Source organism: Myxine glutinosa, chromosome 5 (genome assembly GCF_964187855.1).
Source record: "Myxine glutinosa chromosome 5, kmMyxGlut1.1, whole genome shotgun sequence".
NCBI classification, from domain to species: domain Eukaryota; kingdom Metazoa; phylum Chordata; class Myxini; order Myxiniformes; family Myxinidae; genus Myxine; species Myxine glutinosa.
The window spans coordinates 73,273,058-73,390,701 of NC_136265.1; the positions used below are offsets into that span (position 1 = coordinate 73,273,058).

The 117,644-nt window shown below is 46.9% G+C and overlaps 4 protein-coding genes across 7 annotated transcripts; 3 read left to right on the forward strand and 1 right to left on the reverse strand.

The window, feature by feature from the left end:
• Positions 1–1,869: 1,869 nt before the first annotated feature.
• On the forward strand, positions 1,870–9,210 carry LOC144892309 (uncharacterized). Its single transcript, XM_078778196.1, has 3 exons — positions 1,870–2,178; positions 2,500–2,600; positions 8,234–9,210. The coding sequence occupies exons 1-3, from the start codon at positions 1,874–1,876 to the stop codon at positions 8,278–8,280; spliced, it is 453 nt and encodes a 150-aa protein (XP_078634322.1). The 5' UTR covers positions 1,870–1,873; the 3' UTR covers positions 8,281–9,210.
• A 213-nt stretch (positions 9,211–9,423) lies between these two features.
• On the reverse strand, positions 9,424–15,973 carry C5H6orf62 (chromosome 5 C6orf62 homolog). Its single transcript, XM_068116942.2, has 6 exons — positions 15,732–15,973; positions 14,374–15,358; positions 13,985–14,158; positions 13,745–13,870; positions 13,047–13,187; positions 9,424–10,257 (listed from the first exon to the last, which is right to left on the reverse strand). The coding sequence occupies exons 2-6, from the start codon at positions 14,500–14,502 to the stop codon at positions 10,138–10,140; spliced, it is 690 nt and encodes a 229-aa protein (XP_067973043.2). The 5' UTR covers positions 14,503–15,358; positions 15,732–15,973; the 3' UTR covers positions 9,424–10,137.
• A 1,206-nt stretch (positions 15,974–17,179) lies between these two features.
• On the forward strand, positions 17,180–67,099 carry LOC137427436 (CDK5 and ABL1 enzyme substrate 2). Of its 3 annotated transcripts, none has more exons than XM_068116938.2 (11): positions 17,180–17,870; positions 35,842–36,180; positions 39,510–39,596; positions 44,947–45,039; positions 46,647–46,724; positions 48,256–48,364; positions 54,079–54,214; positions 58,537–58,649; positions 58,742–58,848; positions 60,655–60,862; positions 66,403–67,099. In XM_068116938.2, exons 1-11 carry the CDS (start codon positions 17,827–17,829, stop codon positions 66,535–66,537), a joined length of 1,449 nt encoding a protein of 482 aa, XP_067973039.1. In that variant the 5' UTR covers positions 17,180–17,826; the 3' UTR covers positions 66,538–67,099. The 3 variants fall into 3 exon arrangements, with proteins under 3 accessions (XP_067973039.1, XP_067973042.1, XP_067973040.1); XM_068116941.2 differs by having other exon boundaries at positions 17,180–17,261; positions 66,403–67,089; XM_068116939.2 differs by having other exon boundaries at positions 17,525–17,870; positions 66,406–66,683.
• Positions 67,100–80,945: 13,846 nt separating this feature from the next.
• LOC137427435 (telomeric repeat-binding factor 2) lies at positions 80,946–116,238 on the forward strand. Of its 2 annotated transcripts, none has more exons than XM_068116937.2 (11): positions 80,946–81,471; positions 84,823–84,915; positions 85,540–85,661; positions 86,989–87,075; positions 88,377–88,526; positions 88,850–88,929; positions 91,624–91,765; positions 93,438–93,625; positions 96,123–96,247; positions 99,767–99,831; positions 115,066–116,238. In XM_068116937.2, the coding sequence occupies exons 1-11, from the start codon at positions 81,168–81,170 to the stop codon at positions 115,276–115,278; spliced, it is 1,569 nt and encodes a 522-aa protein (XP_067973038.2). In that variant the 5' UTR covers positions 80,946–81,167; the 3' UTR covers positions 115,279–116,238. The 2 variants fall into 2 exon arrangements, with proteins under 2 accessions (XP_067973038.2, XP_067973036.2); XM_068116935.2 differs by having other exon boundaries at positions 80,947–81,471; positions 88,374–88,526.
• Positions 116,239–117,644: the final 1,406 nt, after the last annotated feature.

The window sequence follows — 117,644 nt, forward strand, 5'->3', positions numbered from 1 at the left end:
TTGCCCCCGTGCCAACATCCCACCACGGTGACCCCCAGTCCTACGTCCCCCCAGCACTTCGCACAGCGGAGTATGTTTTTGTGCGTCACGACGCACATCGGGGGCCACTCCGGCCGCCGTACGACGGGCCCTTCCGGGTGCTGCGACGGGACGACAAGTCGTTCGTCATCGACATCGGCGGCAGGTCGGACCGGATTGCGGTGGACCGCCTCAAGCCGGCGCACGTGGACGTCGACCACCCACCACGGGTGGCCCTTCCGCCGCGGCGAGGCCGCCCCCCGTCCACGGTGCCCCCCACTCGACCGCCCACCACCACACCGGACCCCCTCCCATGACCCGCCAGGGGTCGCTTCGGCCGGGTCATCAGGACCCCCCTCAAATTGACCCTGCTGGTGCAAGTCGATTCTGGGGGGACGTGTGTAGCGGCTACCGCTGGGTTTTCACAATCGCCTTGCACCTATCAAGGACGCGGAGCGATCACCATGCCGGGCTCGTCCAGGACGCCCGGGCAGGCCCGCGCTCAACTTGCCAGGCCGCAGGGCCACGCCCCCTCTCGCCTTTCCTGGGCAAACGCTCCGGGATAATATGTATATATATTGCTGCCCGATAAACGGGCTTTTCAGAGTGCCTGAGTGTTTGGTTTGATTAAAGCAACTCGGATGAATTCCAGCTTTTTGTCGCGTCCATTCTTCCGATCGACGTGGGAGCCCCAGCTCCTTCACCATCTTGGTTTTCTGGTGGGCCAAACACATTAGGCCTGCAGGCCTCTGCTGATTTATACAAGTACATGCCCATAAACAAAGAAGAAAAAAAAATCTAATCATATGTAGATTAATATTAAGGTTTACTCAAGTGCGTCAGAACGCACAATCAGGTGTTGAGTTAATTTTTTAATAGTGCATTAAATGTGTACTTAAACTCAATCGCACTATTCCTCTTAGTGCTTTAAATGTGTTACAGGATTTTTGTTGGAGGTTGTGACCACAGTGCGGTCATTCTCGTTTCATCATTGCGTCAGCAGGAATCCTTTAAAATGAACCATGGCAGACGCTTTTCCATTCAGTAATAGATTTTGGGACGAGACTATTTCAAAGTTGAAGTATTAAATTTCTTTCTACTGAGCGTACCATACCCTCGTATCAAAACATCGCCACGAATCATGTGAAAATGAAAATTTCCCACACACTCGCAATTGAGAACAGCATTCTTCAAGCGAAGGCAATCTTATGACCAAATTTTATGCAGCCCCAATGAACACAGCCCACAATAATATACAAATTGCAACAGCACTCAGTAGAGTGGATACCTTCACCAGGCTTAACAGTTTACGTTTCTTATCCCTCCGATAGGCCGGATCTGCATCCGGACCTGACCCAAAAATCTAATCGGTCCATAACCGAGATATCCTGCTCACAGACAAAAACAACCTCCACTCACTTTCAGAGCGGAGCTAAAAAAGTTTGGAGGAGAATTAAATACATTTAAAATGACATAAGGTGAAATGATTGAAGGGGGAGTTGTGAAGACGAGTCACTGTCATTATGTAGCATTTGGCTGTGGGTGAGCATCAGCTATTGTAATCAGCATTAGACCGTGGGCCGTCGGTCAGAATTCTTAACTTTCGTGACCCACATCGAGTAACTAATCAATGTTGAAATATTATTGTCCAAAAACATGTTTAAAAGCATACCATATAACTCGGCAATCTCAGAACTCCACCATTATTTTAAAAAGTGGAAAAAAACCTCAATAATTTCGACAAGGACCTCGCTAAAATTATCCAGTCATAGTTGTCCTTTCATAAACGCATCGGACTATCCCATAAGCAACAGCCAATCAGATAACGCGTTTCAAAGAAGCGACTCTAGCAAACATGGCGACGCTCATGTCGTCCTCGGATGCTGATGCCAGTGGTGCATCTGCCGATGATTCAGAAGGGACATCATCTGGATTTTGCTGTATGCACGTCATTGCAACGCACAGCAGGGTTATTCCTCTTGCCGAGAAATCCTTCAAAAAATTCAAAGAATGTGCTAATCTCTGGAAGGAAATCGAAAACACGCCCAAAAGTAAAGTAGCACACAACGCAGACCGCTATGGCTGGGACTGTGCATCAGCGGCAGAGGCACCGGCAAAACAGCCGCGGCATGTCGACGATGATGATGAAAGAAGTGGGAGGTAAGTACCTAGATCTTGACTAACTTTTTGTTAGATCTAACTTTAATTCTAGTAATAGGGTAGTCTAGATATAAGTTCAGACTCTAACTTAAGTCTAGAATTTAGAAAGCTTTCCGTGGCTCGGACTGTTGAAATTTGAAAACCTCCGTGATCAGGTGATTCGGACAGACGGGAAATCAGACAGACGGGAAATTTCACCTCTACACTGTTCTTGAGATGAATAAATTTTATATTTTCTACATACTTCCTCACCTTTAGGACGATGCTCATAGTAATAGATATTTAAAAAAATTAATTTACCTGTATTTTTTCTAACCTCAGGAGAAAACGAGGCACTCCAGGATATCATGCTGAATGCTACCGCCATTTTTGCAATATTACTGAGATCAACCGGGCCATTCGGAGGAATAAAAGGCAAAAAGGTAAAATATACCAACTTTACTTTTGTTTTCTCATCTACAAAAAAAAAAAAAAAATTTTGCAATTGTGTTTTAAGTGGAAAACCAAGAACCAAATCCTATTGAAAATAGTTATACTCACGTAAAAGGGTAATTATGAGTTGATATTGTAATTTCCAAAATCAAGTTTATTGCCTTTCATTGATCGACCTATCTTGGCTTAGTAATTTTGTAACCAAAAATCATTTACCTAAATTTGCTTAATTTTTTGATAGATATTTCTAATTTATAATTCAATAGGTTATATCAATTGTAATTGATTATTTCACAAATTAGTACAGGAAAAAAAATAATTCCAGCATCAAGATGGCCATGGATTTTCTCAGACTGCATGCGACCAAACAATAGAACAAACCTGTAATCGGGACACAAAGACCAAAGGTGGAATGATTGGTTTCACTACACAGAAAGGAGCCGTCTCGCGATGGATTCTCTCTCAACGAGAACGGGCTGCCATATCAAAGAAGTGTGGAGAGATGGCAGGTAAAGACGAAATAACACAGGGTCGGAAAGAATTGCAGCCGTCTCGCATCAAGAGAGATGAAGAAGATATTTGCAGAGTGATGAGTGTGATTGATGCAATAATCAATCCCTTCGATGGGTCTCATGATCACCTACTGCATCTTGCATCTGGGGTGGTTGCATCAAAAGATGTTGCTGAATGCTACATCAAGGCATGGGAGAAAGGTGATGAAGAACTTGTAACATACTGCAAAGAGAGACTGCAAGGCACCCAAGATATATTTGCTCCAATAAAGAAATCAAAGACAAAGACTTTCAAGTCAATGAACAAGGTAGTTCACACCAAAGCGCAAGGTAAACAAGTATCACTGCAGGCAGACAGAAATCTTTTCCAGCGACTTCTTATCATTGCAAATGTCAGGAAACTAGACATTGAAAACATGCTTACCTTCAACTTGGGCCCTCTCCCACTTTCTCTAGCACACCAAGATGGTTCACTGAACAAGACAACGAAATCATCTTTACTACACTATATTGAATCCCAAGTTCAGCCAACTCCAGTCACAGAGATCCCCTCAGGAAGCATCTGGATTATAGATGCTATGGCCATGATGCAAGAACTTCAGCAGACGAGTATACCATCTACATTTGGTCAACTGGCTGATCATGTCTTGAAACAACTTGTTGATCTTGCAAGGAGCGTAAGAAGTGAATCTATACACTTTGTGGTAGACACGTACAGAAACATGAGCATCAAAAATGCTGAGAGGGGACAAAGAGGATCAAGTGGAAGTCTGATGACAAAAATCTATGGGGAAGACCAACGGGTGCCTCAGCAGTGGAAAAAGTTTCTTGCTGGCAGTGAAAACAAGGCAGAACTAATACGATTTTTCTTTAAAACTTGGAGCAGCAGACCAAGTTCTGTCCTCAAGGAGGTCCACATTTTTGTGACTCATGATGAAGAATGTCATGAACTGGAAGATGACCATGGAGTGCTGGTTGTGAATGAAGTGCAAGGCTTGAGATGCAACCATGAAGAAGCGGACACTCGCTTGTTGCTTCATGCCCAGTATGCAGCCACAAATTATCCTGGTACTTCATCAGAAAGTGCCTCTAATCCAGTTGTGATGAAGAGCCCGGATACTGATGTCTTTATCATAGGAGTAGCGAGAGCAAAAGAGATAGGAAGTGAGTTGTTATTCCATACAGGAAGGGGCAACAACAGGAGGACTCTGAGCTTGTCTGCCATAAATACCTACCTCGGGGAAGATGTTTGCAATGCACTTATTTCATTCCATTGTTTCACTGGATGTGACTCTGTTAGCAGTTTCCATGGCAAGCCCAAAGCAAAAGCATACAAGTTAATGGCAGAGAATGCACAGTTCAAGGCCACATTCCAACAGTTAGGGAGATCATTCACAGTGAGCGAGGATGTTTTTTCTGGACTTGAGAGATTTGTTTGCCAGTTGTATGGACAAGAATGCGACAGTGTTAATAAAGCACGGCACAACATGTTCCTCATGGCGATTAAGTCAGAAGCTCGTCTTCCACCAACACAGGACTCACTGAGACAGCACATAAAGAGAGCAAATTACCAGGCTGCAGTACATCATCTCTGTCTGGAGCAGACCCCAGACATTCCAAGCCCACATGGACATGGATGGAAAGTGGAAGATGGAGGTCTAGATGTTGTCTGGGGTGAACAACCCCCTGCTCCAAGCAGTTTGCTTGAACTGACGTACTGCACTTGCAAAAAGACAAACTGCCAGATGCCAACTGGTAAAAACAAGGGAAGATGTTCTTGCCGGCAGCATAATGTACCATGTACTAATCTGTACAAGTGCACTGATTGCCAAAATCCAGTGGCTGGAGAATCTTTAGATGAAGACTCCGACACAGAAGATGAAGATGTGTAGTGTTCACAACTTCACACTGTTAACCTGCTGCTGTAGCTTCATTCCATTTAGCTACTCTGTTGTGACACAGATATACGTGTAAGTTCTGGATGAGAGGGTAGCAGAGAAGCCTGTTATTTGGCCCCCAGATTGGACTCAGACATTGTGAATATTATAATAGAGCTGTATTTCCATGAGTCAACAGTCTGATTATTATCTTTTGGGTTACATTAGGCCAATAGCTATGAATAATTTGAAAACTGTTTATTTAAATAAAAAAGTTGTTTTGCTACAGCCCTAAAGTGTGCCAACATAATCTAATATGACATAATCTAATCATAATATGACAGAGAGATGAGAGAGTGGGGTGGGATGAATTGGGCTCATTTGCAAAGATATATTTAGTTGCAGTGCCAATAATTACTTTGAAAATAAAAGATGTATGTGTATGTAAATGTGCGTGTGCGTGTGTGTAAAATAGGGCACATTAATTTTGCAAGGAAAAGTTTCTTATAAGTGCCAATGATTCCTTTGAAAACATTTCCAAAGAAATATATTGGTGAGTGCATGTGTGTATCTGGTTTTGTGTGTGTGTGTGTGCATGTGTTTGTATGTGTGTGTGTGTGTATGTGTAGCTCATTGATTTTTTTTTACCGTTCTCTGTCATGTAAGTGTTGCTGTGTTTCAATTTGTCTATTTTCCATAGGTTTGTACATAACTTTTAATTTCTTGACAAAAGAGGGTGCTGTGCATCTGGATGATTAATACTAATTAAGAATACTAATTAGTGTGCAACTTTTGGACTTGCCGAGTGGTGAATTCTTCTTCAATGATTTTTTATCTCCCATCAGACAAAAATTCACGTGGTTACCAGATGTGGGTCACGAAAATGATAAACTAGAAGTATTTCCACTGCTTGGCCCCATGGTCTACATCAGCCATCAGGGTGCCACAATGGTGGTGATGCATTGCTCACTGTAGGTAAGATCAGGAATTTGTAATTTGTTCATGGTGCAGGCAATAGCTCGCCCACCTTTGTGGAGGACACCTTTGAATCTTCAATGTTCACCAACTAATGCCGGCAGATAGATGCACAGTTTGACATCTATCCGAAGGACAACACACACATTGATCCCTCCCCGCTGCCTTGGAAACGTCAGGATAATGATTTAGAGCTGGGTCAGAATTCAAACCCAGGTTGGACCTCCGAGGCAAGTATGCAGACCTATAAGCTATACTGCCAGCTCATTGTGAAGAATGAAAGGTGAGCAGGAAAAATAACATGTCTGGGTTCATTTAAGGGCAGTAAAGGATCCAAACTATTATTGTAGTGGGGCAACTTTGCATAACAATTGTGCATTTTGTGAGGAAAGCACCAAATTTGGCACACTAGTAGACTATCATATTATGAAAAGATCTGAATATTGGGCCATCTCAGATTCAGAGATTTGATTTTTGCAAGATTTCGATTCGATTGGGATTGAAGAGAACACCTTCGTCTTCTGTACAGTGAAGTTGCCAGCCCTGAATTCTCTGGCTACATCTGGGTGCTTCATTGGGAGTGCAACCATGTCCCTCAGGTGATGGCAATGACCCCTGGAAGGCCATACTCAAGTGGAGGAACACACCAACTGAGGGCATGGACAGCAGCCCAGCGCAGCGCTTGATGTCAAGAAGGCTGAAAACACCTTTACCTGTGACCGACAAGTTGCTCGAGCCTTGTGTGGTGCCAGGTGTTTTGGAGAAACTGCGTCAAAAAAGCAGATATCCAAGCTCGGCTATGACAGGTCAGCTTTAGACTTACCTGAACTAAAAGTTGGTGAGTGCATCCGTATGAAACCACTGCCTGGAGACCGAACTGGTCGCTGGAAAATAGGAACCTGCATGCAACAGGTTGCCCCACGCTCCTATCTCGTGGATGTGGAGGGTGCCCTGTATCGCCGCAATCGCGTGGACCTGAGAGTAGCTGAATCAGCACCACCTCCCTGTTATGGACAGCCCTCGGATTTGCTAGCGGAGGAAAGGCACAACCAGAGCATCACAAGACCGGATGTGCAAAGTGAAGACAAAACTGCCATTGAGCCTGAGGGCTGCAATGCTAAGAAGAATTTGGTGAGAGTGAGCACACCAGCAGGGAGGACCTGCAGCAAACCCTCAACACCGGCGATGGTCAAAGAGCCTCTCTCACACAGGAGCCCTGTTTTCTCCCGCAGTGGAAGACTGTCAAAACCCCCAAACAGACTTGATCTGTGAACTGTTACAAGTAACAGCAAGGACATTTAGTTATTGATTTGATGTCATTGATTGGTGGAAATGTTCAGCTCCTGGCATAATCCTATGTTATAATTTAGCCAGAATATTGTTATGTTGTGTTACCAGTTTTCATCTCTTTTCGAAATTTTGGTAGAATAGATTGCATCACATGATATTAGTAATGTTAAAAAAGGGAGATGTTACAGGTGTTGGCTTGTGTTGATAACACCGCCCAGTGATCTGTGCACATGTACTTCCGGAGTCACCTCCGGGCCGGGAGTGCCAGACGCGGAACATGGATTGCTCCAACTACTAACGGCTCCGTGTCCTTTTATACGAGCGTCTGAAACAGGGACCCACCTGGCATAGTGTGTGTGGTCTAAGGCATGGAACCATGGGAGCAGTTCCGTCAGGGCATCAAGGTACATCGTGAACGAAGCCTGCCGCAGAGAACGCACGTAGACCAGTACCAACATCTCTAGTTCCAGCACAGTTGCCCAGTACTGAAAGTTGGGAATGTCTTCTCCTCTCTGGTGACACCAGTCTTCAAACTCAGGCAGGTCTTCTGCATCATCAGCATATGTCATACAGTGGCGTTCATACGCACGGTGTTGCAGGATGTGCAGTGCCGCTGCAGTGATTTGATGGGCTCTTCTTGTGCGGGTGACGTGGGCAGCTCGCAGGAAGGAGTCGGCCATCCTTGGCGTTGCAATCTCAGCTTGCAAATCTGAAAAATCTGCAAATTTTGCAAAAATCAAATCTCTGAATCTGAGATGGCCCAATATCCAGATCTTTTCATAATATGATAGTCCACAGCCCAATATCCACAGCTCCTGATGAGCTGTGGGTTGCCTTTGGTGCCGGGTCAAGCTTTCGGTACATAGCTGTTCACGAAATGGTTGCCACAATGAATCCAACACAGTGTCTGACTCTCCCAGTCCTTCACGCTTTCACCGGGTGCGACACTGTATCTGTATTTGTTGGCAGAGGAAAGAAGACTGCCTGGGAAACTTGGAAGTCTTACCCAGAGGTGAATGATGCTTTCAATGAACTCCTATGCATGCCAAGTGAGGTCAGTGAATGATCAATGTTACTGCTAGAGCGATTTGTGGTGCTGATGTACGACCGAACCAGTGAGAGCACGGAAGTGAATGATGCCAGGAAGCAGCTCTTCACACAGAAGTCTAGAGAACATTCCTCCAACCCAGGCAGCACATCAAGCGCACTTGCTACCAGGCCAACTGTTGGAACCAGGCATTGGTCATGGATCCAGAGATGCCAGAGCCATCTGACTGGGGCTGGATAAAGGAAACAACTGGGTGGCAGCCTCTTTGGACCACTCTCCCTGAAGCATCAAAGTCGTGCCATGAATTGATCCACTGTCGCTGCAAGAAAGGATGCACTGGACACTGCAAGTGTGCCAAAGCTGCACTCAAGTGCACTGCACTGTGCTTCTGTTCTGGAGACTGTTAGATTTTGATCATTACCAATTTTCATCATTGCACTTGATTTAATGTAAGCTTTTGTGGACATACTTGGTTAACTACAGTTATTTTTTCAGAGGTTATTGCATCATTCCTTGCAGTGTAAACACTTTTTTCATCATTTCTGGTCTTTGGATGTTCGGTACCTACCCCTGTACCTGAAAAAATAAAGTTTCCAATAGCAGTTCCAACTGCAGTATCATAAAAAGATATTTAACGTAATTTGACTTTGACCTTAACCTAAATGCATGTCCTTGAGTTCTGGCGATCTCAAAAGTATCACCAAATGAATGAGCATTCCCCAATTTAGTTGGAAATGACACCTAAAATGTTTTTCTACACTGTTTGGTTCCAAAATTAAGCGCGTTTGAACATTCGACCCGGTGGACTGGCGGCCATATTGGATTCGACCTCTCACGGTCCTCAGAGGTCAAATCTGACTTCCCTCCACATCTGAAAATAAACCTTATGGTATGCACCAACTCTGTTAAAAATTTCATGCTTTTCTCATAAAATGCACAATTTTTGTATTTATCTGCTGCACTACAACAGGCGTAGCCGATCAACTTAGGTTATTTTTCCCTTTAAAGCCAAAACCGAGTGACCTCACAGCCCCCTTGTTGACACCTTATCTCTGCATCGCACACAATTAGTGCAAAAGTGAATAATTACAAGAAATAAACCAACACTTGCCAGGTTCATCCAGTGATGTTATTTCACAACGTAATCTCAAACATGAGTCACAGCAAAGAAAACAAACAAACAAAAAAAAACAAAAAAAAAACTACCTTGCAGCAAAAAAATGAAAGAAAAAAAAAGAAAAAAATGAAAAGCAAAAAAGAAGAAAAAAAAGGAAAAGAAAAGAAGAAGAAAAAAAGCAGAGGTGGGAAAGTGCTCAAAGAATCAAAAATCCAAATCAAATCAGAAGAATCGTTTCATCATTACCAATCTCCACCGATCCTCAAAAATGCAGCATTCAGGAAGCTACTTTGTACAAAGATGCAAAACAATCTCCCTTCTCGACTCGAGAATACGCACCAAAAATAAAACCAAAAAAAAAAACCATAGCAATAAAATGCGTGAGGGAGTTGTTATAATACGAATAGCAATGATAATCAGAATAATAATGGCAACGATTAACGTGAAAGCGAGCAACAATTGAACAAACTCCCAACTTCCCTTCGCTCCCCCCACCGAGACGGCTCGTAGATTTCAGAATCATTATACGGCGCTAACGCATCTTAACCATCAAGGACATTCATCCTCAGATTTTTACGCTCATTTTATCCTCAAGCACCACCGTAATGCCGTGTCATCATGACTGCGCCGACAAAACGGCACAACTTGTAAAAACCCAACTGCTCAAACGCCGGCTCTACGGCACGGATTAATTAGCGCTACAGCCTCTCAATGCAGGCAAGGCTGGAGCAAATCTTCGAGAGAACATAAACTCCACTGGTTCAGCAGACTTTGGGGGAGGTAAACGCAGAGGCTGCTAAGTTTCCATACCGTAGGAACTCCGGCACGCTGGGAAGAGTGGGGAGAAGGTGAATAAGATAAACTTTCGCACAAAAGGCACAATTTGCACTGAAGACAAAATGAATACAACCATTGACAAATTTCACTCGAACGCATGCATACGGGAGCAAGAAAATCAATACAACCACACAGGCGTGGCACTTGAGGTGTGGGGGTTGGGGAGGGATATGTGTTGCTGTGTCTGCAGCACTTCGTTCAATAACCTCACTTGTTCTTATAAATCACCCCTGAACCAATCACAAGAATTGTCAAATATCTGTTGGCCGGCATTCCCACACAAGCATGCAACTCATAATGCTGGGAACCGAGTTCAAATCCGATATACACTGTTCATTTACACATTGCCGAACGTTATACTTATAATTGATGTAAAACTAATGAAAACTCGCAAAGGCAGACAGTTGCAGGAGAAGTACATGGAGAAGAGGAAGAAGTTGTTTCTTGGGTTTGTTGATCTGGAGAAAGCATTCGATAGGGTTCCACGCGAAGTAGTGACATGGGCATTGAGGAAGTTAGGAGTGGAGGAATGGTTGATCAGAGTAGTGACGGCAATGTACGAGAGCGCGCACAGCTGTAAGGATGAAGGTCGGGAACAGTGGTGAGTTTGAGGTGAAGGTGGGAGTGCATCAGGGGTCGGCACTAAGTCCACTACTATTTGTAGCTGTGATGGAGGTGCTGGCTCTGAATGTGAAGGAGGGTTTACCGTGGGAGTTGTTGTATGCAGATAATCTGGTGTTGATTGCAGAAAGTATGGATGGACTGAAGGAAAAGATGAACAAGTGGAAGGAATGTATGGAGACAAAAGGTCTGAAGGTGAATATCGGAAAAACGAAGGTGATGGCAAGTGGTAAAGCATGTGGTGAGGTGGAAAGAACTGGGAAGTGCACATGTGCTGTGTGCAGCAAGGGTGTCGGAGTGAACTCCATTCAATGTACGCTGAGTGGGTTCATCAAAAATGTAGTGGTTTGAGTCATTAACCAGTGTGGCAGCTACATTCAAGTGTACGGTGTGCAAAGAGGGAGCTGCAGATGGAGGAAATGTTGAGTTGGATCTCGGAGACGGCGTGAAGCTGGAAGGTGTGAAAACATTTTGCTCCCTAGGAGACATGTTGAATGGAGAAGGTGGATCAGACTCGGCAACGGTTGATAGAGAGATGTGCATGGAAGAAGTTTCGGGAACTGAGTGGCGTGCTGACGAGGAGAGGCGTGTCGTTGAAGCTGAAGGGAAAGGTGTATGCTGCATGTGAGAAGCGTTACGATTTATGGGAGCGAGACATGGATAATGAACGTAGAGCAGCAACGAAAGCTGGAAAGGGTGAAAATGTGAATGGTTCGGTGGATGTGCGGAGTATCGTTGAACGAGAGGAAGACAAATGAAGAATTGCGAAAGATGATGGGAATAGAACCTGTGATTGATGCTGTGAAGAGAAACAAGTTGAGATGGTTTGGTCATGTGTTGAGGAAGGATGAAAGTGACTGGTTGAGAAGAGTGATGGAAATGAATGTAGAAGGAAGTAGAGGATGGGGAAGACCGAGAAAGACTTGGCTGAAGGTGGTGGAAGAAGAAATGTGGGCAAGGGGGTTAACAAGGCGAGATGCAGAAAATACGGCAAAATGGAGAAGATCGTCATGGGGACCGGAAGGCTAACCCCCGCTCTAGCAGGGTAAATGGCCTTAAAATGCGTTGTTGTTGTTGTTGTTGTTGTATGACAGGTTTCACATTTATCGGTGAAGCCGTTTCGGAAAAGGGATAAAAAACGGCTTTCAAGCTAATATGGCTGCCACACCACGTGACATATGACATGAAAAATTTACACTCTGCATATGTATGGGTAGGGGATCACATTTGTGATGTTTCGTGCTAATCGGAGAAGGTTAGTTTTTCTATACAAGATGGCCTCCAAACCACATGACGTACGATGTCATAATTTTCAAACTATATGCAGCAATGGTGTTAGATGACATTTGCGTAGTTTCACATCAATTGGGAAAGCGGTTTCTGAGATATTTTATATTTTTCTTTAATCCAATATGGCCGTCACACCACGTGACCGATAACGTTTTCGTAAACAGCTTTTAATCACCATGCCGAGGCGATGACACCTAACGTTTTGAGACGACCACTTTGGATGTTTTGGAGAAAATGTTGTTTTTTAAAAAGTTTTTTTTCTTAGAGGTTTTAAGTTAAATCAAATATGGCTGCCAACCATGTGACTTATTTGTCAAATTTAATATTTCAATACAAATGGGTCATTGATCATGTGCATGCAATTTCAGGTTTTTAGGATAAGGTGTTCGATTAAAACATTTATGGCTGGTATACCACTTAACTGATATCATTATCATTATTTTGTTCCCCATTGGGAGTACTTGACAATGTGCAACGTTTAAAAATGTTCTAATCAGCGATTTCCGAGAAATATGTTTTTCATTATTAGAGTTTAATCAAAGTTGGCTGCCATACCATGTGACCTATGACATCACAATTATCATAAAAACATTATACATGGGTGTCAATCCTACCCTCAAAGTTTTGTCTCAATCGAACATGTGGTTGCTGAGAAAAACGAGGTTTAGCCTGTACGGACGGATGGACAGACAACCCGAAAACCTAACGCCTCTGTGTAAGATTTGAAGCTTTGTAAGAAGCTTCGTTTTGTATTTGCAGATATGGTAAATATAAAAACACTACTAACATGCGAATACGATCACTTGTGTGAAAGAGATTACTATCAATTCAGGTTCCGAAACATCACCGGCGTTTCATATTCACATTACCTGTGGATCATGCTGTCGGAGGAACAGGAACATGGTCTCATCCGGGTTCCCTAGCACCAGGCCTCTCCGGTCCTTGCCTGTACCCTCAGCAGAGGCTGCTAGCTGGCCTGAATAGTCAGAACTTTTAAAGTCAAACTGAGCCTAGAAAGGAGCACATTAAACACCATCATTAATCCAACATTTCCCAGAAAAATAAATAAATAATTAAAACTTCATTAAACTTTTTTAGTAACAAGCCGAGTCAAAAGAAAAAGCAGAACCCTCTGATTGGAAGAAGTCTGGCAGTGTGCAGCTTCACCACTTTAAAATGTACCCATAATTATATTTGATATGGCAGAAATGATATGGTTCTTGCACCTTCGTTCCATTTGATAACTACTTCCTGAGCACGAAAATGCAGGCACAACCGCTTAGGAGACAGCGTGACGGACAGACAGACGGAGACAATTACAATACCCTCCCTCCCCCCTTATTTATTTTCAAAAAAATTGGGCATGAACAAACGAGTCAAAGTGGATTCGAAGCGCGAATCCATTCCTACTCAATCTATTACATTTCATCGAATATTTCCTTTCCATCAATGTGCATGTACCTATTTGATACCATCTAAAGTGCATTTCCCCATGTGCCGTACTCCTCTTTTCACTTGTGCCTGCGGTGCAGGACGGTTGACACAAACTGCCGATTAAAAGCCTTGCCTGGATATGCCTGTACGGTTCATCACTTGCTCCTTTCCAGCGAGAGAACACCAGACACTTGACTTCTTCGATGTCTCTCCTGGGCCAGAGGAGGAAGTCCATGTTCTGGGTGGAATCCCGAAGATCCTAGACAGACACAGATAGACATCTCCATGCAGTAAGCTCATCTCGCATCATTTAGAAAACCCAAATTGATACCATACGGCAGTGTCAACGAGCACGGTCCTCTCCTGCCCCCACCTTGCGCAGAGGCCGATAACAGGGCACGTGCAACTGCACAGGGTCGTGCAGCATCAGCTGGTGCGAGCTCAGTTCAGAATACATGAGTTCTTGAACTCCAGCGGCAACTTGCTGCTCAAACTGCCCCGCCATAAGTGGCCACACTTCCGCGGCCTGAAATAGAGCTGGGGGCTTCTGCAAAGGGGGCATGGTGGGGATCGCGCACATGTTAAAACAAAGATGTAAATACAGGGTGAAGTACAAATCAGAGATTACAGTGCTGCCATTGTGATTACTCCCAATGAACAGGCAGATAAACATTTACACAAAGGGTGAACGTAACAGTCTGCCAAGCGAATGTGTCCTCAAATAAAGCTCTCAAGCCAAACAACTCAATGTGCCAAACTCACCTGTCCTTTGCAAATGAACGCGATGTACACCTGGAACTCAAACTGGTCAGCCAGGGCCTCGTTCTTCTGCTGCAGCTGAGCCCGCAATCTCCCGAGAGCCCTGTCTCGTCGGCTCTTCGAGTCGGCCATGGCTCCCGTTCAGCCGCTCTCCTTTCGTTCCGTCGCTTTTTAAACAACCACCAATCTCGTTCCAATTTCACCCTTCAATTTCTAGAATCGTGCAATCGCCAACCTGATCGCTCTCCCTCGTTTTTGCACAGTCATAGTTTGCTCTGCAGATTAGTCAGCATCCTTGGCCACCCGAACCCTCTCCCCCTCAAGCAACAATATTTGAATCTCACGTCTCAACTGCTATTGCCAGCGTAGTCATTTCTCAAGCATAAAGAACCAAAAGGTAAACTTAATTTCACTCTTCCTAAGTATCTCCAAACAAAGCTTTGGCCCGCCCCCAAGTATTTCCAAACAAAGCTTTGGCCCGCCCCCAAGTATTTCCAAACAAAGCTTTGCCCCGCCCCCAAGTATTTCCAAACAAAGCTTTGCCCCGCCCCCAAGTATCTCCAAACAAAAAGCTTTGCCCCACCCCCTTGTCCCCTTATCCCCAAGGACTGCGTCTAGCAACAAAAATGCCGTTCAGTGGGGGTTGGTTACAGGTGTGCTACTCTTCACAACGATACCAACTTATTACAATCGCAAACTACCATCTGTAGTACAAACTGGCAATGGTTGGACCAGAACGAGAGTGAACACAACAGGCAGCATCGCCCGGACGACTGCGGTGGAGCCTTCTGCCTCCCAAATGGAAAACACAACTCGAACAAAGATGACAAAAGTGAGATGAAGAGGAAAAACGGATTCAATTAAAGTGTACATCTAGCTCGAAATAATACTTGGCCCACAAAGCAACTTGTGGGGACATCACCGAGTAGTAATGGACACGAAGCTTGGCACACTTCCCACGGGTTTCTACACCTGCCCATCGTATCACCTGCGAAATGAAATGCAGTAACAACAACAACAATCGGCCCTTTGCTTCGTACAAACAACCGCAGTTCAAATTAACAGAGGAAATAAAGTACAAACCAACTTCGAACGAAACATGAATGAAACCCCGAGTGAAGGAATTAGGGAATGATGTCCTTCAATATTAAACAAATGGCGCTTGGCTTGAGAGAGTCGGGGCTACAGATGATAAAAGCCGATTAGATTATTAAACTGGAAAAAGAACAAAAATGGTGCAATCCAAACAGCTCGATCATATCTAAAGCAAATCAATAAGGGGGCAACAAACACAGTCCGTCAGAAAACCTGCGTCGTCCACCGAGGCCTAGGCTCGTCATCTCTCGAGAGGCCTTCCTCACCTCCCCTTACACCCTCGGCCTGGGTTTCTCTGTGCTGCTCTCGTTGTGGGTGAGAGGGCGATAGAAATCACGTCAGACTCCGCCGGGACGCTTCTGCTGCTGCTGCTGCTCCTTCTGCCTCGCCTGATGTTGCTGCTGTTTCTGCTCCTGCCAACTCGGACAACCGAAGCCCCAAGCCATGTCTGTTGGAAACGGCACCGCAGCCTCACAAGTGTCAACGGATGCGAACGAGGAACCGGAAACCGGAAGTAACGATCACACACGAATAGCAATCGAACGCATACGTTTCAGCGATCCCTTCGACCATTTTATGGCTGTCAACACAACTGCAAACAGTAATTCGTTAAAAACGCTAGAAATTTCACGATTAAGTACAGTTTATTCCTTTTTTTATTTCATTGGATAGCAATAAAAGCCGAAGACGGATGACGTATCTAACAACGATTGTTGTAAATACACCGCCCATAAATTGAAAGGCGAACGAAACTTGTTATTGTGACGTCACTTCAGCGACGTTTCATTGAAAATTTGATGGGAAACTTCAAATGGTAAATTTCATTTTAGGTCAATTGGATGAACATTGATGAATTTAGGTGATGTTCACCTTTGACCTTTTGACCAAATTATTAATTTGACTTCTCAATATTCTCATAATAAAGCTTCGTTGAAAATTTGATGGCAAAACTCAAATGGTAAATTTAATTTCAGGTCAATTGGATGAACATTGATGATTTTAGGTGATGTTCACCTTTGACCTTTTGACCAAATTATTAATTTGACTTCTCAATATTCTTATAATAAAGCTTCGTTGAAAATTTGATGGCAAAACTCAAATGGTAAATTTAATTTCAGGTCAATTGGATGAACATTGATGATTTTAGCTTTAGGTGATGTTCACCTTTGACCTTTTGACCAAATTATTAATTTGACTTCTCAATATTCTCATAGTAAAATTTGAGTGAAAATTTGATGAGAAAAGCTCAAATGGTAAAAAAGTTACCGCTCGGACACACACACACACACACACACACACACACACACACACACACACACACACACACACACACACACACACACACACACACCTCTGGGTTTTCTCCACCGAACTATTGGCCATAGTATTATGGCTCTCGAATGGATAGTCGAGTTTAACCCTCTGAGTGTGTTCTTCCTTTCCGACTCACTTGCTGCGTTACAGAAAACACTTCCTTTTTATGGGGCGGTGTATAGGCCACGAAGTGCTGCCTCGCGTGCTCCCTGAAGTTCAAGTTTTAGCAATTTAATGCTCGGGCATAGCGATTGTGAATACAGTACAACAGGTTCGACGATGTGTTCGGCTTGAACTGCATAAAAATGAAAATTCCAGTGGTGGAGTCAGCCTTCCGACGATGCCGTCGTTGTGGGTGGAGTTACACAAGCTGGCCAATCGTTGGGCGGTAAGAGAGAAACAGATGGACAGAAAACTTCCGCTCGGAGCGTTAAGGCGCTGACTCCACCACCGGAATTTTCATTTCTACTTTTATAAATCAGGTAGATGGAGATGGGGATTGAAGTGTCGGAAATCATACGTTTGTTGAACCGTAAGCAACCCCAACTCTGTAAATCTGAGCTAAGATTCTTAAAAGAAAGCTGGAAATCCTTGTGAAATTAGAGAGAAACCTAATGGTTCCTCGGGTGTCACTTTCACGGTCATGGGTGGTGCGTGGCGTATATAGAGCCTCGCATTTCTGAAATCTACGGCAAACGCCACGAAAAGAAGAAGAAGAAGAAGGCGACAAGCAGCATGTGTGGATAGGGCGAGACGAGGAAGAAGAAGCTCCAATAGTGCCTAGTGGAAATTTGGAATTGGTTCAGTTGGTTGAGGAAGCGCTGGAGGTGGGACGCGCGCTTCCCCTAACGATGGTGTTTGCACAGAATGAAGAAGAGGACAGAAGTGTGTAAAGGAAGAGGGATAGGCTGACAGAAGTGTGGAGTTCCCCTTGAACTGAAGCACAAAGCCAAATTGGGGAGAAGAAGGGCTGCGTCCTTCGCCCCTGTTTTCTCCAAAATGAAGATCGTTGGTGCGCACACGTGACACTCCGTGGGTTATCTGACGATGTCGATAACAGGAGAAAGGTCGGACAAGGGGACAAGGAACCGGTAAGGGGTTCCTTCTGGAATTATACTCTGTTATTGATGAACCACGGCGGGAATAACCCGAGAAGCATTTGATGTACAAGAGTGGGACGGGGCGCGGTGCGGGCAGAGGGGGGAACGGGGCGCGGTGCGGGAAGAGGGGGGAACGGGGCGCGGTGCGGGCAGAGGGGGGAACGGGGCGCGGTGCGGGAAGAGGGGGGAACGGGGCGCGGTGCGGGAAGAGGGGGGAACGGGGCACGGTGCGGGAAAAGATGGGAACGGGGCGCGGTGCGGGAAGAGATGGGAACGGGGCGCGGTGCGGGCAGAGGGGGGAACGCGGCGCGGTGCGGGCAGAGGGGGGAACGGGGCGCGGGCAGAGGGGGGAACGGGGTGCGGCGTGGACAGAGGGGGGGAACGGGGCGCGGCGCGGGCAGAGGGGTGAACGGGGCGCGGCGCGGGCAGAGGGGGTGAACGGGGCGCGGCGCGGGCAGAGGGGTGAACGGGGCGCGGCGCGGGCAGAGGGGTGAACGGGGCGCGGCGCGGGCAGAGGGGGGAACGGGGCGCGGCGCGGGCAGAGGGGGGAACGGGGCGCGGTGCGGGAAGAGGGGGGGAACGGGGCGCGGTGCGGGCAGAGGGGGGAACGGGGCGCGGTGCGGGAAGAGGGGGGAACGGGGCGCGGTGCGGGCAGAGGGGGGGAACGGGGCGCGGTGCGGGCAGAGGGGGGGGAACGGGGCGCGGTGCGGGCAGAGGGGGGGGAACGGGGCGCGGTGCGGGCAGAGGGGGGAACGGGGCGCGGTGCGGGCAGAGGCCAGAGGGGGGGAACGGGGCGCGGTGCGGGCAGAGGGGGGAACGGGGCGCGGTGCGGGAAGAGGGGGGGGGAACGGGGCGCGGTGCGGGCAGAGGGGGGAACGGGGCGCGGTGCGGGCAGAGGGGGGGAGCGGTGCGGGAAGAGGGGGGAACGGGGCGCGGTGCGGGAAGAGGGGGGAACGGGGCACGGTGCGGGAAGAGATGGGAACGGGGTGCGGTGCGGGAAGAGATGGGAACGGGGCGCGGTGCGGGCAGAGGGGGGAACGCGGCGCGGTGCGGGCAGAGGGGGGAACGGGGCGCGGGCAGAGGGGGGAACGGGGTGCGGCGTGGACAGAGGGGGGAACGGGGCGCGGCGCGGGCAGAGGGGTGAACGGGGCGCGGCGCGGGCAGAGGGGTGAACGGGGCGCGGCGCGGGCAGAGGGGTGAACGGGGCGCGGCGCGGGCAGAGGGGGGAACGGGGCGCGGCGCGGGCAGAGGGGGGGAACGGGGCGCGGCGCGGGCAGAGGGGGGAACGGGGCGCGGCGCGGGCAGAGGGGGGAACGGGGCGCGGCGCGGGCAGAGGGGGGAACGGGGCGCGGCGCGGGCAGAGGGGGGAACGGGGCGCGGCGCGGGCAGAGGGGGGAACGGGGCGCGGCGCGGGCAGAGGGGGGAACGGGGCGCGGCGCGGGCAGAGGGGGGGAACGGGGCGCGGCGCGGGCAGAGGGGGGAACGGGGCGCGGCGCGGGCAGAGGGGGGGAGCGGTGCGGGAAGGAGGGGGGAACGGGGCGCGGTGCGGGCAGAGGGGGGGAACGGGGGCGCGGTGCGGGCAGAGGGGGGGAACGGGGCGCGGTGCGGGCAGAGGGGGGAGCGGTGCGGGAAGAGGGGGGAACGGGGCGCGGTGCGGGAAGAGGGGGGAACGGGGCACGGTGCGGGAAGAGATGGGAACGGGGCGCGGTGCGGGAAGAGATGGGAACGGGGCGCGGTGCGGGCAGAGGGGGGAACGCGGCGCGGTGCGGGCAGAGGGGGGAACGGGGCGCGGGCAGAGGGGGGAACGGGGTGCGGCGTGGACAGAGGGGGGAACGGGGCGCGGCGCGGGCAGAGGGGTGAACGGGGCGCGGCGCGGGCAGAGGGGTGAACGGGGCGCGGCGCGGGCAGAGGGGTGAACGGGGCGCGGCGCGGGCAGAGGGGTGAACGGGGCGCAGCGCGGGCAGAGGGGTGAACGGGGCGCGGCGCGGGCAGAGGGGGGAACGGGGCGCGGCGCGGGCAGAGGGGGGAACGGGGCGCGGCGCGGGCAGAGGGGGGGAACGGGGCGCGGCGCGGGCAGAGGGGGGAACGGGGCGCGGCGCGGGCAGAGGGGGGAACGGGGCGCGGCGCGGGCAGAGGGGGGAACGGGGCGCGGCGCGGGCAGAGGGGGGGAACGGGGCGCGGCGTGGGCAGAGGGGGGGAACGGGGCGCGGCGCGGACAGAGGGAGGAACGGGGCGCGGCGCGGGCAGAGGGGTGAACGGGGCGCGGCGCGGGCAGAGGGGGGAACGCGGCGCGGGCAGAGGGGGGAACGGGGCGCGGGCAGAGGGGGGAACGGGGCGTGGCGCGGGCAGAGGGGGGAACGGGGCGCGGCGCGGGCAGAGGGGGGGGACGGGGCGCGGCGCGGGCAGAGGGGGGAACGGGGCGCGGCGCGGGCAGAGGGGGGAACGGGGCGCGGCGCGGGCAGAGGGGGGAACGGGGCGCGGCGCGGGCAGAGGGGGGAACGGGGCGCGGCGCGGGCAGAGGGGGGAACGGGGCGCGGCGCGGGCAGAGGGGGGAACGGGGCGCGGGCAGAGGGGGGAGCGGGGCACGGCGCGGGCAGAGGGGGGAGCGTGGCGCGGGCAGAGGGGGGAACGGGGCGCGGCGTGGGCAGAGGGGGGAACGGGGCGCGGCGCGGGCAGAGGGGGGGAACGGGGCGCGGCGCGGGCAGAGGGGGGAGCAGGGCGCGGCGCGGGCAGAGGGGGGAGCGCGGCGCGGGCAGAGGGGGGAGCGGGGCACGGCGCGGGCAGAGGGGGGAGCGCGGCGCGGGCATAGGGGGGAGCGGGGCGCGGCGCGGGCAGAGGGGGGAGCGGGGCGCGGCGCGGGCAGAGGGGGGAGCGGGGCGCGGCGCGGGCAGAGGGGGGAGCGGGGCGCGGCGCGGGCAGAGGGGGGAGCGGGGCGCGGCGCGGGCAGAGGGGGGAGCGGGGCGCGGCGCGGGCAGAGGGGGGAGCGGGGCGCGGCACGGGCAGAGGGGGGGAGCGCGGCGCGGGCAGAGGGGGGAGCGGGGCGCGGCGCGGGCAGAGGGGGGAGCGGGGCGCGGCGCGGGCAGAGGGGGGAGCGGGGCGCGGCGCGGGCAGAGGGGGGAGCGGGGCGCGGCGCGGGCAGAGGGGGGAGCGGGGCGCGGCGCGGGCAGAGGGGGGAGCGGGGCGCGGCACGGGCAGAGGGGGGAGCGGGGCGCGGCGCGGGCAGACGGGGGAGCGGGGCGCGGCGCGGGCAGAGGGGGGACGGGACGCGATGAAGGGAGGTGCATCAAGGGTGGTGTAAACTGTGAAAGGAAGGCATCAACGGTGGGGTAAGCTGTAAATGGAAGGCATCAACGGTGGGGTAAACTGTAAATGGAAGGAATCAATAGCGGTGTGAACTAAATGGAAGACATCAACGGCGGGGTAAACTCTAAAAGGAAGGCATCAACGGCGGTGTAAACTGTAAAAGGAAGGCATCAACGGCGGGGTAAACTGTAAATGGAAGGCATCAACGGCGGTGTAAACTGTAAAAGGAAGGCATCAACGGCGGTGTAAACTGTAAAAGGAAGGCATCAACGGCGGTGTAAACTGTAAAAGGAAGGCATCAACGGCGGGGTAAACTGTAAAAGGAAGGCATCAACGGCGGTGTAAACTGTAAAAGGAAGGCATCAACGGCGGTGTAAACTGTAAAAGGAAGGCATCAACGGCGGGGTAAACTGTAAAAGGAAGGCATCAACGGCGGTGTAAACTGTGAAAGGAAGGCATCAACGGCAGGGTAAACTGTAAAAGGAAGGCATCAACGGCGGTGTAAACTGTAAAAGGAAGGCATCAACGGCGGTGTAAACTGTAAAAGGAAGGCATCAACGGCGGTGTAAACTGTAAAAGGAAGGCATCAACGGCGGTGTAAACTGTAAAAGGAAGGCATCAACGGTGGTGTAAACTGTAAAATGAAGGAATCAATAGCGGTGTGAACTATAAAAGGCATCAAGGTCGGTGTATTTTATTTTTTCGGAGGATTTTGGCTCTGTTTTTTTTTTTTAAATCAACAGAGTCCACATTTCTTGAAACAGAATAAGGGGGTACAATTTTTTTTTGCCAGCTCCTTTCACGCGTTTTCTCGAAGAAGCCATTACAGTCTATAGAGTCTGGCCAACTAAACAAATAGTCAGGGAACATGTGCAATTCCATGGGATTTTGTGGTGGAAGCAAACCACTGGCCTAGATAGCCAAAGGAGACCCCAGTGAACAACTGGAACGGCACTCCCCAGCTCCCGATGGTGAAGAATCATTTTAAAAATTCTAGTAGACGGATCCAAATCCTGATCTTCACCAAAATCGAATCATTTTGTCGTGTGTCACATATGCTACATCTCTGCCAAATTTCGTCCGAATCTGTCCACAATTTTTTGAGATATTTTGTTCACAGACAGACAGACAGACAGACAGTGGTGAAAACATAACCCCCATCCACCTTTGGTGGCGGAGGTAATAACATGTCGTTTGTCATCAATTTCACACTCTCGTTTCACAAATGATTACAGAACATTAGAATTTGAAAAAAATATCACTGACTGGTAATGAGTTACATCGATATCGTCCTATGATGCAAAACCATCCTGTCTCTCCCTCCGGGAACCCCAACTGAATCCCTTTAATACTTTACCTCCCCACCCCTCTCTATCTCCCTCCCCCACCCCTCTCTATCTCCCTCTCCCACCCCTCTCTATCTCCCTCCCCCACCCCTCTGTCTCTCTTCCCCACCGCTGTCTAGCCCCTCCCCCACTACTCTCTCTTTATCCCTCCTCTTTATCCCTCCTCCAGCGGCGAGTTACCGTACAAGCAAGATGGTGGGGGCACTTCAGGCTGTGGTACCCGCCAGTGCCGGATGAAGCCTCGGCTTGCCCTAAGGCACATTTTGAAATTTTAGAGAATGGCCTGAACAATTTAAATTAGATCTCGGGCTCATGGAAATGGACCCCAGACAAAAGATGAACCGATTCATGAACAAAATATTTAATACAAAAAAAATAAATATTTAATGTGAAAAGAAACTACTTTCAAACTAGTTTAGTCTATACAATTTGCAGTGTATGAATATATGCATGATAGACAGGAGCAAAAGTCAGCATTTGTAACTCCTTGAGGCATTTCTTGTTAAAAGTTGGTAACAAGTGTTTTTAACATAATTTGGGTATGCTGAATCCGAATCCGGTTGTCACCAAGCTGGCAAATGCTTTATAGTGGCTCAAAATCGCAATTCAAAATGGCCGCCAAAATCGCACATATTTGATGTGTCAAATTTTGTTATTTCATGCTTTAGGTTAAAACTATGTTAGCAGAGTAGGTATTTGGTCTTTTGAAAACACTTTCAGCATGGATAATTCAAACTAAGTTGATACCAAGCAAATACAAGCTGCTGGCACCCCGCCAGAGGACAAAATCCAATCAAAATCCAATGATTGCGGTAAGATCATCAATCGAATCTGACGCATTGTCCAGTTCATTTTTCCGCTGCTCGTCATGCTCCTCAAGGTAGCTTGTAAGTTGTGGTAGAAGCACTTGCCAAAGTGCCTGCAATGTTAGTTTGTGAGCTCGCATTCCTCTAGAATATGACTTGCCCTGCCATACAGTGTTCTGTGGTGGACGGTCCCATAATTCCACTCTCGGACCAGATATCTGCTAACCCCGACGACTGCATGTGCTGGCCAATGGCTTTGAGAAAGTTCAAGGAGATATGAAGACCACCAAGGCGAGGGATGAGAACTTCCTTGAACTCCGGTATCGCAGATTTCAACTCCAGTAATTTGCAATACAATGCTTGGTCTACCGTGAGTACTACATACTTTTGACCTAGCTTTGAGCTAATGTGCATGCAGCGTTTTATGACCGTAGTAAGAGTGTCAAGCTCATGCGCCGGGGCTTGAATAATTGGTAAGTAGCCAATCGTTGTCATTTCTGGATCCGTCGTGCTGTAAAACTGATTGTGTTGCGTCCATCCCAATTGTGGATTTTCATTTTGCCGTTTCATGAAGAAAGACATACGTATCTGTAGCTCGCGCCAGTTGCGCTGATGCGTTTTCATGTTCAACTTTGGTGTACCATTCTGGCTTGATTTCTGCAGTAAACGCTGGTGTACGTTGTGTTTCCCTGCATTGGCTTCTATTATGTTATTCATGGCATCTGGCACTGAAAGTGATTTATGCTTCGATGGTACAAGATCATGGAAGTTGAAGTCTGGAGCAGGACCTCGTTGCCACACAGCCATCTGAGTGGCATGGAACGTGTTCTTTCCATCCATCGATGAATCATTGATGTCAATGTTATCTGCGGAAAAATGTACAAATTTTCCCGGTGTCAAATTAGGGGGAATGACTGCACCATTTTCAGTATCCATGTTCTGGATGGTATGCTCTGCCAGAGCATTATCCACTTGTAGGATGGAATCGTAGCTGAGGACATGACCTGCACTATTAAACAGTTGCACCAGATGTTTGGACCTCGTTGCCTGGTGCAATGTACTTCCAAGTCCAATGTGCTTTGGGGTCCACTTTTTCCCATGGCTGACTGCAAATACAATATCTTGTGCAATGTTTAGGACGTTTGACCGAACTTTTGCCTCAAGTACTTCGTCGTCATTTTCATCAGTGTCACCATCAAGAGCTGACTGGCCTTCAAACAGAAGACGAAGGAACATATATAGGGAATCTGGTATACATGCGGCTGCATCATCTTCACTGACGTTGAATCCTTTGTGGCCTGGCTGTGACACGAGGTCTCATCTAATCTTAAGGGCTACGTGGACTAATGAAAGGAAAATGTCATCTCCAGGTTGATGGACTGGCGTGAATAGTTCGTCGTTGTCTTGATCTTCCATCTGTGAAATGGGAATATGGCGATATTTTGTGGGAACGAGAAGCGTTTTGTTTCCCGAGGGTGCCCTATCTAGCATAGGGATGAACTCGTAGATCTCCGTCAAATGATGTTTTAGCTTTTCTGTGAAAGAAGCCTTGCGGCTGAGAAACGATGGTGGAATCTCAATGTTTGCATCCTTGGTCAGGCAGCAGTACCGATTGAAAACATCATGTAGTTCCAATACATGTCCTTTCTGAGCTGAGACTTGCAGCTCTGAACATAGCCACACCATGGCTAGATCAGTTCTGTGACTAATGCTTTGAATAGCTTGTGTGGACCTCGTAATGTTCACATAGCATTGAAGGTGGTATTTGCCTTCTGACGCAATCAGATCGTTGACACATGCAACTCGAATACGTAACACTTTATCAAACTGTGCCGCCTCGATTATCTGCGCACTCATTTTCTGTGTTGTTACAGATACAAGTCTATGCTTTATATGCACAGTTTGACAGAATAAGCATTTGTCCCAGTCAGTACCCAGGACAGATCCTCGCAGTATATGTGTTGATCTGGAAGAGATGCATGTTTCTTTGCTGCTCGATGCTTGTTCTCCATCTGTGTCCATACTACATCCTGATGTTTTCTGATGCTGGTGCAACCGCTGAATTTTTCCCTTGTCAGTAAATTGTGCGTAGCAATGTCAATGCCACACAACTGACTCTGCATCTGTTGACTGAAGCACAACTTCGAGTCTATCAATAACATCTCTGTTGCTATCATCTCTGAGTTTACTTCGTGCGGTTACAGCATCTCGGAGTGTCAGCAAACTCTGCTTCCCAGCTTGGTGCACATCCTTGTCGTCCTTCTGACGAATGATACAGAGACTCAGGGATGGTGATGAAGATCGCCTCTTGAGACTAAGCACTGGGTCCATTTTTCTGAAAAGAGATAAGCCGTGGTTAACACTCGTACCCAATAAGCATGTTCTCAAATATACAGGTTATAATACTATACTTATAATTAAGTCTTAAATAAGGCGCTCCGAGTGTACACATTTAAACTGTAGCTTAGACAACAATATGTTAGCATGTATAATGTATATCTTACCAAATGCCATTGCGCTGATTAAGTATGTTAAACACCTTAACTAAGTCCACGGATTGTCGTCCAGCATAAAATGATTCCAATAATCTGAAAGAGAACTTATGAAAAGCAATAACATGAATGAGGCAGTATAACTACCACTACTCCAGGTATCATCCAATATGTTTGCTGTTGTAGAAATAGTCAGTATTGTGATTAATGAGTTGTTTTAACTCTAAACCTTAAGTACTACATTCAGACACCAATAACATATCTGTGGCTGGTGGGAAACCAAATATATGCATTTTTCAAATTTTACTGTGGCCATCTTGGATTTTGTCCTCTGGCGGGGTGCCAGCAGCTTGTATTTGCTTGGTATCAACTTAGTTTGAATTATCCATGCTGAAAGTGTTTTCAAAAGACCAAATACCTACTCTGCTAACATAGTTTTAACCTAAAGCATGAAATAACAAAATTTGACACCAAATATGTGCGATTTTGGCGGCCATTTTGAATTGCGGTTTTGAGCCACTATAAAGCATTTGCCAGCTTGGTAACAACCGGATTCGGATTCAGCATACCCAAATTATGTTAAAAACACTTGTTACCAACTTTTAACAAGAAATTCCTCAAGCATTTTGTATAAAGGCCTTTTGAGGTTTTACGTCCTGTCTATGACAAAACACGCACAGATTTGGCACTTTGCTTTACAGTTTACTAGACCTTAGATTGTAACCTTGCGCGCGTTTACAACTGCAAACTCTTCAATTACGAAACTGAAGTCCAGTTCTCGGAGCAAATCACTTTCAATGCACAAAAGGGCCAACGCACCAAGACGCTGTTGATGCATGGTAGAACGCTTCCCATCTTTGATTCTCTTTAGCTGCGAAAATGAGCGTTCTCCTGAGCAATTGGTGGCCATCAGTGCTAAGTATATTCGGAGAGCCACTGCAGTGTTTGGAAAGGCTGCATGAACTCCAGTGGTGTGCAGCAGCTCAAACATATGCTGTGCCTTTTTTTGTGGCCCGAATTTTTGGCTGGCCCAAAGGCACATGCCTTGTCTGCCTAATGGTTAATCCGGCAATGGTACCCGCAGTTCAAAAACAAGTCGCCCGACTTGCGACCCCCACTCCCCTCCCCTCCCTCCACCCTTTAACTCTTGGCCCTATGACAGCCAAACAGCTCCTTAAGCTGTCATACCGCCAGGGAGGTCTCCACACCAGGCTTCGTCGCCTCAGGCTTTCACACAGCCTCACGGGTCGCCGAGGGTCTCCATACCGCCGGACGCCGAAACAGACCCCACCGCCAACGGGCTCCCAATTTCCAGACACCACTGGCTGCCAGGGGCAATTACCGCAGAGGGGGCCGCTTCATGGGATGCCAATCCGTACCTGCAGACACACACACACCTTCCCACAAAATCCACAAAAACATTTCCTCCCCCGCTGCCGTTCAATTCTCAATCACATATTTCAATAAAACATGTCAGAAAATGATGCTGCCATGGCCTGCTTACTTGTGAAATCCCCATTCACATTTCAAATTTCCAAACGCAATTCCTTTTCCATTCTCCTGACCAAACAAATACACAAAACCTTTTACACATAAACAAACGCCACTCACAGGACACTTTGTGGCACACATTCCAATCCCCTCACCGGCCATGCCATTACTCTCACCCGCCCCCAATTCCAAATTACTCGTGTCCCAATTTAAATAAGCAAGTACTAAACATCTAGGACAGTAAGCATCAAGGTCCCTCACCTTTCCTTGATGTGCAGGCAGTTGCAGGTTGGTCGGGTCCAAGAGTGCCATTCACCCGACAGAATCCCAAAATTTATCCCATGGGGCCTATCAAATGTCCAAATTTCCTTTTATCCGACAGTACTGGCAAGCATGTGGATCCGCCTCCTCCGGTGCTCTTCACTACACTACTATATTTGGCTACGACAGCTCCGCCCCTCTACCGTGCAAGAGCTATTGGGAAAAGTGGATCAGCCGAAACGCCAACATGCCAAACAAAACGCCCATGAGTGTCCATAAGGGTGCAACCCACCATCCATTTTTCGGCCCCCTGCGAGTAACATGGCTCCACTAGGTCCAAGCTGGCCAATGTGGTGAGCACCTGCTGCCAACTCCACCATTCCCAAGGCCTCGGACCTGGGGCGCATGGCCGCAGTGCGTGGCATCCACATCACATCCCCTGCACCTCTCTATCCATTTTTCATCCCAGCCTCCAACACTTTGGTCTAAAATACCTGGATCAATAATGGTGTCACTGCTGTCAGTGTCCATTTTGGCCTCACAAAATTCACCCTTAAATTTACATCTAACCCTCAGATTACCCATGTCAATTATTTTTCACAATCCACTATCTTCACTAAAGAAGTGTGCTTCTCCATACACTTGCCAGCCGAGCATGGCCCCATATGCTCGGCACATTCCAATTTCCCAATCAATCAATCCCATGGCTCTTCCCAAGCCGAGAGTCCACAAATCACAACGGAACATCTGTGGAAGATCATTCTCACACTATCATGTTCCACAGATGCCCCAATGGTTGTCCTGTGGGCTATATCCATCCCTGTCCATGCGGATCGACCTGCATCCATAGACCAGCACAGCATGGCAGGTCATCACATGCTCGCTGTCCGAGAGTCTCAGTGAGTGGCTGCCAGGACGCATGCCCGGATGGTCACCACATCAGTCCCGTGTTGGCCGTCCGTGGTGCCGCCACCAAAGCGCGGCCCACAACACCTCCCCCAAGTCATCCTCATAATACACCGTACCAGGTACCTGTGAGAAACTACCTCGGACCCCCAGAGGTCTTAACCCCCACCACGGTCCGGTGATCCTGCCGGCCCGAGACACTCGCTCGGGCGGCTCCCCGATGGACAAGGGACGCCACACTCCACCAGACCCCCTGTGGGGCGCAGGCCGTACCATGACACCCATGGTCAGACCCCCTACGTCCCAATCTCGCCAGCACAGCCCCCCAGCTGGCTGGCATAAATGGATTTCCAAAGGGGCAACTTTTCCCCAAGGCCGACCCCAATGACCTCACCTGGTCCGAGTTCCGCAGCCTGGGGACCAACTCCCTCCAAGGCTGCTCCAAATTGAATTCCCATTTAAATTTCCATTTAATTTTAAATTTACTTTTATAAAATTTGGCCTCGTGTGCCCAACCACCGCAGCTGCAAGTAACGACCCCTTCCTCGTGTTCTTCTGCCCCTCCCTGCAGTTGTTCCGAATTCTCTATGGGGACAAGCTTCTCTGAGGCTCTATCTCCCGACTCTTTCATGTCCGAATCCAGCTCGGATCCAAAAAGAAACCCAACTGGGTATTCAATTTTGGAGCCTCTGGTGCCCAAATGTGGCTCGTGGTGAGGGTCCCCTGGCTCACTTTAATCTTGTCCTGGGGATATGGGACGGACCAACTCGCCTCATCTCCCAGACCCTCTTGGACTCGATCAATCTCTTCCTCGATGGTATTGTCACAGGTGTCCAGCCGCTGTGTTAAATCATTCGCATTATCATCCCCAATCACTTCTGGCCCAAACAGGTCTTCATTTATACACACCCGGTCCGGTTCCGTTACACAGACCTCCAATATCTTTACCCCCTGTTGCTTCGAACCACCGCCCTGGTGCTGCACAAGTCCCAATTCCTCTCCGGTTGGTGCATTCCAGCATCCACAGAAACCCGACAACCTTCCAGATCTTTTTCAGTTAAACATTCCCCATTTAAATTTGAGTTTTCCCCGTTTACTTCTCGACATGCCTTCGCCTGTGCCACGTAGTTATCAGCTTGGGTTTCACACTTCCATTCCCTCTGTTAATTCCCCCCATTTTGAATCGAATTATGTTGCCAATGGCTGCTCCTGTGCCCCGATTTTCGTCTATACTTTGACCTCAAATTCACTCAGCCTGTCCGTAATTTGACTATCCATTTTTCCTCCATTTTATCAATTAGTTCCCCCAGTTGTTATTTCCTCGATTTTTTTTTTCCCCTCCAATTGTTCATTCATCTCCCTTATTTCATTCCCTTGTTCATTCATTTGTTCGTTCATTCCCTCTATCTTCCTCTCCAATCCATCAATTTTATTTTCCATTTCCTTAATTTGTCACTTCAATTCCCCCTTCAATCCATCAATTTTGGCATTCATTTCTCCCATTTTTATTAATATCCCAATTTATTTCTCCCTTCAATTCTTCACTCATTCCCTTAATTTGTTCCTTTTGGGCATTCATATCTCCTCCTATTATTTTCCATTCGTTCCTCCATTCCCCTCATCATTCCCCTCATTTGTTCCATCATCTGTAGCGAGACCTGGTCGGCCATCGCACCCATTCCCATCGTTCCCGGCTCCTTCGTAGGAGAGGGTGGTGGGCTATTGTTCGGGACGGGGAAGTTCCAATTCTATCTTCTAATCCCTCTATCTCCTGCTCTCTTCCATAGTCTTCGGGATCCCCCACTCGCTCAGCGATCTTACTCGCTTCCGCCATCCGCGGTGAGAAAGCAGTTCTCCTTCGCATGTATTTTACTTCAGACAAAGAAATTTTTTATTTTTATTTTATTTTTCGAAAACGCGATGTTGCACTTCGCACACAAATTTACTACAAAATTTTGACACCCTAGTATTATTACATCCCCCTCTACGAGGGAAAGACGATCGCTAAAAATGTTTGAAATCCGAAATCTGAGCACAATTTGCCCTCAGCGGGTGTCGAACTCGTAACCCTCGAACACAAAGTATCCGACGAGTCCGAATCCCAAACTTCTGACACCAGTTGTCGTGCGCCTACCCTCTGGTGAACACCGCAGGGTGACACAGGTGACCAAACGAGCTTACCACTCCGAGGCGTTTAATTCAATGGCGGACCGTCGTTACACGTGAGGGAAAGGGGGAGGACGCACTTACTTGGACGGCTCCACCCGTGTCTTCGCACCTGGATAAATTAACTCAAACGACACGGAATTTTAAATGTACAAAAATACCGGATTTATTATAGAAAATGCCGGTCACAAAATAATGCACGATAAAACTATATTCCTAATTGGAGCGCTCCCACACAGACCCGAATACAGACAAAGGATAAAATAACTGGAAAATAAATGTGTGGTTTGTAGCACTTAGCTCTAAGCTGCTCTGGAATCTCGTCAGGAATCGTCAAAGATTGTCGCGGCCTTGGTGGGAACCGCACGCTTTGCCGTGCAGCTCTTGGGTGGGAAAACCAGGCCTCCCTGCGCAGTTCGCTCTTCCAGCCGCGCTTATCCTCACGATCTTGTTCGGGAAACTGCAGTTCTCGGTTCGCAGTTCTTCCTCCTCACGATCACTATGAAGATGTCGGAACACGACTGCCCATGATGAATCTCCCTTGCGTAAGAAGACAAAATGCGACTTCGCTATGGGATCCAGAACGACAAGAGAAAATGTCCGCCGCTCTAATTGTTTTGTACTTGAGGCTCTGATGTCATCCCACGACGTCTCTGTGTCCGCTCCTATCAGCGAGTCCCATCTTACCAGTCTTTGTGCCAATCAAATCCCAGACCAATCACTGCTCTTCTAGGCGTCGCTCCACGGACCTTTTGTCCTGAGTGCTCAACAAGTCGATGTTATCCACAGTAGGGTTCGATGCCTGGTTTCCGGTTGGTTTTTAATTGGTGTCATTAATTATGGTGCCGATTGCTTGGCTTGGCTATGGGGTGTAGTGCGGTGTCATAAGGAACACAGGAAAAGATTACAAAGGCAATTACATACAGGGGATTAATTTACCCATAATCCCTCACTAATTAACATACCCCACCCCTCTCATGGTGACGAAGATACAAGCTTACCCGACATACGGTCTACACAAATTTCCTAGTTATTGCATGGGGTTTCTTCTTCATGACAGTCGGAGCACACTAATCTATACACTCTACCTGGCTCTAAGGTAATCATTGTCTACCCCCTACAAACGTAACACAGCCCCTGGAACCGTAGTCCAGGCAAGGTTGACTGCAGAGTGCAGGCGCTACCATTCCAGTCTTAACACTTACCGCCTCACACTTAATTAGCCTATGAAATAAATCAGGAGGGCTGTGGGAAGCGAGCCGTAGCTACTTACCTATTCTCCTTATCGTTCTAGCCCCTCAAGCAATCATTCACATTTCAAATATTTACAAAACTTGGAGTCCTTGCTCCTAACTCCTGGGGCAGGAAGAATAATGTTAACAACACGTAAACCTTTCTTAACCACGACAGTCGGAGCACACTAATCTATACACTCTACCTGGCTCTAAGGTAATTATTGTCTTACCCCCTACAAACGTAACAGTATGTATGTATGTCCACTATTCACCCATTGGTTGGACAGCTGACTTAACGCTACCCACAATTGTAACCTGAAATACTTAACCAAAAGACCCCATGAGGACCCAAAAGACCGAGAAGACCCCGAGAACCCAAAATACCCCGAGGACCCAAAATACCCCGAGGACCCAAAGGATCCAGAGGAACCAAAAGACCAAAAACACCAAAAAGACTGAAAAGACCCAAAATACACAAAATATCCTGAAGACCCCAAACTCCCCGAAGACCCCAAAGACCTTTAAAGACCCAGAAATACCCAAAATATTGAAAAGACCCAAAAGATCCTGAATACCGTTTAAGACCCAAAAGGCCCCGAAGACCGAAAAGACCGAGAGGAACCAAAAGACCCCGAAGACACTAAAGACCCAAAATATTGAGAAGACCCCAAAAAACATGAAGACCCATAAAGATACACAGTACTGAAAAGACCGAGAAGACTGAAAATACCCAGAGGAACCAAATGACCCCGATGACCCAAAAGACTTCTTAGTTTTTCTCATAATAATCTATATAATAATACCGTAAGGACTCGACTTTGTTATCCCTTTTACGCCGCACCCAGTGACCCGATGCCCATGGCACTAATGGATTTACGATCTACGAACCGCGCTCTTTGTTTATCACGTACAGACATACTCGAAAAATCTGAATTAGCCGACGTTGGGGCCCAAAAGCATCCGATTAACTGCCGATACGACGCCATCTTACGACGCCATCGTATTGGCGTCTGCTGGGCGAAGGCGAGGCGAGCCGTCGGCTGATTGGACAGTCGAGTGGTGTGAACATGGGTGGTGTGAACCAAATGGTCTTTTTATTCCCTTGAACATTTTAAATTAGGATATCTAAGGAAACGTCTTTATCGTCATTTTAATAAAGTTAAATGGAGTGACATTGCAATACTCGGGGTGCGTTGCATAAATCCTCGTAACTCAGAGAGGTGTAGCAGGTGGCGAGACGTAAGGAAGCTTAAAGATAACGAGCTGAAAACAGACGAACAATATGTCAATCTCTTTCTACACCGAACGGAAATAAAAGTATGAGAGCGGGAAGGCATGGCCTGAGCACCGAGCAGAGAGGACTGATTGGACTTAACTTAAAGAGAAAAAATTGGAGCTTAACGGAAGAAGAAGATCCCATGAGCGCTGCCGTCACTTATCGAGGTGTGTTGAGGTCTGAAGAGATGAGGTGGTTTCTAGGAGCGATTTGCACCTTTTTACTGCTTGAGGTGAGTTCGGTTCGTGTTTTGTGACTCGTAGATTTATTAATCAAAACACGGTCACAGTGGCGTCAGGCACTGTGACCGTGTATGTGACTCATATTCGCGATTACCACAGAAGCACATCGACGGGGAGTATCTATATAATAATAGCGTAAGGACTCGACTTTGTTATCCCTTTTACGCCGCACCCAGTGACCCGATGCCCACGGCACTAATGGATTTACCATCTATCCCCTATGCCATCCATAATGGTACACTCTATCCATACACCACATCCTCCCTTCCGTGGATGTTCCACGGGTTTCGGCTAGTACGTAATAATAGTAATAATAATAAAAAAATTCAGGTAAAAAATACAAACAGTTACAATACAGTTAGAGAAATACAGTTGCCCCACCAAATGCCTTTCACATGAATTAACAGTATAACTTACCAATCTATCTATAATTCCAGTAATCTCTGTGTGTATGTTTGTATGTTTGTATGTTTGTATGTTTGTATGTCTGTATGTCTGTGACCGCTGTTTCTCGACAACCACGGGTCCGATATACTTTAAACTTGCCAGGTATATTGCTGGGGACCCGAGGATGTGCCTTTTCAAGGTTTCATATTAATCGGAGAAGTAGTTACCGAGCTATGTCCAAAAAACGATTCAACCAATCAGAGAGCAGCGAGCTATCACGTGTGCCGAACGTGGCGAACAGACTCTGCCTCGGACGGCACATTTGAGAGCGTATTCATTTATTTCACGTTGGAAAACTATGTTGCCGTTAAACTATGTTTTAAAACTAATTAAAACTAATTTGCGATTCATCGTAACTGCGATTTGCGACCTTCCGGACAGTGAAGACTGCACTTCCGGCAGCCAATCACAGAACGCGTTGTTGCGTAGGCGTGGCCGATGTGAGAGCGAGCCGAGCCGAGCGCGTGCGCCATTACGGTTCGTAATTCGATTTCTTCCGGAGAAAATAATAATTTCTCGATTTCTTATGCGCATTATTTCTCCCAATTCAGTCAGAGCGAAGGGCGGAAGCGAAGAGCGTTGTTTTTTTTGTTTACGGGCGTACGGGCGTACGGGCGGGGTAGAGCGTACGGGTAGCGTTTTTTTTTTTTTTTGGCAAGGAACGGGCACCCACGTACGGGCATGCCCTAGTAATTATAATGGAGAAAGTGTTTGTTTCTATGCTTTTCTGCACACTAAATCTTCTCTGACTGTTTGACCGAGGACCTAGGACATTGAAGGAAACTTTCAGGGAATAAAAGTGGAACCAAAATGGCCTCGATGACGCTTCGTTTTTCAGAATTTTTTTTCATGATATTTTTTCATTGTTCTATTTTAATTTTTATGTCTCCGCTGACAAAGTTGCCGGAGGCATTATGTTTTCGGGTTGTCCGTCCGTACAGGCTAAACCTCGTTTTTCTCAGCAACCATATGTCCGATTGAGATGAAACTTTCAGGGTAGCAGTGACACCCATGCAGAATGTGTTTATGATCATTGTGACGTCATAGGTCACGTGGTATGGCAGCCGTATTGGATTGAAAGCAAATAATTAAAAAATTATTTCTTGGAAACCGCCGAATGGGAAAATTTTAAACTTGCCACATTGTCAAGTTCTCCCAATGGGGAACAAAAGTATGATAATGATGACATCATAGGTGAAGTGGTATACCAGCCAAAAATGTTTTTATTGAATTCCTTATCCTAAAAATCTGAAATTGCATGCACATGATCTGTAACCCATTTGTATTGAAATATTAAAATTTTGACATCATAGGCCACATTGTTTGGCAGCCATATTGGATTGAAGGAAAATATTAAATAATTATATCTGAAACTGCTCACCCTTTCGATGCTAAATTTTACCAATAACATGTAACACCATTGTTGCATATAGTTTGAAAATGATGATGCCTTAGGTCACATGGTTTGGCAGCTATCTTGGATAAAAAAACGAACCTTATCCGATCAACATGAAACTTCACAAACATGATCCCCTACACATACATATGCAGATTGTAGATTTTTAAAGGTCATATCTCATGTGGTATGGCAGCCATATTAGCTTGTAGGCCGATATTAAAAAAAAAAATCCCTTCTCTGAAACTGCCTTACCGATTGATGTGAAACCTGTCATGTCAGGTAAAAATGTGATACTTGAAAACAGCTGTAGGGATTTAAATCAAACTTGTTTATTTTTAGGACAGTGAACGAGGGCATCTACCCATTGTGGGACTATGTGGAGGCATATTGGCGATAGTCGCATTGCTCAAGTTATTTTTATTTTTTTCTAGAAAATTGAGATGCCTCAAAAACCAAGGCCACCTAAGTTGAACAGAGCCAGCAGTGTGTGTGTGCGTGCGTGCGTGATAATTATGGCCTGGTTCTGTTGATCCTATTGCCCTTGTTTCTTTAATGGTGAGGGTGACGAGACATGGTATCTGCTTCCCCACAGTTGTCCAACCAACCAGCAGGGTACTACAATGCCGACTCGTTCGGCCACTCGGCGTCCTGACCGTAGGCGCCGGGCTGCCGTCGCCTTCCTCAGCAACATCTCCCTGGATGGAAGGCCCCTTGCCGGACTTCCCTGTTTATCTCCATCTCCGTTTCCTGCTCCAATTGCCGACAATCGATCGCCGCAGGAATTTGATGTCGCTGATTGCTTCCCCCCCCTCGCTGCTAGCTCTCTCCAGGCAGCAGTCCAAAACAGCTCGACACCGACGGTGCAGTCTGGACCTGCAATCGAAGGAGCCACGCCAATGGGCTTTACTGAAGGGCCAGGGTCAAGCCAGGGGTGAGTTCTGATTATGTAACAGTGACTGCAATCCGATCAATATGACTATGACAACGATGTGTAAAGTGCATCGTTTGTAAAGGACAGTAATGTACCGCAACAGTAATGCTTGCATGAAGTCAGGTACTCCGGGCGGTACGAAAGAATTGCTTCTTGTTTTATTTGCCGTTAAATATCACCTCAAAAAAAACAAACTCTGAAACTTGATTGGGCAAATTCCCGTGCTCTTTCTAAACACCTGGTTATTGTTCAACTTGGCCTCCATCACGATCGATTTAGTTGTTTGCCCCAGGTAAACAAGGCCTGCACAGTAAAACTTGCTTTGCCAATTATGGTCATCCTCCACACCATGGTCACCTTCAGCGCCAGTGAAAGAGACTGAAGAATCCATTACGTGGACGGCACTTTGCAGGTGACTTGTTTTCTGGTGTCGTTGTCTCAGGGTAACCACCACCTAGCTCTTCTTTCAGGTCGGTTTCTTCACTTCGCTTTTCAAGGTGCTTTGTCCGGCATCTAACTTTACTCGCATCAACCGTCGAGTGAGCATTCCCATTATTAAGAGGCACCTGGACGTCAGCAGGACTTCCTGTGCAGTAAAAAGTACATTAATACATTACTATTTACAGTTTTACAGTTACAGTTACAATTATTTACAATTATATTTATATTTACAATTATATTTGTTATATTATATTTACAGTTACAATTATTTACAGTTATTACAATTACAGTTAACAGTTACAATTAACAGTTACAATTAACAGTTACAGTTAACAGTTACAGTTAACAGTTACAATTAACGGCAAATTAACAGTTACAATTAACAGTTAACAGTTATAATTACAATTAACAGTTACAGTTACAATTAGTTACAATTATATTTACAGTTACAATTATTTACATTACTATTTACTATTTACAAAGTAAAAATACATTCAATCACAGCTCTTTTCTTTGAACCCATGTCAAAAGTCGGCAGTAAATTTTATCAGAGTAGCGTTGTCACGGGAATGATGATGGTGCAAGTCGGGATAGTCGAAATTCTCGAGAAACGTTGGGGAGGGATATGCTTTCCCTACAGGACATGCCTGAAAAGGAATGAAATAGAAGCACCTTTAGAGGCCATTTTCCCCCGCAGAGCAGGGGTTGGCCTTTTTCGGGCACCTTGGTCCCCTTTTTGAAGCAATGTTTTATGGCCGGATGCCCTTCCTGCCGCCAACCCCGTTAGCCGCCTCTTGCGACACACAGGGAATTACCAGTGAACTGGTCCTCAATTTGTGGACCTCGGAAGGATGGCAGGCTGAGTCAACCCCTCTGGCGTTAATTCAGCGATCGACCGGGATTCAAACCCAGGATCCTAGGATCCCAAGCCGACACCCTAACCGCTAAGCCAACACCAGGCTATTGAAAAGGAATGAAATGAGAGGCGTCATTTCATTCCTACCGACCCTTGTACAAAAGATGAAGGGCATATCGCCGGGGTATAGGGTCTTAAGGCAAGCTCGTAATGTGGGTAAAGCGATGAAGATTTGTGCTCGGGGAAGATGACTGGTCATTGCTTCGTTGGTCTAAACAAAGCCAAGGAGGGACGTGCGTCGAAGATTTTACCGAAAGCGACCACCTTCTGGTGTTCATTCAATGCAGAGTTAGCACAAGGAACTCGTCTGATACAGAGCAACTGGAAAATAAACAAAACTGATGATCGGCGATCGAGAGGTCGAGATTGGTCACATTTTTAAACCTCGTTCCTTGATTTTGCAAATTAACGAGGAGCGATTACAAGGGCTTTAGAACTATTTGTGTGGACAAGGTAGTTTCTGGAACTCCTCACTGAGATAACGAGCATTTGTACATTTATCGATTTCAAAAGCTGTACACCGATTCCATCAGGGCCATAAGCGCAAAACTACTCTTCGCGAAAGACACCGTGGGATCTTTAACTCCCCTACTACTTCTTCAACGACCCAAATTAATCCTACCATCTTGCGTCGGCCGACAGGGCAGTTTGACCCAAGTCTTTCACCAACCGGCTGGCCAAGACTGACCTTCGCCTCAAGCTGGTTTTGGTAGGAAGTCCTAATTTGTTCAGAGCGCCGAGGAAAATTCGCCTACTCTACGCGGAAGACAACATGGGATCTTTAACGTTCACCAACTAATGCTAGCGGGCGTGGACGCTCGGCTTAACATCCATCTGAGAAACGGCACACTTGGTGATGTAACGGCCTGCCTGCAAAGGACCGTTCCTGCATTTTAAATGTATAGTCTGGTCGGGAATCAAACCCAAATGAACCGGCTAAAATAGAAATGTTCTTCAAACGCACCGACCCGTCAGACTTGCTTGATTTGCAAATCAAAGTTTTTAATTCGGTTTTGTTCTATCCTCAAATTTATCCGTGTTCTATCTTCAAAATCAGCCTGATGTTGGTTTAGCGGTCAGGGTGCCGGCTTGGGATCCGAGGATCCTGGGTTCTGAATCCCGGTCGATCGCTGAATTAACGCCAGGGGGGTTGACTCAGCCTGTCATCTTTCCGAGGTCGGCAAATTGAGTACCAGCTTGCTGGGCTGAATGATCACGGTGTGTACCCCGGTTTAGAATAGGTACACCGTATCCCTGCGCATCGTAAGAGCGTGACCAAGGGTTGGCGTCAGGAAGGGCATCCGGCCATAAAAACATTGCCTCAACCAGGGAACCATGATTGTCATGGGGTCCGCAAGGCTAACCCCCGCTCTAGCGGGGAAAATGGCCTTAAAACGATCATTCATTCATTCATTTTATCTTCGAAATGCTGGGAAATCATGGAGAATCTGTACTCCCACTCATCCGCTCTTCATGGGATGCCAATCTGTGGGATTTATCTGCGTTCTATCCTCAAAATGCTGAATATCGAGGAAAGAAGCTCGACATGTACCATTTTAAAAGTTTTTGTACGACTCGTCCGGGGTCAGAATCAAACCAATGCCCTCTGAAAGTCGGTGAACGCTCAAACCACAATGCCACTGCGATGTTAATATTAACGGTGATGATGTCAATATTAATTAAAACTTCTTTTTTTTCTAATCACGATTACAGCTCTTGGAGATTTACCTAGAATGTACAGGAAAGAGGAAGATATTAAAACATGTTGACAAAGTGATTGTGATTATTGAGCTGGCGTGATTCCTTTCCACAAAGCTCATCATCCTGGCGTCACGTGGATCCTTGAGGTCAATGGAAGCCAGCAACATAACGGCGGTTTCCAATGGGATCGGATTCTCTGGATAAGTGAAGTGCACAACCAGGTGTGTCGTGTTTTCCCCAATGATCTGATTTGTCGCCTTTCTTTGTGCAGAGGGACGTTCCGCAGGCGTCTGTTGTCGCAACGCTCTTCTGCCGAGACGTCGGAAGAGCCGGAAGACACCCCTTTTGCACTCCGCAGGTATGGATGGAAAGTGTGGGAGAGTGCTGCTGTGAAGGTTGATGTTGATAGACAACAGGAGCGGAGGGATATATGCTCTTGATACGTTGGCTGTTTTAGTTTGCGGAAGAAAGGGATGGGGGAGTGGATTGCTATTGATGGACCTGCTGTCGGCAGGAACCTTGATGATTGATGTCCATTTGGAAATCGTTTTTTTTTTTTCTTCCAAATATGGAAGAATGTTCATGCTCACCTAATTGGGAGTGGCATGGTCGCTTTGCATTCACTTATGGATATGTAGAAGGTTCCACAATTTGTCGTTAGAATTGGCAGCGTATTTTGACTTTGCCATCACTCAGCGCGGCTTTCATAATATATTACTCGTATCAAATATTTTTAAGTACAGAATGCAAGACAGGAGAGTACAGCTTGATCCAGATCTATACGCCACCTGATTGGTGTTTCTCAGACAGGGTACTGCATCATGAAGTACGCCGTCCCTTGGATAGACATTAAGCCAGGTGTCCTGTCTGATAGCTGGTGGACGTTATAGATGCCACGGGTGTGTTTCAACGAAGAGTAGGCGAGTTATCGCCAGCTGCCTGCTCAAATGACAAATTCCTACCCTTAACTGCATGTAGCAAGTGGTCTGGCCTACCCAAGTATTTCGTGACACTGGGTTGCACCGCTTCCTATGTCAGTGTGCGGTTGCTGCGATGCTCAGTATCTGCCCATGCTATAAACATGTTCGCATGAATAACTAGAAGGGCACTCGGTAAAGCGCATACCTCTGCCAAGCTGAACAGTTTATGGTTTCTATCCCACTGATAGGCCGAATCTGGATTTGGACTTAAACCAAAATCGAATCGGCTTGTTCTTGCCACTTGACCAACTGATCCCCCAAGTTTATTCATAACTCGTCCACAACTTTTTAAAATATGTTATATAATCCCTTTTCGCCCGATCTCTCAATGGTGAAGGGTTTCGGGAACTGAGTGGCGTGCTGACGAGGAGGAGAGTGTCGCTGAAGCTGAAGGGAAAGGTGTATGCTGCATGTGCGAGAAGTGTTATGATTTATGGGAGCGAGACATGGGTAATGAACATAGAGCAGCAACGAAGGCTGGAAAGGGTGGAAATGCGAATGGTTTGATGGATGTGCGGAGTATCGTTGAGAGAGAGGAAGACAAATGATGAATTGCGAAAGATGATGGGAATAGAGCCTGTGATTGATGCTGTGAAGAGGAACAGGTTGAGATGGTTTGGTCATGTGTTGAGGAAGGATGAAGGTGACTGGTTGAGAAGAGTGATGGAAATTAATGTCGAAGGAAGTCGAGGATGGGGAAGACCGAGAAAGACTTGGCTAAAGATGGTGGAAGAAGAAATGCGGACAAGGGGGTTAACAAGGAGATATGCAGAAAATAGGGCAAAATGGAGAAGATTGTCATGGGGACCGCAAGGCTAACCCCCGCTCGAGCAGGGAAAATGGCCTTAAAATGCCTGTTGTTGTTGTTGTTGTTGTTGTTGTTGTTGTTGTTGTTGTTGTTGTTGTTGTCTCAATGGTGAAGAGTTACTTTAAAATTAAATAACTCTCGTATCCGAATCCATATTCAGATCTTCAAAATCGAATGCATTCTTCCTTGTCACACACCCAACCTGTCCACCAAGTTTCGTCCAAATCCATCCACAACTTTTTGAGATATCCTGCTATGTATCCTTTTTGGCCCTATCTCCCAATGGTGAAGAATCATTTTAAAATTCTACTAGCCGGATCCGTAACACATAACCCCCATCCACCTTCGGTGGCGGAGGTAAACATGTAGTCTTTGGGCTGAGTATCCCCTGGGCGTACACGCCCTCACCTCTAAGCGGTCTAGTCTGGATTCGAATCCTGATCCAGCTATAAACCGTTATCCCGGTGTTTCACAGGCACGGTGATTTGTCAATGCATGTGAGGTCCCTCAGATGGCCGTTGTACTGGACCTGCCTGCCGCAATTAGTTTATGGACGTTAAAGATCACACGGTGTCCTTTGTGAAGAATCACCTGAACAAATTCCTACCTTGGCTGTGCATAGCAAGTCATTTGGTCTTCTTGGACCCTCCTTGGCACCAGATTGCACCGCTTGCTATCTCGGTGTGCTTATTATCCCGGCAGCTGCTCCGACACCATATACAAATATACGCGCCCAGCTGTCCGTAAGTCTTGTCTCGTGTGAACGGACATTCTCGACTACGAAGGCAACCATTAGTACTATTATTACAGCCCACCTACAGAAATGGCAACCCAACTCTTTTATTCTCGATCCCTCACTCCGTTTTTTTTTGACGATTTGTTGAAATTGTATACATGAACTCCCATTCGCTCGGTGTACGATAAGGTGGTGCATGGGGACCTAAACCAGTTCTTTGCAGACATTTGTTCCTCCATTATTCCTTTTGTTTTTTCTTCCCAGGTGTGAAAGGTCATCTTTGTTCTTCATTCGTCGATTGTGAAATTCACATTTTTCGCCCACATTGCAAAGCAGCTCTTGGGCGTGAGGTCTGGAAAGGGGAATGGGAAGGGCAAATATACGCAAATTTTATGCTATCAAGCAAGTTAATGTCTTGGGTCGAAGGATGAAGCAATCCTGGTGAGCGGTCTGGAAGTTTGGCCAACATCACGTTTCCCTGTACAGGACGTGTGTGCTTCTCGTTCATCAGACTCTCAACCCGTGCTCTATTATTAACTAAGGGGTTAAGGTGGAATGTGCGACTTATTTTTATTCTGCCGCGTGTCTGGCGAGAGATCTGTTGGTTTTCTCTGGCTCGCCGATCCACGTTCTGCATTGTATTTCCGTATCTTGAAGCTGGGATTGAAGTTCTCTGTGTCTCGTTCCGCTTATGATCTGGCGGCGATCTCGTTTGTGGTTTATAATCCTCCCCAAAAGGCGGAAGGGTACGGTGCGGTATTATCCGTTGCTGTAACTGACCGTGATGCTGACTAGTGGCCGCCATGTCACACCGCTGTCTGCTCAGCACCATGTTGCGTTGCCACTGCAAGGCGTGATTTTTAACTCAACTGGATTACCGTCCAGTTGAGTTCATCACATACTGAACCCTCCGGCGTCCGTCGTCTGTCGTCGTCGTCGTCGTCGTTGTCTGTCGTCTGTCGTCCGTCGTCCATTAACCTTTCAACGTTACCACTCCAGCGTCCACAAATATCAACCGATTCTGATCAAAGTTGACATGCAGCATCCGTACCCCAAGTACCAGGTTGGTATTACATTTCAGCCCGATCCGTTGAGAAATGGCGGACTCAGGCGACCAGTTTGTTTCTGGTCATGAAAACGACGTTAACACTCTAGCGTCCACAAATATTAACAGATTTTGATCAAACTTAGAATGTTTAACCCTTACCACACAAGGTAGGTTGCTATTGCATTCCAACCCGATCCGTCACAAAATGGCCGCCATAGGCCGCCATATTGTTTTCAGCTCCGAAACGACGTTAAGACTTTAACGTCCACAAATATTTATGGATTTTGATCAAACTTGGTGTGTGAGACTCTTACCACACAAGGTAGGTTGCTATCTTAAGTCAAATCTAGTACAGACAACTGACCTACTTTAAAGTTGTCAGAGTCAGTTCAGTTGAGTTCTGCTTCCCTGGAAGCTCTAGTTTTTGTATACAAGATCGAGGCTCGTGTAAGAGGCAACATTGATCTCACAAAAAGTCAAACCGACACATAAAATACAAAATAAGGGGAGCGGTAGACAAGATGGAGAGAGAGTGGGAAGGACACAAACACAACATTTGAGAGCATGGACATCGAGAGATCTGTGGGAGGAAGAGGGCTTGGGGGGATGTGGGAGAGGTATAAAACACATGGACACTGCAAGGACTTCCAGGAAAGAAGTTGGAATTACAAAAAAACAAAAACAAAGTGATAACAATGGAGTTGTTGTTTCGAAGCGTAACTCTGGTTTTGCTCGGAATAGTTATTTCTCGACTCGGATGTTTTACCCGATGTTGGCGTGTAAAGTCTTTCGAGTTGCCTTTCGCCGGTTATTCATTGCTGTGTATGCGCCGATGGTCCACCACACCTGCCTAGGGAAATTAAAACGGAAGCTTGGTCGCACAGATGAGTTTTGGGATTCAATGGTTATACAGATGGATCAGGATAACCGGATGTTGATAGGCTTAGCGTGGTCGTGTAATACAGTAGTGACAGGCGATATGAGGCCCATTGTAGTTCAGATCACCATGGACCATGGATCCATGAGCCAAAAGTAAGTAAGTAAGTAAGGGGCAAAACGTTCACATGGATTTTCACATTCGCATTAACGCTACTCCTGGAGAGCACCGTTTTCTACCTTGAGGGCCGGAGTAACGAGACAACTTGGTTGTTTTAAAATTTGGAGGGAGGAGTGTGATTGGAGGCTGCTGACTTGTAGCCAAATGATACCGTCTTGCTGAAAACATAAAGCTCAACTGAACAAAGATGTAAAGAAACCCGAACGGCACTCGGTAGATTGCATACCTCCGGAGGGCTGAACAGTTGACGTTTTGTATCTCACCGATGGGCCGGATCTAGATCCGGAGCTGAACCAAAATCGAATCGATTCGTCCTCGTCACACACCCGACCTGTCCACCAAATTTCATCGGAATCTGTTTGTAACCTTTAGAGATGTTGTGCTCACACAGACAGAGGTGAAAACGTAACCCTCCATTTGCATTCGGTGGCGGAGGTAACAAAAGTAGTAATTGAAACTAATGAAGTTGCAAAATGAGCAAATACGTAAAAGGAACAATGGTGAATGATGGTGAATCATTCGCTCTTACCCACAGTCCCTTTTATTTGTGTCATTTCATTGCCTCCGCCACCAAAGGTGGATGGAGGGTATGTTTTTACCCCTGTCCTGTCTGTCTGTCTGTTTGTGAACAAGATATTCAAAAAAGTTGTGGACGGATTCGGACGAAATTTGGCAGAGAGGTAGTGTATGTGACAAGGACGAAATGATTGGATTTTGCTGAAGATCCGCATCCGGCTAGTATAATATTTTAAAGTGTTTCTTCACCATTGGGAGATAAAGCCAAAAACGAGTTTTAGCAGAATATCTCAAAAAGTTGTGGACGGATGATTTCGATTAAATGTGATTCTGTATTGTGATTTTCTGGTCTACTCTGGGATACAAAACGTAAACTGTTCACCTGGCTCTCTGTATGCTCTCTGTATGCTCTCTACTGAGTGCCGTTGTAGTTTTTTTTGTTTGTTTTTGCCTTGAAAGTGACCTGCAAAGATAACTTGACAAACCAGCAAGGAAGGTGGTGCAGTTTCGGTGGTTTTGTTGAAGTCCAACGAAAAGCAACCCACAGCTCCCTCTCTTTGTAGGTCCCGCCAGAGCACGAGAAGCTGTGCCCAGCAGAACCTCAAGAGGGTGCACCTGATTAGAACGCTCAGGCAGCACGATACGGGCAACGCCAGGTGATCCAGCTGTGACCTGCCGTTGTTGTGGGGACAGGAACCGCCGTGTGTTCAGGCTGGTTTATGGCAATCGTAGTATAATCACAATATTTATATTTGTTTGTTTTTTGGCTTTCCTTGTACTTCCTTCTAACAGTCGTCACTTTGTCTGCCACGCTTCGTCTCGTGGAAATGGACTTTAGCTTGTTCTTTTTGTCCTAAGCAATACCTACCTGCCGTCCTCGATGTGCTTCCCTTCCCATCTTCTGTCAGTATCATCCCCACCTGATCACACTCGTCTTTAACCCCTGACCCCCGACCTCATCCCCACCGGTTCTTTTTTCCCCTCATGTTTTTAACTCAAATGGACTACCGTCCAGTTGAGTTCATCACATGCTGAACCCTCCGGCGTCCGTTGTCTGTCGTCGTCGTCGTCTGTCGTCTGTCGTCCGTTAACCTTTCGACGTTAACACTCCAGCGTCCACAAATATCAACCGATTCTGATCAAACCTGACATGCAGCATCCTTACCCCAAGGACCAGGTGGGTATTACATTTCAGCCCGATCCGTTGAAAAATGATGGACTTAGGCGACCATTTTGTTTTTGATCATGAAAACGACGTTAACACTCTCGCGTCCACAAATATTAACAGATTTTGATCAAACCTAGAATGTTTAACCCTTACCACACAAGGTAGGTTGCTTTTGCATTCCAACCCGATCCGTCACAAAATGGTCGCCATAGGCCATAACGTTCATGACAAGGATTCCCCGCAATTTCTTCTGACGTCACTTAAATATGCACTTGCCACGTTTTGTGGGCATGTTCACTGGGACAAGATGTGGGGGTGGGTGACTTTGAAAGCGAATTACACCCGTTTCCTTTTATCTACGCAACTATATTTCTGCAACATTGTTGCAAAGTGTAACATTGTATCAATTGCAAAACAAGGACAAGTATAAGGATACAAGGACCTTAAAATTATCACACAAGGTTGTTGGCTTTTCATTTAAGTCAAATCTAGTACAGACAACTGACTTACTTTAAAGTTGTCCAGTCAGTTCAGTTGAGTTCTGCTTCCTTGGAAGCTCTAGTTTTGTTACACAATCCCAATTCCACCTTGTCTCATAAGCCTGGTGATGGCTTAACGGCTAAGGTGGCTTACTTGAGACCTTAGGGTCCTGAGTTTTGATCTCCTGTTGTCATGCCGTTGAATTGACACCAGGTGGGTTGACTCAGCCTGCCATGCTTCCGAGGTCAGCAAAATGAGTACCAGGTGACTGGTTATAGAGAGGCATTGCATCAGCGGCAGTCGCGCTCCCAGAAAATGATGCATCCAATTCATCCTTCTTTCCTCCTGCACTCCTTTCCATTTCCATTTTTTAAATTTGAGTCATCATCCCCCTCTCGCTTTATCTTGTTCTCACTTTCCCCGCCCTTCCCCCTGTTCTTATCCTCTAATATCACCTTTCATAATCCATATTGTTCTCCCCAAACCCTGCCAACAGTTGTGTCTTCTCCCTTCTTTAATTCGGTCGTCACCCGGCTGTAAACTAATTTAACACATTTTGCTTCACCCGGCCCGTGCCTTATTGTTTTACGTGATTGTCTGTCCCTCACTCTACAGGATCGTTCTAATCAGTGCCAAGCGATCCTTCTGCGCCGTGTTCTCTGTGCTGCCTTATCGTGACCCTCCAACTTATGGGTATGTAAAAAAAATGCTTTTGTTCCACTTTTCTCTTCCAGTGTTTCCAATGTTGCTTTTGTTCTTGTGCTATGGCTGCCAATGACGTATGACTATGTGGTGTAATGGCTAGTGTGTTCGCCGCTCTGTGTCTGGGAGGTCAGCGGTTCGAACCCCAGCCGAGTCATACCAGACACTCGAAAAATGGTACGTGCTGCTTCGTCGCTTGACACTCAGCATATAAAATGATTGAACACTGACAAACAACCATAGGTTGGCAAACATAGTGCAGGCTTTGATGGGCCTAACGGTCCCACACCTGCGTTGAAGTTCCTTGTAAAGGAATGAAACGGAAAACCAAATCCTGCATTGGAGTCATCAGAAGGAACCAGAAGAAAAATAAATAAATTAATTAAAAAATATAGAGAAACGGTGGAGTCATCAGGAGGAACCAGCATAGGATTCGGGTTTCAGTTGCTACTCCGCAACCCTCAAACCCATCCAAGCGCAGCCCAGTGAACCTTGCAGAAAAATTTCTGCAAGAATTCACTTCTCCTAAGACAGATAAAATAAATTACTCATCTTGTTATCTCACCTGGAACATAGTTCATTTGAGCTTATTTGGATGGCATGTCATCCGTCCATCTGTAAACACTTGCAACTTCTTCACTGAAACTGCTGATGGGATTGTGACCAGACTTTGCTAAAAGGATCTTTGGAGTGGCAAAAGTCAAGTTTGTCCATGGCATCCTCCACCTCCACCTATAAGTAGGTCATCGTAAGATTTAAAGGTCCCAAAAGTACTTGAATTTTTATATAGTTTCGCCTCCATTTTGGATTACAGGAAAACCTTTAACAATCTTCCTCTGCCAAACCGCCTGACTGATCAATGCAAAACTTTAAAATTGTAATCGACTTCCCATGGGGAATATAGTCTGTTTAAAAATGATGGCACCTGTCACATGGCATGGCAGCCATATTGGATCATAAGATAGCTTTTAAAAATCTTCTCTCTGAAACAGCTTAACTGATCAATGTGAAACGTAAAACACATGATCGATTACCTATGGGAATGTTTGATTGAAAGAAGCTGATACAAAACACAATATGGCCACCAGTGATGTCATAATACAGAAAGTGGGAAATATATCAAAATATGAATTATTGACACCTTGGTGTTGCATCTCATCAAATAGGGCTAATATTAACACAACAGAAAGTGACGTCATTACACCTCTCGGAAACGAAGGCTCATAGACAGCAGAGAGTTGCACTACTGTGAACATATCTCTACTACCTGACCTAAATGTGTATTATGAATCGAGCTCTGATTTTTACCTTGATCCATCCATAAATCCACTTTTTGGCAACCAGCCAGGTGAGCTACAGGACGATTGATTGTATATATATATATATATATATTTTTTGTTAATATAAATTCCCATGGCCAAACCTAACTGTTCCACAGTTTCCAACACAATAGGTTCCTCGTGTCTGGCACGCAGCACTCAGGATTTCTTGGGGATTAATTTGGCCCTCCTATGTTTGGTAGGGAGCTAAAGGGGGAAGGTGGACGGCAACGCCATCCGTCCAGCTGTGCACCGACCGCTCAAGATCTTGTGGCCGGGCTGGAAGGAGTAGACGTCGGAGCTGATGGGAAGGTAGGTGGGTGGCTCTCAAGATGCAATGTCTAGTAATTAATAAACTTTGGTTTGCGGCACCTTGCTCGAGTGTTTTACCTTTCTTTAACCTCCCATTGGGAAATCGTACCAAACCATGCCTAGTACATGTTTTTGATGGATCGCTCGTGATCCACCTTGTTTCACCTCCTTGCTGTGATTTATTGTGTCTGACTGCTCTTGCTCTTATTTCCAATCCTTCAAGCAACATACTGTCATCTCCCCACCATTCTTCAATCATTGCTCTTGCTAAACCTGGTCTAATGTCCACTTGTTCACCTCCATTCACGTTTTTTTTTTTTTTTTTAAACTTTCCACCCTTTGTTGTTTTGCTCATATTGGCCTACCTTTAATGATGCTACTCACTTATTAAAAAAGGTAACATTGGTTCATTTTTGCAAACATTAATCATTTTTTTACCTGGTGTTGGCCTAATGGTTAGGGCGGTGGGCTTGGGATCCTAAGGTCAGGGGAAGAAGGGGAAGAAGGGAAGGGGTACACGGTATAAAGCAAACGAACACTACTTGGAATTTCAGGAAAGAATTGGAGATTGCAAGAGGTGGATTTGGGGTGTTTTAATGGGGGTAGAAAAGATCAAGGTTTTGCATATGGGAAGATATGAGATGGATGTGAACAGCCGTTTTAAAGACCTGGAGGGAGGAGTGGGATTGAAGAGAGTGTGGGAGTTTGTTCCAGAGGTGGGAAAAAGAGGAATGAAAGAGTGAAGGTGAGCAGAGAGTCTTGCTTTTGGCAGTTTAACCAGAAGAGGGTTTCTGGCAGATATTGTTGCATTCTGCAGGAATATTTGGGGGACAGAGCACAGACAGAGGTGGGGGAGCTACGCCGGAAAGGAGTCGGTAGAAGACAGAAAGACCACCAACCTTCCTGCGGTGAGAGAGTGAAAGGCCCTCAGAATCGGCTTCATCGCTGGAGATTCCAATTATTCTGAAAGTTTTAGTTTCTACAGCGTGAAGCCGAGCTAGGCGTGAGGCAGGAGCACCAGCCCAGAGGGGAGAACAGTATTCCATTGAGCTGCGGATGAAAGCCTTGTATGTGGTGAGGGGCTCAGGTGTGCCCAGAAAGGACTTTGCACGACGGAGGATGCCCAGACGGCCACTGGCTTTGGAGGCCAGATTGGAAATGTGGTTTTCCCAGGAAAGATCATGGCAGAACTTCTTTGAGGGGATTGTTGAGAAAGTAAATGCGAGTGTTTTCCAGACGGTCTTTTAAGAGATACATAGTGAGGGTGTGAGATTTGTCAGGATTGAAAGATATGTTCCACTTGTTTGACCAGTTTGTAATTTTTGTCCAGGGGGTTGCAGAGAGTGAAGAGGCTGCTACCTGCCGATCTGAGGGATGAGATATGAAGAGGCAGAAAGTGGGGTCATCAGCCAAGAGACAGAGAGGATTTTCCAGAGAGTTGGAGAGATCATTAATGAAGACCAGAAAAGCACAGGCCCCAGTCCAATGCCTTGAGGAACACCAACCTGTACAGGAAGGGGAGATGAGAGAATTCCATTCAGGGCCACATGTTGACTGCGACTGGAGAGGAAGTCCGCAAGCCATAAATATCGAGGGTTACAGAGGAGGTAAATGAGAGAGGGTGGAAGATTGGTATTGGAGCAGTAGGGAACTGGATGACAGATACATTTTGAGACGATGCGTGATCTTGCGAAGCTCCAACCTCTCGGAGGGTAAGAGAAGAGCAGCTGTTTGATGAATGTGCGGAGGTGGTTCCAAGGTTTGGAAACAGCGGAGTTAATGGAGTGAAGGTGACTTAGCATTTTTTACTTGTGCAAGTGTCATTATGAAATGAAATAGTTATATGAAACATAAACAACACTGAGTTTTTAACAAGGCAGACACGCTCAAAGCTGACGTATAGACTGGTTACAGTGGCCTCTGCCGTCCCTTCAGGAATGGGCAAGATGAACCCCAATTAACCCTCTTTTGCCTCATTATAAAGAACACCATTATGTCCTTGTAAAGAGGAAATGGAATGAATGAATGAAGTCTTGTTCGCCCCCCCACTTCACGCGGCGGGAGACGGGGTTTTGTAATCACTGCGTGTATCTGTCTATTTAGGCCATAACTGTTTTACCATTTCAGCTTTTGTCGTCAAATTTTTTTCAACAAACATTTATTATAAGAATATGGAGAAAAGAATTAAATATTGGGTCAAAATGTGAAACGACAAAGTTGTGGTGACTATATTTAGCCCTTATTAGTCCAATGGCAGCACGTTGAGTGCAGAAACCTCAAGTGTTTTTCTATTTTTTTCACCTTGGAGATGAGTTCTGGGAATATCGTTGCTAGGGGAAAAGCTCATTACATGGAGGCGCTCCTCAACATCCTCCCCCCCCCCCCCCCTCCACCACCACCACCCTGTAAACTGTCTATTTCTTGGCAGAGAAAAAGATCAAAAGTGTTCAGGGCTTCTTCTTCAGGGTAATTTCTTTTTTTGTTCACCGTAAAGTTTGCATAAGAAAATTATTACAATCTACACATGACTGCATTGCCCTTCCTCTCCAGCCTCCACTCTCCCCATTCTCCCCTTCCTCTCCAGCCTCCACTCTCCCCATTCTCCCCTTCCTCTCCAGCCTCCATTCTCCCCATTCTCCCCTTCCTCTCCAGCCCCCATTCTCCCCATTCTCCCCTTCCTCTCCAGCCTCCACTCTCCCCATTCTCCCCTTCCACTCCAGCCTCCATTCTCCCCATTCTCCCCTTCCCCTCCAGCCTCCATTCTCCCCTTCCACTCCAGCCTCCACTCTCCCCATTCTCCCCTTCCTCTCCAGCCTCCATTCTCCCCATTCTCCCCTTCCCCTCCAGCCTCCATTCTCCCCTTCCTCTCCAGCCTCCATTCTCCCCATTCTCCCCTTCCTCTCCAGCCTCCACTCTCCCCATTCTCCCCTTCCTCTCCAGCCTCCATTCTCCCCATTCTCCCCTTCCCCTCCAGCCTCCATTCTCCCCTTCCTCTCCAGCCTCCATTCTCCCCATTCTCCCCTTCCCCTCCAGCCTCCATTCTCCCCTTCCACTCCAGCCTCCATTCTCCCCATTCTCCCCTTCCACTCCAGCCTCCATTCTCCCCATTCTCCCCTTCCCCTCCAGCCTCCATTCTCCCCATTCTCCCCTTCCACTCCAGCCTCCATTCTCCCCATTCTCCCCTTCCACTCCAGCCTCCATTCTCCCCATTCTCCCCTTCCTCTCCAGCCTCCATTCTCCCCATTCTCCCCTTCCACTCCAGCCTCCATTCTCCCCATTCTCCCCTTCCTCTCCAGCCTCCATTCTCCCCATTCTCCCCTTCCTCTCCAGCCTCCATTCTCCCCATTCTCCCCTTCCACTCCAGCCTCCATTCTCCCAATTCTCCCCTTCCACTCCAGCCTCCATTCTCCCCATTCTCCCCTTCCTCTCCAGCCTCCATTCTCCCCATTCTCCCCTTCCTCTCCAGCCTCCATTCTCCCCATTCTCCCCTTCCACTCCAGCCTCCATTCTCCCAATTCTCCCCTTCCACTCCAGCCTCCATTCTCCCCATTCTCCCCTTCCTCTCCAGCCTCCATTCTCCCCATTCTCCCCTTCCACTCCAGCATCCATTCTCCCCATTCTCCCCTTCCCCTCCAGCCTCCATTCTCCCCATTCTCCCCTTCCACTCCAGCCTCCATTCTCCCCATTCTCCCCTTCCACTCCAGCCTCCATTCTCCCCATTCTCCCCTTCCACTCCAGCCTCCATTCTCCCCATTCTCCCCTTCCACTCCAGCCTCCATTCTCCCCATTGTCCCCTTCCACTCCAGCCTCCATTCTCCCCATTCTCCCCTTCCACTCCAGCCTCCATTCTCCCCATTGTCCCCTTCCACTCCAGCCTCCATTCTCCCCATTCTCCCCTTCCTCTCCAGCCTCCATTCTCCCCATTCTCCCCTTCCACTCCAGCCTCCATTCTCCCCATTCTCCCCTTCCTCTCCAGCCTCCATTCTCCCCATTCTCCCCTTCCACTCCAGCCTCCATTCTCCCCATTCTCCCCTTCCACTCCAGCCTCCATTCTCCCCATTCTCCCCATTGTCCCCTTCCACTCCAGCCTCCACTCTCCCCATTCTCCCCTTCCTCTCCAGCCTCCATTCTCCCCATTCTCCCCTTCCACTCCAGCCTCCATTCTCCCCATTCTCCCCTTCCTCTCCAGCCTCCATTCTCCCCATTCTCCCCTTCCTCTCCAGCCTCCATTCTCCCCATTCTCCCCTTCCTCTCCAGCCTCCATTCTCCCCATTCTCCCCTTCCTCTCCAGCCTCCACTCTCCCCATTCTCCCCTTCCACTCCAGCCTCTACTCTCCCCATTCTCCCCTTCCACTCCAGCCTCTACTCTTCCCATTCTCCCCTTCCTCTCCAGCCTCCACTCTCCCCATTCTCCCCTTCCTCTCCAGCCTCTACTCTCCCCATTCTCCCCTTCCTGTCCAGCCTCTACTCTTCCCATTCTCCCCTTCCTCTCCAGCCTCCACTCTCCCCATTCTCCCCTTCCTCTCCAGCCTCTACTCTTCCCATTCTCCCCTTCCTCTCCAGCCTCTACTCTTCCCATTCTCCCCTTCCTCTCCAGCCTCTACTCTTCCCATTCTCCCCTTCCTCTCCAGCCTCCATTCTCCCCATTCTCCCCTTCCTCTCCAGCCTCTACTCTTCCCATTCTCCCCTTCCTCTCCAGCCTCCACTCTCCCCATTCTCCCCTTCCACTCCAGCCTCCATTCTCCCCATTCTCCCCTTCCTCTCCAGCCTCCATTCTCCCCATTCTCCCCTTCCACTCTTCTCCCCCTCCTCTCTCCCCTCCCCCTCCTTCCACTTTCACCTCACCCCTCCTCATCTTCCCTCCACTTGGAAATAGAGATGAATCTTTTTGATTTGTATCAAATTGAGCTCGCCCATAATGTTCACCTCTTATGATGAGGTAACGGTAACCAATAATGGTAAAACAACGATAGCAGGTGTCAAGTGCAAGATGTCCCGTTTTATTAATCCCTTCCGTGTTTCTTTATTTATTTACCATTGAGATTGAGATTGGCCTGGTGTTGGCTTAGCGGTTAGGGTGCCAGCTTGGGACCCCAGGATCCTGGGTTAGAATCCCGGTCGATCGCTGAATTAACACCAGGGGGGTTGACTCAGCCTGTCATCCTTCCGAGGTTCGGCAAATTGAGTACCAGCTTGCTGGGATGAATGATCCCTGTGTGTACCCCGGTTTAGAATAGGTACACCGTATCCCTGCGCATCGTAAGAGGCGACTAAGGGTTGGCGCCAGGAAGGGCATCCGGCCATAAAAACATTGCGTCAAACAGGGAACCATGATTGTCATGGGGCCCGCAAGGCTAACCCCTGCTCCAGCGGGGAAAATGGCCTTAAAACGATCATTCATTCATTCATTCATTCATTGTGTGTCTGTCAAGGCCATAACATTTATTTCCAATTGAGCTTTTGTCATAAAATCTTCAACAAACCGTTATTATGTGAACATGAAGAACACAAATGAATTGCGAATATAGAGACGGGCTTTGTATTTTGTGATGTTTTCTAGTTTAGTCATTGTTTATTAACCATAAAAACTGACAAATCTGGTGTTCTTGCCGCTTTATTTTGGAGTTTATATCTTCTCTTTAAGATGTTCCACCATGTGACTTCCATTGCATTTCCTTTTTCTCATTTTGGAACCCCCCATCCCTTGTGCACAGACTGTTTCCTACGCCCAGCTACTGTCTCCTGCCAACCCGCCGCCATTCTCGATGCAAACAGGCCCTCGCACGCTCCAACGTCTCATGACGCTCGACAAGGGAACCGCCAGGATGAACCCTCCACCGAAAGACTCGGGTTGGTAATTTTAGGGAGAAAGTATGCGAAGGGCACAAAGAAATAGGCGTGCTGAGTGTGCCTGTTGGATCGTGTGAGGGCCGTTGAACAGTTGTCGGATCAAGGTATCTGTTAGCATCCAAGAGCTGCAGTTTATTGCTTGTTATAGGATGATCACACGGGATGCCCGTTTATCCTCCGTCCGAGGGACGGCACACACATTGATAAATCACTCTACCTGCTAAACGCGATTAGGACAGTTCATAGCTGGGTTGGGATTTGAACCTAGACTAGACAGCTCAGAGGCGAGTGTGCATATCTCTCGGGCCGAGACGATCCTGCCAGGTCTACGACAAATTAAAAATGCTCTAAAGATGTATCCTTTATTCTCATGTTGTCTTCATATCCTTATTCTCATGCACAGATTTATCCCATCTCGTCTTCAGTTGTCATACCCTTCCTCCCATCCATGGTACACTGAATCTTGTGGTGAGGCAGTTGCCCTGAAGCAATTTGCCTTCATCTCATGGAAGGCTAATCCAACTGAAGGTAATCTCAGCTCCTTTCACAAAGCTCGGAACAAGTGTGTGTGTGTCTACCCTCAGGAGAGCCAGGAAACAATATCTCTCGACTCTCAAGACTGAACTCTCAAACCTGCCTCCTTCCTCCAAATCCTGTTGGCATCTGGTCAAATCTGTTTCTGGTGTTTGTTTCCCCTCCATCCCCTCCCTTACCTCAAACGGCTACACAGCTGACTGCACATGAAAAAGCCGAATGCCTCAACTCTGTGTTTGCCTCAAAATCTTGTGTCCCGAACCCATCTCTCTCTGTACCCACCTTTCCCAGTCGAACCAGCTGCTCCTGGATGCTGTGTCCTTCTCTCCTGACAAGGTGGAGAAGTTTTTGTCAAACCTCGACCCTGATTCTGCAACTGGACCAGATGGCATCAGCCCACGGGTCCTAAAATCCTGCTCTGCCGCTCTATCTCACCCTCTCTCTGTTCTTTTCACCCTATCTTTTGCTCAAGGTCATCTGCCATCATCTTGGAAATTAGCAAACATTACCGCTTTACACAAAAAGGTGCAAAAACAGATCCTTGCAACTACAGACCAATCAGCCTGCTCCCAATAATTAGCAAGGTCATGGAATCGATCATCGCCTCTGACATCAAATCCTTCCTCTTCTCCAATGGTTTGATCTTGGATAATCAATGTGGATTCAGACCAGGTCATTCTGCTCTGGACATGCTGCCTCTGCTGTCTCAACAATGGATGGAGGTCCTCAATGCCAAAGAGGAAATTAGAGCTGTCTCCCTTGACATATCACATGCCTTCGACATGGTCTGTCACCCGGCTCTGCTCACCAAACTCTCCTCCTCTGGTATCCATGGAAATCTCCACGCATGGCTTGCGGACTTCCTCTCTGGTCGTAGTGAACGTGTGGCCCCTGAATGGTTTTCTCTCATCTCCCCTTCCTGTTCAAGCTGGAGTTCCCCAAGGCAGTGTTCTGGGCCCTGTGCTTTTTCTGGTCTTCATCAATAATCTCTCCGACTCTCTGGAAAATCCTCTATCTCTTTGCTGATGACTCTACTCTCTGCTGCTCGATGCCTCATCCCTCAGATCGGCAATCTGCAGCCTCCTCACTCTCTGCAGACCTGGACAAAATGACAGACTGGTCAAACAAGTGGAACATGTCTTTCAGTCCTGACAAATCTCACACTTTTACTGTGTCTCTCTGAAAAGACCGTCTGGACAACCCTCCCATCTACTTTCTCAACAATCCTCTCCAAGAAGTTCTGTCGCTCAAGCCTTTGGGTCTCACTATCTGCCATAATCTTTCCTGGGAAAACCACATTTCCAAGCTGGCCTCCAAAGCCAGTCACTGACTGGGCATCCTCCGTCGTGCGAAGTCCTTCCTTGGCACATCTGAGCTCCTCACCACATACAAGGCTTTCATCTGCAGCTCAATGGAATACTGCTCTCCCCTCTGGGCTGGTGCTCCTGCCTCACATCTAGCTCGGCTTCACGCTGTTGAAAGCAAAGCTTTCAGAATCATTGGAATCTCCCGCGATGAAGCTAACTCCGAGGGCCTTTCACTCACTCACCGCAGGCAGGTTGGTGGTCTTTCTGTCTTCTACCGACTCCTCTCCAGCTCTGTCTGTGCTCTGTCCCCCAAATATTCCTACAGGTCACACAAGATCTGCCTGCAATCCTCTTATGGTTAAACTGACAAAATCAAGACTCTCTATTCACCTTCACTCTTTCATTCCTCTTTTCTCCCGCGTCTGGAACAAACTCCCTCACTCTCTTCAATCCCACTCCTCCCTCCAGGTCTTTAAAACAGCTGTTCACCACCATCTCTTATCTTCCCCCATCCAAAACCTTGATCTTTTCTACCCCCGTTAATTCAACCCAGATCCACTTTTTTGAAATACCGACTTCTTTCCTGGAAGTCCTAGCAGTGTCCATGTGGTTTATACCTCTCCCATCCCCCCCCCCCCCTTCCCATGCCTCTTCCCCCCAAACCCCCTCCCTCCCACAGATCTCCCGATGTCCCTGGTGCCAAATGTCCCTGGTTGTACTTGTCTCCCGATGTCCCTGGTTGTACTTGTGTGCTTCCCTCTCTCTCCCCGTCTTGTCTCCCGCTCCCTTTGTCATGTGTTTTATGTGTCGGTTTGTCTTTTTGTGATCAATGTTAGCTCTTACACGAGCCTTGATCTTGTATCCAAAAAAAAAAAAAAATCCTAAAGGGGAGCTGACGTTCCGCATGGACGCGTGAAAATGACCTTGAGGTCATGATGGCCGGCAGATGTGACCAACCCACAAATACTTGACCAGATCGTGGCTTAAATCCTGGAGTATCTCTGTGCCAAGTTTGTCAGAATATCTTCAGGCAGTATTTTTCTCCACCGTGCGCAAATATTTTGGCTCGTCCAACATCTCGGCAAGGTGGATCGCCCAAAACGCCAGAACCTACCATTGGTGACTCAATGGCTGGCATCTCAACGTGGGATTCTCAATCTGTTCAACGTGGACCAACTCAAGCATATCGCTCTTCCTGTAACCGGTGATGAAATGTGCTTTCACCATTGGGATCCTGAAACAAAATTGGAAAACTTGCAATGGAGGCACAAGAGATGACTGCTTCCCTGGCAATAGCACGGTCATGATTTTCTGGGATGCCAAGGGAATCCTGCTGATGACTGTATGCCTCCCAAAACTCCAATTGCGGGGTAATATGCCATCGTATTCCTGCAAAAATATTACAGTAGGCCATCGAGGACAAATGTTGTGCTCTTTAGGGTCAATGCACCTGTACCACACCACCCATCTCGCAAGAACTGCCATTCATGACTGGCTTCGAGCAGCTGGACTGTCCTCCGTACATCCTGGACCTGGCCACCTGCCACTGCACGATCTTCGACACCTGAAGTCCCACCTGTGTGGCCACTGTTTCATCGACAAAGAACTGACTAAATAATTAAGGCATGGCTGGAAGAGTAATCCTTTTTTGGTATAGACAGATTGAAAGATAAATGTAGCGCATACGTTCATGTACAATTTGGCATCTTGGACTACCTTGTTGATACAGCTGGACAGGAGACACAGCTTGGTCTGTTGATGTATTGATAGATTAAGTTGGCAAAGTTGATTGAGGTATGCTAATTGCCATGGGAAGTAAGAAGAAGCTAACTTTTCGGCCGTTAACCCTTTGTCGGAGTGAAAGAGATCATTGAAATCTCCCACGATTAAGCTGAGTCTATGGGCCTACCACTTTTACATCGCAAACAGGCCGGTGGTCTCTCTGTCTTCTTCCTTCTCCTTTCTGGTCGTGCTCCCTCTGCTCTCTCCGTGCTTTGTCCCACACAGGTTTCTATAGGGCACACACGGTCCACCATCAACCCTTTTATGGTGAAACTACCTAAATCCAGGATCGGATCACTGCTCACCTTCACTCATTTGGTCCTCTTTTTTTTCCCACTGGTGAAATCAACTTCCACATTCTCTTCAATCTTGTTCTTCCCTGCAAGTCTTCACCACCATCACATCAAGACAGCTGTTCACCACCATCTCCCAGTCACAACCATGATATTTTCTTGAGTCGAGGGGATTGTACCTGTGCTTTATTGTACCTGTGCAGCACCACAAATCAACACTGGCCTCCGCGAACACGAATAGGTCTTCCTTCTACCAATCGATTAGTTTATTCTGGAATGGTTGTTTCACATCCTTTAACCTGTGTTGTTAACAGAACTCGCTCATCAGGTATTTGTTTTCCTCTATCGTATGAACATTTTACAGCGTTGTTGTCACCTTCGGGTGTTGTTGTGGGATGTCTTGCAGGTGCAGGGTTACTGGAGGGCCTGGAACCCGGAGAATACGATCCTACCTTCCTCGATAACCCCCAGTGGTTGAGCGGTCGTCATAAGCGTGTTCTGCTGTTTCCGTCATATATGGTACTGTACGGGCATTTGTCATGCGTTTGCGATGCATGGAACGGTTTGACATGTGCACCTGTCTATGGTGCCTTAACTGTTTCACTTTGCAGACCACGTTGGTCGAGTACGTCCGCCCAGCTGACTTGAAGAAGGGTATGAACGAGACTTTCCGTGAAAAGTTCCCTCACATTCACCTGACGCTCAGCAAGATCCGCAGGTGCAATAACCCGGGAATGGCTGTTCATAAAAAAATGTAAAATTAATTTTCTCTCCTGGTTGAGGAATAAAGAAAAGGACAAGAAAGAGCAATCAGAGATTTCAGACCCTCGCCAGGACATGGTTTTTAATGCTGTTTGTTAAAACAAATATGGCGGCCGAACCACGTGACCGATGATGTCGTCATTATTATTGTTATTTTTTTTCTCCACCAATTTCCACCAATTTATCCATAAATGACGCTCAACAAATTTTATCTTGATCGGATTAAGTTTTGTACTTGTCGAATTATGATTCCACAATGGAGGAACCTATGACATCATCATTAACATATGTTATTCCCCATGGAGAGTTATTTACAATGAGCCATGTCTCAATTTTTTCTATTCAGCGCTTTCGGAGATAGAGAGGTGCAAAGTTTTTCGGTTTTTACAAGATGGTGCCCGTACCATGTGACCTATGACATCATAATTATCATTTAACAATTATACAGGAGGAGTTGCACCTACGGTGAAAATTTCCTGTCAATCGGACCAACGGTTGCAAAGAAAATATTTATTCTGTGCAGACAAACAGACAAATGAAAAATCGGTCAGACTTGCCGGAATGTACTTTTTTCTTATCGGCCATTTTGGATCAAAATGGCGGGAAATCTGTACATGTATATACGCTAAGCAATGGAAGGTAACTGAGTATGTGTATGCATATCTGTTGTCCTTTCAGAGTTATAGTGGTTTAAAATATATTTTCAATGAAAACTTGGCCCCTTGACCTTTGACCCCAAAAATAATTAAAACTCAGCATTTTAACCATTTTATGCCATGTTATTTTTCGGGAATTGAATAATGAATATTTTGGTGTTGGTTGGAAGGGAATCGGATAATGTTTGACAGAGTTATTAGTAAAAAAAACAATTTTTGACCTTGAGTTTGACCTTTCAAGGTCACTCAAGGTCAAAGGTCATGGTGCCAAATGAAATGTCGTATGTGACTTCCTATATGTCAGTAACAGTAAGTGTATGCATATCTCTTGTACTTTTAGAGTTATCGTGGTTTGAAATATATTTTAAATGAAAACTCGACCCTCCTGATTTCACATTTTGGGTGACCTTGAGCTTGACCTTGGGCCTAGAGAGTTAAAAATTGGGCACAGTCTATTCCAGGGCAAGGCAAATATATGTGTAAAGTATGGTGATGCTATGTGCAAAGATGTAGATGTCGTACTGCGCACAAACAGACAGACAGACAGACAAACCAATCGGCCAACATCCTTGCCGGAATCTATTCCGGCAAGTAACAAACAGATAAACAAACGGACTCGAATGCAATACCCTCTCCTCTGGCGAGGGTAAAAAAAATAAAAGGGGGTGGGGGGGAAGACCACCACACCACCACACCTTTAAAAGCATTCAAATGTTGTGGGGAAATAAAAATTGGGTCAACATTATTTTGGGAGACTCGAGGAGAGCACGTAGCAATGGTAACTGGCAATCCTGTTTGGAATTCCTTTGTGAGCACCCAACCTCGTGATTCTGGAAATACCATGAACAATTTGGAGTTTTCATTATCTTATGTTCTTGCAAGTCATTTAAGACTACCTTCTTCTTCTTCCTTCCTTTGTATGCAGCACATGGCTGTGGATAGCATTATTTGCTGAGGGTTTCGTCTCATTAAATAAGAACCATTTTTGTTTCTAAAGATAAGCATTTGTATTTTAGCTCTGGATGTCAGTACAAGGCAAAGTGAGGATCTTCGAGAATAAGGAGGTTCATGTGTATTGCTTGTTGACCACAATTTGATTCTTGCAGCTTGAAACGGGACATGCGCAGGGTCGCCTTGGATGATTGCGATTTAGACGAAGCCGCTTTGGCTGCGTCCTACGTCTACTTCGAGAAGCTCATACTGCAGGCTCGCCTGGAGAAGTCCAACCGCAAGCTGGTGGCTGGGGCCTGCCTCCTCCTGGCTGCCAAAACCACCTGCGATCTTCGCCGCACAGAAGTCAAAAATCTGATCGATGTGAGTTTGCAGATGGGGAATTTGGACTTCCGGTGATGGAAGAAGGGTGATAGTTTTATGATCTTCCTGCGTAAGTGTGATAATCTTTCTTGGGGGAAACGTACTTGCACAACAACTTGAATGTGCAGTGATCATCTTTGAGTTGTATCATTTTTCATTTTGAATGACAGGCCTTGTACAGTGTGTGTGTGTATATATATATATATATATACACACACAATAACGAACCGTGCTTTGTACGTCGGTGCATAATAAATAAAAGCTTTATGATGATAGGCATGCATCACCGGCCTTGTGCTAGACACTAACGGGTTTTGTTTACCTCTGCCACCGAAGGTGGGTGGAGGTCATGTTTTCACCCCTGTCTGTCTGTCTGTGAATAAGATGTCTCAAAAAGTTACGGACGGATTCGGACGAAATTTGGCAGAGAGGTAGTGCGTGTGACACGGACGAAATGATTAGATTTTGGTGAAGATTCGGATCCGGCTACTAGAATATTTTAAAGTAATTCTTCACCATTGGGAGATCGGGCCAAAAACAATGTATAGCAGAATACCTCAAAAGGTTGTGGATGGATTCGGACGAATCTTGGTGGATCGGTTGGGTATGTGACAATGAAGACTTCAATTTTGGTGATTATTCAAATACGGATCCGGATCAGATAATTTTGAAGCGATTCTTCACCATTGAGAGAGAGAGAGAGAGAGAGATCGGGCCTAAACCATTATATATTGTTACGGTTTTCCGCCGCCCTTCCTACTCTTACCAAGGGGAGATTAAGCCCCTTGTTCTTTCTGGGCCGGCGTAACCGAGACTTGAAACGCCCCTTCCGGGCAAACGCAAGGTAGGGTTTCGGGACAAGTCTCGCACGTACCTAAATACCTGCGCCGCCACGGAAGCGGGGAACCAAGCCTCGCATGAGCCACGTGTAATTTGGGTACACCGAGCGGATTGCGTACCACGTGGTCCGTGCAGTTACCGTTGGTATTGGAACCCGATTAGAGCGGTTCTATTCGTACCACGCTTAGTCAATGATGGAAAACACGAGACGGTCGAATAAAAGAAATAACAGGTTTCATTATTATTTACACAAGTATGTTCAAGTCAGTAGAAAGCAGACACAGAGCAGAACTTAAGCAGTCTTATACTTAGTCCCAGACACGGGCCCGATCACACTCACAAAGGGGAAATGCAGGTAGGATGGTGTTCACGCGCTGCCTTGGTCGTCCAGGAACGGCTTCGCCCGGCGTGGCTCTCCACAGTCACAGCACGTCCCGCGATGAAGGCAAGCAGGTGGTGGAAAGGATTCTTGGAGCGTGTCTCTCGAACAAAGGGCAGATGAGGCAGGAGGGAAATGTATACGTCTCTCAGCGGCTTGGCGGTTTTCCACAGCGCGTTTAGTTACCGGCGCGCTATTACTCGCGTAACCCAATAGAGGCTCGGCCTCAAGCTCAACCGAGCGTCCAATGTGGTAAGAGCGCTTATACTTAGTTCATGCACGTCTTTTCCCAGAACTCGTAACTCTCATCAATACTCAGGCAAGCGCCTCCTCTCGCAGAACCGCAAGCTCGCCTCTCCACTCAACTGCTTGTAACTCACCGAACCGCTCGTGGGGGCTTCGCGCAACGGGTTTTATTACCACGCCCTGAGCCCTCTCGAACGTTCCAACCACGCCCTGTGACGCATTGCCGCAGCCACTCCCTTTGAGCCCTGATTGGCGGCTCGCGCTTACCGCCAGCTTCTCTGCTGCCCTTATTCGGTCCCTGCTCGATTTGCCAGGCCTGCCTCGTGTTAATTCGCGCCAAAAAGCCAAAGGCAGCACAAAGAGGCGTAAAGCGGCATAAGGCAATGGAGGCGGCATAAGGCAATGAAAGCAATGAAAAGGACCTAACTCTCATTATTCTACTCAACGCAAAACTAACATAGGAAAAGGACTATGCTCACAAATACTAAGAAATAACTGCACTATTGCGAGGCTACGTGTTGTTGTGTGACTAACTATGAGGGGGAAATTTAACCTTTATTGTACAAAACTCAAAACCGCAACAATATATATATATACATATATATATATATATGATTATATGTGTGTGTGTGTATATATATATATATATACAGTATATATATATATATATATATATTAGTATCTGTAATTTTGGCGCTCCAACCTAATGAGTGAACGTCATGATGTCATCGCCATGCATGTCCACTTGCCTGCAAAGCTCCGGATGCAGTGCGTTATTATGGATGTTAAATTCAGATACTGTCACAAGTGTATGCAAAACTCACAGTTACCGACCTGGTTTCGCCCTTGTTGGGGCTTCATCAGGGCAACGCAGTGAGACCTGCATACACTTACGATTCGGAAAACCTTCGGTTATATATCAGTCATTATGCGACTTCATACCATGAGTGGTGAACCACCATTAAGGTGTCCCATAGGTGATTTTTCCCATACAGAGACTTTGCCTCTAAGTTGCTGTATGCGACACCTTACTGGTGGTTCTCCACTGATGGTATGAAGTCGCATGATGACTGATATGTCATCATCGCATGACATACATATATATATGTATGTATCACGATATCTCAAAAGGTTGCAGACTAATTTGGACGAAACGTGATGGACAGATTGGGTGTGTGACAAGACCGAATCGATTCGATTCGATTTTTGTGAAGATCTGAAGATGGATTCGCATACGAGAATATTTAATTTTTAAAGTGATTCTTCACCATTGAGAGATCGGGCAAAAAGCGGTATATAAAAAGTTATGGACGAGTTATGACTAAACCAGGTGGACAAGTTGCTTAGGTGACGATAACAAGCCGATTAGATTTTGGTTCAGGTCCGAATCCAGATCCGGCCCATCAGTGGATACAAAACAAACTGTTCAGCCTGGCGGTAAAGGAACTTCGAGTGGTTGTTCAGAGGAAAGGAGTTGCATCACAAAGCGTACCAACCCTGGACGGACGATAAGCTGGTTGTCTCTGCGAGCATTAGTTAGCGGATTTTAAAGATCCCATGGTGTTTTTCGACGAAGAGCAGGCGAGTTGTTGCCGACGCTGAACAAATTCTAAATTCCTGCCCCAACTGGCCAATCGGAAGGCAATGGCAAAAAACAGAAAGCGTAACCGGCGCTCGGCCTGTATCAGCAGGGTCAACATGTAATAAATGTAAGATGAATCGAGAAACTGCTTAGAGAACCATGAGGTTTGTAAATATAAGTTTGACGCCATATTGCCTCGTATTGTGAAGCCAATGGTGATAAGCATCCTGAGGGGAAGAAATATAACTGTTACCTCGCAGCGACTTAGCAGTTGGGTGTTTTAACCATCACGGCTTTATCTCACCTGTGGCTGTTTGGAGCGGGGTTAAGACTAATTGTCTCCTATAGATGATGAAAAGTGAGTGGAAAACTCCACACTTGCATCACTTGTCTCTGGCCATTTGAGCTGTGGACTACCTGGAGCCCCTTGCATTTTATCTGTGGGTTTACCTGTGCATTACCTGTAAGGATTTCAACTTTGCTTCTAGCTACTGATGCCTTTGAGCTCAACCTTCACCTTTGAAGTTCACTTTTGAACTGAAACGTGGCACTAGACAAATGGAAAAGCAAAATGAGAGAAATCAATAAGGGCAAACAAAACTCGGTACTGCCAGACATCCATATTTGTCTTGTGTGGCCAAATGGCTCTACCATCATCTACAGGTAACAAAGTAGGATGTATTCAATATACTCTGGGAGCCGGTATAGCACGCTTGTTTCCATATTTTTGTTGTCTACAAAGTCGAGGCTCGTGTAAGAGCTAACACATAAAACACAAAAACATAAATGGGCACATGAAACATAAAATAAAAGGAGTGAGAGACAAGAGGGGGAGAGAGAGGGAAGCACAACAACAGTGGAGAACAGGAACAGTGGTAGATCTGTGGAAGGGAGAAGGCTGGGGGGTGGTGGGGATGGGTACACTGTATAAAGCAAATGAACACTACTAGGAATTTCAGGAAAGAATTGGCGATTGAAAGAGGTGAATTTGGGATGTTTTAACGGGGTTTTTGAGAAATGAGCTTTTCCTCCGAAAAAGATCAAGGTTTTGGATGGGGGAAGATAAGAGATGGTGGTGAACAGTTGTTTTAAAGACCTGGAGGGAGGAGTGGGATTGAGGAGAGTGTGGGAGTTTGTTCCAGAGGCGGGAGAAAAGAGGAATGAAAGAGTGAAGGTGAGCAGAGAGTCTTTATTTTGGCAGTTTCACCATAAGGGGGTTGCTGGCAGGTCTTGTGCGTCCTGCAGGAATATTTGGGAGACAGAGCCCAGACAGAGCTGGGGGAGCTAAGTGGGAGAGGAGTCGATAGAAGAAAGAAAGACCACAAATGTCTGTCAAAAGTAACAATTTGTTTTTGGGGTTGTTTTGGTGCATGAAGTTGAGGCTTATGGAGGAACTAGAATGAAGACCAGTGACACAAGAAGAGAAAGAAAAGATGGTGGAGAGAAGAGAAACACATCAACAGCAGGGCAGAGGGACACAACAGGAGGATACTTGGAGGAAGAATGGGTGAGAGGAGCTGGACGAGGACGCTGGTGGTGGACAAGGTGGATACACAAAGCAAGAAGAGGAAGGGAAAATCAGGAATGGAATAAAAACAAAAAGAGGGAGAGAGGATAAAACACAACAACCTTGAAAGGAAGAGGTGTGCTTCGGGAGGGTTATTGAGGATAGAAGAGGTCATGGGTATGGATAGGGAGTGACCAGAGGTGATGGTGATGTAGACGCCCTGTAGGGAAGAACAAGGAGCTGATACTGTAGTTCTCCCGCCTATTTGGGTGGTTGACACCCACACACGATTTAGCAAGAAACGAGGCAAGAAGAGCCTCACAAATATCGTACACAAGCCAAATTACCGAGATGGTTGCCATAGCAACAGAATTCAGCCAATCACCGCCGTGATCTAATCGGGTTGAGATAATGTCATGAGGTATAGGTATATCCAACTTAAGAAAGCTGAATATGTTCAACGGTTTTTTTAATGTCGCGTACACAAGTACATAGACAAATGGTAGGTTGTCGGTCTGAGCTCATTTTAATGGCTCCCGTCTCTGACCTTGTCGGAGGTGTGGGGGACAACGAGATTGAAGAGAATGTGGAAGTTGATTCCACAGGTGGAGGGCAAAAGAGACCGAATGAATGGAGGTGAGCAGTGATCCTAGATTTTGGGAGTTTCAGCAGAAGGAGGTTACAGGTGGGCCGCGTGCACCCTGCAGAAACCTTTGGAGGCGTGAGGGCAGAAGGGTGCAAAACCAGAAAGAAGGTAGACCACTGACCTCTACGATGGGGGAGCAACAGGCCCAAGTCACTAATCCTCACCAAGGGATATTGTTCAGATTATTGGCTTGGCTCTAGAATCTGATGGAAAACCCTCGTAATTATCATCAATAATATTGTTGTCGGAGTACTAAAAGACTCGAGTATTTATTTTATTTTATTTTATTTGCTGCAAATGTGTTTATTTGGAACACATCACATGTTTCTCCTTCCACCAGAAGCTGGAGGAGCGATTCCGTGTGAGCCGCAGGGAACTTATCACATTCGAGTTCCCAGTTCTCGTGGCCCTGCAGTTTGGGTTGCACCTTCCAGACAATCAGGTGTTGCCACATTACCATCGCCTTACCTGCTGAAACCGGCTCCTGGCTCGTCCACACTCCAGAAACCAAGCATCCAGGTTTTCGCTCAACCATCTCGGATATCGTTGCTTTTCGAGCTGGGGTCCCGACAAGTCCTCTGCAATGCACCTTGGCCTTTATTTTGCCACAAGTAAATGTTTCAGTAGATACTTTGATACCTAGAATGTTCTCGTTGCTGGATTTTTTAAAAACTTTTTATTGCACTTCAAAACATTCGCTTGCATCACGCAGTCGATAATGTCCGTGTCATTTCCACTGCGATCGTCTGGCACAAAGTTATTACCTCGATTGCAGTGCGCTTTCACGACCGTGCGACGATGAGTCTATTTGCTCCGAGAAGCTACTCCATACGTGTACGACGACGGTCCCTTTCTGACTACTTCGATGTCATGGTAGGCGTTTTGTATTGGAATGATTGCAATTTCGTGCCAATGAGCTGGTCTTGATATTCATGGCATCTGCAGATTTGTCTGTGTCTGTATCGCTGGTGACTTTTTCTTTTTAAAGTGCTAAGTCATGCTCAAGTGTGCAATAATAAGAGATTTTATTGATTGGTTATTCAGCTTTGTTGCTATTTAAGGATCTCGCCTCATGTGTGTAGTTGGCTGGAATACCGCCTCATGTGGGACTAAAATTGTTCTTTCTTCATCCATGATCCCTAACCTTATACCCTCTAATTTAAAATCAGCAAAAGATTGTGAAGAGATGAACATATTTATAGTACAGTATGTATATATATATATATATATATATATATATATATATATATATATATATTTATGTATATATGCATGCCTTGCCATGGTTGAGAAAGCTCAACGGTGACAGTTCTCATGAGTACGATACCGTTGTAGGTCGCCCTGGAGTCTAATATAGAAAACATTTGAAATACATGTCAAATATGTTTCTTTTTCTGTTGATGTGAATGTTCTTGAAGAAAAAGAAAACGCGATTTGGTTTCCTATGCATGTCTCCTGCCGTTGAAAAGAAATCTACCTATTACGTACACAATGTCTGGAATCAACGGGACGTTTATTGAGGTCTGCTGATTGCCGTGGGAAGCGCAAAGCAGGGGGGGCGGGGGGGACAAAACAAGGTTGAGGGGTTCCTTCGGACATGTAGAAGCGTTTTTGTAGGAGGAGGAAAAACAATCAAAACAAGAAAGAGCAATCGGAGATGGCAGACCCCCACCAGAACATGTTTAGTGTTTTTTAGGGCGTTTGTGTTAAAACAAATATGGCGGCCAAACCACGTGACTGATGACTTAATTTTTTTTTTTTCTTGACCAATTAATCTCTAGATGACGCTCAAGAAATTTCATCTTGATCGGATGAAGTCTTGTACTTGTCGAATTATGACGTCATAATGGAGGCACGCACCTATATGACATCATTGGCAGAACAGAACAATGTACCAACACCTAGCACAACAAAGAGGCCTAGAGGCAGAACTGAAGGAATGCAAGAGATGATGTTATGGAACAATAGACCACCTATTACTAAATAAACAAGTCCATACACGAAAATTGCAATACGAGAAGAACCAAAATGTCCACAGCATGGATAGACTAAAAAAAAGCTTCTGACAGTGTCCCACATTCTTGGATGATAAAGTCCCTGCAAAAAAAAAAAAAATCCTCAAAAATAAAATCCTCTCGCAAGATCTTTGTCGGTGAGGTCACGTCTTTTCGAAGCTGTTCCATGCGCTCACGCTTTCGAAGCTAAGTAATTTTTCACAATTGTGTTTTTGTCGAGACTGTATCTATCTTTCGGTGTGTGTCCCTATAGCGTGTCTTTAGGAAAATTTTCGGTGTTAATTTTTCGTACATGTATACACAATCGTCGGTTAATACATGTCGAGTATTCTGAGGCCTAGTACTAGTAGGCTCAGGCTACCGCCTCCGACCTCGTGGTTTTGTTTTCTCTCAGCGGTTTGTCGAATGCGCTGCAATTATTTTCGTTCTCTGTTTCGTCCCAGTCGTTCACCCCATACTTCCTTGTTTAATATCTCTACTCAAAAAAAAAAACCCCCCCAAAAAATATTTCCTTCTCAGTTCTTATTTGTTCGTTCGTTCTTCGTTCACGTTGTTCGCGATCACGCGATCACGTGGTTAGAAATGTTTAATCTCTCCCCTGAACAACTGTTTTCTGTCATATATTATAACACCTTTTTCTTCTTCTCCTACAAAAGGATGCTTCCTCTTGCTCACCAAATCTATTCATTCCAAAAAAATAAAATAATACCATCTCTTACAGTTCCTCTTTTCTACATTCCCTAAACTCTCCAGAACTCCACCCCTCCTCCAGCGTCCTCAAACGTATTTTTGACTCGAAGGTCTCAAACTCATTTTGCAAAAAATGTTCGTTTCCCATGAATCATACACTTTTCAAAATCCAATCTCACCCCTCCCCTCCAAATCTTCCCCATCCCCCCTTCCTTCCAAAACTTCCCCATCCCCCCTCCCCTCCAAAACTTCCCCATCACCCATCTCTTTCAAATATTCCCCCTTTCCCCTCCCCTCCAAATCTTCCCCATCACCCATCCCTTTCAAATCTTCCCCCTTGCCCCTCCCCTCAAAATCTTCCCCATCACCCCTTTCCTCCAAAACTTCCCCATCACCCCTCCCCTCCAAAACTTCCCCATCACCCCTCCCCTCCAAATCTACCCCCTTGCCCCTCCCCTCCAAATCTTCCCCATCACCCATCCCTTTCAAATCTCCCCTCTTGCCCCTTCCCTCCCCTCCCTCCTAAACTCCCCCCACACCCCTCCCCTCCGAGACTCTGCCTCGCTCCTCCCCTCCTAGACTCCCCTCTCACCCCTCCTCCTCAAAGCATCCTCCCTGCTTCTTCCCCCTTCCAACTTTCACCTTCATCTCCCCCAACCTTCTGCCTCGCTCTACCCCCTCTTCAAATAACACCTCACTGTGCCTCACCCAATCTCCATCAAACCTTTTGTCCACCCCATTCTTCCCTTTCTCCAAGCTATTCTGAAATCTCTGAAATCTCTGACACACTATCAACAGCTCTCCCTACCACTTCCTCCTCTTCCACATCTTACCCTACCCCTCCCCCCCCTGTTCTGTATCCGATGCTCCCCCTTCCTCTTCATTAACGGTATGGACCTCAAACATCCGGGGCCTCGCTCAAACTTGACTGATCTCTCCATACGGGTTGCTTCTGACAAACCAGATGTGATCTGCTTAACAGAAACTTTCCTCCTTCATGATGTCTCTGATGCCTTGGTATCTCTCCCAGGTTACTCCCTCCTCCGGTATGATAGACCTGAGCCTCGTCCTGGAGGTGGGGTTGCTGTCTTTATAAAAAAAACTCTCTTCCTCACTCGGCCTCCACTGCCCTCTCTCCACCTCACCCCCAGGAATACCTTTGGCTATGGCTTCCCCTTCGCTCCCACCTTTTGTTCACATGTGTGTTGTACCGTCCACCAAACAGTGATGACTCCATCTACATCTCGCTGTCTGATAATATGGACCAACTTCTATCTACCCATCCCAACTCTCTCTTCCTCATATGTGGTGATTTCAATTGTCACCATGCCAGTTGGCTGGGTGTGGGTACCTCTCTCACCAGCTATGGCTCTTCAGCAAAGGACTTCTGCGACTCACTGGGACTGACACAATCTGTCAATTTCCCGACCCGGATCTCAGTCAACGGAGCATCTTTTCTTCTGGACTTGGTTATGACTAACTTCCCTGAAAATGTCTGCTGCTCTTCTTCTGCTCCAATCGGCTCATCTGATCATGTGCTTGTTAAAGTGGACATCTCTCTGACCATTCTCAGAGAGCCTCCTCAGCGTCGACGAGTCTGGCATTTCACTCAGGCCAACTGGCATGGTCTTCAAGCAGCCATCAATCATCTGGACAGGTCTCCCATCTCTCCCGCCTCTGACATCAACTCAGCCTGGGAATTCTTTCAAAGTAAATTGCTCTCTCTCATGCACAGATTTATCCCATCTCGTCTTCAGTTGTCATACCCTTCCTCCCATACATGGTACACGGAATCTTGTGGTGAGGCTGTTGCCCAGAAACAACTTGCTTTCGTCTCCTGGAAAACAAATCCAACGGAAGGAAATCTCATTTCCTTTCACAAAGCCCGAAACAAGTGTGTGTCCACCCTCAGGAGAGCCAGGAAACAATATCTCACTGTTCTCAAGACCGAACTCTCTTATCTGTCTCCCACTTCCAAATCCTGGTGGCGTCTGGTCAAATCTCTTTCTGGTGTTTGTTCCCCCTCCATCCCCTCCTTCACCTCAAACGGCTTAACGGCTGACTCCGCACGTGAAAAAGCTGAATGCCTCAACTCTGTGTTTGCCTCTAAATCTTGTCCCAAACACATCCCTCTCTATACCCACCGTACCCAGTCGTACCCAGCTGCTCCTGGACTCTGTGTACTTTCCTCCTGACAAGGCGGAAAAGTTTCTGTCAACCCTCGACTCTGATTCTGCAACTGGTCCTGAAGGCATCAGCCCACGGGTCCTAAAATCATGTTCTTCCGCTCTTTCACTCCCTCTTTCTGTTCTCTTCACCCTCTCTTTTGCTCAAGGTCATCTGCCATCTGCTTAGAAATCAGCCAACATCACCGCTTTGCACAAAAAAGGTGCAAAAACAGATCCTAGCAACTACAGACCAATCAGCCTTCTCCAAATTATCAGCAAAGTCATGGAATCCATCATTGCTTCAGATATGAAATCTTTCCTCTTCTCCAATGGCTTGATCTCTGACCATCAATTTGGTTTCAGACCAGGTCACTCTACTCTGGACATGCTGCTTCTGTTTTCTCAACAATGGATGGAGGTCCTCAACGCCAAACAGGAAATTAGAGCTGTCTCCCTTGACATATCACGTGCCTTCGATACGGTCTGGCACCCCGCTCTGCTCACCAAACTCTCCTCCTTTGGTATCCATGGAAATCTCCACGCATGGCTGGCGGACTTCCTCTCTGGTCGTAGTCAACGTGTGGCCCTGAATGGGTTTCTCTCATCTCCTCTTCCTGTTCAGGCTGGAGTTCCCCAAGGCAGTGTTCTGGGCCCTGTGCTTTTTCTGGTCTTCATCAATGATCTCTCTGACTCTCTTGAAAATCCTCTCTATCTCTTTGCTGACGACTCTACTCTTTGTCGCTCTATTCCTCATCCCTCAGATCGGCAGTCTGCAGCCTCCTCACTCTCTGCAGACCTGGACAAAATCACAGACTGGGCAAACAAATGGAACATGTCTTTCAATCCTGACAAATCTCACACTCTTACGATGTCTCTCCGAAAAGACCGACTGGACAACCCTCCCATCCACTTTCTGAATACTCCTCTCCAAGAAGTTCTGTCACTCAATCTTTTGGGTCTCACTAGGCAGGCAAGTTGGTGGTCTTTCCGTCTTCTACCGACTCCTCTCTGGCCTTGCCCCCCCAGCTCTCTCTGGGCTCTGTCCCCCAAATATTCCTACAGGTCGCACAAGATCTGCCTGCAACCCTCTTGTGGTTAAACTGCCAAAATCTTTCCTGGGAAAACCACATTTCAAATCTGGCCTCCAAAGCCAGTCGCCGACTGGGCATCCTCCGTCGTGCGAAGTCCTTCCTTGGTACACCTGAGCTCCTCACCACTTACAAGGCTTTCATCCGCAGCTCTATGGAATACTGCTCTCCCCTGTGGTCTGGTGCTCCTGCCTCACACCTAGCTCGTCTTCACGCTGTTGAAACCAAAGCGTTCAGAATCATTGGAATCTCCCGCGATGAAGCTAACTCCAAGGGCCTTTCACTCACTCACCGCAGGCAGGTTGGTGGTCTTTCCGTCTTCTACCGACTCCTCTCTGGCCTTGCCCCCCCAGCTCTCTCTGGGCTCTGTCTCCCAAATATTCCTACAGGTCGCATAAGATCTGCCTGCAACCCTCTTGTGGTTAAACTGCCAAAATCTTTCCTGGGAAAACCACATTTCAAATCTGGCCTCCAAAGCCAGTCGCCGACTGGGCATCCTCCATCGTGCGAAGTCCTTCCTTGGTACACCTGAGCTCCTCACCACTTACAAGGCTTTCATCCGCAGCTCTATGGAATACTGCTCTCCCCTCTGGTCTGGTGCTCCTGCCTCACACCTAGCTCGTCTTCACGCTGTTGAAACCAAAGTGTTCAGAATCATTGGAATCTCCCGCGATGAAGCTAACTCCAAGGGCCTTTCACTCACTCACCGCAGGCAGGTTGGTGGTCTTTCCGTCTTCTACCGACTCCTCTCTGGCCTTGCCCCCCCAGCTCTCTCTGGGCTCTGTCTCCCAAATATTCCTACAGGTCGCACAAGATCTGCCTGCAACCCTCTTGTGGTTAAACTGCCAAAATCTTTCCTGGGAAAACCACATTTCAAATCTGGCCTCCAAAGCCAGTCGCCGACTGGGCATCCTCCATCTTGCGAAGTCCTTCCTTGGTACACCTGAGCTCCTCACCACTTACAAGGCTTTCATCCGCAGCTCTATGGAATACTGCTCTCCCCTCTGGTCTGGTGCTCCTGCCTCACACCTAGCTCGTCTTCACGCTGTTGAAACCAAAGTGTTCAGAATCATTGGAATCTCCCGCGATGAAGCTAACTCCAAGGGCCTTTCACTCACTCACCGCAGGCAGGTAGGTTGGTGGTCTTTCCGTCTTCTACCGACTCCTCTCTGGCCTTGCCCCCCCCCAGCTCTCTCTGGGCTCTGTCCCCCAAATATTCCTATAGGTCGCACAAGATCTGCCTGCAACCCTCTTGTGGTTAAACTGCCAAAATCAAGACTTTCTGCTCACCTTCACTCCTTCATTCCTCTTTTCTCCCACCTCTGGAACAAACTCCCTCACTCTCTTCAATCCCACTCCACCCTCCAGGTCTTTAAAACAGCTGTTCACCACCATCTCTTATCCTCCCCCATCCAAAACCTTGATCTTTTCTACCCCCGCTAATTTCGGTCCCCTTGTGTTTTATACCTCTCCCCCCCCCCCCCCCCCCCCCACCCCTTCCCACGCCTCCTCCCCCCAAGCCCTCTCCCTCCCACACTTCTCCCTGCTCTCAAATGTTGTGTTTGTGTGTTTCCCCCTCTCTCCCCATCTTGTCTTCCGCTCCCTCTTTTTATATATTTTGTTTGTCTGGTTGATTTGTTTGTGAAATAAATGTTAACTCTTTGACGAGCCTCGATTCAGTATACAAAAAAAAAAAAAAAAAAAAATGTTCAAGAAAAATCTCCAGGTAATCAAGCTGATTGAGAAAGCCATGGATCTAAGGAATACCACGCATCCTGCAGCACTCAGAAGGAAATATTGAAATATCAGGAGTAAAGATACAACGTGGGATCTTCCAAGGAGATAGACTTCCTCCCTCACCCCTTCTGTTTTGCCTGGCCTTGGACCCACTAAGTAACCTCATTAATGAGCAAGGACACGGATACACCCAAACATCCAATAAAAGAACGTCCAAAGAAATAATAAAGGTGACGCATCTGCGTACATGGATTATTTAAACCTCTTTGCACCGAACGATGACAAATTGGCAGAACAACTGAAATTAGTGAAACAATACTCCAAAGACATACAAATGGAATTTGGCCTAGATAAGTGTGCCAAGTGCACATTTGTGCTAGGCAGACCAACAAAAACAGACAACATAAAAATCGACATAAATGCAACAATACATAAGCTAGATAACGAAGCATCTTACAAATACCTTGGAGTAGAAGAGGACCACCAAATTTGTCATATAAAATGCGCAAAACAATTGCCAAATAATACCTGCGTAGAACGCATTGAACGTAAACCCCCTTAAACTTCGATTTTCTTAGTGCAGTGAACAAACTTGGGTACATCATGGGTCATGATGGTTGTGGTCAAGTTTCATCGAAATATTGTGTATAGTTTCAGAGAAAAAAGCAAATTCCTATTTTTGGGGGTCAAACCTGGATCCACTTTGACCCCCGGTAGGTCCCCTTAGAACCCATTTTCTTTTTAATGCTGTGAACAAACTTTAGTCGCAACACAACAAATATCATTTGTGCCAAATTTGGTCGCAATCCCATCAGCGGTTTCGGAGAAGAGGTTTCAAGTGTTTACTGATGGACTGACTGACGACACGCCATCGCATAAGCTCCCCTGAACTTCTTTCCAGGTGAGCTAACTAGATATCAAAACAAGGAAACTTCATATTCACAAAATATTCCACAAGAATCAGTGCATCCCAAGAACATACTTGCCAAAGAAAGGAGGTGGCGGTCTGATGGAACTCAAGTGCACAGAGCGGTTACTGTAGGATTAGCAGACTATGTGAAAAGCTTAACAGACTACCGAATACAATTTGTGTACAAGCATGAACACAACAAACTAGAAAATGTATCTCTCACTCATCTTGCAATAAACTTCCACAAACAGGTGCAATTGGAAGATGTCATGCACCAAACCAAAACAGCAACGAATACAGCCTCAACAATTGCAAAAAAAGACAAAATAAAAATACAAGATGAAATATCAGAAGATGTATAATGACAACTGGGAGAAAGACAAAAGAGCAAGAAAAAAAAGAGTTGGACAGATCGAGGATAGACAAAGAAGGATCACTGGAATGGATAAGAAGAGGTCAGCTCAACTGGGACGGAGAACGAATCATTATTAATGCCCAATATCGAGGAAACTCCACCAATGGATTTAAGAAAATGGCAGAACTGAGTCAATCAGACATGTGTAGGTTCTGCAAGGTAGAAACAGAAAGCACAAGTCACCTCCTATCGGGATGTAAAAAACTCATGTCAGAGCAGCTGTACACCCAAAGGCACAACAAAGTATGTCGAGTAATCCACTGGCACGTCTGCAGAAATTTTAATATCCCAGTTCTACAAAACTCAGGGAAACATGAACCAAAAGCAACCGTTGAAAACAAGGATATAATGCTCACGTATGACCTGATGATCCCATCCAACATGAATATAGAAAACAAAGCACTACAATTGGACATATAATAGTACTCAGGAACAAAAAGGAAAAGAGGGCATTGCTGATTGAGATATCAGTACTCTGCAATTTTGGTCTAAATAATGCAGAATTAAAGAAAATTACCAAATACCAAGAACTCAAGGATGAAGTGAAAAGATCCTGGAAGCTGAAGAGCACCAAAATTGGACCAGTGATAATTGGAGCAATGAGAATAATAAAGAAGAACCTCACAAAAATCCACCAAACCATCCCTGGGAACATTACCACAAACACACTACAGTTGGAGGCTGTATGGGGCTCAGTGACGATCCTGAAAAAAGACCTTGGAACGAAACTCTGAGAACAACACAACTTCCCAACTTAGCCCATGAATTGCAATTCTTCACCGAAGCGGGGTGCATACTTCCGAGTCCTGGGGAGGACTCTGTTCCACCGTCTAATACCCAAATTGTGGAGATAACTATCAATGACACACATGGACATACTGTTGAGACAAACACTTAACACAGCCACTGGGCTTGGGGGAAGTGCCGTCACTCCCCGGATATTCTGGATACCAGCAAAGTTATAACAATGGTGCCGCTTTACTCAGCGGGGCATTTCCACAGGAGGATAATTGCCCATTCTTTTTGAGATGCTGTGGGATCTCTAATGTCACCAGCAATCAATGCTGGTTGACTCATATCCAGCTTAATGACCCACCTGGTCTACCGTACACTCATTGATGTAACGCCCTGCCTGCAAATCACAAAGCATGTGATAGTGAAACATGAACTAATAAAAAACTAGAGCAATGCGGCTGTGTCACCAATATGCCTCCGCATAGTCCCACAATGGGTAGATGCCCTCGTTCACTGTCCTAAAAATAAACAAGTTTGATTTAAATCCCTTCAGTTGTTTTCAAGTATCACATTTTCACCAGCCTTGATGGGTTTCACATCGATCGGTGAAGCAGCTTCAGAGAAGGGATTTTTTTTAAATATCGGCTTTCAAGCTAATATAGCTGCCACACCACAAGACATATGACCTTTAAAAATGTACACTCTGCATATGTATGGGTAGGGGATCACGTTTGTGAAGCTTCGTGTTGATCGGATAAGGTTAATATTTCTATCCAAGATGGCTGCCAAACCACGTGACCTATGACATCATTATTTTCAAATTGTATGCAACAATGGTGTTGGATGATATTTGAAAAATTTCGCATCGATAGGGTAAGCGGTTTCAGAGATATAATTATTTAATATTTTCCTTCAATCCAATATGGCTGCCACACCATGTGACCAATGATGTTTTCGTGGTCATATTTTAATTGTCATGCCGAGTCAATGACACATGTAAAGTTTAGAGTCCATCGATTTGGTGGTTTGGGAGATGTTTTTTTGAGGTTTTAGGTTAAATCCAATATGGCTGCCAAACCATGTGACCTATGATGTCATAAGTTTAATATTTCAATACAAATGTGTCATAGATCATGTGCATGCAATTTCAGATTTTTAGGATAAGGAATTCGATTTTTGGCTGGTATACCACTTCTATGATGTCATATTATCATGCCTTTGTTCCCCATTGGGAGTACTTGACAATGTGCCAAGTTTAAATTTTTTTCCATTCAGCACTTTCCGAGAAATATTTTTTAATTATTTGCGTTTAATCCAAGATGGCTGCCATACCACGTGACCTATGACGTCACACTTATAAAAACATTCTGCATGAGTGTCACTCCTACCCTGAAAGTTTTATCTCCATTGGACATGTGGTTGCTGAGAAAAACGAGGTTTAGCCCGTACGGATGGACTCACGGACAGACAACGCGAAAACATAATGCCTCCGGCCACCTTCGGGGGCAGAGGCATAAAAATTGAGATGGTTGGATGTTGATGGTTAAAACCAGAGAATGTTGTGGTATTGGTATTGGTATACTCTTGGTATACTCGTACCAAGAGGCAGTAGTGAGGACAAAAGATTAATGAAGTAATTGAGTAAAAATTAGGAGAGGAGTCAGAAAGAAAGTGTTTTGTCATCCTGACTGTTTGGCTTGCATGAAGTTATTGTGATGAACGTCAACTCCGGATAACTCCGAGAGGGAGGCGCATCTTAAAAGACTATGTTAGACAGCTGCTCCCAGAACTTCCTGCGGGATCCCACGCCCAGAGTCGTGTTACCATACGATGAAGCGGAGTAAGAGCGAATATTGTGCTGGCAGTCACGTAGCAGATCTTAATTAGTTGGCTGAGCATAACTGATTGTTGTGTAACTACTTCTCGCGATCTACAATTTCAATCTGGCCCATAGAGCCGGAATGGCGCATTGGAACGCTGATGCACTCCCTCGTTCGTGCACTTGCATGGAACTGATTTGTAAATTCTGCATGAGACATGAGGACCAGGACCAGTTGACAGATTCTTCCTATAAGATCCTATTCCGTGCAGCTTGGATGACAGCCAACATTTCCACTAACCGCGGAAATGCGGTTCACGCATGAACACAACACGGATCGTTCTTGTTGACGGAACACGTCACTGCACCTCATTTTTGGCCGCTGTTGCATCATTTCTACGGGAAGTGACAGAACCAATGATCGTTTGGGTGACGTCAATCCTTTACAACCAGTCATGACAAACACGTTATTTCCACTAACAGTGGGGACGAATTCAGCATGTTGGAATGGAGCATGGCCCAGAGGGAAGATTCCATCTTGGAAATCAGCCAACATTACCGCTTTACACAAAAAATGTGCAAAAATAGATCCTTGCAACTACAGACCAATCAGCCTTCTCCAAATTATCAGCAAAGTCATGGAATCCATCATTGCTTTGGATATCAAATCTTTCCTCTTCTCCAATGGCTTGATCTCTGATCATCAATTTGGTTTCAGACCAGGTCACTCTACTCTGGACATGCTGCTTCTGCTGTCTCAACAATGGATGGAGGTCTTCAATGCCAAACAGGAAATCAGAGCTGACTCTCTTGACATATCACGTGCCTTCGATACGGTCTGGCACCCCGCTCTGCTCACCAAACTCTCCTCCTATGGTATCCATGGAAATCCCCACGCATGGCTTGCGGACTTCCTCTCTGGTCATAGTCAACGTATGGCCCTGAATGGGTTTCTCTCATCTGCCCTTTATGTTCAGGCTGGAGTTCCTCAAGGCAGTGTTCTGGGCCCTGTGCTTTTTCTGGTCTTCATCAATGATCTCTCTGACTCTCTTGAAAATCCTCTGTATCTCTTTGCTGATGACTCCATAATCTGCTGCTCCATTCCTCATATCTCAGATCGGCAGTCTGCAGTCTCCTCACTCTCTGCAGACCTGGACAAAATCACAGACTGGTCAAACAAGTGGAACATGTCTTTCAATCCTGACAAATCTCACACTCTTACTATGTCTCTCCGAAAAGACCGACTGGACAACCCTCCCATCCACTTTCTGAATAATCCTCTCCAAGAAGTTCTGTCACCTAAGCTCTTGGGTCTCACTATCTGCCATGATCTTTCCTGGGAAAACCGCATTTCCAAGCTGGCCTCCAAAGCCCGTCGCCGACTGGGCATCCTCCATCGTGCGAGGTCCTTCCTTGGCACACCTGAGCTCCTCACCACATACAAGGCTTTCATTCGCAGCTCAATGGAATACTGTTCTCCCCTCTGGGCTGGTGCTACTGCCTCACACCTAGCTCATCTTCACGCTGTTGAAACCAAAGCTTTCAGAATCATTGGAATCTCCCGTGATTAAGCTAACTCCGAGGGCCTTTCTCTCACTCACCGCAGGCAGGTTGGTGGTCTTTCTGTCTTCTACCGACTCCTCTCCGGCCTAGCTCCCCCAGCTCTATCTGTGCTCTGTCTCCCAAATATTCCTACAGGTTGCACAAGATCTGCCAACAACCCTCTGATGGTAAAACTGCCAAATCTCAGCTCTCTATTCACCTTCACTTTCATTCCTCTTTTCTCCCGCCTCTGGAACAAACTCCCTCACTCTCTTCAATCCCACTCCTACCTCCAGGTCTTTAAAACAGCTGTTCACCACCATCTCTTATCTTCCCCCATCCAAAACCTTGATCTCTTCTACCCCCTTTAATTCACTCCAAATCCACTCTTTTTTGAAATACCGACTTTTTGCTTTCCTGGAAGTTCCAGCAGTGTCCATGTGTTTCATACTTTCCCACAACCCCCGCCTTCCCATGCCTCCTTCCCCCAAGCCCTCTCCCTCCCACAGATCTTCCGTTGTCCCTGTTCTCTGCTGTTGTACTTGTGTGCTTCCCTCTCTCCCCATCTTGTCTCCCGCTCCCTTTTTTGTATGTTTTTTATGGTTTGTTGTTGTTTTTTGTGATTGATGTTAGCTCTTACATGAGCCTCGATCTTGTAAACAACAACAACAAAAATACTGCGACGAGTGTGCGATTTGATGAGGGAAGGTAAGCGGCCTAGCAGGGAGGAAGTCACTCCTCTCGGAGCACAGACAAAAGCATACCCAACAAAAACACCGACAAAAAAATACAAAACAAAACATTTTGCATATTTATTTTTTCATATAAATTAGTCTGGTATTGATGTGGCACAGGCATGATGGGCCGAATGGCTTCCTCCTGTGTAATTTCCATGTGTGTGTATAAGATGGTAGTGAGGCAGGGGTCTTTCAGTCAGAGTAGAGAATGCATGGAATGGTCTCCCTGCAAAGGTTGTGGTAGGAGAAGCAGAAGATAAGTTTAAATTGAATAAAATATGAACAAGGAGGTATTGGAGATGGAAGGATAAAGGGATGGTGCCAGGACTTTCAGCTTGCTTGAGCATGATGGGTGATTGTGTGTATCTATGTGGAGTGTCGTGTCTGTGGGGGTCTCGTCGAGGGGTGGTGAGTGGTTGAAAAGTCACCCAAGAACCGCCTTCGACCACTCCCACCCACCCCCCACGGAAAAGCAATAAAACGAAAAAAAAAATTGCTTTTTTATTTATTTAAATAATTAATATTTATTTATTTATTTAAATGTTTTTATTGAAATAATATAATTTTAGCTCTTCCAGGAGCTTTGATTCTGTATACCAAAAAAAAAAATACCCCATTTTAATTTTTCCACTGGATCTCACTGGGTGTGCCACATCGTCCCATCCACATTCCTCCTCGTTCCTCCAATCAGATTGCGTCGTTTTGATGGATAAAGTTTGTCTGGCGTTGATGTGGCGCAGGCATGATGGCCCGAATGACCTCCTACGACAGGTTTCCTTGTGTATATTTGTGTATTACTAATAAGTTGTCAAAATTAAAATTCATCCTTCCGAGGTCGGCAAAATGAGTACCCCTTGAACAGGGGGCACTGCATCAGTGGCACAGCTACGCTCCCAGAAAATGATGCAACCAGCAGCCATAAGCAATATTGTAAACGACGGCTCGGGCAGCATTGTTCGAGTATACACCACGATATTGTTGTTATTGTTGTTGTTAAGCGGTGCCGAGCACTCCGTTCCGTTGGAGCGTTTAACATCAACCAAGCGGCTTGGCGAGCGGTAAGCGAGCAGCTTGCTAACGGAACGCGTCACCGCCTCATTTTGGCCACTCGTTTCTACGGAAGTGACGTCACGCCGAGTGTAACCGAGAACCAATCATCGTTTGTGTGACGTCAATCCTTTACAACCAATCACGACGAACTGATCCTGGTGAAGCCCCGCCCCGCATTTTTAATTTGCAGCCGTTGCGAATGACGTTTGGTCGGTGCAACGAAAAATTTTACGATAACAACAACTTTGCGAACATGGTGGACGTTTCGTCACCGAGTCGTTCCGATTCAAATCGTGAGTGTTTGTTGAATAATCGGCGGTTAGGCCGGACGAGTGAGGATTCCTCAGGTAATTCGGAGGAATGCGAGGACTCCACGGGCTCGTTGCAGCTGCTGGAGAAGAAGGTGAATGAATGGGTCGTGGATTTCATCTTTCAGTTGATCAAGAACGCCTTTTACTGCGGAGCCTTCGCGTACGTTCGCGACTTGCGGGGCCTTTTTCACGGTAACGAAGCGTTTATACCGACACCGCGTTCCCGCTTTTAAACCGTCGTTCGTGATTTTTATTCGTGTTATTTTTTGTCTCCCACCGGTTTTAATTTACCTGAGGAGACTATAAGTATAAGTTGGCCGTCCGTGCACATGTATTGCAAAGCAATTGTCGCTATTGTTATTATTGATGAGCAAATGCTGCTGATTAACGGTTATTTGAATGTACTGTTCTTGTTTGAGTTACTTGTGTTTTTGGTTTTGAGTGGAGAGGAGGTGTAAGAACGACAATTGTGCGTCTGCTTCTTCTTCTTCACGTCACGTTGCATCATGGTGCACGTCACGTTGCATCATGGTGCACGTCACGTTACATCATGGTGCACGTCACGTTGCATCATGGTGCACGTCACGTTGCATCATGGTGCACGTCACGTTGCATCATGGTGCACGTCACGTTACATCATGGTGCACGTCACGTTGCATCATGGTGCACGTCACGTTGCATCATGGTGCACGTCACGTTGCATCATGGTGCACGTCACGTTGCATCATGGTGCACGTCACGTTGCATCATGGTGCACGTCACGTTGCATCATGGTGCACGTCACGTTGCATCATGGTGCACGTCACGTTGCATCATGGTGCACGTCACGTTGCATCATGGTGCACGTCACGTTGCATCATGGTGCACGTCACGTTGCATCATGGTGCACGTCACGTTGCATCATGGTGCACGTCACGTTACATCATGGTAGGTTTATTCCTGTGATCAGGCAGGGGAAGGCAGTGGTGATGGGGTAGCGGGGGAAGGCAGTGGTGATGGGGTAGTGGGGGAAGGCAGTGGTGATGGGGTAGCGGGGGAAGGCAGTGGTGATGGGGTAGCGGGGGAAGGCAGTGGTGGTGGGGTAGCGGGGGAAAGCAGTGGTGATGGGGTAGCGGGGGAAGGCAGTGGTGGTGGGGTAGCGAGGGAAGGCAGTGGTGGTGGGGTAGCGAGGGAAGGCAGTGGTGATGGGGTAGCGGGGGAAGGCAGTGGTGATGGGGTAGCGGGGAAGGCAGTGGTCATGGGGTAGCGGGGGAAGGCAGTGGTAATGGGGTAGCGAGGGAAGGCAGTGGTGATGGGGTAGCGAGGGAAGGCAGTGGTGATGGGGTAGCGGGGGAAGGCAGTGGTGATGGGGTAGCCGGGGAAGGCAGTGGTGATGGGGTAGCAGGGGACGGCAGTGGTGATGGGGTAGTGGGACAGCCCTGGCAGTCACCTGGATTGCCTGCCCCTAAATCCGGTCCTGCCTGTGATCATCCCGGTGCATCCATCTGGGTTGTATACAACTTAACGACTGCACATACAATAAGGACTTGGGTTCTGAAATCTCTGGTTCCACCAGTACAGACCGAGACTATTTTATATCTCCGCCACCGCTGGTGGATAGAGGTCATGTTTTCACCCCTGTTTGTCTGTCTGTTTGTCTGTGAGCATGATGTCTCAAAAAGGTACGGTTATTCAGCAAAAATTTGGTGGACAGGTTGGGTGTGTGACAAGGACGAATTAATTAGATTTTGATGGAGGTACAAATCCAGATACGAGATTTTTATATTTTTGTATTTTCTAAGTGAATTCTCCCAACCATGATGCCATGATCATGGGTACCCACCCACTTGGTACCCGTTGGATCATGGGTACCCACCCACTTGATACCCGTTGGATCATGGGTACCCGGCCAATCATGATATTTCAAAAAGTTGTTAACAAAACAACCCACCCACTTGGGTATCTTGGGTCTTGGGTACTTGGGTTGGGTGGTATCCCACTGATAGGCCGGATCTGGATTCGGACCTGAACCAAAATCTAATCGGCTTGTTCTTGTCACCAAACCAACTCGTCCCCCAAGTTTAGTCATAACTCGTCCACAACCTTTATATATATATATATCATGTTATGTATCGCTTTTCACCCGATCTCTCAATGGTGAAGAAACACTCCAAAAATTAAATAATAATCATATCCGAATCCATATTCAGATCTTCACCAAAATCAAATTGATTAGTACTTGTCACACACACACACAACTGGTCCACCAAGTTTCATCCAAACCCATCCATAACTTTTTGAGACATCCTGCTATGTATAGTTTTTGGCCCTTTCACCCAATGGTGAAGAATCACATAAAAAATTATAGTAGCCGGATCCGGATCTTCACCAAAATCTAATCATTTCGTCCTTGTCACATACGCTACCTCTCTGCCCAATTTCGTCTGAATCCGTTCACAACATTTTGAGATATCTCGTTCACAAACAGACAGGGGTGAAAACATAACCTCCATCCATCTTTGGTGGCAGAGGTAAAAGCCCCTTGAGGGGTGGGGATATTATTAGTATTAATATGGTTTTCTAATAACATTAATACTATGCTATTATCATTGGTGTTATTTGTAGTGGTCTTGGAAAAATGCCTCGATTAGCTATCTTAACACTGATATACACCTTAACATTTATTTTGCCCAATGTGGAAAACTCCCTTGGGGAGAGGGGCAAATGCAGTCGCTACAACCTCCATGGTGTGGCCTTTAGTCCTCCTGTCAAGTTTGGTTGTGATTGGATACGTAACGACCGAACGTATAGTGGTCAAAAAGACCGATAAACAGGCAGACCCCGAATTGCACGTTTTAGTACGAGTCGCATGTTTTTTTTGGTTTTTTTTGTATATACTGAATCGAGGCTCGTGAAAGAGCTGACAACCGCGAGGGAAAGACAGCACAGGGGGACCACGAGGGAAAGACAGTACAGGGGGACCACGAAGGAAAGACAGCACAGGGGGACCACGAGGGAAAGACAGCACAGGGGGACCACGAGGGAAAGACAGCACCGGGGGGACCACGAGGGAAAGACAGTACAGGGGGACCACGAGGGAAAGACAGCACAGGGGGACCACGAGGGAAAGACAGCACAGGGGGACCACGACGGAAAGACAGCACAGGGGGACCACGACGGAAAGACAGCACAGGGGGACCACGACGTAAAGACAGCACAGGGGGACCACGAGGGAAAGACAGCACAGGGGGAATTCTATTCGGCAGTCTGCAGCACAGGGGATGTTCATTCTATTCTTACGTTATTGTCTGCTGATTTGCCGAAACCAAAGATGTACCTCATGTCCCTTGCCTGTGATGTTACCTGTGAGCATGCTGTTACGTGCATTGAACCATAATCGATTCTTCTCTCCGTCACTGATGGCCGCTTCATACACCTGGCCATTGAATCGAGACAAACAGTACCATCACAGGAAATTTGGAGTCATTGTCGTTGATGGATACGCTTGATTCAAGAATAGTCGGCAAGATGTTGCAAAACCATTTTCTCTCTTGCCCTGTTTAGCTGTAACGCAAAGACCTTTGGATAATGAGTTTGCCGAGAAGAAATGCTGCGCCACTGAACTGATGTTGCTCCTGTCGGAAGCGGAACACCTTGGTAATCCTTTTCCTCCCTTTTCTTGATTGGAAATATTGTGCAGACGCTCTTCGTTTGTGATGGAAAGTGCAGAAAGTATGGTTTTGTACAAACAACAACAACAAAAAAACCGCTAAGACGTTTGCAAGCTCAAGCCGCTGTCACACCTTGACGTTTTAGCCAGCGTATGCCGACGTATGAAAAATTTGGCTACGTTAAGAGCACGCTGAAGCACGCTGGCATACGTCGTAGTACGCCGAGCTCGTCGACAAATTTCGTGCATGCACAAAATTTGTCGACGTATGCCAGCGTATGACTCACACCAGCACTCAATTTTGATACGTCGGCATACGCTGGCTAAATCGTCAAGGTGTGACAGGGGCTTCAAGGCCATTTTATATATTTTTGTCACAGTCAGATTAAACTCCTTGAGATGTTTGAACTTCCAGGCATTTTAACTGGACAAATCAAATGTGAGCTCTCCTCTCTGCTTCTTGCTCTAAATATGAATGCCTCGAGCGTTTGAATACATTTTTCCGAACTAGCGTTTACTCTCGGAAGTTCCACAACCCTTCAGGGCCATGTAATATTTTTGAGTCTGTCAGTAGTTTCAGCGTTGTCTGTTTTGTTTGGTGTGTTTATCAGAGAGGATGGTTGGAGAGGAAGCTTTGACCCCTCTAGAGGAAGCAATGAATGTTGTTGTTATGGTGAAGAGGTTTGGTCTCAACATGAACGTCCACAAAAATGAGGAGCTCATTCGCCAACAGGTAAGGATACTAGGTTATATTAATAATAATAATTAATCTTTATTGTCCCCTACCCAGGCAAATTCCTCTGTGGTGACACCATCATTTTGAACCTCATGAAAAAACATAAAACAAGTAGAGATACATTCAAAGTACACCACCCCAATGCCAAATAAATAAATAACATATCCTCCAGTGCACGGCTTTGCTGGGGCGCCATCGGCCCCCGGTGATGCCGTCGTGCAGCACATAGAGATGGTATTGGGAGGGAGCGGTGTACAATAATTTATTGATTAATTCGGTAATTGAAATAAATAGTAATTGTAAAATAATTAATTTATTGTTCAATTGGCTAATATAATACCTAAACCACCACCGTTTCATCCGAATATGTAACTTTTTGAAAATTAATTAATTAGGGAATTAATCGAATAATTAAATAATGAATAAATTAATCAATAAATCAAAAATACCCTTTACAGCCAAATCACTTGGTCATTGTCATGGCCAAATATCAGCTTCCCAGCTACTCCACGGTAGAATGTTGCATCTTGGTCTGGCCCAGACGCACACACGGGAAAAGTGGTGGACATCCAGCTACACGTGGAAATGCAGCCGATTCCTGGGACCCTGCAGAGCAGAGTCTTGGCTGACATAGCAGCACCACATATGCACCTAGGTATGGCCATGGAAATTCCTGGCCTTTCAATAAACTCTGACATCACATTCCCACCAATGATGCGACTCAAATCCAGGAAGCCATTCTGGGCCCAGTCAAGTCCCTCCATATATAGCCAAGATGAGACCGCCCAAGAAAGATATGATCAAATGCCAACATGCCACTAAAATTGCTCATCGCCATTGCAACCACAACCAGGAATTGTGTTCTCCCAAAGAAGATGTGGATTTCCTTAAACCAAAGCAAGACACTCCCTGGAAGATGTGGTCAAATCTTCCACAAATGGTAGATTAAAGAAGTCTAATGTGCGACTGTGATGAATCGTACTAAATCGCCCAATGAGATCCATCAAGGGCGATTTGAAGAGCATCTACGAGGTTACTCTTGAAGCCGTCAAATGCTTACCAAAGTTGAGATCCGTTTATAATTTGTTGCTGTCCACCTATGCTATATTAATGAAGAAGAAAAAGTGTGACCGATTATTGGGGGGTAGGGGGGGGGGCGGGGGGAAGATCATACAGCCAGTCACTTGTGGAACTTGGCTTGTATTATTTATTTATTGTTCACCTTTTTAACACTGTAAGCTACGTTGTAACTTTGCCATAATGAACACGTTTCTCCCCATTTTCCTCGCTCTTCCCTCCCTGCCTCATTCCCGCTGATGTGAAGTCGGTGGCCGTGTGCCTGATGAAGAGAAGGTTTAAAGTTGCCACGGAGGTGTTCCAGCGACAGTATGGCAACGTGTCAAAAAAGCCGGTGAGACATTTTGCGTGACCCTTCGAGTTGTGAATCTTTGTTTCCTAGTTGTGCCAGCTATGTTCATCGTTATGACTTATAAGTTATAACATACCAACTATTCCAACGTGGAATGTAAATTATCAGGAAGTAGTTGGGTAATTTTTAATCACACATGTTTAACATTGAACTGTGTGTCCCACCAACCATGAGCACGTGCACGGCCTGGAAATAAATTGTTGAAATGATAATCAGGGGAGGAATGTTACTGATAGTTTGTTAAAATTGAACACTCGGCTCCATCATGGCTCGGCTCTAACAAGTTTACAGCTGCGTCGAAATGTAGAATCCATCTCGGTTGATTTCCACGATGCTCCGAATGACGGGGAATGCGTGTGCATCTCAGTTGATCTTCATGAGTACCCTGTTTGGCGTCAACGGAATACCACTCCGATATTAAGGTGCACTGGAATTCCAGCAAAAATGTTATTTTTCGTGGTGGTTTTTTTGGGACTTTTGCTGGAATTGCCACGATAAATCCCAATATTCTTATCAAGAACAACGTGTGTGTGTGTGTGTGTGTGTGTGTGTGTGTGTGTGTGTGTGTGTGTGTGTGTGTGTGTGTGTGTGTGTGTGTGTGTGTGTGTGTGTGTGTGTGTGTGTGTGTGTGTGTGTGTGTGTGTGTGTGTGTGGAACGTACGCTGGATCAGTACGTCGCTGTGTCCTTGGAAGACTCCTCAGCACCATCCCGACACACACCACTGTGTGTGCTCCGGAATGAGGTGTTTTTACGGTGGCCAGAGTGCAAATCCTGCCCGCCTGGTATTAATTCAACAGGTGAACAGGATTCAAACTCAGGACCTTGGGATCCCAAGCCCGCCGCCATAACCATTAGGCCAACACCAGGTTTGTGTTTGGGTACATCGAAGCTGTCTAGCCGAGGTTTGAATCCCGACCCAGCTATAAACTCTCATCCTGGTGTTTCACAGGCGGGCTGATTCATCAATGTGTGCCGTTCTTCGGATGGACGTTAAACTGGGCATCCCATCTGTTGGCATTAATTGGTGGACGTTAAAGATCTCACTGCTTCTTTCGTGAAGAGTGGGCTAGCTATCGCCGGTACCGTGAACAGATTACAAATTTCTGCCCTGACTTCATGAATCAGAGTGACAATCCGACTGGGATTGTAGCCGAGTAACTACTTCGTCAGCACGAACGCTCTGCGTAGGGCACGGTACATGATTATGATGATGATTATTGTAATTGGATCATTCTGCTGTAGATTTGTTGAACTGAATTGCATCATTGGAATTACCCAGAAGGTTGTTCAAGATCTTCTGGACGTGATCAAAAAGAGGGAGGTCTCGTCACGCTTTGCCTCCAAATACAGCTTTGCAGTCTTCATGCAGTCCATGCAGGAGTTTCTTGAACCTCTCGTCAGGTCTGAGGAGGATGAAGGCTTCCTGCTTCTTGTAAGTCGCTTATGCTCCAATTTGTCCTGTGTTTCATACAGGTTATAAGGAATCTATTATGTGGAATTAAACATCCAAAATGGCTCTCTCCATGGATTGGAAAAACACTGCTTTTGAGTTAACTACATTTCCAGTCTTGAGTTGGAGTTAATTTTGGAGTGAGAGTTTTACATGTAAACTGGTATTTTTCTGATAATGTTATCTCAACCATGCACGACGGGACCGACTGAGGACCGTGCACGACGGCGGACCGTTCACGACGGCGGACCGTTCACGATGGCGGATTTGTAATTGCTGCATCTCTCTTGTCTTCCCTTTTGCAGTCTGCAAGGAAAGTTCTGCTGATTGAACAAGAGACATCTTGCCAAATGTCAAATTGCATCCGAACTGTGGATAACATTTCGTAAGGACAGATTGTCTCCCATATCGGGCACCATTGTGTGTTTGATTTTCACGGTACCTCTGCTTCCTCTTAGTGCTGCCTAGTGCCTCATTTTATTGCATTGCATCCATCCATCCATCTCTCTCTCTCTCTCTCTCTCTCTCTCTGTCTCTCTCTCTCTCTCTCTCTGTCTCTGTCTCTGTCTCTGTCTCTCTCATTTAATATGGAATATTTTTTTTGTGGGGGTGAACTTACTTTTCAAGATGTCTTAAAACCAAAAGTTCATTGGAATTATGTTGAAATTATTCTAGATTTTGTTAATGTGACCGTTAAAAGAAAAAAAACCACATTTGACATTTCGAAGCAAATAAATTGATCCTTGAAAGTGATGTAAACTGATATCGAACTCAATTCACGGACAGTACTGTGTTAAACTTCTGTACGTTTTCCAGAACTATCTCTTTATTTTGCACATTAGCCAAATTTTTTTTCAACAAAAGCTAAATTATGACTGGGATTATGGACAGTAAAATTACAGTTCAGTACTTCGTGTAACCCCCACGAGCATTCAGGAGAGCACGTACACGTCGAGGCATGCTGTTCACGAGATTTGCCAAGGTTTGGACAGGAATCGCTTGCCATGCAGTGACAATAGTCTGCTGCAATTCACGCACAGAGGTAGGCTGCTGGTCCAAGTTGTCGATTTGACGTGTTAATTCTGCCCACAAGTTCTCTATCGGATTCATATGCGGGGCCATGGCAGGCCACTCCATATGCTCTACACCATGGTCAGCAAGAAAGTGTTGGATCATGCGAGCACGATGAGGCCGTGCATTGTCATCTTGGAAGACAAAGTTTCCTCGAAAGGCTGCCCGAGCAAATGGAAGCAATGTTTCTTCCAGAATGACCCTGTACTTGAACTGGTTCAGGTTTCCATTCAGAACAACCAGGTCAGTTTTGCCCCCTGCATGAAAAGCAGCCCAAATGGTCACCCCACCACCTCCAACTTGGACTCTTGGCACTATACGATCTTCGTTGTGGGCTTCATGGACTTGTCTGCGCACTCGGACGTGGCCATCTTTACGATAGACCAGAAATCTAGACTCGTCACTGAAGGTCAAGTGATTCCAGTTTCCTGGCTGCCATTGATGGTGCTCTTTGGCCCACTGCAATTGGCGCTGGCTGTGTTGTCTGGTCAGGCGTGGCTTTCTCAGGGGACGCCTGGCACGATAGCCTGCTTGAACCAGTCGTTGGTTGACTAGCCTTCTGGATACAGGCACATTTGTCAGTTGCTGCCACTCTGCCCTAAGCCGATTAGCTGACTTGGTACGGCCATTGCAGATTAACCGGTGCAGCTGGCGATCATCTCTCCTTGTGGTTCTGCGTGGACGTCCTGGCCTCGGTATTGGAGTAGGGACACCCCTCTGAGCATTTCGTTTCAGGATCTTTGACACCTGACCTTGAGTGATGCCATACTGCCGAGCAATAGCACGCTGTTTCATGCCAGAATTTCGTAAAGCCACCACTCCATGACAAACAGCATTGTCAAGTTGACTGACCATCTCCAGAGGAAGCGGCAATAACTTTTGTAGACGTGCAGCAGTTGTTTTCCACTAATACAGAACGCAACAACCCTTATATACCCGATTGTGAAGCCAATCGTCAAATGTACCTGTCCTTACATTTTGTCACGCCACCTGTGATATAATCCTGTTATTGACTTCTTGCTGCGAAAGACAATCGGTGACATGGTTCTTTCAACAAAGACATCACCGAAGCGTAAAATAAACTCACCAGATTGATATACTGAGTTCAGAAAGTAAACCCAAGTTAAGAAAAAAAAAAATTCCATATTAAATGCCAAGTCTGTATGTTTACTGACATGAATCATTGTATGTTTTGGAAAACTGGGGAGGGGCGGAAATCGGTATTTTATTTAATTTCAAGGCGGGTTGTTTTTCCAGTTGCGTTGACATAATTGATTGTTTTATTTATTTATTTATTTATAGAAATGGTGGAGGCTCGTGGAAGAGCTAGAGCAGAATGGAATGGAACAAATTGGATACGGCGAAACACCAACAGCAGAGTATTGGTGAGAATGAGATCAAGGGGAGGGGGAGAAGGATATTTGGGTGATACATACCAACAAGCTCCACACAAGGTGAATGAAACGCAGCAAGAAGAGCAAGGGGAAAGCGGGGATGAAACGGAAAAGGAACAAACCAACCGACTAACGAACAAAAAGGGGTGAGGGTGAGGGAGAGGGGGTGGGGAAATCACATTAACCAGGAAAAGGGGGTGCATGGGATTGGGGTAATTTGGAGTAGATGAGATCATGAGCATCGTTGGGGGGAGGGGGAGGGGACCTTTGAGGTCGTGGTGAACGGTTGTCTTGAAGAATGGGACTGAACAGCCCAGGGATGTTGGTTCTACAGGTGGGGATTCATGAATTTAATGAAATTAACATTTTGTTTTCATTCTTTGGCCATTTGTTTATGCACCATGAAATGTGGCGTCGTAATTCCTTCCTTGTGCCAGTTTTCGGATCAAATATTAATGGCAGTTTTGTATTAGTGAATTTTTACTTAATACCTCTTTTTATTTATTTATTGATTTATTTTTGTTCTCTTTTTGCTTTCTTTTCTCTTGGCTTTTTTTCTACAATTTATTCTAACACAACCATTCCCACAATTTATGTTCATGTTGATGTACCAGCACGGCGATGGCTTCCTACCTTACACGGGGGGACATCGAGCGAAGCTTTGCTTCACTGTTCTGTGGCTCACGTGATGAGATGCAAGTGGTGCTTCAGCAGCTCTGGGATTCTGATTTCTCTGCACCAAAGGTGCATTCACAGGTAAAGGTCTCCAGCAGGGTTACTTGCATAGGTTACAGCTTTTGCAATTAACCCAATGGGATCATAAGGAGTGGACATGGAACATTGCTTTGATATTGCCGTGTCGACGGGATTTGTATCGCGGCCAGTCTCCACAAACAGTTGATGACCTAATTTAGGTTTCCCCTCGGTGATCACCGAAATGTCGAGACTATTGGCGAGCACGAGATGCAGAAATGATGCAGACACGTGTTCTTTTGAAATAAAAACAAGGGGTCACCGCAAAAGACAACATATACGGAGAACAACTATCGGGGACACCCCTTTGCGGTGGTTGTACTTCCCAACGCAAGTCGGGGGATAAATCTCCCCCATTCTTCCCTGCTGCCCAGATTTGTCAAGGAAGCGCGGTCACAGACAGAGTGCCAATCGGTCCCTATGAATGAACCGGCCCTTTCTATCTTGTCTTCTCTCTCTTTCTCGCTCTCTCGCTTTTTTTTCCTCTTTTTTTTTCTCTCTCTCTCCTCTCTCTTTTTCTCTATTTCTTTCTCTCTTTCTCTCACTCTCTTTCTCTCTCTCTCTCTCTCTCTCTCTCTCTCTCTCTCTCTCTCTCTCTCTCTCCCTATAACTCTGCTATGGTCCTGCCTTTGTGACTTGGAGGTGAGGGGAGGGGGGAGGGGGGGGGGGTTAGGTACACCATCCTGGATGTGGGGGATCTCTGGGTCGCTCCTGTGAGATTGATCGGCTGTCTCCGTGCCGCAGATTTGTTCAAGAGAACTGTCCGGGGCTATGCAACAACAACAACAACACATACGGAGAATCCCGGAGGGAGATAGACTTTGATGCTGAATAGTAAAAAATAAATAATAATTACAGATGGCAGGAACCTAAGGTGGTACAGGCACTCATGCTGAACAAGGGGGGTCCATTGCGATATTCTCGCATCCCCTTCGGGATGGGACTAAAAAAAAGAAAATTTAGTGAATGAAAGAATCGATGCTGGATTGTGAGAACTGAATCCCACATAATCTCACACTCAATAAACGCGCTACAATGTCTTGTAGAACTTAGCAACACAACCTCCATCTTTGTTTATATACTGATAACTTGGCGAATAGTGAAATTACACGAGGCTGAAGGTGAACAAACTGTCAGTGGAGGTTAACAGACCAACAAAGGATGTTCAGATGAACCAATATGGCCAAAGTTAGAGAAATCTTCGCAAGGGATGAGTCAGTTATTGAATTGCAGGGAAGAGTGGGATTTATTGAAACGAAAAAAGGCCGCATGACACAGGTGGGGATAAAAGTAGATTTGTTGGTTGTGTTGGAAATGTTGGATTTGGGGAAGAGGGCGGGCTGTGTGAGTTGAGATACGAAGTTAAATTAAACCGGCAAGACACAAGATGTTTCCACTCTGCTGTGCAGGGCACATCTACTGATGGATTATACTAGCAATGCCAAGAGCTTTACCTCGACCTTGTCCAAGACTATTAGGTGTGATGCTGGATCCCTTTGCCACAATAAGAGCAATGCTCCATTGACCTTCAAATGAATGCCTTATCCAACTGTTAGACGTAAAAAAAAAGAGGTGCCGATGACTAACCTTGCATGGCAGTCTGTTGTTGGTGGAACTTGCTTTCATTTCAAGATTGTCATCGACTCGCCTTATTTGTGGCTCGTGTGTTAAACAGAACAATGAAGACTCTGGTTCCTCGGCCTCCTTGTCACCAGTATATGGGCCCTCATCTCGTGTATCCTCGAGAGCTGGTTTGTTGAAAAGCACTTCTGTCTCCCTGGCATCTCCAGTTGCAAAAACCTCACCACGGAGTTCCCACACCTCAGGAACAAAAAAATCTACCAAGTGCACCAAAATGCCAAGGTGGGCATTGTATTACTTATGAACAAGGCGTGTGTGTTGTTGTTTTGTTGTTTTTTGAAGATGTTATCCTGTCGGCCTTTTATTACCACTGCTGTCGGAGGTTATTTATTCACCCATGGTTGTTGACTAAGAGCAGGATGTCATAAAAATCTATGGACAGATTTGGACTAAACGTGGTCGACAAGTTTGGTCTGTGACGAGGACGAATTGATTAGATTTTGGTGAAGATCCGGATACTGTACTCGAATTTTTTTTTGCCCGAGGTTGTGGCTGGTTATTGCTACGTGAAACATTGCAACCCATGCCTACAGAAAATAGACTTTTTCTAATGATGGCCAAATTTTCCATCCAATTATCATGCAACTTTGTGAAAACTTTCTCCATAGTGAGGTGCTCCTATGTTGAAATTTTTGTCTCCATCACTCAAGCGGTTGCAGAGAAAAAACGACTTTCAAAGCAAAGGTGAAAAAGTGAGGGCCTCGGTTCGACGTTCCACAACATAGTCAAGGATGCTGGTCGATGCATATTACGAGTTCAAGTGATTCTTTACCATTGGGCGATTGGGCTAAAAACGATATAATAGCACATTTAAAAAGTTTATGGAACAATTTTGTCGGCAGGTTTGGTGTGTGGCAAAAAAAGAAATTGATTCGATGTTATCGAAGATCTGGATCTGGATCCGGATAGCAGAATTTGTTCATTAAGGATTCTTCACCATTGAGAAGAAGAAAAAAAGAACCACCTTTAGAGGCCATTTTTCCCCGCAGATCAGGGGTTAGCATTTTTCGGGCACCGTGGTCCCCTTTTTGAAGCGATGTTTTATTTTTATTTTTTATGGCCGGATGCCCTTCCTGCCGCCAACCCTGTTAGTCGCCTCGCGACACACAGGGAATTACCAGTGAACTGGTACTCAATTTGCCGACCTCGGAAGGATGACGGGCTGAGTCGACCCCCCTGGTGTTAATTCAGCGATTGACCGGGATTCAAACCCAGGATCCTCGGATCCCAAGCCGGCACCCTAACCGCTAAGCCAACACCATGCTTTTCTTCACCATTGAGAGACGGGGCGAAAAACGATGTATTGCACTGTGTAGCATGATATTTCAAAAAGTTGTGGATGAGTTATGACAAAGTAATTTGTGAACCAGTCATGGGATTTTCACCAAACTTGGTATAATTATTTACACTACTCACAATAAGTTAGGGATATTGTGGGAGTGAGTTTATTTTTTTTTATAGGGGTTATAAGGGTTATGGTATTGAAATCAAGAATGCTGTGTTTTTTCACACATTAATAACCATAGAATTAGGACCAACAACTTTTTTCAACATAATTAATACACAAAATCAACCACACCAAAGAACCTGCCAATATCCCTAACTTATTGTGACTAGTGTATTATGATGCAAAGATAAACTGATTCGATTTTGGGGTCAAGAGGATCAGAGGTCATGTTAAGTTGCAATTATTTTGTTACTGTGATAACTTCGGAACGGCTGAAGGGATCCAAGTCAAACTTGGTACAGGTGTGTATAATGATGAAAAGATTAACTAATTAGATATTGTTGTCCAGAGGTCAAAGGTCAGAGGTAATGTTAAGTAAAAATTCTGTTACTGTTCTAACTTGTGAACCTGTGATGGGATTTTGACCAAACTTGGTATAAGTATATATTCTAATGCAACGATGAACTGATTATATTTTGGCATTAAAGGTGAGGAGTGAGGTGATTTTGTGATTTTGGTGAGGTCAGAGGTCATGTCAGGTAAAAATGTGAAACTAGAGAACAGCTGAATGGATTTAAATCAAACTTTTTACAAGTATATATAATGATGTAATAATGTGGGCGGACACATATCGGTCGACGTTGTGACGTCAGAGTGTTGTTCTAGCTTTATATCTAAAGCTCAAGGCGGCATAAAATCAATGTTCATTTTGTATTAAAAAAAAAAATCATTATGTTTTCGTTATTTTGAGTACACGGAAGTAGAAGAAATGTCTGAATACAAATGGGCGCGGATGGAATTTGCATTTTCAGATGCTTTATAGTTGCCATTTGTTTGACTTTCATGTTTGCGACTTCACACTGTTTGTTATTTCTACAATCCCTGTCAGTCGATGCTCGTGTTGCTTCCCTCGGTTTATCATTTTGCTAGCCGATCTGGGAGAGACCGCCTTTGATTGCCACTTTTGTCTACTTCATCGCGAGTGTGTTCCATCTGTTCAAACTCCAACATCTGTGCCTGGCTTTGTGAAGTCACTTAGATCTTTCTGCTTACCTGTGTTATTAAGGGAATGATGGGCAATTCAGCTCGTCTCCATCAAACCCGACTGTGTGATTTGACCCATAATTTCTGACAAACTCAAAAGGAGTGAATGTTACAATTATTTTGATTATTTATGTTTTGCCCTGTGGTTTCATATTGGTGACGTGCATTTGAATCCCAGTACTGCTATCTCTCATTGTGCTGTGTGCATGTGCGTATTTGCATGTACAGACATCGAAAAACTTTATTTAAAGCTCCTACAAAGAAGTGGAATGGTGATGGTAACGGTGATGGTAACGAAAATGCATCTGCGCAGGAAGAGGACCAAGCACAGCCTACTCCAAACAAGAGGAAAGGTACTTCCTTGTTTGCTGCATGAGACGTCGTTTTATTGTCCCCCGTCGCACCGCGGAGCGAAAGGGGGACTATGGCTTTCGCGTGCGGGCGTGCGTGCGTCTGTAAGCGAATAACCGAATTCTAATTTGGTGTGTGGGTGCAACCCACGTCAAAATCCAAGATGGCCGCCGCCATGTATGTCTGACGCCATGTATGTCTGAACCTTGTGAGCGGAATATCTTGAAAAATAAGCGAAGTACCAACTTCTAATCTGGTGTGTGGGTGTATCTAGGCATAAGGAAGAACGCTATTGAAAATTGGGTCGCCACGTCAAAATCGAAGATGGCCGCCACCATATACAGTCACGTGAAAAAGTAAGTACCATGTAAAGTTTTGACTTTTTCAACATATTTCAACACACAGCTATTTGATCTTCATTTCAACAATATTGAGAGATAAAGGTGATATAATATAACAAATATCATGAAACATTTACATTTTGTAGTCCATTGTATAATTTAAATAAACATAAATGCAAATTTCGCATGTGGAAAAAGTAAGTACACCCCTACATTTATCACTACTTCAAATACCTAAAATTAGAATCAGGTGCACCAGCTCAGGTGCAAATGATTAGAACATCGTTAGAGAGGATCTTGGAGGAACCTGTCTTAAACCTCAGACATTTCGTTTGGTTTGCTCTTTGTTGTTGTTGAAGTGTGTGGCGTCACCATGCCTAAATCAAAAGAGCTCTCTGAGGCCTTCAGAAAGAAGGTTATAGATGCCTACGAGTCTGGGAAGGGATTTAAAAAGATCTCCAAACAATATGAAATCAATCATTCGACTGTCCGGAAGATCATCGACAGGTGGAGAAGATTCCAAACAACTGCCAACTTGTTCAGGCCAGGCCGCCCCAGCAGGTTCAGCCCGAGAGCAGACCGCAAGATGCTGAAAGAAGTCTCTAAGAACCCCAAAATGTCATCACGAGACCTAGAGGTAGCTCTTGCCACTGTTGATGTCAAAGTGCACGAGTCTACCATTAGAAAGAGGCTGCACAAATTTGATCGACATGGGAGGTGTGCCAGGAGGAAACCTTTGCTGTCCAGAAAGAACATGAGGGCAAGACTAAAGTTTGCCAATGAACACCGAAGCAAAGACCAGCACTTCTGGAACAATGTGCTCTGGACAGATGAGTCAAAGGTAGAGCTATTTGGCCACAGTACCAGAAGACATGTTTGGCGAAAACCAAAGACAGCATTTGACCACAAGAACCTGATACCAACTGTAAAGCATGGTGGTGGAAATATTATGGTTTGGGGCAGCTTTGCTGCATCAGCGCCTGCGCAGCTCACCATCACAGAATCCACTATGAATTCTTCATTGTACCAGAGGGTGCTTGAGGATAATGTGAGGCCATCTGTCGGAAAGTTGAAGCTCAACCGAAGGTGGACCTTGCAACATGATAATGACCCTAAACATACCAGTAAATCCATGAAGGAATGGCTGAAAAGAAAGAAATGGAGGTTTCTGGAATGGCCAAGTCAAAGCACGGATCTAAATCCCATCGAGATGTTGTGGGGGGATTTGAAACGAGCTGTGCGTGCAAGAAACCCCTCAAACATCGCACACCTGAAAGAATTCTGCATGGAGGAGTGGGCAAACATTTCTCCCAGTCGATGTCAGAGATTGGTAGACAGTTATAAGAAATGCCTACTTGAGGTTGTTTCTGCCAAAGGGGGCAATACCACCTATTAGAGCCAAGGGTGTACTTACTTTTTCCACATGCGAAATTTGCATTTATGTTTATTTAAATTATACAATGGACTACAAAATGTAAATGTTTAATGATATTTGTTATATTATATCACCTTTATCTGTCAATATTGTTGAAATGAAGATCAAATAGCTGTATGTTGAAATATGTTGAAAAAGTCAAAACTTTACATGGGGTGTACTTACTTTTTCACGTGACTGTATATGTCTGAACCTTGTGAGCGAAATATCTTGAAAAATAAACGAACTACTAACTTCTAATCTGGTGTGTGGGTGTATCTACGCATAAGGAAGAACGCTATTGAGAATTAGGTCGGCACGTCAAAATCCAAGATGGCCGCCTTGCGTCTTCCACTTTGTCAACTCGCATCACTTCACCGATGGGGGACCCAGGCGTAATGCTTGTTTTTCCCTTCATTGTCTTGTTCGCCATTATTCATTTATGTTGGTCTTTTTATTTAATACATAGTGAATTTTATGCGTAAGACTTTGTATCCTACGGATGAGCCGTATCTGCAACCCGACCTCAGCCAAAACCTAATCGGCTTCCCCGTCTTTTTTTCTAAATCTACTACAACTAAGACTCCTGCTTTATTGACCCTAATTTTCTTGCCTTCTTGTGGGGTCCCCCAGAGAATATCTTTGGCTCGTGTTTCACAAACTGAATAGCTCGGCCCGAAGTTCAACCGAAGTGCAGGAATTTGAAATCTAACTATTTTCTAATAAATAAAAATAATCGGATGTGTGTCTGTCTGTTTGTTCGCGTTTTTTGCAAAGGCCGCTGGGCCGACAACCACCAAATTTGGCACACATACCACGTCTGACCCGGGGATTGTCTTAAGGGTATTTTAATCAACCACCCCAGCCTTTGAAGACCCCTAAGATGCCTCTTCATATGCTTTTTACATGCTTGAGAGATTGGATTACATGCTTGAGAGAAGACTTTTTACATGCTTGGGAGATAAGACCCTTGAAGACCCTGAACACCCTTGAGACCCTTTAAAACCCCAAATACCCCCAAAGACCCTTTGGACCCAAAGACGCTTCAGACCGCTAAGCCCCTCTAAGGCCCCAAAGACCCTTTAAAAAAAACGCCGAAGACCCTCAAGACCTTGAAGAACATATAAGACCCTTGGCGATACATAAGGCCTACTCAGTTTCTTTTTCTCCTTCTCCCACCCCATGCAGCTCTCCTGTCTCCCTGCCTGCAAAACATCAGCCCCTTCCCTCTCTTCAGACCTTGAAAAAAACATCACAAACTGGTCAAACACCACTTGGCATATTTCTGTCAACCCTGACAAATCTCACACCCTTACTATCTCTCTCCGAAAGGGCCATCTGGCAAACCCTCCTATCTGCTTTCTTTAACAATCCATTCAGCTGTTCTCGTTATCACATTACCTCACATGACCTCTGACCTCTGACCTTTGACCACTTGACCCCAAAATTTAATCAGTTCATCTTTACTTCATTATACATACCTGCACCACGTTTGATTAAGATCCCTTCAGCTGTTCTCAAGTTATCGTGTTAACGAAAACCTATCACGGACGGATGGACGGATGGACGGACGGACGGACGGACGGACGGACAACCTGAAAACATAATGCCTCCGACGACTTTGTCCATGGAGGCATAACAATTGTTTACGTCAAGACCAGCCATGCTTTTGAGAGTAAAAGGCGTTCAATAGCTGTGGAAGAGCAGCTGAATAAAAGGAACGAGTTTGTACTTATCAGTGCTTTTCCTGTTTTTATCATCCCCAGAAATGGTTAAAATAGTTCAGAGACCGAGATTGTCGAGACCGAAAAAGAAGGAACTTCTCAGAAAGGTATGTGACTGCTTTGTCCATTCAGCAGTACGTGACTGCTGAAAATGCAACTGCTTTGACTTGGATTTCTTGCTGATTTCCTTTGGTAATATTGCTCTTGCTGATTTCTGTTCAACTTCAGGTGGTCTTGGTTTTTGAGGCATCTCAAATTTTCCAGAAAAAAAACTATCAACCATCACCCCAGCTAACAATACGCATGACAACCCCACACCCCTCACCCTGCTCCACCACCCCCTCACAATCCCTATCAACCGTCACCCAAGCTAACAATACCCACGGCCACCCCACACCCCTTACTCTTTTTTTTTTTTTTTTTTTTTTTTTTGAATACAAGATCGAGGCTCGTGAAAGAGCGAACATTAATCACACAGAAAGACAAACAGACACACAAAACAAATAACATCGGGAGCGGTAGACAAGATGGAGAGAGAGGGGGAAGGACACAAACACAACATTTGAGAGCAGGGACCGAGAGACATGGAGACATCGAGAGAACTGTGGGAGGGAGAGGGCTTTGGGGGGGAGGCATGGGAAGGGGGGGGGGGGGGTGGGAGAGGTATAAAACATATGGACACTGCCAAGACTTCCAGGAAAGAAGTTGGAATTTCAAACAAGGTGGATCTGGGGTGAATTAGTGGGGGTAGAAAAGATCAAGGTTTTGGATGGGGGAAGATAAGAGATGGTGGTGAACAGCTGTTTTGAAGACCTGGAGGGAGGAGTGTGATTGAAGTGAGTGTGGGAGTTTGTTCCAGAGGCGGGAGAAAAGAGGAATGAAAGAGTGAAGGTGAGCAGAGAGCCGAGATTTCGGCAGTTTAACCATCAGAGGGTGGCTGGCAGATCTTGTGCGACCTGTAGGAATATTTGGGGGACAGAGCACAGAGAGAGCTGGGGGAGCAAGGCCGGAGAGGAGTCGGTAGAAGACAGAAAGACCACCTACCTGCCTGCGGTGAGTGAGTGAAAGGCCCTCAGAGATAGCTTCATCGCGGGAGATTCCAATGATTCTGAAAGCTTTGGATTCAACAGCGTGAAGCCGAGCCAGGTGTGAGGCAGGAGCACCAGCCCATAGGGGAGAACAGTATTCCATTGAGCTGCGGATGAAAGCCTTGTATGTGGTGAGGAGCTCAGGTGTGCCTAGGAAGGACTTCGCACGACGGAGGATGCCCAGTCGGCGACTGGCTTTGGAGGCCAGCTTGGAAATGTGGTTTTCCCAAGAAAGATCATGGCAGATGGTGAGACCCAAAAGCTTGAGCGACAGAACTTCTTGGAGAGGATTGTTGAGAAAGTAGATGGGAGGGTTGTCCAGTCGATCTTTTCGGAGAGACATAGTAAGAGTGTGAGATTTGTCAGGATTGAAAGACATGTTCCACATGTTTGACCAGTCTGTGATTTTGTCCAGGTCTTCAGAGAGTGAGGAGGCTGCAGACTGCCGATCTGAGGGAAGAGGAATGGAGCGGCAGAGAGTGGAGTCATCAGCAAAGAGATACAGAGGATTTTCCAGAGAGTCGGAGAGATCATTGATGAAGACCAGAAAAAGCACAGGGCCCAGCACACTGCCTTGGGGAACTCCAGCCTGAACGGGAAGGGGAGATGAGAGAAATCCATTCAGGGCCACACGTTGACTACGACCAGAGAGGAAGTCCGCAAGCCATGCATGGAGATTTCCATGGATACCATAGGAGGAGAGTTTGGTGAGCAGAGCTGGGTGCCAGACCGTATCGAAGGCACGTGATATGTCAAGGGAGACAGCTCTGATTTCCTGTTTGGCATTGAGGACCTCCATCCATTGTTGAGACAGCAGAAGCAGCATGTCCAGAGTAGAGTGACCTGGTCTGAAACCAAATTGATGATCAGAGATCAAGCCATTGGAGAAGAGGAAAGATTTCATATCCGAAGCAATGATGGATTCCATGACTTTGCTGATAATTGGGAGCAGGCTGATTGGTCTGTAGTTGCAAGGATCTGTTTTTGCACCTTTTTTGTGTAAAGCGGTAATGTTTGCTGATTTCCAGGATGCTGGCAGATGACCTTGAGCAAAAGATAGGGTGAAAAGAACAGAGAGAGGGTGAGATAGAGCGGCAGAGCAGGATTTTAGGACCCGTGGGCTGATGCCATCTGGTCCAGTTGCAGAATCAGAGTCGAGGTTTGACAAAAACTCCTCCACCTTGTCAGGAGAGAAGGTCACAGAGTCCAGGAGCAGTTTGGTTCGACTGGGAAAGGTGGGAACAGAGAGAGATGGGTTTGGGACTAAGGATTTTGAGGCAAACACAGAGTTGAGGCATTCGGCTTTGTCACGTGCGATGTCAACTGTGTGGCCATTTTAGGTAAGGGAGGGGATGGAGGGGGAACAAACACCAGAAACGGATTTGACCAGACGCCACCAGGATTTGGAGGAAGGAGACAGGTTTGAGAGTTCATTCTTGAGTGAGGAGAGATAGTGCTTCCTGGCACTCCTGAGGGTAGACACACACTTGTTCCGAGCTTGGTGGAAGGAACTGAGATTTCCTTCAGTTGGATTAGCCTTCCAAGAGGCAAAGGCAAGTTGTTTCAGGGCAACTGCCTCACCACAAGATTCAGTGTACCATGGACGGGAGGAAGGGTAAGACAACTGAAGGCGAGATGGGATAAATCTGTGCATGAGAGAGATCAGTTTGCTTTGGAAGAATTCCCAGGAAGAATTGATGTCAGAGGCAGTGGAGATGGGAGACCAATCCAGACGATTGATGGCTGCTTGAAGACCGTCCCAGTCGGCCTGAGTGAAATGCCAGACTCGTCGACGCTGAGGAGGCTCTCTGAGAATGGCCAGAGAGATGTCCACTTTGACAAGCACATGATCAGAAGAACCGATTGGAGCAGAAGAAGAGCAGCAGACATTAGCAGGGAAGTTAGTCATAACCAAGTCTAGAAGAGAAGATACTCCATTGGCTGAGATCCGGGTCGGGAAATTGACAGATTGTGTCAATCCCAGTGAGTCACAGAAGTCCTTTGCTGAGGTGCCATGACTGGTGAGAGAGGAACCCACACCCAACCAGGTGGCATGATGACAATTGAAGTCACCACATATGAGGAAGAGAGAGTTGGGATGAGTGGATAGAAGTTGGTCCATGTAAGACCAACATAAGACCAACTCTGCTCCAACATCCCCTCACAATCCCCTATCAACCGTCACCCTAGCTAACAATACCCACAGCCCCTCCTCCCCCCCTCCATCATCCCCAATCAGTATCGGAATCCAAGCTCGCATTGCACCATTTCTCTATGTACCGTCGCTGGCAGGATCACAGTGAGTTCACAATGTGACGTCACTGGCAAACTCGAAAATCAACAGTCTGGGATTTTTTCGGCACTTTGTGATTGGCAAAAAAAAAAAATTCCCTTCAAATTAGACCGTGATTAATAATAATAATAATAATTCATTTATTTTGTATAGCGCTTTTCAAGTAGCCCAAAGGCGCTTTGACAGAGTGGAAAATATAATGCATAACAATACATGAAAACCACAATTGCAAAAAGACAAGAATCAAAAGGGAAATATTTAAAGCAAAAGGAGGGAGAAGGAGAAGAGATAGTCAGGGGTTAAATGCTGTGGGTTGAATGTTGAATGCAGTGTTGAACAGGTGGGTCTTTAGTGATGTTTTGAATGTGGTGAGTGAGGAGGAGTCTCTGATGGTGTGAGGTAGTGAGTTCCAGAGGGTGGGAGCAGCGATGGAGAAGGCCCTGTCCCCCCAGGATCTGAATTTGGTCCGGATGGGGGGGGGGTCAGGAGGTTGGTACCAGCAGAGCGGAGGTTGCGGGTGGGAGTGTGTCTGGAGAGAAGGTCAGCCAGGTAGGATGGGGCCAGGTTATGGAGGGCTTTGTATGTCAAGAGGAGGATTTTGTACTGGATTCTCTGGGGGATGGGGAGCCAGTGAAGCTTGTAAAGGACGGGGGTGATGTTGTCACGGGTCCGGGAATGGGTGAGTAGACGGGCAGCGGAGTGCTGAATGTATTGGAGTTTATTGGTGATTTTTGAGGGTGAACCATAGAGGAGGCTATTGCAGTAGTCCAGACGGGAGGTGATGAAGGCGTGGATGAGGGTTTCTGCAGCCGTGGAGGAGAGGGATGAGCGGAGACGGGCAATGTTTTTCAGGTGAAAGAAGGCTGACTTTGTGATCTGTTTAGTGTATTTGTCGAAGGAGAGGGTTTGGTCAAAGATGACGCCAAGATTCCGGATGTGAGGGGAGGTGGATACTGGGATACCGTCGATGTTGAGGGCAAAGTTATGGGTGGATTTTGTGAGCGTTTTTGGGCCAATGATGATTATTTCAGATTTATCACAGTTAAGCTTGAGGAAGTTGATTTGAAGCCAGGATTTTATTTCAGTGATGCAGTTTGTCAGGATAGAGTGGGTGTCGGTGGAGACGGACTTGGTGGAGATGAAAAGCTGGATGTCATCGGCGAAGCAGTGGAATTGGAGACCATGACGGCGGATCAAGTGACCGAGGGGGGACAGGTAAAGGATGAAGAGGAGGGGGCCAAGAACTGAACCTTGGGGGACACCTTGGGGGAGGGGAGCAGTGGGGAATTTGCAGTTATTGATGGAGATGAACTGGCGTCTGTCAGAGAGGTATGATTTAATCCAAGAGAGGGCAGTGCCAGTAACGTCAAAGGTGGATTCAAGTCGGGTGAGGAGGATGGTGTGATCGATGGTGTCAAAGGCAGCGCTGAGGTCGAGGAGGACGAGAATGTTGAGGTTGCCAGCGTCAGAGGAGAGGAGAAGGTCGTTGGTGATTTTGAGGAGAGCAGTTTCAGTACTGTGGTTGGAGCGGAATCCGGATTGGAATGTTTCATACAGGTTATTGGCAGAGAGGTGATGTTTGAGTTGAGTGGCTACAGCGCGTTCCAAAACATTTGACAGAAAGGGTAGGTTGGAGATGGGTCTGAAGTTGTTTAGGGTGTCAGGGTTTAGACCAGGTTTTTCTAGAATGGGGGTAACAGCAGCAATTTTGAGGGAAGGTGGGACGATGCCTGTAGACAGGGAGGAGTTTATTGTTGCAATGGTAAGTGGAGAGAGAGCAGGGAGGGGGGCCTTGACAAAGCTGGAGGGGATGGGGTCAAGAGTGCAGGTGGCAGTTTTCATTCCTATGAGGTCAGTAGGGGAGATTGGGGAGAACCGAGACAGGGGATGGCAGGACAAGGGGGGGCAGGTGGTTGGAGGGGGAGCGGGTGCGGCGGTGGTCAAGCTGTTGTAGATGTTGTCAATTTTGCGTTGGAAGAAAGAGAGGAAGGAGATGCAGTTGTCCACTGTGAATGACTGGGTGGTGGTGTTCAGGGGGCGGAGGAGTTTGTTTATTGTCGAGAAGAGTGCTTTTGGGTTTCCGGAGCCAGAGTGGATAATTTGAGAGTAGTAGGCGGAGCGGGCGCGGGAGAGGGCATCTTTGTAGTGTTGTAGGTGGTCCTTGTAGGCTTGGGAGTGAACTGTGAGACCTGTTTTATTGCGGAGTCTTTCAAGTTGGCAAGCACGAGTTTTCATCAGGCGGAGTTCAGGGGTAAACCAGGGAGCAGAATGGGTGAAAGAAACTGTTTTGGTTTTTACAGGCGCAAGCTGGTCAAGGCAGGAGGAGAGAGTGTGGTTGTAGTAGTCAGTGAGGTCGGAAGGGGTGTGGAGGTCAACGAAGGGAGAAGTGGACATTTTTTCAGAGAGGGTGGATGAGAATGAGGTAGGTGAAAGAGCGTTTAGCTGACGGAAGGTGATAGTGCGATAATGTCTTGGTGTTGGGGTGGGGATGTTGATGGTCATAGTGATAGCTAAGTGGTCAGAGAGGGTGAGGTCGGAGCCAGAGAGATGGTGCAAATTTAATCCAGTGGAGCAGACAAGGTCCAAAATGTGACCACGGATATGGGTAGGAAAGTCGACATGTTGAGTGAGGTTAAAGCAGGTGAGTAAATCAGTGAAGTCAGTGGTTATTGTGGAGTCAGTGGAGTCCATGTGGATATTGAAATCACCAAGGAGGAGGATTGAGGGGGAGAGGGAACATAGCTGGGTCAGAAAGTAGGAGAAGTCAGACAGGAATGATGGGTGTGGTTTGGGAGGGCGGTAGACAACAGCCATGACTGACTGCGTGCGACCAGAGAGTTTAAAAGCCAGGTGTTCAAATGATGAGGATGAGGCGATGCGGATGAGGCTGGTCCTGATGTCTTGATGGTGGATAACGGCAATTCCACCACCTCGGCCCCCCGAGCGTGGTTTATTGACGTAGGAATATCCATTGGGTGTGGTGAGGTTGAGTGTGTAGTAGTCCAGAGGTTGTTGCCAGGTTTCGGTGAGACAGAGAAAGTCCAGTTTGTTATCCAGGATGTATTCGTTCAGGATGAGGCATTTGTTGTTGAGGGACCGGGTGTTGAACAGGGTGAGCTTGATGTTGTTTTGAACAGCAGGGATGAATTCAGGTGATTTAGCCAGGGTTCGTAGGCAGGAGGTGCGATCGTGTTCGTTGCTGTGACCAGGTGCGCTGGGACGATGAGTGGGAGTGCGCTGAGCCGACCAGAGGACGGGGATGGAGTGACCTGATTGCAAATATACAAACTTACGACCGGAGCCACGGTGAATGTACCTGGGTCGTCGGAGGAGTCCATTTGATTTGATGGCAGAGATGCATGATGGGGTGGAGCGGGTATTGAGTAGAAGGAGCCTTGCGGCGGAGTACCGCAGAGCCATGCCAGGCAGGAGCGGAGAGACGAGACGAGGCCAAGGTTGAGGAGGTGAAACAATGGTCCCAACCCACGGGAGCGGGCCCGAGGAAACGAAGGAGCCAGGTAGGTGAAGCCAGGAGCAGAGCCGGGACCAAGCAGAGGGCAGGGGCAGGCAGGAGCAAAGAGACGATCACGAGGCCAAGGTTGATCACAGCAAAGCGGCAAATGCAGTGGCAATCGACCGCCACCGCTACAAATCTAGATCACGGCGGGAAACCGCCACCAAACCGCTACGATGGTCACAACCCACGAGAGCGTGCCCGAGGAAACAGCGAGCAGGCGAAGGAGCCGGGCAGGCGAAGCAGGGAGCAGAGCCGGGGCTATGCAGAGGGCAGACTGAATGGCCAAAAAAAAAATCCGCACGACCACCAAAAAAGCAAGCAACTGACAGTGGCCCGGTCGAAGAAGCGGCGAGCATGTGACGCCTGCGTCCTCTTCATACCGGACCGGAAGCGGAAGTCAATTTATTTGACTGATTTGAGTCAAACAGATTAATGATAGCCAATGGTTTTTCAGAAAAAAAAATTGTTTGGGTTCCCTTTTCAGGGTCTTTTGGGTCTTTGGGGTCTTTTCAGTCTTTGGGGTCTTTTCAGTCTTTGGGGTCTTTTCAGTCGTTGGAGTATTTTTGGTCTTTGGGGTCTTTTTTTTTCTTTTTTCTTTTTGTTGTTGTTGTTGTTGTTGTTGTATACTGAATCGAGGCTCATGAAAGAGCTAACATTTACTTCACAAACAAATCAACCAGACAAACAAAATATATAAAAAGAGGGAGCGGAAGACAAGATGGGGAGAGAAGGGGAAGCACACAAACACAACATTTTTTCAGTCTTTGGAGTATTTTTGGTCTTTGGGGTCTTTTCAGTCTTTGGGTCTTCAAGGATCGATCTTTTGGGTATTTTAGGTGTCTGGGGTCTTTTGGGTGTCTGGGGTCTTTTGGGTGTCTGGGGTCTTTTGGGTGTCTGGAGTCTTTTGGGTGTCTGGGGTCTTTTGGGTGTCTGGGGTCTTTTGGGTGTCTGGGGTCTTTTGGGTGTCTGGGGTCTTTTGTGTGTCTGGGGTCTTTTGTGTGTCTGGGGTCTTTTGTGTGTCTGGGGTCTTTTGTGTGTCTGGGGTCTTTTGTGTGTCTGGGGTCTTTTGTGTGTCTGGGGTCTTTTGTGTGTCTGGGGTCTTTTGGGTGTTGTGGGTGTCTGGGGTGTTTTGGGTGTCTGGGGTGTTTTGGGTGTCTGGGGTGTTTTGGGTGTCTGGGGTGTTTTGGGTGTCTGGGGTGTTTGGGTGTCTGGGGTGTTTGGGTGTCTGGGGTGTTTGGGTGTCTGGGGTGTTTTGGGTGTCTGGGGTGTTTTGGGTGTCTGGGGTGTTTTGGGTGTCTGGGGTGTTTTGGGTGTTTTGGGTGTCTTGGGTGTCTGGGGTGTCTGGGGTGTTTTGGGTGTCTGGGGTGTCTGGGGTGTCTGGGGTGTTTTGGGTGTCTGGGGTGTTTTGGGTGTCTGGGGTGTTTTGGGTGTCTGGGGTGTTTTGGGTGTCTGGGGTGTTTTGGGTGTCTGGGGTGTTTTGGGTGTTTTGGGTGTCTGGGGTGTTTTGGGTGTCTGGGGTGTTTTGGGTGTCTGGGGTGTTTTGGGTGTCTGGGGTGTTTTGGGTGTCTGGGGTGTTTTGGGTGTCTGGGGTGTTTTGGGTGTCTGGGGTGTTTTGGGTGTCTGGGGTGTTTTGGGTGTCTGGGGTGTTTTGGGTGTCTGGGGTGTTTTGGGTGTCTGGGGTGTTTTGGGTGTCTGGGGTGTTTTGTGTGTCTGGGGTGTTTTGGGTGTTTTGGGTGTTTTGGGTGTTTTGGGTGTCTGGGGTGTCTGGGGTGTCTGGGGTGTTTTGGGTGTTTTGGGTGTCTGGGGTGTCTGGGGTGTTTTGGGTGTCTGGGGTGTCTGGGGTGTCTGGGGTGTTTTGGGTGTCTGGGGTGTTTTGGGTGTCTGGGGTGTTTTGGGTGTTTTGGGTGTTTTGGGTGTCTGGGGTGTTTTGGGTGTCTGGGGTGTTTTGGGTGTCTGGGGTGTTTTGGGTGTCTGGGGTGTCTGGGGTGTTTTGGGTGTCTGGGGTGTTTTGGGTGTCTGGGGTGTTTTGGGTGTCTGGGGTGTTTTGGGTGTCTGGGGTGTTTTGGGTGTCTGGGGTGTTTTGGGTGTCTGGGGTGTTTTGGGTGTCTGGGGTGTTTTGGGTGTCTGGGGTGTTTTGGGTGTTTTGGGTGTCTGGGGTGTTTTGGGTGTCTGGGGTGTTTTGGGTGTCTTGGGTGTCTGGGGTGTCTGGGGTGTTTTGGGTGTCTGGGGTGTTTTGGGTGTCTGGGGTGTTTTGGGTGTCTGGGGTGTTTTGGGTGTCTGGGATGTTTTGGGTGTCTTGGGTGTCTGGGGTGTTTTGGGTGTCTGGGGTGTTTTGGGTGTCTGGGGTGTTTTGGGTGTCTGGGGTGTTTTGGGTGTCTGGGGTGTTTTGGGTGTCTGGGGTGTTTTGGGTGTTTTGGGTGTCTGGGGTGTTTTGGGTGTCTGGGGTGTTTTGGGTGTCTGGGGTGTTTTGGGTGTCTGGGGTGTTTTGGGTGTCTGGGGTGTTTTGGGTGTCTGGGGTGTTTTGGGTGTCTGGGGTGTTTTGGGTGTCTGGGGTGTTTTGGGTGTCTGGGGTGTTTTGGGTGTCTGGGGTGTTTTGGGTGTCTGGGGTGTTTTGGGTGTCTGGGGTGTTTTGGGTGTCTGGGGTGTTTTGGGTGTCTGGGGTGTTTTGGGTGTCTGGGGTGTTTTGGGTGTCTGGGGTGTTTTGGGTGTCTGGGGTGTTTTGGGTGTCTGGGGTGTTTTGGGTGTCTGGGGTGTTTTGGGTGTCTGGGGTGTTTTGGGTGTCTGGGGTGTTTTGGGTGTCTGGGGTGTTTTGGGTGTCTGGGGTGTTTTGGGTGTCTGGGGTGTTTTGGGTGTCTGGGGTGTTTTGGGTGTCTGGGGTGTTTTGGGTGTTTTGGGTGTCTGGGGTGTTTTGGGTGTCTGGGGTGTTTTGGGTGTCTGGGGTGTTTTGGGTGTCTGGGGTGTTTTGGGTGTCTGGGGTGTTTTGGGTGTCTGGGGTGTTTTGGGTGTCTGGGGTGTTTTGGGTGTCTGGGGTGTTTTGGGTGTCTGGGGTGTTTTGGGTGTCTGGGGTGTTTTGGGTGTCTGGGGTGTTTTGGGTGTCTGGGGTGTTTTGGGTGTCTGGGGTGTTTTGGGTGTCTGGGGTGTTTTGGGTGTCTGGGGTGTTTTGGGTGTCTGGGGTGTTTTGGGTGTCTGGGGTGTTTTGGGTGTCTGGGGTGTTTTGGGTGTCTGGGGTGTTTTGGGTGTCTGGGGTGTTTTGGGTGTCTGGGGTGTTTTGGGTGTCTGGGGTGTCTGGGGTGTTTTGGGTGTCTTGGGTGTCTGGGTTGTTTTGGGTGTCTGGGGTGTTTTGGGTGTCTGGGGTGTTTTGGGTGTCTGGGGTGTTTTGGGTGTCTGGGGTGTTTTGGGTGTCTGGGGTGTTTTGGGTGTCTGGGGTGTTTTGGGTGTCTGGGGTGTTTTGGGTGTCTGGGGTGTTTTGGGTGTCTGGGGTGTTTTGGGTGTTTTGGGTGTCTGGGATGTTTTGGGTGTCTGGGGTGTTTTGGGTGTCTGGGGTGTTTTGGGTGTCTGGGGTGTTTTGGGTGTCTGGGGTGTTTTGGGTGTCTGGGGTGTTTTGGGTGTCTGGGGTGTTTTGGGTGTCTGGGGTGTTTTGGGTGTCTGGGGTGTTTTGGGTGTCTGGGGTGTTTTGGGTGTCTGGGGTGTTTTGGGTGTCTGGGGTGTTTTGGGTGTCTGGGGTGTTTTGGGTGTTTTGGGTGTCTGGGGTGTTTTGGGTGTCTGGGGTGTTTTGGGTGTCTTGGGTGTCTGGGGTGTTTTGGGTGTCTGGGGTGTTTTGGGTGTTTTGGGTGTCTGGGGTGTTTTGGGTGTCTGGGGTGTTTTGGGTGTCTGGGGTGTTTTGGGTGTCTGGGGTGTTTTGGGTGTCTGGGGTGTTTTGGGTGTCTGGGGTGTTTTGGGTGTCTGGGGTGTCTGGGGTGTCTGGGGTGTTTTGGGTGTCTGGGGTGTTTTGGGTGTCTGGGGTGTTTTGGGTGTCTGGGGTGTTTTGGGTGTCTGGGGTGTCTGGGGTGTCTGGGGTGTTTTGGGTGTCTGGGGTGTTTTGGGTGTCTGGGGTGTTTTGGGTGTCTGGGGTGTTTTGGGTGTCTGGGGTGTTTTGGGTGTCTGGGGTGTTTTGGGTGTCTGGGGTGTTTTGGGTGTCTGGGGTGTTTTGGGTGTCTGGGGTGTTTTGGGTGTTTTGGGTGTCTGGGCTGTCTGGGCTGTCTGGGGTGTCTGGGGTGTCTGGGGTGTTTTGGGTGTCTGGGGTGTTTTGGGTGTCTGGGTTGTTTTGGGTGTCTGGGGTGTTTTGGGTGTCTGGGGTGTCTGGGGTGTTTTGGGTGTTTTGGGTGTCTGGGGTGTCTGGGGTGTCTGGGGTGTCTGGGGTGTTTTGGGTCTCTGGGGTGTCTGGGGTATTTTGGGTCTTGAGGGTTTTTTGGATCCTCTGGGTCTTTTGGGATCCTCTGGGTCTTTTGGGATCCTCTGGGTCTTTTGGGATCTTCTGGGTCTTTTGAGTCTTCTGGGTCTTTTGCTCAGAAATTTGCTCAGATTTGCACAGAAAATGTGAATCATTGATCGTATTATTTGGAAGAATCCCATCAAGTACAACAACAGGGCATTTTAAGGCCATTTTCCCTGCTAGAGCGGGGGTTAGCCTTGTGGGCCCCATGACAATCTTCTCCATTTTGCCCTATTTTCTGCATCTCCCCTTGTTAACCCCCTTGCCCGCATTTCTTCTTCCACCACATTTAGCCAAGTCTTTCTCGGTCTTCCCCGTCCTCTACTTCTTTCTACATTCATTTCCATCACTCTTCTCAACCAGTCACTTTCATCCTTCCTCAACACATGACCAAACCATCTCAACCTGTTTCCCTTCACAGCATCCATCACAGGCTCTATTCCCATCATCTTTCACAATTCATCATTTGTCTTCCTCTCTCTCAACGATACTCAGCACATCCACCGAACCATTCGCATTTCCACCCATTCCAGCCTTCGTTGCTGCTCTACGTTCATTACCCATGTCTCGCTCCCATAAATCATAACATTTCTCACACATGCAGCAGACACCTTTCCCTTCAGCTTCAACGACACTCCCCTCCTCGTCAGCACATCACTCAGTTCCCGAAACTTCTTCCATGCACATCTCATTCGAGCAACCGTTGCCGAGTCTGATCCACCTTCTCCATTCAGCATGTCTCCGAGGTAGCAAAATGTTTTCACACCTGCCAGCTTCACGCCGTCTCCAAGATGCAACTCAACATTTCCACCATCTGCAGCTCCCTCTGTGCACACTTTACACTTGAATGTAGCTGCCACACTGGTTAATGACCCTCTCAGACCACTACATTTTTGATGAACCCACTCAGCGCACATTGTACATTGAATGGAGTTCACTCCGACACCCTTCCTGCACACAGCACACGGCCACTTCCCAGTTCTTTCCACCTCACCACATGCTTTACGACTTGCCATCACCTTCGTCTTTCCGATTTTCACGTTCAGACCTTTTGCCTCCATACATTCCTTCCACTTGTTCATCTTCTCCTTAAGTCCATCCATACTTTCCACAATCAACATCAGATCATCTGCATAAAACAACTCCCACGGTAAACCCTCCTTTACATTTCGAGCCAGCACCTCCATCACAGCTACAAATAGTAGTGGACTTAGTACCGACCCCTGATGCACTCCCACCTTCACCTGAAACTCACCACTGTTCCCGTCCTTCATCCTTACAGCTGTGCGCGCTCTCTCGTACATTGCCATCACTACTCTGATCAACCATTCCTCCATTCCTAACTTCCTCAATGCCCATGTCACTACTTTGCGTGGAACCATATCGAATGCTTTCTCCAGATCAACAAACCCAAGAAACAACTTCTTCCTCTTCTCCATGTACTTCTCCTGCAACTGTCTTACAATAACAAGCGTGCCTGCCGTTCCTCTTCCTGGCATAAATCCAAACTGCATTTCATCGATCTTCAATTTCTCCCTTATCCTTCTCTCCAACACCCTTTCCAATACCTTCATTCCATGCTCCAATAACTTTATCGCTCGATACGAGCCACAGTCCAGAGGGTCACCTTTCCCCTTGTATAGAGGGACGAGGTTACTCAGTTCCCAATACACTGGAATGCGGCCTTCTTTCACCACCAGATTCCAGATCTCTGTATTTGTAATTGTCATGGTTCCATTTTTGAAGCAATGTTTTATGGCCGGATGCCCTTCCTGACGCCAACTCTTTTAGTCGCCTCTACGACACGCAGGATACAGTGTACCTATTCTAAACCGGGGTACACACTGAAAAGAATCCCATACAAGTAATGAATAATTTTTTTTTTTTTTGGCAAAAAAAAAACTTCTTTCAACTTCAACTTCTTTTTCTCTAAAAAGTTGAGGCTCATGGAGGAGTAGTTGCTGAAAATATATGATTCACTGATCCTTTTATTTGGAATGTATATGTCCACAACATTGTCAAAAATCCTTCAAATCCTGTCAAAAATCCCTGGTGTGTACCCCAATTTAGAATAGGTAAACCGTATCCCTGCGCATCGTAAGAGGCGACCAAGTGTTGGCGTCAGGAAGGGCATCCGGCCATAAAAACATTGCCTCAAACATGGAACCATGATTGTCATGGGGCCCACAAGGCTAACCCCCGCTTTAGCGGGGGATAATGGCCTTAAAACGATCATTCATTCATTCATTCAGTAGTACAACAACATTTATGCGGGGCCTCGAAGGCCCCAGGCCTGCATTCATGCAGGATTTTCGTGTTGTAAGTGAAGAATGAAGATTTTCCCACGAGCCTGAATGATTTTTTTTTATGCCACTGAATTTTGTGTAACAACATGAAAGTCGGTGAAAATGAGGCTCATTCCAAAAAAAAATTGTACAGCAGTTTTTGCAACAAAAAAAACGTTGTGGGCCTCCAAGGCCCAATCACCGCATCCAAGGGGTCTCTGGAATATTTTCGGTCTTTTGGGTCTTCGGGGTCTTTTCGGTGTTCGTGGTTTTTAACTCAACTGGACTATGTCCAGCTGAGTTTTTGTCGACACCCAGTGTCCGTCATCCGTTTGTCATCTGTAAACAATGACGTCTACGCTCTAAAAGTCACAAATATTGATTTAATTTGATGAAACTTGTTATGCAGCATTTTGAAGACATAAACTAGTTTTGGATTGCATTTGGGCGTTGCACGCCCAAAAATGGGTGTGGCAGGGCGGCCGTATTGAAAAATCAATTTTTGTCATATATTTTTTAGCACATATAAACTATATAGTTTGTGGTTCTATTATGCATATTCTAACCATATTGATATAGACCAGTTGAGTTCAGGTTCCCTGGAACCTCTAGTTTTTGGAGTCTTTGGGTTTTTTGGGGGGGTATTCTTGGTCTTTTAGGTGTTTTGGATCTTTTTGGTGTTTGGTTTTTTTGGGGGTCTTTGGGGTCTTTTCAATATTTTGTGTCTTTTGTGTCTTCGGGGTCTTTCAATATTTTGGGTCTTTTAGGTGTTCGGGGTCTTTTGGGTCCTCAGGGAGATGAGGGGGTGGGCTGGTATTTTGGGTCCTCTGGGTACTTTAGGTTAAGTATTTCAGGTTACAATTGTGGGTGGCTTCAGGTCAGCTGTCCAACCAATGGGTGAAGAGCGGACATACAAACACTTGCTCCATTATATATAAGAAGATATCCAATTCCAAAGCTATTTGAGGTACCGGTAAGTCATCTTCTGCAAAGCTCAAAATCCTCGTTTTGTGTGTCGCTGTGAAACAGCTGAAGCAGCTCGGAGTCAGTAATATGGAGTTTTATTCCATTACCAAGTTTCTAGTAGAGTGCTCGCCAAGTGTCTTAAGCACTCAGGAAAGCACTCCATTTGAAACCTTTGATAGTGAACGGCTGGATTAAAGCGCTAGCTTGCTGCTTGGTAACTGAACACACCCCTGGTTGGTCGCAATCCATATCGGCATCACTCTCATCCTCTTCTTCTCCAGAAATCAGCCCACTTTTTTGTCAACATTCAGTTTCAATTTTGCCGTGAAACCTTGACGTTTCTTCTTATTTGTACTAACAGCAGACATTGTACGGCAGGGACTTGTAGTGGTATGGACAATTTTGTGGAATGATGTAAAATTCAACAACCTGCATGGTATTTGTACATTTCTAATGGATGAGCAGCATGGTTTCCGTTTGCTTCGGTTCTGGAAACCACGCTGGTTTTTCAACAACTTGTTTCTTTTTAACGTCTTGAATCTCGTTTCACAAGTCGCCATTAGTCATGGTACAGCCCTTGCCCCAGTTCCATAAGGCCATAACTGTGTCAGCGTTGCATTTGATGTGAGGCAGCGTTCCATTTCTCAAGTCAAAATGTAGCATCTCAGGCCTGTGAATATTAAATATCGAGATTATCACACGTTTTCTCCCGTTGTGGCAGCCTTGGACATTGGAGGAATCGACGTGGCTGAAATTAGGTGTGGAGACGTACGGCCAAGGAAACTGGACCACGATCCTCGCTTCGTACAACTTTAAGGGACGGACCAACGTGAATCTGAAGGACCGCTGGCGTACCATGGTGAAGACAAATCCTCCTGACCGAAAAACAAGTGAGGACAACATTTTGGACATGGAGTATAGAGCATCTCTGTAGACGTCGCACGTGATCGGTCTGGATGTACACCGTCATATACGATGGCCTAGCACATTCGTGTTGTGGAGCCGGGCGCGCGCCATATCGATCGGTCGTGCCACGTTCGGAACGCGATTCTGTTTTTGTCAAACAGATTGTTAAATGAAACTATCCTCCTCAAACCCCTCGGCGATCAAAAAGTTCAATGTCGTGCGGCTCCGCATTGAGAATGTAACTGCTCCACCTTTTGGTTGACGCACACACCCGCTTCGATTTGGGATTACTTGTTTGAGGAGAGAGAGGTTATTGCGAGCTGGTTTATTATGTTGCACTTTTGTTGAATTTAGTATTTTTTTTTTGCTTTCCTTGTTAAAGCAACGTTTTCTTATTTATTGATGTGTTCTCCGTAACGGTGCTCGCTGCCCACCTTCTGCTCGCGCGTTTCAATATGAAAATCGGACTCGTGGAAGCGAGATGAAATTGTAAATAATTAATATCCCATGATGACGGGCAAACTTTCCTTCCTCGCTCGCATCCTCACCATGCACTTCCCCTCCAACTCCCGTTGGAATTGATGCTTTATTTTATTTTCACTGACGGTCTGTGTAGAAAATGTAAAAAAAAGAAAAAAGGATGGTCTGTTTCCCGTCTCCTCTCCTCCTCTCCAACTGCTTCATGCCTGGTCCCCACATTTTGTCGGCGTAATTAACAATATCCGACCTTTCTGCTCATGGCATCTAACTTTGTTTCAGATTACTACATTTTTTCTCACGAGTAGTTTGGCCCAGTCATAAGTAGTTTTCTCTGTTTGTCACGGGATACTGGTGGACGCCACTTCAAGCCCAACCATCACGGAATCGTCTCCGTTCATCCACAGGCTTATTTTATTTATCAAATCTTGTACCATCCTGTCACCTCTCCTCGACAGGTACTATGTATCCGCTAATATATAAAATAAAGGAGGATTTCTGTCTGTTTCCATTTTCTATCTCGAGAGCAACTTTGTGCACAACTACCGCATTACAATTCTGCTTGCAGCGTCTAAAATTTGTAGCACTGTTACGGTATCGGCACAGGAGCAGGGGGCTCATGAGGTGCGTACTCGGACCCACCGACTCCTAGACCACTAGGCCACAGGTAACTCTACGATCCGACTGGTTAAGTAACCAAGGATGCCGGTTAGGATAATTACGTCTACAAGGGTCTTCTCGCTTTATGTCGTGTTACTTAATTGTGACCTAATCACCTCAACCAAGGTCTGCGCCCAATTACTTATTACGGCCGAGCGGAACCTTAGCTGCAGCGTTGGCTAATCGCTACCGAAGCGAAACAGGAGGGCAAAAACTTCCCGCCTATCCCCTACGTACACGCTGGGCCAGACCAATGAAGGAAAGGAAAACCGAGGCCAACTTGAAATATATGAATATGAATGATCGTTTTAAGGCCATTTTTCCCCACCGGAGCGGGGGTTAGCCTTGCGGGACCCATGACATTCATGGTTCCCTGTTTGAGGCAATGTTTTTATGGCCTGGTGTCCTTCCTGACGCCAACCCTTAGTCGGCTCTTACGATGCGCAGGGATAAGGTGTACCTATTCTAAACCGGGGTACACACCGTGATCATTCATCCCAGCAAGCTGGTACTCGATTTGCCGACCTCGGAAGGATGACAGGCTGAGTCAACCCCGCTGGTGTTAATTCAGCGATCGACCGGGATTCGAACTCAGGATTCTTGGATCCCAAGCCTGCACCCTAACCGCTAAGCCAACACCAGGCTACAAACTTGAAATGTAACAATTATATATTTACAGAGGCAGGCAATTGTCAAGCACTTATTTACATTACAAACAAGCAACAGTCATCTTTATTTACACAGGCATGCAAAAGGTAAAAGACAGCAGAATTACCCATAACACGTATTTCCCTCATCGTCTTACTTGTGCAAATGACACGGCACCATCATTCATCTGGGAGGAACGGAAGGAGGCAGTTCGGAGCATTGGTTCGACTACTCGCTTACTTCGTGCAACCAAGCGGGACATTGCGAGAGGGAGGTTTGGGCGGTGGAGTGTCGGTGTAGTGAAGGAAGCGTGCGGTGTGAGTGTATGTTGAGGTGCCCTTTACCTCAGGGATTTCACCGCGCCCTTGGCTCGTGGGCCAATTGCCTCAGGCCCCGGCACGACTCGCTCCTGCCCCTCGTACCCCGGCAAGGCCGAGTTCAACTCGACCCCCGCTCTGGGAGGCAATGTAAGTCAGTAGTCCGAAATGTTCTCGCGTCTCTGGTGCATCGAAGAGCCACAAACCGAGCCGAGTCCTGGCCTTTATCCATGCCACGCTGGGTGTAGCTTTGAGGGAGCAAACTTCACGGGCATCTTTCGCACTGGTGCGA

Excerpts from the sequence above, each read along its gene's own strand:
- LOC144892309 (XM_078778196.1), top strand. The coding sequence starts at position 1,874 with ATGGCGACGCTCATGTCGTCCTCGGATGCTGATGCCAGTGGTGCATCT. Across the intron at positions 2,179-2,499 it reads GATGATGAAAGAAGTGGGAG|GAGAAAACGAGGCACTCCAG; the intron begins GTAAGTACCTAG and ends TTCTAACCTCAG. Across the intron at positions 2,601-8,233 it reads GAGGAATAAAAGGCAAAAAG|AGGAAAGAAGACTGCCTGGG; the intron begins GTAAAATATACC and ends ATTTGTTGGCAG.
- C5H6orf62 (XM_068116942.2), bottom strand. The coding sequence starts at position 14,502 with ATGGCCGACTCGAAGAGCCGACGAGACAGGGCTCTCGGGAGATTGCGG. Across the intron at positions 13,871-13,984 it reads GTTATCGGCCTCTGCGCAAG|GATCTTCGGGATTCCACCCA; the intron begins GTGGGGGCAGGA and ends GTGTCTGTCTAG. Across the intron at positions 10,258-13,046 it reads TCCGACAGCATGATCCACAG|CGTGCCGGAGTTCCTACGGT; the intron begins GTAATGTGAATA and ends CACTCTTCCCAG.
- LOC137427436 (XM_068116938.2), top strand. The coding sequence starts at position 17,827 with ATGTCGATAACAGGAGAAAGGTCGGACAAGGGGACAAGGAACCG. Across the intron at positions 46,725-48,255 it reads CGTGACCCTCCAACTTATGG|GGAGCTAAAGGGGGAAGGTG; the intron begins GTATGTAAAAAA and ends TATGTTTGGTAG. Across the intron at positions 58,849-60,654 it reads ACGCTCAGCAAGATCCGCAG|CTTGAAACGGGACATGCGCA; the intron begins GTGCAATAACCC and ends TGATTCTTGCAG.
- LOC137427435 (XM_068116935.2), top strand. The coding sequence starts at position 81,168 with ATGACGTTTGGTCGGTGCAACGAAAAATTTTACGATAACAACAACTTT. Across the intron at positions 91,766-93,437 it reads CACCAAAGGTGCATTCACAG|AACAATGAAGACTCTGGTTC; the intron begins GTAAAGGTCTCC and ends TGTGTTAAACAG. Across the intron at positions 96,248-99,766 it reads TACTCCAAACAAGAGGAAAG|AAATGGTTAAAATAGTTCAG; the intron begins GTACTTCCTTGT and ends TATCATCCCCAG.